At 49.8% G+C, this 104,329-nt stretch overlaps 4 protein-coding genes across 8 annotated transcripts; 2 read left to right on the plus strand and 2 right to left on the minus strand.

Annotated features, from left to right (window-relative positions):
• The first annotated feature begins 1,522 nt into the window (after positions 1-1,522).
• Positions 1,523-4,772, plus strand: PCYOX1L (prenylcysteine oxidase 1 like). Of its 2 annotated transcripts, none has more exons than XM_062587346.1 (6): positions 1,523-1,625; positions 1,959-2,165; positions 2,757-2,931; positions 3,088-3,299; positions 3,413-3,553; positions 3,934-4,772. In XM_062587346.1, the coding sequence occupies exons 1-6, from the start codon at positions 1,523-1,525 to the stop codon at positions 4,590-4,592; spliced, it is 1,497 nt and encodes a 498-aa protein (XP_062443330.1). In that variant the 3' UTR covers positions 4,593-4,772. The 2 variants fall into 2 exon arrangements, with proteins under 2 accessions (XP_062443330.1, XP_062443331.1); XM_062587347.1 differs by having other exon boundaries at positions 1,611-1,625; positions 2,009-2,165.
• Positions 4,773-6,425: 1,653 nt separating this feature from the next.
• IL17B (interleukin 17B) lies at positions 6,426-8,283 on the minus strand. Its single transcript, XM_062587578.1, has 3 exons — positions 8,263-8,283; positions 6,938-7,224; positions 6,426-6,681 (listed from the first exon to the last, which is right to left on the minus strand). Exons 1-3 carry the CDS (start codon positions 8,281-8,283, stop codon positions 6,426-6,428), a joined length of 564 nt encoding a protein of 187 aa, XP_062443562.1.
• Positions 8,284-12,136: 3,853 nt separating this feature from the next.
• On the plus strand, positions 12,137-33,499 carry LOC134147022 (uncharacterized). The gene is made up of 3 exons (XM_062587723.1): positions 12,137-12,419; positions 18,156-18,347; positions 27,889-33,499. The coding sequence occupies exons 1-3, from the start codon at positions 12,137-12,139 to the stop codon at positions 28,938-28,940; spliced, it is 1,527 nt and encodes a 508-aa protein (XP_062443707.1). The 3' UTR covers positions 28,941-33,499.
• A 12,960-nt stretch (positions 33,500-46,459) lies between these two features.
• CSNK1A1 (casein kinase 1 alpha 1) lies at positions 46,460-82,798 on the minus strand. Of its 4 annotated transcripts, none has more exons than XM_062587781.1 (11): positions 82,218-82,798; positions 81,266-81,372; positions 68,461-68,587; positions 66,433-66,531; positions 63,896-63,979; positions 60,363-60,502; positions 57,707-57,785; positions 56,617-56,691; positions 55,284-55,390; positions 54,326-54,438; positions 46,460-47,974 (listed from the first exon to the last, which is right to left on the minus strand). In XM_062587781.1, exons 1-11 carry the CDS (start codon positions 82,338-82,340, stop codon positions 47,967-47,969), a joined length of 1,062 nt encoding a protein of 353 aa, XP_062443765.1. In that variant the 5' UTR covers positions 82,341-82,798; the 3' UTR covers positions 46,460-47,966. The 4 variants fall into 4 exon arrangements, with proteins under 4 accessions (XP_062443765.1, XP_062443763.1, XP_062443766.1 ...); XM_062587779.1 differs by having other exon boundaries at positions 54,290-54,438; XM_062587782.1 differs by lacking the exon at positions 63,896-63,979 and having other exon boundaries at positions 54,290-54,438; positions 82,218-82,796.
• Positions 82,799-104,329: the final 21,531 nt, after the last annotated feature.

A 104,329-nucleotide genomic window follows, 5' to 3' on the forward strand; every position in this document is an offset into this window, starting at 1 on the left:
CCCCAGGCGTTCATGCCTAAATTTCTGCATTACATATGCTCCTCTTGCAGGAGCTGGCTGTGAAGCTGCTCCCTGTGCATGTGCTGTGTTTCCTGCTGAGGCAATGCTCTGGTAATGGCTTGAACCCAAACTTAATTTCATCACTTGATAAGGAGCCACCACTGACTACAGCATGCTTTAGGTGCTGTAATTTATAATACGTACTAAGCATTTCAGTTTTTGCTCAGTCTTTGCTATCCTTTATATTCCTGGTAGCAGCAAACTCCCATATGGGATCCCCATGGCACAAGCTCCTTGCTGCTGGGCACCTTGTATTGCCTTGGGCAAAAAGTCTTGCAATGCCATTGCTGATGCATGAGCCGCCACAGAATCCAGCCTGCTCCCTTCCAGCCAGGTACTAAGCACTGTGCATTTGCAAATGCACACACTTAAGCCAAGTTGCTGTTGGGAAGATTTTTCTCATGTGCTCAAGTACTTCGCTGTGGTGCAACCACCAGCAAGCTTGCAGCAGCAAAGAGGTGAGTGAATGTGAAAGGGAGTAAAGAAAGGGAATCCCACGATGGCTGACTGACCCAGCTGTTGGTGGCAGGGAAGTGCAAGGAAAGCAGGTACTTCCTGAGTTTGAAAGTGCAGTGCTTGGGGGGAGATGTCCCATGTGTGGGGCTGTATCAAAGGTCATGGTGCTGGGGTGGTTTCTGTGCAGGCCTGAGCTACTGGTTTCAGGAGGCTGCTCAGCTTTAGGGCATCAGTTCGATGTGAAAGCAGCCACGAGTCAGTGGTTGCAAGGTCTTAGCTGATGGGCAGCTTGTGTGTCAGGAACACAGGGCATTGCGGAGCCTCTCTGTAGTTGTGCTTAGAGATGTTTATGTACCGCAGCAGCACTTTTGAATGCTGAGAGTCTCTGAGCCTTGGTGTCCTTCTCAGAGAGTGCTGGGAGACAAATTATCACAAGGCCTGCTTTTGTACAGCCTTTGTCGCTCCCGAATTGTTAGCCTGGTGCTTCCACCGTGGTGCTTTCATAAAACACAGGGCAACTTTGTGTGCATCCCTCTGGCTTTGCAGAAACAAAACTCAGTTCCCTCCCACATGCCTTGCCCTGATCCTTCTCGTGTTGCAATCCGCAGCAGGGAGAAGCGCTGGCTCAGTGCTTTCGCTTTCGGCCCTGCAGGCAGTTCGGCCTCTGCTCTCCATGACTCAGATCCCTTTATGCTGGCAAGCAGCAGCACCTGCACGAGCCCTGTTAACCCTTCGTCCTCCTCCCCGCCAAGGGGAGCCTGAAGGCAGCTCGTATCCCTGCTTCCATGCAGGGCTGCTTCAATGCTAGTTTCGTACCTGATCGCACGAAAGGGTTGATGCGCGGCCTTGCCTGTGGCCTGGCCGCGGCCGCCCGCCTCGGAGGCGGTCGCGAGCTCCGCCGAGCCGGGCTCCCCGCCCGCCGGGGGCCGAGTCCGCTCTACGGGGCGGGCCGGGGCGGCGCTGCCCGGCCCCGCTCGCCGCGCCGCGCCGTGCCGCCGCCCGCGCCATGGCCGCGCCGCCCGCCACCGTGCTGCTGCCGCCGCTGCTGCTGCTGCCGCTGCTGCTGCCGCCGGCCGGGGCCGCCGCCCGCGCCCCGCCGCGCAGCATCGGTAGGAGCGGGGGGGTCGGGAGCGCCCCGGCCGCGGGGCTGCGTGGGGGACGGTTCGGGGGGCGGCCGGGGCAGCGCGGGGCGGCCGGCGGCCGGGGCAGCGGGGGGCGGCGGCGGCGGCGGGGGGCGGCCGGGGCAGCGCGGGGCGGCCGGGGCAGCGCGGGGAGGCGGCGGCGGCGGGGGGCGGCCGGGGCAGCGCGGGGCGGCCGGGGCAGCGCGGGGCGGCGGCGGCGGCGGGGGGCGGCCGGGGCAGCGCGGGGCGGCCGGGGCAGCGCGCTGCGCCGCGGCGGGGCTCGCCGGCCTCACGCGCCGCTCTGCCCCTCTCTGCCGGCAGCCGTGGTGGGCGCCGGCATCGGAGGCTCGGCCGTCGCCTACTTCCTGCAGCAGCACTTCGGGCCGCAGGTGCAGCTGGACGTGTACGAGAAGGCCGACGTCGGGGGGCGGCTGGCCACCGTCACCGTCAACAAGCAGCAGTACGAGAGCGGCGGCGCCTCCATCCACTCCCTCAACCTGCACATGCAGGACTTCGTCAAGATCCTGGGTGAGCGCGCGGGCACGACCGGGCCGCCCGCTTGCCTGCCGGCGAGGGAGGCACAGGTCCTGCTCGCCCGGCACTGTCCCCCCTCCCCGATCCGAAAGGCTTCTGGGGCTGTCTTGTCTGCGTTGCCCCAGAGAAAGGGCTTGGGGTGGCCCAGCAGAGCATCGGGAGTGAGGGGCCCCGGCAGATCCCTGCTGTGAAGGTGGAGGGTCTCCGGGTCTCCATCCCCAGGAGGATGAATGCGTGTGTCGTGGAGAGGGGGGTCCTGACGTGCAGCAGATCAGCTCCACGTGATGCCCCAATCTATGGGGTCAGTCCAGGACCCCCATGCCTGGAGAGCCCTTGGGTTTCATGCTGAGCACATCTCTGCTGGTTGAGGTGTTTGTACCTCAGCTTGTCCTCAGCTTGTTCAAGAGCAAAGAGCCCCAGTGTGAGAGCAGGAGCTTTTCTTTTACCCTCTGACCCACCCCTGTCCCCAGGGCAGAGTTATTTGGCGCTGGCTTCTCCCAGCAGTCAGTCCCTCCCTAAGGTGCTGAGCAGAGCTCAGAAGTTCAGCTGCAGAAGGAGTGTGAAGCAGGGTCCTTCTCCCTGCAGGCCTCAAGCACCGGCGCGAGGTGGCAGGGAAGAGCGCCATTTTCAGTGGGGAGCACTTTGTCCTGGAGGAGACAGACTGGTACCTGCTGAACCTCTTCCGGCTCTGGTGGCACTATGGGATCAGCTTCCTGCGCCTGCAGATGTGGGTGGAAGAGGTGATGGAGAAGTTCATGAGGTAGGAGAGCTGCAGGGCGGCGGGGGGACAGGGCCTTTCCTAGCACCAGGACTTCGCGTTCCCCTCGCGGCACTATGCCTGTTCCACTCGGGGAGGCCTGGGACAGACTGGCAGCGCGGAGGGGACGGAGGTGTCCTGTGCTTCTGTCGCCTCCAGGATCTACAAGTACCAGGCATACGGCTATGCCTTCTCCAGCCTGGAGGAGCTGCTGCGCTCGCTTGGGGGTGAGGCCTTCGTCAACATGACACAGCGCTCGGTGGCCGAGTCCCTGCTGGAGGTGGGCGTCACGCAGCGCTTTGTGGACGACGTCATCGCGGCTGTCCTGCGGTCCAGCTATGGCCAGTCAGTGCTGGTGCCTGCCTTTGCAGGTGAAGTGGGACACCCACCCCTTCTCCCTGTGTGACTTTCCTTCGTGGGGTCCCTTCTCCGGGCAGGGTGTTGTGCTGGGGAGCCTGAGGCACCTTCTTCTTCCTCTCCCCAGGAGCCATGTCACTGGCGGGAGCCCAGGGTAGCACATGGGCAGTGGAAGGAGGCAACAAGCTGGTGTGTTCAGGTCTGCTGAAGCTGACCAAAGCCAACGTGATCCCTGCCAGAGTGACGGGCATCTCTCTGCACAGCTCGGGTGAGGCTGGGTGTGGAGGGTGGGGGGTCTGGCCAGCCCCAAGCACCCCTGGGTGTTGCCAGCCTGAGACATGAGTTTGGGCCTGAAGGGGCGAGTGGTGGTGGGTGGGCACTGTGGGAATGCTGGAGCAGAGAGAGAGCTTTCAGAGGCTAACTGATACCCTGATCCCGATAAAGATTTCAAACAAACTCACGCTCTCTCCACTGCCCTTAAAGCCTCAGCAACTCATCCATAACTATCACATGCTATGGTCCAACACTGGTATGTACTGGGAAACCAGGAAATGGAGGCTGTGCTAGTAAAGGTGGGGAGGTTGGACGGTCAGGGCAATGCAGCTAGAGGCTTAGGGTGGCTCCTCATTGGCCCATCTTCCCTTTCAGAAGGGAGAGCCCTGTACCAGGTGCACTACGAGGACAGCGAGGGCCAGGGCTCGGGTTTCTACGACATGGTGGTGCTGACGGCTCCCCTACACCCCAGCAGGAGCAACTTCACTTTTCAGAACTTCGAGCCACCCATCACTGACTTCCCTGGTGGCTTCCAGCCCTCCGTTACCTCCGTGGTGCATGGTTACCTCAACTCCTCTTACTTTGGCTTCCCCGACCCCAAACTCTTCCCTTTTGCCAGCATCCTCACTACAGACACCCCTGACCTCTTCTTCAATGCCATGGACAACATCTGTCCTGTCAACATCTCCTCTACTTTCCGTCGCAAACAGCCCCAGGAAGCTGCGGTGTGGCGAGTCCTCTCCCAGCAACCTCTGGACAAGCAGCAGCTGAAGACCCTCTTCCGGTCCTACTACTCGGTGCAGGTGACAGAGTGGCAGACATATCCTCACTACGACTCTGCCAAGTCCCTCCCACCCATCGTGCTCCATGACAACCTCTTCTACCTCAGCAGTGTGGAGTGGGTGGCCAGCTCCATGGAAATGGTAGCTGTGGCAGCCAAAAATGTGGCCCTCCTGGCTTATAACCGTTGGTATCAGGACCTGGAGAAAATTGACCAGAAGGACTTGATGCACAAGGTGAAGACTGAACTGTGATGCACAGGGGAGAAGGTGGGCCAGGAGCTTCTGTGTGTAGTAGCCTTGGGAGTATTTATTGCCTTGGGGACACCATGGGGTTTTGGGCTGGGGGAATGATCTGTGGGAGGGAGAAGGGCTGTTTCCCAGATGACTTGAACATGCTTTGCCTTCAGGAATACAGTCCCTGCCTTGTGTTGCTGTGAGTCTTATGCCATGTGCTTTGGTTTCCCGTGTGTCCCCCTCTCCACCCTGCACTGGAAGGGTTCTGTGCCTTTTTCTCTGATCTTTGATCATCCCTTTATGGTGGGGGAACTCAAAAGGCTTTTAAGGACAGAGTTGTCTGGCATCAACAGCAGATGGTGCTGGCCCTGGGGAGGCGCAGAGGCTCTCCTCTCCTGGTGGGGTATTCAGCCTTTCCAGGTCCTGGCACAGGGGGCGGGAGAACATTTCAGCTGCTGCACTGAGCCCAGCCCAGCAGCCAGGTGGGTTGGAGGTGGCAGGGGTGCTGTGTGGGCAATTCTCCCACCTCCTGCACACCATCACTTCCTCACTTTGCCCTGTCACAACTCTGTGGCAGGGCCTGGCCCAGGCTGGCAGCAGGAGGTATCACAGCATTTTCCTGTGCTGTGCATGTAGGCTAGCTTTGCTTGCCTGGTCCCACACCTTGAAGGGTGGGTGTGCAGGGTTTGCTGCAGTGGCTCCTGGCAAGCAGAAGGAGATGCCTGCTGCCCAAGGTACCTCTGTTTCCAAGAGCATCCAAGACTCCCTCAGCTTAGGAGGGAGTCAGACTTGGCTCTGTTTCTAGGGGACAGCAGATCCTTGCTGGGAGAAAGCCAGGTGCTCTGGGGCAGCACCCACCTCTTATCCTTCAGGCAGGCAGGAGTGCAGAAGGGTGGCATGCAATGGGCTGAGACACAGAGCGGCTCAGACAGGGGCCAGTGATGCTTTTTATTGAGGAATTTGAAAACTGCCCCAACTTTCCCAAGGGGTTCAGCCACCCCTGTTCTCTTCGTGCTGCGTTCCTCTGCCAGGCACTAGGACACAGTATTGCTTCTGCCCTTCCCAGTAACGCTCCCAAGCCGTGCACCCAGCCTGGCAGCAGGACAGACCCAACTCACCCCTTCTGCCGCCGCCTCAGCATAGCTACGTCAGGGCAGCATGGGCTCAGCTGCAAGGATTTGGGGTGCTGCCTTGGTGAAAGGGGATGTGTCTCCAGCACTCTCTGTGCTTCTACACAACCCTCATGTGCCAGAGGTAGCTTTTGGGGCCTAAGCCATGATCTGCTCTCCCTTTTGCCTGTGCTGCCTGGTCCAGCATAAAAGAGCTTGTACGTAGGCAAAGGAGGACTTGAGAGAGCTGAGAAGGACTGGACACCAGCTGCTATTGCACCAGTGGAGTGACTGAAGGCAAATGGGCACTTTGGAGAGGCAAGAGGCCAGGCAAGAGGCCTGCTCTTACCCAGCCAGAGGGACTTGGGGATAGCCACCTTCCTCTCTGCTCCTCACTGTCCAATACCACTCCCTGCTGCGTGCCCGTCCTGGAGGTTAGAGGACTTGGGGCTATGTCTTACTGCAAGGCCAGATGCGGGACTGTATAGCTGGGTTACTTGGAGGGGCTGCCTCAGAGCTGGGTGTCCCTAAAGAGGCTACTTGGAATGAGGCTGATGGAATCTGCAAGGGAATTTCAGGGAGCTCTTGGGTCAAAGCAGCTGCGGTCTCCTTGTTGAGAGCCTCTCCTTGTCCTAACAGTCTGACAACCCTCTCCCAGAGGACTGGGCAGACCTGGGAAGCAAGAGCAAGCTGGTTAGTTGCCAGCGCATGCCTGCAGGCTGTAGGGGTTAGCTCCGCAACCTCAGAAGATGCAGGTGCAGCCCACAGCTATGGTTTCCATGACTGTCTGGTACTTCTTCTGACACTTCTTCGTGGAGGGCTTGTGCCCCACCTCGCCCGACACCTGACAGAGCAGCCGGCGGACAGGCAGCCGGCTGTAGATGGGAATGCTGGCCATGGTGCGGTCCTCCTGCATTGTGAAGGGGTTGATGCAGCCAGTGCAGAGGCATCGGGCCTCAGGGATGTCTGCTGGGATCCGTGTTGCATCGTGATTTATGCTGGATGAGAGGAAAAGCAGCATGAGACTGGAGATACGGTGAGCCTGGCGGATGAGGTTTGGGGCAGTGGGCAGCTGAGACAAGCAGGACAATCCCACCATGAGGTGAAATTGGGCACTGCATCGCGTTGCATCTCTGCAATCATAGCAGCCCTGGGGTGGCTCTATGATGCTGGAGTCGTGGCCACTGCAGGGCCCTGCTTGCACAGAGCCAGTACTACTCAGCCCTGCCTGAGAGAGCTCTGCCTCAAGCTCACCTGTATGCCCAGGGGGATAAGCTTCTTCGGTTGGACCTCCAGAGCCTCAGGTTGACCTGGCACTTGGTGTCACCCAGCTCGGAGCTGTTCTTGAGCTGGCGCACCATGTCCTGGATGCTCCGTTCGTAGTCCTCCATGGGGGTGTAGGTGTCATCCGGGGCCCAAGCCAGGGCAGGGGGAGCTGTGGTGGACCGTGCTGGCCCTCTTCTCTTTCCCTTCACTCCCTTACTTTGGTCCTTCGCTTCTGGGACTAGGACCATGGCAAAGGTGAAGATGCAGAAGAGAAGCTAAAGAGGAAGGAGGATGATGTGTGAGTGCCCAGGCCCAGAGAGCTAACTGCTCCTTAGTGGAAGGAGAACTGTCCACAGCTCAAATGGGTCAATGGGTGACAGCAGGATTGCACTGACCTTGGGGTAGCAAATACAGATTCCCAGAGGGGCAGTGCTAGTTTGCAGGTGAGAAAGAGAAGCACACCAGGGGAAGGTTTGGGGGGCTGGTGGGCACACCTTCGGGGTGAGCCTGTAACCCAAGCCCCAGCTGATGCATGTGGCTGGCAAAGCCTCGGGCAGAGGTAGCTGCTTCCCATTTTAGTTGCCCAAAGTGCCCTCCCCAGCCTTCCCTTGCTCGCTCCTGAGTTTTGCTGCTGGTTGCTTTCCTGGCCCCACCCCAGAGATGGCTGCATGCTTGGAGGGATAGGTACACATTCAGCTCAGGGCATACCTGGGGAGCTGCTGGCTTGAAAGGGGCTTTAGAGATGAGACAGTCAAGAATGGGATCTTTATCCAAAGCCTCCTCTCCCTCCCTCTGTGCTCCAAGGACGGGGAGAGAGAGAAAGAAAGATGCTTTTTCCTTTCCTTCTCCCTCTGGCCTCGCAGGGCCGAGCTCCCGTGTGCTGACACCCGGCAGGCTGCCCAGCAGCGAACAAAGTTGCTTTCTGTAGCTCTGCTCCCTGCTATTCGTGTCACTGCAGCTGGCCGGAGGCAGCCCCGCACCCTGCCTGCGGCCGTGCCTCACCCCGAGGCAGCCGCACCGCGCTGCTGCGTGACGCCGCTTCTGCCTGGGCGACGGCGCACGGGGACCGGGGACCGCTCTTTAAAGCACAAGTCGATTTTTTCCCCCTCTCCTGTGCTGGACTCTCCCATCCAACTGTCTCTGGTTTGTTCTCCAAGGCTGTTTTGTCCCAACTGTGCCAGGCTTGGGAGCAATTGGTCTTGCAGACCAAAGCATGAATCTCCAAAGCAAACAAGCCTGGGCAGCCATCGATAAACAGGAGTGTAAATTATTATATAAAAGAAGAAAAATGAGTGAGAGGTGCAGTCACCTACCAGGTTTGGAGCCCGCTCCATCGCAGCGGAGGGGTTGCCGGACGCCTTCGCTGCAGTGTGGCTGGCACAGGGTGAGCCAGGAAACTAAAAAGGGAAAGCCCCAGCCCCCGGCTCCGCTTTGCCGGAGGTGTGTCCGGCAGCGTGGAGAGCGTCCCCGAGGTGCCAGTGAGCCTCCGAGCTGGCAGGACTGGGGGCCAGCGCGGTCTGGGACTCAGCCTCCCTCCTCCTCCTCCTCGGGTGCTGGCTCCACCTGTGGCTCCAGCGAGGGCTAGGCGACTGGTCCGTCGCACAGACCAGGCAGCCTGGAGAGGGGTCACTTAGCAAAAACCTGGCCAGAGGGAGGGGATCTGGGGGGCTCTGGAGCTGCTGAAGGTGCCAGAGTAGTCCCAGCTCTGCCCAGGGCTGGGAGGGATGCTGCTCGCAGGGCTGGAGGAGCTGGAGGCTCTGTGGGAGCACTGAGCGTTGTGGCCTGCCTCATCCACCAACGTGGTGGTGTGCATGTAACCTAGCACTTCTCCTGCTGGGTCCCGAGCGGTCCCCTTGTGCCTGCCACCAGCTCCACTGTCCCCAGGAACAACCATGGCTTGAACCCTTCTACCCAACAGCAAGGCAATGGCACTGATTGCTTCCAGCTCCTGTGGTGTCCGGGTCCCCAAACCTTTCCCTTCTCCTGGCCCTGTGCAGCCCCTTGCAGTGCCAAGGGCGGGTTCAGCTGCAGGCAGACGCACAGCTCTGCTTCCAGGAGGCCTCCAGGGCAGGGCCTAGAGCCGCAGGGACACAGAGGTTGTTGGCATGGGTGCTGGGGGTTGGCACATGCCTGCTCTCGGAAGAGTTGGGGACTGCTCTAGCTTCATGTTGCCAAGTGTTAGCAGCACAGTGAGCTGGATGCTACGGTAGGGGAAGCTGAGCAGTGGTGGGTGGCTGCAGTGACACCAGGTCCAGGGATGGGATTGTGCTGCTGGTTGGAGGTGGAAGGGTCTGTGCTAGGAGGGGGCTGGCAAGGGTTTCCAGCAACCAGGCCTTGCAGGCAGCCCACCCGCCAGCCTGCATCCTCGTCCTGCAGCCCGGGGCCTGTGCGGGCGCTGTGCCACACGATGGTGCTGTCCTCCACGCAACCGCATCGGCATCTCTCCATCCCTGCCCCCTGCCATCCCTCCGCTCCCTCCCCCCTGTGCCCGGGGAGCCATCTCACAGCCCCGACCTCTTCTTGCAGCCTCCTGGGGCCAGGCTGGGAGCTGGCCATCCCGGTGCACTGCCAGCCCCGCAGCGAGCACCCGAACGCAACCAGCTGTGCTGCAGTAGAAGCAAGGATGCCTCAAGCTCCTCACCGGGCTCCCGGAAAGCAGGTTATTCCCCGCTTCTGTGGAGCTCCCTTTCATGTCTCTTAGTTCATTCCCCACCAGGACTCGGATGGCTGCTGGAGGAACGAGCAGGCTCCCTCAGGAGGTTTCTGCTCTCCGATCCTGTTCCCCTGCGGCGGTGCTGTTCCCCCCACAACCCGTCCAAGCCATGTAGAGCTGGTGGGAGCTCCCAGCTCCCCTCCCCGCTGTGGACAGCAGTGGGGTGGCCCAAGGCCAGGCCAATTCCCCTCCGGCAGCACTCTGCCACCCCCTCAGGTCTTCGTGGCTGCACTTGACATTGCTCTGCCTCCCACCTTCCAACAGCAGGACACATCCCCCGTCTCCATGGGTTAGAAGACCCTCGTGCCTTGCAGGCTGGAGGGAGGTTTCCATGTCCTTTTCTCAGTCCAGGATCTGGGCTTGCAGGAAGCCCGCAGAGCAGGGTCAGCCTTGTCGCATCCCTCCTCCTTCCAGCCCCCTGCCACCGCAGGGAGTTCGCCAAGCTGCCCGCGCGCACAGGGGAGCCCCAGGCCCTGTTAGCGTCCTCGTTAGCCAGCACGTCAGCGCTTTGGGGGGTCTTTGCCATCCTCTTGGGTGCGGGCTGACCTCAGGCACTGAGCACGTGTCCCTTTTGTCACCTCGGGCACCTGGCAGAGGGGGCGCAGCCCCGGCGGCACGAGCCCCGCGGCCACCCGGGGCTTGCCGAGCCAGACGGGTGCGTTACCGCAACGCCCCTCCGGCAGGGCCGCGCGGGCGGGCGCCAGGCGCCTCCCGCCTCGACGGGGCTCGGGGCCACGTGGCGCCGGCGGCGGCGGTGCCGGCCGGGGCCGGGGCGCCCGGAGGGTGCCGGGGCCGCGCGCGCGCGCGTGCCGCAGCAGCCTGCGTTGTGTCAGCGCTCGGAAATGCTGTTTACACATGAGAGAGGCTCAGAGGCATCCGCACTGGGAGCCAATTACCCAGTTTTGATCTTTTTTGGTGAAAAGGAAACCAGGGCTTTTCAGACATGGCCAAATTTGATAAGCTGGGGGAGGCGGGGGGCGGGCAGAGGCGGCTTTTCCCCACCGGCTCGGCGCGAGGGAAGGGGCTGGGTGCCGGCACGGGGGGCGGCGCGGGGGGCGAAGCGGGCCCCGGCGGCAGCGGGCTGCGCGCGCGCTGGGGGGCTCGTCACCCCGCGCGGGGCTCTGCGCGGCGTCGGGCCCCTCCGCGATGCCGCCGGCTGAGCCCGTGCTGGCGGGGAAAACGCGGCCGATGCCTTTTCTCCAGCCCCGCGGGCTGCGGTGCAGCAGGGCCGCAGCTGGTGGTGCTGGTGGGGGGGGGGGGGTCGGGCTTGCACCACGGTTCCCATGCTGGTGCAAAACAGCTTTTCAGCACCGAAGCGTCCCCGCGAGGCCCGCGGGACCTCCTCTCTCCGCACGAACCACGCTTTCCCCTCCTCAGACGCAAGCACGGCTCGAGCTGAGCAGCCTCCGTGCTGCCCCGCGGTGGGGGGCGGCGCGCAGGCCCCCAGCGCCCCCGCAGCGGCCCGGCCCCCGGCCGTCCTTCGGCAGGTAGCGGCCGGCCCAGCCGCCGAGCCCGGGCCTCTCTGCTCACAACCATATTTGCACAAACGCCTGCTCAACGCGTGAGCCGCTCCAGAGCAGCCTGGGCCAAAAAGGCTTATTTTAAGCTTGCTGGAAAAGAACATTGTTTGGTGGGAATTATAACTCCCCGTTCTCAAAAAAGGGAAAAACAAAAAGTGCTTAATTCTGCCGACTCCTCGACTTGCATAAACACAGAGACATGTCCCGTCTGGAGAGGGAGGCCAGGAATTTGTTACTGGCACTGAGCGGAGGCCGGCGGCCTCCCTCCCCGCCGTGCCCTCCCCTGGGCACCGGTCAGTGGGACAGGGCCGGTCCCGTCCCACGTCCCGTGACTGCTGCGGCATCGCCGGGGGTCATCACGCTCACCGGGAAGGGTTTTCCCGCGGGAGGGCCGGGCGCTGCCCTCGGCCAGCCCGTCCACCACCCCCAGCCCGTTCTCGTGCCCTGGGGGAGCGGGGCGGGCGGGGGCCGCGGGACGCCCCGGTCCTCGCCTCCGGCGTGCAGCGAAGGAGGTGCCGGCAGATGCTCCCTGCGTCTGGGGCTCGGGTTCTGTAAGGACAATATTACTTTCACAAGCGTAACCCGGCCGTCTCTGCGGTACTTCTGCATTTTGAGGAGAGGAGAGGGGAGATCCATCACGCTCGGGCCTGTCCGAGGGCGGGAGCGTCCGGCACATCCTGTCGTGGCCCCGCCAGCACATCCATCACCCGCCAGCGTTTACAGCACGTCACCTGTTACACGTTCCAGACGCACAGGTTTCTCCTGCCCAGCTTTTCTCCTGCCTTTTGTTTTCTTTTTCTTTAGGCTCTTGGACACAGAGCACCTGATGGAAAAAGCCTGCTTGGACTCACAAACACCCTGGACTAGGAACACCCTGCTGCTTCCTTCTGCCTCCCCATCCTGCCAGGGAGAGCTCCTGATCCATCCGGCTCTCCTGGCACTGCTGCTGCCGCCATGGTCCCAGTCCACCTCTCAAGCCATGGGACCCTCTCCAAGCTGGCCTTGAGACATCACCTGCGCTGGTGCCAACTGGGGCTTGCCAGGGCGATGAGGGCAGAGGGGCCGCAGGACCTAGAACTTGCCCAGAGGAAGCTCCCGGCTGGTGCTGGCCCTGGTGGCTTACGGAAGGAGGCCACAATTTCTGGCCACCAAAGGGAGGTGATAATTGCTCCTGAGGTGACAATTGCTCTTGCTGCCCAGGATCTATATTGCCCGTGGAGGAAGATGATTGGGCTTGGTGAAAGGAACACAGCAGGGCCAACCCATTATCCCAGCAGAAACCCCCACTACTCTTTCCTGATTTCTTCTTGGTAGCCTTGCATGAGACAGCACCATAGGACTGGTCACAGCTGATCCAAGGGTCTTCTCCAGGCAAGGAGACTTCAGGAAGAATTGAAGCACCCACCCATCAGCCTGCCAACCCTAAAGAGCATCCAGCCCAAAGTCTTGCACTGTCCAGAAGCTGCCCTGACTATCTTGCTCTCTGGCTTGGGTGAATCAGGACTTTACAGTCTGTGGGTTAACCCCATGTGGGTGCAGGGAGGTGCAGGGTGTCATACTCTTTCTATCTCCTGTTGAGGATCAGGTTTGGTTTGCCAGGAGCCACAGTTCCGTCTTCCCTGCGAATAACCAGTTGCTGAAGCATGGGATGGCAACCAGGCCCAGGGCATCTGCCGTCCTTTGGTGATCAGCACAGACCCACTCCACTGGACCACCACTGCCTGGAAGGGACCAACACCTGCATGTGCCTTCCTGCAGCATGGCCTGCCTCTCAGCCCCGAGCCCTGCAGGTGAGCTCCCTCTGGGCCAGTGTTTCTTTGTGTCTCCAAACAGTGCCAGACCTACATGACAGTGGGGGGGGGCATGGAAAGCTTTTGAGCAAAAGTGACTCAGCAGGGGCTAGAAGGAGCCACCAAGCATGGGGCAAAGCCACAGCGGCTGCAAGGTGGAGGATCTGGTCCTCACCAAAGTGCACCAGGTCATTCCCAGTAGGAGGCAACATCCCCACCTGGGGCACTTGCCTGGGCTCCAGACTGCTGTGAGGAGGTGACCACACAAAGGCCAGCCTGGCCCTGTTCTGGCCAGTGGCACAAGGAGAGACAATCCAGCTCAGTCCTGCCCAGCCAGAGCGGTTGGGTTGGCCACCCAGCACGGTGGCCTGGCTCCAGCCACGCTCGCGGCCGCCTCCTCACACTGCCCGCGAGACGGCCGGGACGTCACCCTCAGTTCAGCCTCCCACCGGTTGTTCCCTAATTGGGCCTGTCTCCGGTGGTCAGCCCAGCCAGCGCTCCGCCTGCTTGCGATGTTATGGGCCACGAACACCCTGACATTTACATCTGCGCCTGTACCTGGCTCCTGCTGCAAAGCATTGCGCTGCCACACAAGCAGCTTCCGGAGGGGTCGCTGGACTCCTCTCCGATTGCCCTCCCCTCCCCGGCCCTTCGCGCTCCTCACCTCAGGCCATACAGGCTGCGCCCACGCTGCCCATCAACCCAGAGCAGGAGCTGGGCCTTACCAGGGCAATGAGGGCAGAGGGGCTGCAGGACCTAGAGCCTGCCCGGAGGCTCTGGGTTTGCCAGATGGCTGGTTTGGGGGGTTCCCTCGTGACCTAAGCCAGTAAATTTAGTGGGCAGCCACTAGCTGCTGAACCCTTTGGAGGAATGGCTGGATTTCATACCAGATGTTCAAAGGTGGGACACAGGCCTGCCCGTGGTGCCCTCTGAATCCCGGCTCCTTGCCGTGAGAGAGATTTGCCCCCCAGCCCTAACGCTATACGCTGCGGACCAGCTTGCAGTGATCCCTACAGCCCTCTGTGAGGAGACAGGGCTGGAAGGATTTCTCCAAGTTGTTTCCAGGACAGTGATACCCTCAGGGTCTGTGAGGAGAAAGCATCTTATTTTGGTAACTTTTGCTAGTGGGCAGGCATCCAAGTCATAGTTTCCCAGGGCAAGACATAAGGCTGAGGTAAATGGAAAGTTCTGCAGTGCTAGTGATGGCTGCAGATCGTTCTCAAGTCAGCCCTCTCCTCCCGCAGCGCTGCGTGCCTGCCACTCGCCTGCCCAGATGCAGCTTGCTGGGCAGCTGTCTGGCAGGGGGGGAGGGAGAAAAACTGGAGACGTCTGGGCCCGGTCCCTGCACAGAACCTGTGCAGCGCAGGTGCTCCTCCAGGGAGAACTTTTGCTGTTTCAGGATGTGGTGGGGCATGCTAGGGAACTGTGGCCACTGCTGGCAGAAAGACCTGGGCTGGGGAGCGAACACCTTCCTCCCCGGAGATCTCAAGACAGCCCTGGGCAGTGGACTGCTGCGGCATGGACAGGGTCCCCCAGAAGCTCCCAAGAAGTTGTCACTGTGTGAAAACTTCTAGTTGTGTGTGTCAGCCTGGGCTGGATTTGAAGGACAGAAGGTTTCCTGCCCTGTTCCCCATCCCCTGCTCACGTATGCTGCTGTTTCAGCGGTCCGTGATCAGAGCAGCGGAGGGAAGCGATTTATAAGGCAGCGCAGGCCAGTCCTGAAGGTCACCTTGAGAGCTGCTCCGGCCCGGACTAGCCCATTCATCACGCCGTCCTTCCCAGTGTAACTGAGACACCGCACGCAACGGGGGCGAGGGAGGCAGGTTCTGCCTGCGGTTGGACTGAACAACACGCGGGCTGAGAAACTCCAGCCTCTCTCCAAACAGCCTGTATCTAATGCTGTGCAGCAGATTAAAAGGCTGTAAATTTGATGTGTTTGGATATTAGCTCAGCTCGCTGGAGAGGGATTTCTGTTATCACTGCCTGGGCTCCGGCGTCTCTCAGCAAAGGCCAGAGCGCACACGCACCCCTCCATGTGCCATCAGGCAATTAGCTGAGGTGTTAATTGGGAGGCACGCTTTTGTGAGGCAGGTCTCAGATGGAGAAGCACCAGCCCAAGATCCCCCCCATGCCAGGAGGCAGCAGGGGCTACTGCAGACCCCTGACGTCGGAGGGTGAGTGCAGCCCGTCCTCGGTGCCCGGGGCTGCTGGGACCATCCGGGCCTCAGCGCCTGGCCAAGAAGGAGCCGGAGGCCAAGGACTGGGGAGAAGAGGAGGCCGGGGAGCGCTTCTGTGGCGATCCTGAAAGCGAAGCTGCCGCGTGCAAGACTCGCTGGGCAGCATCTTAGCGAGGCAGTAACGAAAACAAACTCGCTCCGAGGAATCCTGCTTTGCCCCAAATGTTTTTCTTATGGAGTTGTAATAAGACAAGAGTTGTAAAGATAGTAACCTCCTAAACATTACCTTATTAAGGCTTCTTAGAAACCACAGGGCTCGACCCCTCCGGGTCATGGAAGAGGAGTGCAGCATCCAGCGAACAAACAGAGGCTAACGTTACATTTTTCACTTCATTTAGGAAACCTGGTTTCTAATTATAGGTTTTGTTTAATGGCAGCATTTAGTTGGGCTTCATCAGCTGCCAGCCCACCAGGAGAAAGGGCTGTGTGTCTGCGCACAGGGGCCACGGGAGGCGGAGGGCTGGCCAAGGGGAAGGGGAGCCTGGCCGGCTGCAAGCCGTGGGGCTTGGGACTCAGCTGCAGATGGCTCATGCCCAGAAAAGAGCCCCCATGGTCTTGGGGACCACGGCTCTGTCCCACTAGCCAAGCAATTGCTGAGTGCATCCTCGTGCAGCACCGGAGGTGACATGAGGTGGCCTCGCTCTTCCGGCGCAGGGCATGGGGAAGGAGCCCACTCCGTCTCTGCAGAGCCCGTGCCAAGCTGATGGCAGGGCTGGCAGGAGGCCCTGTGCCAGGCATGTCCCCCCCCCCCACCCCGGGTGGAGGGTGAGGAGCAGCAGCTCAAGGCAGGGCTGTGTGTGGTCAAATCACCCAGCTTAGGGAGGGCTCAGCCCTGCTCTTTGGTGACAAGAGACACATCTGGTGGGAGCCAGCTGTTTCTGGGACGTGGTGACTCCCAAGGTTTCTCCTGCCATGGGGACACAGATGTGTGTGCATACAGACAGTGGTTTAAGCAAGCATTTTTTTCCCCAGTCTACTGCCAAGAGCTCCAGGGGATGTCCTCCTCCATGTCCTGCCACCGAGGTCCCTGCTCTGCTGGGAGAAGCTGAGCAACCCCAGGGGCTGTCTGGGCAGTGGTGGGTGCTGGCCACTGCCCACCCTCAGTCACCGACACCTGCTCGGGTCCTCGTGGCCGCCTGCACAGGGCAGGAAATCCTGCCGAGCACAAGATGGGTCCCACATGTGCCTGTTTGGTGCACACTTTGTTCACTGCTGGGAGGTGCCTGGGGGTCGAGGGAGTGTGCGCGCGCGTGTGTTGCGATACAAAGAGCCCACTCCAGTTTCCTTCTTTGCTTCCACTGCGGCTGGCACTGCAGCCACAGCCCAGATATTTTGCCTCCTCCCTTGGGTCGAACCCTCTCGCTGGTGTGACCTGTTCACACTCGTTTTGCTTTTTTCTCGCCAGCTCTAGCTGCAACTCGGCCAGGTGGGGAGCAGAGCAGGGCTGCCCCACGTGTCGCAGCGGCCGCGAGAGCGGCTGCCTCCCTCCTCTGCCCGTTTTAAGTGCTGCCATGGCTTGACCCAGCTCTGTCTTTCTTCTGCTCCATTTTTCTGTGCCTCCTTTCGCTCTAGTGGGGAGTGTGTGTCTCCACTAACTGAGCAAAACCAGACCAGCTGGTTCAGCGTGAGCTTTGCCTCATTCCTCGTGTCTTTTACCTCTTCTGCGCAAGCTGCATCAGGCACTGAGCAGCGCGCGGCTGCCCGAGAGCTGCAGAGACCGGGGCGGCGGGGTTCCCTTTCTACCCTGACACCCCGAAATAGAGACCCGTGCGGCTGCCCCAAACTGTGCCACCCTGGCAGCTGCTGGGTTTGCAAGGGCTGCGTACTCGGGGGAGGACGCCGCGGCACCGCAGGCACGTGGGGAGCTGCAGCGGGGGCCTCGCTGCCGAGGCGGCGTGATGCTGGGGCGGCGACCGCCGGCACGGGGATGCGGTGCACACCGGCACCGCTCTCGCCTCCGGGGTCGTCCGCAGCTCGCAGGCTCCGGGGAGGACCCAGCGCTGGTGCCGGCGACATCCCAGCCTGCCTGGGAGTCTGCTCCTCGGGCTGCGCCGCACCGCGGGACCTCCGCTCCGCGGCTGTCCCCTCCGCGGCCGGGGCAGCGAGGACGCAGCCGCCGAGGCTGTGCCTTCCCGCGGCGCCGGCCGGCCGGCTCTGTCCCACCAGCCCGGCGGGTCTCACGAGGCACGAGGCCTCGGGGACGGGCCCCTCGCTCCCTCCTGGAAAACGCCGGGAAGAAGCGGTCGGTGCCTCCGAGAGGCGCCGGCACGCCGAGGGGGTCTCGCAGCCCGGCCGGACGCGGCGTTGTGGGCGTCCCCGGCCCCGCTGCAGCTCACGCGCCTTCGTGCTTTTTTTTTCTTGCTTTTTTCCTTTTTCTCTCTCTCTTTTTTTTTTTTTTTTTTTTTTTTTTAGGCCAGATGGAGCTTTTCAAAGTAATGGGAATCACAAGCTACCTTCAGCCGGGCCAGAGAACATCTCCGTTTCCTTCCCCCGGCCGGCGGGCCGGGCGCCAGCGCGAGCTCCCCGCGCGGCCGGCCCCGGCGTCTCGCGCGCGGCTCCGCCGCTCTCCGCCCGGGGCCGGACACCGCCGAGGAGGAAGTCGGCTCTTGCAAACAACTTTCCCCGAGCGGAGCGCGTCGCTGGCGTTCCCAGGCTGCGGCTGGCGGCAGCCCCCGGCCCCGCTGCCTCTCCTCCTCCCCCCCGCCGGCCACCCCTCCTTCCCGCGCTCCCTCTCGCGCGCTTAATGACTTCCACATGGGCCTCTGGCATCCTGAGCCAAGCCTCCCGGCATTGTCTGAAATCTCCAAATTTAGAAGAAATATGAAAATTGTCAAGCAGCCCTTCCTTAGGGGGTAAAACCAGCGCGGGGCCGCGCGCCGGCGGGTCAAGGCGGCGGCGCCACGTGACGGCCCCCCAGCCAATGCCTCCCCTCGGCGCCCCTGACAGATGCGGCCGTCGGCGGCCTGGCCTCCTTCTTCAGCTCATATAAGGTAAAAAGAAAAAGGTTTTTCCAGATCCTCGGCGGCGTGGAAGGACTTTTCGCCGAGGACTCCCATGCCAGCTGCTTAAAAACCCCCGGCTGGCGGCGCCGGGGTCCCAGCGGCGGGTTATATTGGGAGGAGACGAGGCGCCCGGCGGGTAGGTGCTGGCGGGACGGACAGACGGACGGGACGGACGCGCGGCTGGGAGCGGGGAGGCAGAGGAGAGGGCGGGCGGGCGGCAGGGGCCGGCGCAGCCGCCCGCGATGCTCGGCCGGGGTGCCCCGAAGCCGCTCCCCGCGGTCCCCGCCGCGGCGCGGGGAGGGAGGAGGAGGAGCTGCCCCGTCGCTCCGCGCGCATCCATCGCCGGGCGGAAAAAGCTGGAAGGCGGCCGCGGCTCGGCGGGGAGCGCGGGCTCCCGCCCGCCGCGCGCCCGCTCCCGGAGGCCCGGCAGGTTTGGCCCTCCCGTGCCAGCCCCGTCCCCCTCGCCCCGGGGCCTCCCACGGGCGCCGGCTGTTCCCGGGGAATCCCGGCCTCTCCCAGGTGAGACGTTCCGCCCGGGATCGGGCTCCCGCTCCGGCTCGGTCGCTTCGGCGCGCTCGGTTGGCCTGTCCTGCTCTCTTCGAGCGCGGCGGCGCATCGGTCTGTTTTCACGAGAGGCTACTCTGATACGCACCGCCGCGCAGAGCAAAAGGCTCCGAAACGCTCCTCAAAGCAAGCTCAGGACAGCTCACGCCGGCATTTTGCTTTCGGACATTCCTGCTTCAGGGAATTTTGGTGGTTTTTTTTTTTTTTTTCCCCTCATGGAAAACTGACCTGCCACCCTTCCTCCATCCTGCCTCTCCCGGCTCCTTCCCTCCCTGCCAGCATCACCCCTGCTGCTTTTCCAGTGGGGAAACTGAGGCACAGAGCTGCCCTGTTGCCCCAAAGCGGGTCCTCTTCTCTGGTGGTGCAGGGAATCCAGCGCTTTGCTGCTGGCCAGACGTGGTGTCCCCATCCCAACGGCAGCACCCCCAGGCCTCCCCCCGGCCCCCGGCGCTGGGGCTACCCCTGCCCTCGCCCTCCCCGGCCCCTCGCTCAGAGCAGCCAGCCCGCAGCGGCGTGCCGCCGGGCAACGCCGGTGCCTCCCCACCCCGGGCCGACAGCAGAGGAGCTGATTTCCAACAAACACACAGACGCCTCCGCCAAAGATTCCCCAAGCAGTTATCAGCAGGAATTTGGGGAAGGCTGTGTCTAGACAGGCTGCAGCGCGGGGTGGCTCCTGGATGGAGTGGCATTTCCCTCCACGCTTGTCCAGAGACAGTCTGGAGATGATTAAGGGCTCTTTAGTCTTGGTCTCTCTTTCTTTTTTAGCTGAGAATCAGTCTTGTTCCTGGTCAGGGCTTTCGGAGGCTTGTTCCTCCTCACTCCTGGCAAAACCTGCCGTTGCTCGTCCCCAGCTTTGCTAGGGAATCCAGCACCTTGGTGCTCTCCTCCTCTTAGGGCTGAGCCAAGGAGAGCCAGGCCTGTCTGGGGAAACACTGAGTCCCACGGTGGCTTGTGAGAAGGGGCCTGAACTATAAATAACGCCGACAAGCGATGTGTTTTGCTCCTTGCGTGAGAGCGGTCACGTTAGCAGTGTGCATGCACACGTGTGCTGGACGCTGCTCGTTGTAGCCGTGCGTTTGCTGGCGAGATTTTGCTGTGGCAGCGTGAGACCTACGTTAGCCCCTCGGGGCCGGTGCCCGTGGGAGCTGGCGGGGTGGGAGGGCAGCAGCTCCATGCACACGTGTGTGCGTGTGCACGTTTTGGGCAACGGCGTGGCGGAGCGCGTGGCGTGCCGGCGCGGAGGGCCGAGCGCTAGGCTGGGTGTAGCCGGTACGTCGGGGCGGCGCGGCCGTGAGCGCGGGACGGGCGAGCGCGTGCGTCGTCGTGGGGCGCACGGCGTGCCGGGGTGGTGCGTGCCGGCGGCAGAGCGTGCAGCTAACGGACTGCCGGGACTGCCCAGCGCTTTGACCCGCATCGGGGAGAAGGAACAAAAACTCGCCTTTGTGAGCAAGCTGGAGTCGAATAGCAACCGATGAGGCAAGAGGCTGGAAATCTGAGCTCTGGAGCCATTTCACCATCCTTTGACCTTGGCCGGGAGCACGCACGCACACACAAAGAGAAAGAAAGCGGAGCAGATACCGCGAGGGGGGGAGGCTCCCTGCCAGGGGAGTGAAGTCAAACGCACTTCCCCGTGGCTGCAGGCCAGCGGGGACTCGGCAAACGTTCAGTCCGCCGATGCTCGGAGCCCTTTTGCCTACCCTGGGGCCGGTGCGCGCTCACGGCCTTGGTCTGGGCACTGCCTCCGCGGCATGCAGCTCAGCAGGGCCTTGCCTTTTCCAAAGTGGGGGACATGTCCAACAGCCTAGTGATTCCCAGCAGGACAGGGGTGCCCAGCCAGGTGCCGGGAGGGTGCACAGCAAAGCAGCGGGCGCCTGTTCCCGGTTTCCGCGGAGGCTGGGGCAGCCAGTGCTGCAGAGCCGAGCGGGGCAAGACTCCAGGCAGCTCTGCTCGGCCTGCTGAGAGCGAGCGTCGTCAGGGCTGAGGATTGAGCGGTGAGCCCACAGGGGCTGTGCAGGGCTACCCCTCCGTGCCGGCGAGAAGGTGGTCTCTGCAAAGCCCTGCTGGAGAGGAAGCTTGCCCCGTGCCAGGAGTCAGTCTAGGGATGGGCACACTGCCCCTGGGAATGGGCAAGCACTTCTGGAGGGCCAGAAAGCCCCTGGCACCAGGGCTGCCCCTGTGTTCGGGTGCGTGCGCGAGATCCGCGGGGGTACGAACACGCACACATGCTGCATGCGGTCTGGGCGAGCAAGGTGGGGCGAGCCTTCACTAGGCTTCTTCTGAGCTAAGACGCTGAAGCAGCAGGTGCTGAGCATCGACGCCCTTTTGTTCTGGGTCTGTGCTGTGCGGTGACCGGCGGCCCGAGCTGCAGGAGCCAGGCCATCTGCAGCGAGTTGGTGTGCTGGCATGGCTCTCCAGGGTATTGCCAGCTCTTCACAGCATCCGTTCCTCTGCAGTGCCGGCCAGTGATGCCATCTCCCATAGTAATTTGCCTCCTGTGGATCTCAGGAGAGTTTAAACCCTGGCCGAGTGGCCAAGCTAGCCCTGAGATGTAGCGCGTTAGCTCTGTGCAAGCCGTTTTCCCAGGGGCAGCATGCCATCAGGATGAGCCGGGACGGCCTGGAAAGCTCGCGGCTCCCACCCTGAGGTGGCCAGGTCCACAGGTGCCAGCCCTCAGTGTGCAGCCCAGCAAGACCTTCACCCTGTGATTGCTGGGAGGGAGCTCATCTCCCCCGGCTCCGTGGGAACATCTCCCTGTCGTGGTGGGTGACATAGAGCTGCCAGGTAATGGATGGGCGCTGCCTCTTTCCCCCCCAGCTGAGCTCAGTCTGAAGGTGAGCGAGCAGCTCCCCCTAAACAAGACCACTGTGGTGCCCGGGACCCGGGGACTGGTGCTCCAGGGCACTGCCCCTTGTGCATTTTAGATGCTTTTTTTTGGCCAACAGGTCACCCTGGTGCTCAGTAGCGGACCCACTTACTGATTCTCAGCCTCCACTGGGTGGACAGGGACGTATCTTTTTCTCTTCCAACTTGGACTTCTCAGCTGAGCTCCCTCACCACAGATTTCTCCTTCCTTTATTTTTCCCCTTTCATCTTCTTTTAAAAAGTTTTTATTATTCCCCTTTTCAAGTCTCCATGTCTTGAGGGAGCACCGCCGCACCTGGGTACGGGGCTGCATCCCGGCTGCCCCTGCACATGCCGGGGGCTCACACGCATCTCCACTGGGGTGAGGAGCTGCTCTTCCTCCCTGGAGATGGCTTCCTCCCCGGCTGGCACAGCCCTCCAATCTTTGTCCATCGATGGGCTGGCCCCGCTTGGTGCTCTCATACCCCGCTGCAAAGGGAGGGGGGGGTCCCTGACCGCTCACTGGCTGTGCATGAGTGTGCATGGTGCCTGGGGCTTCTTCTCCTCCATCCGTGGCTGGTGAGCTGTAGGTCCAGCTCTGGTCTCAGCAAACATGGTATGGCGGGAGGGAGGGGGGGGGATTTGCCTTTTCTGCGGTGGCCCAGGCCTCTCTCGCACCGGAGCATGCGGGACCGGGAGCCGTGCAGAGGCTGTGCTCCCTCTGCCAGCCCGGTCTGCTCTGCGGGAGAGCTGAGCTCCTCTGGCTCGGCAGGGAAACTGCACTGCAGAGGCCACCACCTCAAAGGCAGAGACTCCCAAATACCAGTCGCAATTTCAATTTTCTGCTAGATCTTTTCCTACCTCCGATCTCCTGCTTGCTGGGAGCCTGAACCATCTGGGACATTTTCTTTGTTTGCTTTACACTGGCAATGGGCTGGAGGCTGCCTGGCTCGGCTCAGCAGGCACCCGGCAAGGCTGGGAAAGCAACCCGCTCTGGGAAAGCCAAGCCTGGGGCCTGCAGGGGAAGTGATTTACTAACTGGATGCCTCTCATGTCCAGGATATGCTACACACACATACACACAGGCGCACACACACATTCCCCCTCTCCCTTGCTTGAGCAGAGATAAGATGATGAAGCCTTGATAAGCAGCCAAGAGCACTGGCAGTTTAATGAGCTCCAGCCACACCAAGGCTTTGCCTCTTTGCAAGGGAATTTGGACTGCAGTTCGCAATGTCCCTTCCTTGCTGCTACCTGCCCAGGGCTTGCTCCGGGCGTTTTGCTTGCCTTGAGCGAGGCCTTGCAGTACCAGAGATGCAGGGGAGCATCTTCTTTGCCCCCCGGCCTGCTCCTTCTGCCTGGCTTAGCAAGGAGCTGTGGAAGGAGAAGGATGAGGAGCAGAGCCCAGCAACCCGGGAGACAAGGTGCTCGACTCAGCAGCTCCGCTCCCACCCAGCCCCATCTGAGAACGGTCTCCAAAGGGACTTTTTCCTGCTCTGTCCACTTCAGTGTTGCTCTGAAGCCTCGCATTCCCGCCAGCCCTTCCCATCAGCAGGATGGAGGCAGGCGGTGGAGCCAGTGACGTGGCTACTTCTCCCGCTGGGAGCTCACCCCTGCACCATTTCCTCCAGATCGGGAACGTGACGTGGAAACAGAGCCGGAGGGCTGCTCCCAGGGCCTGCTCCCACGCTCCGGGCGCCCCGGAGGCCGGAGCCTGGGGACGCCAGGCGTCAGCCCGCGCCTGGGAGCTCGCCTTTCCCCGGCGCTCCGCTCCCCAAAACCGCTCCGCTCCCCCTCCGGTCTCTGCACCAGCACAGGGGAGGCTGGACTTGAGCACATGGGGCCAGGGATGAGGAGGGAGGCCAGGAGGAGAGGAGAAGGCCCTTGGGGCTGTGCTCTGCCGGTTATAGGGAGAGAAGGGAACAAGATGATAAGGATTGGGGGAAGATGGTGGCCGGGCTGAGCAGCACGGGGAAGAGCCGAGGCTGTGGGAAAGGCGATGCACTCGCGGAGAGATCTGGTTGCTGAGGTTCTCGGCTCCTTCTTAGCTGTGCTTCTACCAGCAGTTTCTACCTAGATGAATGCAGCCATGAATCGTTTCTCTCCCTTCCCATCCCTCCAGAGGCTCTTTCCTCTCCACCGAGGTGTGTATCGGCATTGCTGGGGTTTGCAGGCCCTCTCCACCAGTGGCCAGCGCTAGCAGGTTGGCAGAAGCCTTGCATGGCAGCCTGGCACTCGGCACAGGACAGTACTGCTGGAAAGGGGGTAGTAGGGGATTTTTCCCACTGGCAAGGGTTAACATGGGGATACAACATGGACCTGTCCCCTCCTGCTCTAGTGTCAAAAAAGGAGGAGATGCCAGTTTGCATTTGCAGCCTGGAGACAGTAGAGGCCTTGGCAGATGCTGCTTACAGCTCGCACCTCCGTGGGCTCTTTCCTGCTGTCCTCATCATGCCACCATCTGAGCCTTGACTGGGACTGGGGAGAAGGCCTGGTTCTCAGGCAGAGACACCAAATTTGGCTATTTCTTCCTCAGTCTGGCAATGGGAGACAGCCTGTGTGCCTGCGGGAAGGAGCACAAAGCAGATGCGTGCTCTCCCCTCTGCACCCATCCCCTACTCTAAGACTCAGAAAAGCCCCCCCAAACCTGCTCCTTTGTTCTTGGCATTATAATTTATCCCAGCAAAACCCACAGAGAAAGAGCAGCATCCCCCTGGGCCCCCTTGGCTCGCCCCCAGCATGGGAGATCTGGGCCGCACAGTCTCCAAATCTGCCTTTTTGACCATAAAAGGGCAGGCATGTTGCAGCCATGGCGGGAGGATGGGAAAGGAAAGGCAGAGCTATTTATAGCTGAGCATCAGGACCTCAGCCTGAACTCAGGGTTAATCAGCCTGTGACCAGATTAGGATCTCCCTTGGCCCCTCCATTTTCTCATAAACCTATGATTTAAAACCAGTGCTTGCAAGGGAAGGAGGGAGGAGGCACCTCTCATCCGCAAGGCCACCAGGGCCCATGGGGGGATGGGATGGTGATCCCAAAGAGAGATGGCAGGAAGAGCAATGGAGAGCTTCTACTGCAGCCGTGGCAGGTCCTGCTGAGGTTGGGTCTCCTCGCGGATGGTCAAGGAGCTGGTGTTGCAGAGCGATGAAGTGCAGCACGTCTGTGTGCTTGGTGTGGCACGTGACCCCGTCTGGCTCTGTCCCTCTGCAGATCAGAGAGCAGAGTCAAGCAAAGGCCAGCTTCGGGCACTGTGTCCCCCTTCGGTTGGGATTAGGGTTAGGCCCCGTTTCCTAGCTGCCCTCTGAGCTCTGGCTGCGTCCAGAGCATTCCCTTGATGATGAGGATGATCTCAATGGGAAAGTCTCCAAGCTGCTGCTCAGGGCTCCCCAAGAGAACAGTTGTGTGCAGGAAAAAAACAGCAGGCAGTAGAAGCTGTCCGGAGTCAGTCTGGCAGGACCATGGCTCAAATTCCTATAGTGCAAGGTGAGATCCGGGCCCCATCAGTGAGAGCGTATCCCTTCAGCTTCTCCAGCTTGGTGAGGGATACCTGAGTGCCAGCAAGGCCCGCAGGTGGTATTGCCTTGTCTGATGTTCATCAACCAGTTGCAGATTGCACTGGGACTCCTGGTATAGGTGACGGCCAAGGCTAGACCCCAGGGAGCAGGTGGCCCACGTGGGGCATCCCAGGGTGGAACGGCTTGACTAGAGGTAGGGACTGAGGCCTGATGGCCAGTGGAGATCAGACACTTGGCATTTTGTGGCTACGAAGAGGAGAAATGGGGTGCTTACACAGCGGTTCTGGGCACCAGGGTCTCCCAGAGCCTCCTGTCCTCCCGCAGAGACCGGGACAGGCACGAACCACTTATGGCAAAACTGTTTTGTCAAGAGATTTTCAGCTTCCCTCAAAAGAAAGCAAATCTTGAAGCAATATTTTTATTTTGGCCCTTACTGCTCATGAAACCGGACTGAGGAATTTCAAGGAGGAAACAAATCCCAACTGTTATTGAAAAAAGACATTTCCTGAAGAAGCGCCCTTTCTGGCGAGGGGAAAGGGCGCTGTGTTGTAACCGCGGGGAAGGTTCGAGCGTGGCGCTGGGGGTATGCTCTGACTCACCCCCCTCCCCTCCGCCGCGGAGGGAGGCAGCTCGCGTCCAGGCGGCGGTTAACTCTCCTCGGCTCCGCTCCGCGCAACCCCTCAGAGCGCCCAAGCCCTGCGGCGGGGCGGCCCAGCGCTTCCCGGCGCGGAGGCGGGCGAGCGCGCCGCTCCGCACGGCGGCCGCGCTCCAGCCGCGGGCAGCCGCTGAGCAAAGCCCCGCGGCCGAAAGCCGGGGGGGAGCCGGGCCGTGGAGGGGAGCCAGCTGCTCAAGGGCTTTGAAGCGAAGGTCGGAGACGAGCACCAGGTAGGGCGGCGAGGGCAGGGGCGGGCAGCCGCGGCGCGAGGAGCGGGGGACCTCGCCCTGGGGTGAGTGCCCCGCGCTGGGCACCGCAGCCGTACCCGCCGGAGAGCACTTAGCAGCCGGGGATGCGGCGACTGCTGGCGGGGACATGAGTGCAGCCATTTTTTTATGATGATTTCTTTTTCTGAAGCCATATGGGCACTCTCCCGCCCACATGAGCCAGGGAACAGGCAGGGGCCAGTAGAAGTAATATGCACATGGCCATCGCAAGCATGACCTAAGCAAGGCAAGGTTGTAAATCTCATCCTGGGAGGTAGCACTGTGTGGACTACAGGAAAACTGGGAAAGGTCCCTTGAGTTTTCTCAGATGTCCACAGCCCCTCAGAGCCATCTGGTGTGTAAGGACCTGCTGGGTCCTGCAACCCCAGCAGCCAAGGGATGGGGCTCATTGCAGGGATGATGCTGAGGGGTCCCAGGAGTGGGTGTCCCCTGGGGAGGCTATGGATACACATTCCTGGTGGAGCCAAGCATCTCGCTTTGCAGTTCATTGGGGAGAAGGCTGAGCCCTGGGAGAGCACCACATCCTGGGGACACAGCTGTCCCATGGACTCCAAAACATATGATGATGGGGAGAAGGGGGTGGCAGCCACAGATGCACAGTGTGGGGGTGCAAGCCTCATATCTTTGGGAAACCGGGCCAAAAAGGAGTAGAGACAAGGGGGAAAGAGCAGGTCTTGCAGCGCTGGGAGTGGGATGCTGCGCAGGAGGATGGAGGCAAGGAGCACCCGTGGTGCCTCCCTTCCTTTGATGTTTCGCCCTCAGGCGCCGGCAGCCAGGTGAGAGGGAGCATTCCCAGGAGAAGGTCGCGCTCTGTCGGATGTGTGGCCCAACACATTCCTCAAGTGTTTCATGGCATTTCTCCCTTTGCAGAAGGTGAAGGGAGATGTCTGTTCTGGGTGTTTATTATAGGGTTTCTTGTGAGCACAGAGTTGCTGGCATTGCTCAGGGGACTTGTGCCCCCAGGGGTGCCCGTTTGGGTGTCCCCACCATGCTGTGCAGCTACCGCACCCAGTCATTGACACATCGGCCATTCCCGGGGCGGAGAAGTGTCTGCAGCATGGTGCTGCTCTGTGCACAGCTGCCCAGGACCCATCAGGCAGGGCTGTCCTGGCTCCATCCTCAGCCTCAGCTCCCGAGGGCTTCGGGAGTGCGCCTGCTCCAAGCTGTGCCAATGCTCTGCACGCCCTCCACAGGCCTCCCCACATTCACTGGGCTTTTAGGGGAGACCCTGAGGTGCTCAGAGCCAGAGCAAAGGTGCTGCTCCAGCTATGCCGAGGGCCTGGAAGGACCCAGGGTGCTGGGCTCAGTGGTGGGTGTGCTTTGTCCCGTTAAGGATGGCCAGTGTTGCAGACTGAAGCAGCAAAGGGGCCCTGGAGAGCCCCTGGGTGATGCAGGGACAGTGACAGGGTGTCCTCACCCCGGGATGTTGGGCCGTGCTGTCCCGGTGGGGCAGCACGGCGCTGTGCACCCCTGTGTCCTGCCACCAGCTCTGCTCGGGGGAGGCTCGTACCCTCCCTGCCGCAGGACGTGATGTGTACCAGGTGCAGAGCTCAGGGCTCCTGACCCTGTTTTTTTCTCTTAATGCCAGACCTAGGTCCCTTTGCAGCTTCCACTGCCAGGGTCCTGCACTCGAGCCCCACAGCATGGCTGGGGCTGCCCTCAGTCCTCCTTTGGGGTCCTTGCGGGTTCACAGGGGAGCTGCCTAGGAAGAGACCTGCGAGCTCGCTGCCCGGGCAGCCCCTCCGCTCACACAGCCCGCGGGCACTTGCAACCAACCCGAACTGCTGTGCTGACAGCCATCCTCTGTCCTTGCAGGCTGGGTCGTGGGAGCAACGGGAACATCGTCGCTGGAGGCAGCCGGGAGCACACCAGGGCTGTACAGCTCCAGAAACATGGCCAGCAGCAAGACATGGGCAGAGCCCATGTGCCAGCACTGCATCGGTGCGGGCACCCCCATGTGCCTTTTCTCTGGGCACCGGCAGCCACACACACACTCGCGGCGCCTGCTGTGCTGGGCAGCCTGGGCAGGGCTGAGGCACCCACGACCCAGCCGCTGGAAAGAGGCTGGGCACTTCCCAGGAGATGCCCCAGCCGAGCCATCCCGCGTGGAGGAGGCTGCTGCCAGCTCTGCTCGCCGGGTGTGCGCGGACACTCCTCTGGGCGCTGCTGCGGGGCCGGCTGCGAGGGACGGAGCTTGGCTCTGCAAAGGTTTGGGGCGGCTGCAGGGCAGAGTGGCCCTGCGGGCTGCCGTGTCCCACCAGCATCCCTTTGCTCCGGTTTCCTGTAGCTCCTTTCCACACTTGGCTGGGGCTGGCGGCTGGCTGGCCCGGCCGGGGCTGGCCCGGGCTGGGCTGGGAGATAAGCCCGCGCCGCCGAAGGCTTTTCCCAGACCGCACTCCGGGGTGACTCACGTCGCGGCCAGGCACAGCCGTCTGCGCCCTGCCGAGCCAGCCCAGCCCTCCGGAGACGCTGGCCGAGGGTTTCTCCGGTGCGGGGGCTCTGGCCCAGCCGGGGCCGAGGCGTGGTGCACACGTAGGAGAGCACCCAGCAGGCTGTCGGCTGCTCTCGCAAGTGCTCTGGGTGAGGGCTGCCCAGAGCCGTTTCCTTACGAGCTGCCCTGGAGCTTGGGGCACCAGCAGGCTCCTTTTCCCTCCTTCTCTTCCTTCCCAAGTGATGGGGACCAGGGGAGCAGAGGGCCAGGCGGCGCGGCGGAGAGCCCCGGCACGGATGCGTGTTGGGGTTGTTTCTGTTGGGGTTGGCGTCCCAGCTGGGCTCACGCTGCTCCCAGGCGGCCCGGGGGGGGCAGCGTGCCGGATGGAGGGACTGCAGCCCGGAGACATGCCATCTGCTTCTCGTCAGGTTGTTAGGAGCGCCGAGGCTGCCGGGGCCCGGCAGCAGGACGTTGTTATGATAGATGGTCTGTTTATCACGTTTCGGCTCTGCTCAGGATGTTAGTGCTTGCCTGCAAAAGACATTTCTGGGCTCAGTCTCTCCCTCCCTCCTCCACCTTCCTCCGGCTCCCCCTAGGAGCCCGCTCCTGCTCCCGCGGTTCTGCCGGGGCTGCAGCCTCTGGGGCTGCCAGTGCAGGAGGAGGAGGACGTCCTCCCTGCGGCACCCGGCCATGCCACTGGAAGGGCTCGGCTCAGCTCTGCCGCCCCGGGGAGCAGATCCAGCCAGTGTCCGAGCTGCAGGAGCTCAGGCTGGCTCCAAGCTGGGCCTGAAGCCTTCCTGCAGGTGTTGTCCAGCTGCGGGCTCTCCCCTGCACCAACCCAGGCTCAGCAGGGACCACAGGGACTTTCCATCAGCTCTTAACCCCCTGGAGCCTGAGCTGGGGGGATGCCAGTGCTGGGAGCAGCCGCCCGGCCATGGGAAGAGGTGGAGGGCAGGGAGTGATGCACTGCTTGAGATCCACATCTCCCACCCCATGGAGGTGTCCTGGCCCTGCTGAGCATGAGTCCTGGGTCCCAGGGCCATCACAGCACCGCGGGGGCAGTGTTTCCACGCTTCGGCATCCCACTGGCGCTCAAGCTGAGGCCCGAGTCCCTTGGCCATGAGAAACACCAGCTGCCAATGTGCCTGGGGCCAGGCTTTCTCCTACCGTGGGGGTGGCGGTGGTTCTCTCAGCCAACGCTCTGCCCTATGCTCCCATACCACTGGCAGGGTCCCCGCTTCTGCAGCCCCTGGACAGCCCTGCTTTCCATGAAACCAGACCCTGTGCTATCATACAAAGGAAGGGTGAAGCAAGGGAGGGCACCCAGGTTTTCCTCTCTGCCCATCCGGCTCCCCATCTCACTTTGTCACCCATCTCTCGTGCAGGCCCTCTCTTTCTCGCCCAGCTCTGTCCATATCCCAGACTCTCTACCAGGCTATTCGGGACAGAAACCCATGGGCCAGTCCCTGCTGAGCTGGTGGCCGTGCTGAGCAGTGAAGCCCAGGTCTGCCCTATGCCAGGACAGTGCCACACAGACTTCCTGGCCCAGTCCATGCCTGCCTGCACTGCAGAGGACACGAACATGCTGCTCCTAAAAGGGACCTCTTGTCTACACCCCAGCAGGGCAGCCAGACCCGCAGCCATGCCGTGGCACAACCCCATAGCCCTAGCTGTGCACTGGCGCACGCACACCACGTAAAACCATCCCTAAGCACAGCCTAGGACATACACACCACAGCCCTGCTCATCAGTGCCCACACACAAGCGTGCGAGGGGCGAGATGCCACCAGTCAGAGGTCTGCTGAGTCCGGATGTCTGTCTCTGCCAAGGTGAAGCTGGCATCTGCAAGCCTCTCCATGAGCCCTCGCCCGGTGCCCCGGGCCACCCACGTGCTGCTGGCCTCAGCAAGAAGGCAAGAGCAGCCATGCACTCCTCCATGTCTCCCAGCCCAAGGTGCAGTGCTGCATCTCTGGTCAATTGGGAGTCTGAGATGAAGCACTGTAGCTCGGGAAGGGAGGAACTCTGCACCATGGGGCAGCCCTGTCAGGAGTCCCGGGAGCTGTTGGGGGGGGCACAACACATCATGCCCCATGAGGGAGACAGATGCAAACAAAGCACATGAGGCCGGGCAGCAAGACTGGAAGCCAATGCAGCAGCACATGCTAGTGGAGGCCAGGGCTCAGGGGGCATTTCTAAGGGCATCGATTAGCCAGGAGACCCTTTGGTTAGGGGTCTACCTCCTTCTTCCTGCCAATCTCTAGTTGGGCTCTTCCAGCCACACTCATGTTTTGGACTTCCCCCTGCAATCTACAGGTGGACAAACAACAGAGCACTGAGAAGGAAGCCTGAAGATTACCAGCAGGTCCCGAGGGCATCCTACTGCAGGAGGTAACTCTCGTGAGCCAGAGTTACCAAGTCCCAGCTATGGGGCAGGGATCGCCCCATAGCTTTGTGTTGCACAGAGGGGAAAAGGAGGGATTAGCTGGGAGGTGCAGGGTGGAAAGAGGTTCCTCCGTGCAACAAAGTCCTCTTTGTCAGCTCAAGTCCCACCACCAGAGGTGGGGGGGAGGATCACCACCAAGTATGTACAAGGTGCATGGAAATATGGGAGCTTTATGTGGCAAGGTTCTCCGAGGGGACAACAGGGACAAGGCAGCAGCATCTCTCCACCAGTCATCCAGAGACTTGGGTGGAGGAAAGGATGCTTTGGACTGGAGCTGGTGGAGAGCCAAGGTCGCCGTGTCCTCAGGGTCCAGTTTTCCCAGGAATCCCTTAGGCACTATGTTGGGGATTCCTGGAAATACTGTTCTTGGGGCCACGGCTCGGCAGCCGGAGATAGTCTGTCCCTCAAGGGGAACCAGAACCTTCAGAAGCATCACAGACCAAGGTATGGCACCATTTCTGTGCATTTCTAGGGGCTGAGAGAGATAGTGGGAGCCCTCTGACCCTTGGTTACCTCAAATGTGGGGAGCTGCACAGTCTGACCCAGAGCGCTCCAGCTCCCCAGACCCAGGGATGACAGATATCCCCCCCCCCCCCAGGACCATAGATCATTACAGGAGGACATGGCTGGCAGATGGCCTTTTGCTTTGCCTCTGCCCTTTGCTGCCCTCCAGGAGGAGCAGCTCTCCCCTGGGGTCCTGTGCACATCACTTAGCCACCGTTGTGTCAATAAAGGTCTAGATTCAGGAGTAAATCTGTCCTGGCCATTTCTTTGGGGCTGGGAGCAGGGCAGGAGTGACAGCACTGCTGCACCATGAGCACGGGGCTGTGCTGAGACATTTGGTACATCATCCCTGTTGCTGCTCAGCAACACAACCTGTTCTGGGCAGCCCCCACCTTGGCCAGGAGCTGAGATCTCTCCTGAGACCATAGGGCTCTGCAGCCTGTCCTGGGCACTTGGCATCTGCCCAGCATTAAACAAATCCTTCAGTAACACCAGCATCTTGGCTCACGCCTGGCCAAGGCTGAGCACTGAGCACCAGGAGAGCCCCAGCCTGCAAAGCCCCCTCTGACTCTGGGCTCTCTCCATTGGGCAACTGTGGCATCCCCCCAGCACCGAGGCTGCAGCCCCTAAGTTGGCTGAGCCCCCTGGCTTGGCTGAGCCCCCCAGGCTTGGAGCACAAAAAAGAAGGGAAGCTCCTGGGACTGCAGGAGTAGGGAGCAGACCTGGGGGGACATCCCGCATGTTGGTTCATCGGCAAGGTGTACGTGGAGGATGTGTCCTCTCTAGACACCTGCCACCTTTCCACCACCTCTTCCCTCCACACTGGCATCAGGAGGCCCTGAGCAGGTGCTGCTCTGCTCCTCCAGGCTGCAAGGCTGCACCTCGGTCCCCAGCCCCAACTGTCCCGTTCGGCCGAGCAGATGTACCCCTGGCAGGGGCTGCCCTCTGCCCTGGGCTGTGCTCAGGAGGAGCAAGGAGAGGGCGGTTAAACTACCACAGTGCCTGCTCTGCCCCACGGCCTGCACACGGCCCACAGCTGTATAGGATTTGGGAGGGGATGGAGGTGCAGGACAGAGGTGCAGGATGGAGACAGGCCCAGTTTGGGGGTGCTGTTTGGGGGTTCAGGATGGAGGCAGGCACAGGTTGGAGGCGCAGGTTGGAGACGCAGGATGAGGCAGGCACAGGTTGGAGGCGCAGGTTGGGGGTTCAGGATGGAGGTAGGTGCAGGTTGGAGGCCCAGTTTGGAGGTGCAGTTTGGGGGTTCAGGATAGAGGTAGGTGCAGGTTGGAGGCGCAGTTTGGGGGTGCGGGCTGAAGCAGGCGCAGTTCGGAGGCGCAGGCCGGCGGCGCGGTGGCCGGCCGGGCAGACGGCAGGTGGCAGTGCTGCCTAGCCCGCAGCAGGCAGGGCCGCACTGCCCACCCCTGCCAGCCCCCGGGGGGGGGGGGGAGGAGGAGACCAGGGCCACCGGGGACCCCCGAGCAGCACCACGTGCATCTCCACAGCCACACCGCCGCCGAGCTCGGGGAGGCCGGGCTGGGCACCTTCACCGGCTGCCCCGGGACGGACGAGCCCACCCCCGTGGTCACGAGCATCCCACGGTGCCGGGCTCCCGGGACCGCCGAGGCAGGCTGGAAACGCCCGGGCCGGGATGGCAACCTCCAAATCGCGAATGCGGCTGGCAGAGGAAACCTGGGCGGGCGAGGAAACCCCGCTCGGAGCAGCCGCTCCGAAACCCCAGCGCGCGCTGCCGCGGGCGGGCGGGAAACGGCGGCTCTCGCCAGGGCTGTCGAAAGTTCTTCCTGCCCAGAACAGCGAGGAAAAGTGGAAATCGCAAAACCTTTTTGGAAATGACAGGCCAAAAATCCCCTGCAAGAGCAGTTCTGGTCTGGGGTGAGTCCAGCTGCTCCGTTTCAACCATTTCCAGGTGGTTTGTTTTGATTTTGATTGTTGGGGGGGGGTATTACATGACATCCAGTTGCGGAACGGAAAGCTGTTTCTCACACACACACAAATTAAAAAAATACGGCACTTAGTTCAGGAAATGCCAACCCAGAGTGTTTTGATTGTTTTCTTCTTTATTTTTCCCCCTTTTTTTCAGCCAGAAAACTCATCAAAGCTGACCCTGTCCATAAGAGACACTTGGGTTGGACAAAATTGGCAACATTTTGCCAAAAAGACCTATTTAATTGAAGAATCCCTGACCTGCCCCCAGCCTGCCAGTAAAACAGCTGCCCCAGCAACCGCGGAGCAACAACTGCCTCCTCCTGGTTAATAAAACAGGGTTGGGTTTTGTCTCCCCACGTTTCACTAACAGCTTTCATCCCGGGCTGTTGCAAAGTCTGCCTGGGTTACAGCACCATTAAATTGCAGCTGCCTCCGGGGCGGAGAGCAGAAACCGGGCGATCAGCAGAAGGCGGCAGGGGGTGACGGGCGGGCCCCCCGGCGCGCGCAGCCTGCCTGCCTCTCCCAGCAGCTCTGGGCACGCAGCCTGCAGCTCTGACCCGCTTTCCTGCTAGGGAAACTGAGGCAGAGCTCACCAATCTGTCCCTTGCCGCAAGAACTGGGCCGTGCCCACAACACCCGCCCTGTCCCGGCCTCGGAAAAGCTCTGCTTCCCATGGGAAAATGCTCTGGAGCTTGGCTCTCCGATGAGCTGCCGGGGGAGCACCCTACCCTGCCCCGTGGCCAAGGCCGTTCTCGGGGGCTCTGCAGCGCCCGGGCCGGGCTGGCCCGCCGGCGCGGCGCGGGAGAGGCGGGACGCGGCCGAGCCAGCTCGGCCCGCCGGGGAAGGCCGCTTTGCCCAGGCTTGCGGGCGGCTGCGTTTATTTCTCCCTCAGCCCTCGCAGGACACGAACGCAAAGTTTCCAGCTCGCTAGAAAGCAGGAGGGTTTCCAGGGATGCCCCTGGCAGCGCGCAGCAGGCGAGGCCGAGGGACGTTCGCCTGCCACGCTCCCTTTTTTGGGCAGCTTGCTTTTCCCTCTGCCCCCTCCAAGATTCCTGCAACGTTACTGTCTTCGCAGAAACTCGGCAGCTGTGAAATCTTCCCCGGCCCGCGGGGACGGCTCGTCTGCACTCATCCTGCATCCCCAGAGCCGCGTGCGGGGTGCGCAACCCCCCAAAACGTGGGGCTGATCCTGCAGAGGGAAGGGGAAGGCAAAGCCCTGGGGGGCTCCGCGTGCCCAGGCGGGCGGCAGGGGGGTCCCGCCAGGGCACCGAGCCCGGAGCCGGCGGAAGCACGCGGGCCCACGCCGCCGGCGCGGCAGCTCTCCGGCGCCTGCCCGAGGACGGCGCCGGGCCTGAAACGAAGCCGGGCAGGAGGCGGGGGAAGAGCAGAGCGAGAGGAGCCGTAACGCAAGCACGGGAAAGGAAAAGCTGGGCCCACGCTGCCCGGGGCACAGCACCGGGGCGCCCTGGGCGGGCACGGCCGACTGGTCAGGCTGGTTCACGCCAACAAAATTCCACCTTGGCAGCAAGAAAACCGGCCCCGGCGGAGCCGCGGGCGTTATCCCGGGGCTGGGGCGGTGGGAAAAGCATCCTGCAAGGACGACGCCAGGCCCCGGCGCTCAGTCTGGGAGGGAGCGGGGCAGAGCCGGACCCGCCACGCTGGGGCACCGCCGTGCCCGCAGCGCCCGCCGGAAGGGCTGGTCCCACAGCCGCCCGGCCGGGCCCCAGCCCCACTGAGTCAGCACGCGGGGCGGGGGGAAGCAGTGCCAAGGCCCTGCCGAGCCCTGCCCCGGGGCGCGGGGCACACGGCGGCGGCGCGCACCCAAAGCCCCTCTGTCAGCAAGTCCCGGGCCGTCCCGCCCCGGCGAACCGGCTGAGCGGCTCCGGGCCTGCGGCATGGGCAGGGCCGGCGCCGCTGCCCTGCTCCCCACCTTGCACCCGCGCCAGCGCCGCCGCAAACCTGGCGGAGCAAAAGGCGCCCAGGAGGGGAAGAGGGTGGCCGAGAGGCAGGAGAGGCTCCCGGTGCCTTCCACCTCCCCCCTCGGCATGGGAGCCAGCTTCGATGGCCCTGGGGGCAGCCCTGTCCCAAGAGCAGAGACTGGGCCCAGCTCACCGCACCAGCCCCGAGCTCTGCGCCCTGCTCCCCTTGCCAAGATCGCCTTGGGGCTGCTGCAAATCAATATTGATCCAAGGCGCACCCCGGCCTCGGCACTGCGGGCTCCGGCCTTATCTCGCCGCCTCCTCCTGGGACATGATCCAAGCGCGCCCGGCTGGGGAGCAGCATTAACCCCTTCCCTGCGGCAGCCGGGGCCGCTTCCCGCACGAAACGGCTCGGCGTGGCCGCAGGCTGCACCAATCTCGCCCGGCCCCCACGCAAGGTGGTCCGGCAGTCGCAGGGAGGGGCCGCGCGTCCACGCACACAGCCCAGGCGAGCTCCTTGGCCAAGGCTTGGCTGCCGCCGGGCTCCTGCCATCCCCCATCCACCCTCGTTTGCATGGTGACAGGAGGGAGAAGCTGAACACTTCTGCAATTAGGCAGGGAGCCACAGCCCGCGCGCGGAGCGGGCAGCTGCCAGGAGGCAGCGGCAGACGGCAGCCAGCAGCACCCCGGCCCTCGCCTGCGGTGGGGGGACGCCGGGGCCCGGCTCCCGTTTGCAGCGAGGAGCAGGGACAGGGCTCTGGTGCGGTGGGACAGTTTGAGAGGGCCAGTACCTGGGTGCTCTGCCATCCTCTTGCCGCCGGCACCTGCTTGGGGTCTTTGCACTGCAGGCAACAAGGGGAGGTAAATGCCAGAGCTCGTGTCTTCCCCGCTCCCCCACTCACCCTGCTGCTGCCCCCACCAGCACCAAAACGGGACTCGTGCCCCTGCTCGCTGGCAGCATGGCGGTGCTGAGGAGCAGAGGGCTGGTGCACTCCTCTTGGGCTTGCAGACTGGCTGGATGGCAGGGATGGAAGAGGAGGGAATTAAACACAGTTTTAAGAGCAGGAACATGCACAGTACTTGCTTCCCCCTCCACAATTAAGCACGTAACTCCATCCACCAAAAGACGGATATGCCTTCCCCTCCTCTCCTGTGATAGCCACAAACAAGACTCCTGCCTTTACTGTCTTCCTGCAGATGAGCAATGGTCACTCTTGTGCATCACTGCTGAGAAAGAGTTCGCACAGACCTGCCCCTCCTGGCTGAACCAAAACCCGGGAGCCAGACACAAGCCTCGGGAGCTGCAGCCGCCAAACAAATGTTTCATCACTCAGCCTTGCAAAAGACCTCACAGCTCCTGAAGTGGGTCTGTCCAGGCTAAAGGGACTAGGAGAAGTTAGAGCAACTTTGTGCTTGCCCTCAATTAATGAGTGACCTACTTAGTAGCAATCTGGGCTAAGTGAAGAAGGGAGTCAGGAATCATCAGTTAGGGGTGACATGGTGGAAAACACTCAAAGTCTCAGCAGAGGAGCTTCAGTTTCATATGGGGGAGAGAAGCCAGTTCTGAGTGTTTTTAGAAAATCTCTAGAAGTGTTTACAGCTGGGCAGGAAAAATCCAGTCTGGAGACAACCTCATGCTACTGGATATTTCCCTTCTTGCAAAAACACAGCACTGAAAAAACTTTGGCTCGTCCCCTACACATTAAGGCAAGGACAAGCACTGGCCTGAAGGGCAGCTAATGGCCACAGTCTTTCTGCAGTACGTTAGCTCTGCTGCCACGTTAAAAATCATCATCCGTTCTACAGAGATGGCCCCCAAACATCTCAAAGTTCAAACAGCTCTTTGGAGTGGGACCTTTGCAACAAGGGTCAAAGCCTCGCTGCTGTGGCCACTCCTTCCTGAATGCTCACACACGCATCCCTCCTGCGGGTTTGGTTTCTACCCTCTCAGCATCTTCCAAACCAGGACCACAGGTCTCAGGCAGGATACATGAATTACATGCTCAGAAAGCACAACAGGCTTTTCAGGTGAACCTGCCTTCCCCCATCATGGCTTCAAAGCAGGCTAAATGCACCAACAAAGCCTAAGGAGCATTTCCCTCCCAAGACCCTTGTACAAACGTCCATCGAGGACATTTCCCTGCCTTCCCAGGCAGAGCCTCCCCAAGGCTCCAACACCGCTTGAGGCAAAGCTGAGACACACTGAGGAAGCCAAAGGGAGTTCAAAACAGTTTTTCTGGGATTATTTTTGATGAGAATGGGTTACCTGGCCTGGTTCACTGGCTTATAGCAGTGACCATCCCAGCACTATGGAAGAGATGGGTCACGGGCAGGAGGAGCTGCCAAGACCCTTCCCAGGAGCACGCACTGACCCCAGCTCAGCAAGGCTTCCACTGGCCCCTGCGCCTCCCTCCCTGGCATGTCAGCAAGGGCACCTCCACCATTGCCAGCCCAAAGCTTCCCTCTGCCACCTCCTGTGACAGCCCGCACAGACTAAACCTCTCGGCCTGACCGCAACAAAGGGCAACCCCACTGGGAGCAGGTCTGGCTGGGAGCACTGCACTGCGACATGGGCCACTGACCTCCTCCAAGGGCCTACCAGCCCGGGAACGGCCCTCTCCAACAGCTGGAGCTTGAAACCCCTCTTTAGGGCTCAGCCAACCCCGGTCCCACAGGGCAGGTACAATAGACAGGCGAGGAGGCAGCCTGGTCAGCTGCAACACGGAGGTGCTCAACTCTGCTCTCGCAAGAGGACACAGAGAACAGCCACAGGAAGGAGGAGCTGGGCTGGGGACCATTCTCCCTCCTTGAGAGACAAGTCACCCTGTGCTGCCCGGGAAATGAGTCCCCCGGCCAGACAGCTCTGAGTCAAGGACTTCTAACTCTCTTTGCTCTCTATGCACAACAGGATGGTGAAGTGAAGCGGTGGGGAGGGAAACAGGCCTAAAGCCACCTTGCACTCCCGAAGGAGCACCGGGCACCTTTGGAGGCCAGGAGCAGGCATTCTGTTGGACAGAAGAGCTGCAGTACGTGCTCACTTGATGAAACGCTGCCAAGAGCAGGAGTGGTGTTTTGACTCAACAGCAGCTTTAAAAGGTAGGCATTGGTCCTACTCAGCAAGTGCGTTAGAAGTGCTTATCTAACAGGACACCTGAGTCAGATGCATCTCCCTCCTCCTGGAGGAGGCACTGCCTCTAAGTTGGCAGATTCCCTTCTGCACTGGAGCTTGGGAAAGCCAGTTACCCCGGACCAACCTCAGCACGAGCACAGAGACTGCACCTGGGGGCCTCTTTGCAGGAAGGAGAAAGGGTGGCAGTTCACAAGTTTTAAGCCAAAGCACTTCCCATGCTGCTCTCAGCTTCCCAATCAGCAACACCTCCACACTGCAGCTATTCGGCAAAGCCAGACTAAACGCTAGGGATTTGCCATGACAATTCTGATGCAAGCTAAAGCAACGAGCAGCTTATTCTCTCTTCAGAGCCATCTGAAAGAAGAGTTGTGTTATTTCCTGAGCTGGACTGCAGGGCCCAGGAACTGAGCGGGGTGGGGGGTGAGAAGGCAGCCAGGCCGAGTTATGCTACCCAGCAAAGACAGAACAGTCCCTTTTTACACTTTGCTTTTAAACTCTGTGTAAAGCACCACAGACATCTGACTATGCCCCAGATCAGAGCAGCGGGCTAGCAAAGCAGGCAGAGACACAGCTGATCTGGCAGACCGAGAGGAGGCAACCCTGTAACCCAGATCTGCCATGCACCGCCTGTGCCTCCAGACCATCTGCATCTCATTTAAAACCTTTTGCAGTAGAGCTGTTAAAACACTTCAGCCAGCCTTCAGCACATTGCTACCCTGGCACAGCAGCACTTCCAAAATCCCCTCCAAACTTGGACAGAAAACACTTTAGAAAGTCTTTTTCTTATGAAAAAAAGGTCACTGTTCACTAGCATCCATCCCACTTGGGACACGCATTTATGCAGGCTGCTACAGCCTTGGCAGCATGACACAAAGATGAGCTTAGCTGAACGCAAGCAGCTGAAGCCTTAATTTCATCCACGTGGGTTTTAGGAGAATCGGGGCTTTTTCCACAGAGGCTGCTGAGGCACTGCAGAGAAGAGGCCCGGGGACGGCCAGGCACACGGCGGGAGCCGAGGCCGCCGCGCGCGCGGGCCCTGCCGAGGCAGCCCTCGGCTCCGCCATCCTCCAGGCGTGCTCCCCGGGGCAGCCTGGGAGCAGACAGAGCCACCGCAGCAAATCCGGTACTTTCTTAGCAGCAACCACCCCACGCAGCCTGGGTGCTAGCAGCTGTTGATCGCCAACACGGTTAAGGACCCCCGCCAGGGCAGAGGAGCACAGGGTGTGGACGCTCTGGGTTACGCTAACACTTTCAGAGCAGACGTGCAGGTTCCCAGACCAGTGCAACACCCTAAGACGCTGACAGTCAGCTCTAGGGCAGCTGGAGAGCTGTCAGGAGAGCTGACGTGGAGACGGTTCAGCCTTTAGCTCCAAGGATGTTGGCAGAGAAACTGAGAGCAGAACTTCAACACTAGCTCTCGGTTACTGTGGCAAGGATAAAAGCAGCCACGATCCACAAGGAGGCTGCCCTGCCCTTCCAGAAACGGGATTTGGGCAGACACTTCTTTCCTGGAAAGCGCTCCCTGTGGTTTAGGATTTCTTCCTATCCCACAAAACACCCCTTGCAACACAGATTGCAAGTACCCCGCATCCCCCCCCAGGACCACGGCCCATCCACACTAACAAGCATCAGCAGCTGGCAAGCTATTTAGAGGAGCAGGGCTGCTCCCTGCCAGCCCTCAAATAGGTACGCCCTGGTTTCCTCACTGCCTTCCCCTGCCAAAGGCTCAGCCGGCCAGCGTCTGAGACAACAGCTCCGCTGCAACACCGCGTACTCCAGAACCTCGCAGGCCTCGCCAGCACGCTCCAAAGGAACCATCGTGTCATGCCTAGGAAGAACTAAGTACGCAATAGCCTTGCCTGTGCCCATTTATTCCAGTAACTCTCTAAACTTCTTTTTAGAGGCTGGAGAGGTCAAAGCTTGAAGTTTGAAATGCAGCATCGTCCAAAGGATGCCATGGCTCTGGGACCCCCTTGCCCAAGGCTGGCAAACCAGCGAGGGCTCAGCACCGCAAAGCAGCCAAGCCTGCTCCCAGGGAGGAGCTGGCAGGGGACAAACAGCCCCAGTTCCTGCAGCCAAAGGCTAATGCTGTTGTGAGAAACAAAACCACCTACCACCACAAGCACCCCGACGCTGCTGGGTCCCAGCCTGCACACGGCGAGGCAGGCTGCTCCCATGCGCGAATCGGGGCTACTTGATTTCCCAAGCACTAGGACAAGCCTTGTGCCTTTCAAAGCAGATCCCTAACTCCCCCCCGCTCCACGAGGCTCCTGCCATGGGAGCTGATGGATCAGTCTGGCAACAGCTGTGTCCCAGTTCCAGGAAGATGCAGTGAAGGCAGGCCCGGGCGCCCCTCCGTCCCCTCTGCTGTGTTTACCAGTTGCCCAGCAACTCGGGCTGAGGAGAGCATTGCCAGGCTCCGCTTTCACAGCCTGCCCTGCTGCTGAACCCTTCAGGAAATGCAGGAGAAGGGAGCAGGCCAGGAAGCAGGTGGTGCTGGGCTTCCCCCTGCCAGCGCCCTGGAGCTGAACAGCACCTGAGCAGCAGAAAGGAGGAAACCAGGGAGAAAGCAGCCTCTAATCCCCCTGTGACTTCCTGGTGGGGGAAGCCAGAGTCCTCTAGGAAACAGCAGCTGCCCGGGTGATCTTGGCAACGAGATCTGGCTAGTATTAGAGCAATCACTTTCTGTTCCTTCTCCCCCACCCAGCAAAATACAACAAATACATTTAAACACACCCTGCAACAGAAGTCCAGCAGACACCAAGGTGTTTCACATCACCAATATTCAACTTTTCCTTGGAAAAGATAACCCCAAAAGAGTTGCAGGGCCACAACTGAGCCAGTGCTTGCCTAGATGCCGTCTCTTCTGCAGCCGTTGAGGGTATCCCCCTACACGGCTACTCTTAACCAACATTGAAGACGACTTGCAGAGACACAGGATTAGGGAGGAGGCAACAGCTGATGTGTTCTTACAGCCTTTCGCTACGAAAAGGGTGAGCACAGCACAGCCTGGATTGCACAAGCAGTCTGCATGTCAGCAAGCAAAAACAAGCCACTTCCAATCAGTATCAAGTGTCCATGTCTGTGTTTCACCTTCTGGGAACACACTGCAAGACTGCACAAAGCATGCTGTCTGCTGGCACGAAAGCAGCCCCCAGCCCCAGCCCGCAGATGGCACAGGACGGCTCTGGCGCCCAGCTAGCGCCCAACCTGCGCTACGCCACAGCGGGGAGGCTCCCCGCAGAGAGGTACAGGGAAGGTCAAGAGATGCAAGAGAGAAAGCTGTCAGTAAGAGGGGAAAAGGTCGTTTACTGGAGTGATAGGACTTGTTAACAGTTTCAGGCTGGCTTGCCAGGAACTTACTGCAACCAAGTCAGCTCAGCTTTAGCACAGCAGCACCCTCCTACCCCTGGGCTGTAACACAAATAGGGCTTTTTGATGATATTCCACTATTACCTAGAAACAAGCAAAACAGCAGGGCTGTTGTAGCAGGAGTCCAGCTATTAAAAGCTGAATTAACATTTCCTGCGCACTTAACATGAAGAATGGTCACAGCTGGTTTACCCTCCGCTTTCCTCCTCAGAAGGGGTCTCAAGAAGGGATGAAGCACACTTCCAGGATGTGACTCAGTGTGAATTTCTGGCAATACCTACTGTTCAAAAAGTGCCATGCAACAGGATTTTCCTGAGTCTGACTTTCATAATGCAAGAATCAGCTCTGACTCCTGAAAACATATATATATATATATATATATATATATATATATATTCTATTGTGCAAGGTTTTCTGATGCTGCTAGCAGGGCTTGCCCTACCAGGTAATCCCAATTCACAGACACGCCTGTTACACACAATTCTTCCTGAACACCTGCTGCTGCTACCTGGGGAACCATCAAGGAGAAAGAATGAGCTCAGCACAAGTCAGAGCAGTGCTGATATGCTTTTGGCACAAAAGAGCTAATCTGTTTGCTGGCAAGGTGATTTTTCAGTTAGTTTGAAGGACTCAGTGCATGCAGTTTTTAGTTTTTTGCTCTAAGCTCCCCTCCCCCTCTACCTCTTTGCTTGGCCTTGACAACGCCCTATCTACAGCTGCCACCAGCTCAAGTTCATACATGTCCTCTGGACCCATCACTACAGAAACCAGCTAGCTTAGCCCAACTGCAGGCTGGCAATGCCAAACTACAGTTGAATCCTGGCCTCAGTTGCAAACCACAAACTAGCCCTTGGGTCAGCCCTCTGCACTTATCCATGAAACATCAACCCTTGTAGCTGTATAGAAAGAGGGTCCTCAAGATCTTTAAGGTTATTGATCCATGCTGCAGAGAAGCAGAGCTACCAGTAAGTGCACAAAAAAAAACCATGCAAGTTTGTACGGCAGTGGGAAAGGGAGCCAGTTAGACATCAAAGTAAACTAAGCAGAGAAGACTGACCTCCACAAATCCTTCTGGGGGTTCTCAGTTAAACAAGTTTGATCCAAGTCTCATTTTGAAAAGTCCTAACGCACCTCTTTGCATGTGCCAAAGCTACATGCAAGTGACTCATAGGAACAAGGAAGAGAAAGTCAAAGAAGGAAAAAATTGTTTTGTTCCTTGAGCGACCACGAATTCCCACAAAGCTGAGTCATGCAAGATCATTGCTCCCCTTGAGCTGCTTACATAAATTCTGTTACATCAAGCACACGGCTGCACTTACAGGACTGTAAAGGCTAAGGCTCATATTTATTATTGCACACAGGGACTTTCACAGCAACAAGGAAAGTGCAAAAGTCAGCCTACATCATAAAACAGGATGTACACTCCTTCAAGACTTACTGATGATCTCCTTAAAGTTTTCATTTAAGAAGTTCAAAGTCTGTAGTTCACAGAGTAGTTAAAGCTCACTATCTTTTCAAGGGGAGAGGGGAGGAGGGGAGAAAAGGGAGTAGCAAATTCAAGCCAAGAGCACTGCTCTTTGAAACATAACCCAATACATCCAGCAGTTCTGAAAAGCCTTTCCTGTTATTTATGCATATTGATGCTATTCCTCTAATTCTGAAAAGAGCCAAAAGAAATGAAGTGTAACCAGCTGTGTTTACCACAAAACAATCAGCATTATCAAAAAGAACAAAAGGGATCCATACATTATGGGGAGGGGAGATAAAATACAGGAAAAGTTCAAAGCTCAAGCTGAGTTTGGTCAGGTAATTCCAGAATAAGCCTGATGGCTAAATGCCAAACTGTTCTCTGGGGAAAAAAAATGCTGTCACTTTCATAGTTGTTTATTTTATAAATAAAACATTTGAAAATCTATTCATTCTAACTTGGTACAGCTGGCATATTCCTTAGCTTCTCCAGATTTCTAGCCACCTGAACTCAGAACTAGCCACAGATGACTGTCACATTTAAGAACATTTCACATGATGCAAAAAGTCACAAGTTATTAACACCTTAATTTGAAACTAGTCACGCTTTTAATATCAAGCTTTGAAAAGCATTTCGGCTCACTCAGGCTCCCTTAAGAACATGGGCCCTGGATACAGCCTTCCTTTAACACACCAACTTTCCTTTATGGTTAGAGACAAAACAGCGCTGGGTCTATTTTGGAATGTTTCACTAACGCAGCGCAGAACGAGGAACATTCTCCAGGCCTAGCACAACAGTCAATTTCAATCCTGTGTGCGCAGAGCTCATACAACCCTCCTCCGCTTCCTGTTTAGCCCTAGATAATAAGGATTACATTAAAGAGCAATTTCCACATTAGAACACGCCATGAATGCAATTGTTCCACTAAGGCTCAATTAGGAGGGTGGGCATTTCCTCTGCTTCTTCCCTTGCCTCAGCTTCCAGAAGCATTAGAGCTCCAAGCAGACCGTGCTCTCTCTCCCAGCCCACTTTTTCTTTTTGTCTGGAGCCTGCAGCACCCGTAAGCTTGTTTTACACCACCAGGCTGATACGAAATCATAATGATTTCACTGTGATTAAGTAAGGAGCAGATGGGGCTGGTAGAGCTGGCTAAGCAACAAATCTAAATTGGAGAACGTTGTCAAGAGAAATTAAAGCCTCACGCAAAAACTAACTTAGGATCATAGGAACATTCAGGCTGGAAGGGACCACAGGAGGTCATCTAAGCCCAGCCTCCTGCTCAAAGCAGTCAGCTATGAATTAAGACATTTCACCTCTGCTGCAACCCCCAATCTAGGAAAAGGGCCACACACAAAGCCACATACAAATTCCTGGAAGTTCCAAACAAAGCACCTGAAGCAGCCAAGTGAAAGACCAGTCAGAACAATGCAAGGGCAGACCGATCAGTAGGTAGGCTTTAAAGAAAAAAACACTGTACAGGTGAAATTTAACAGAAACCAGCCTCTCTCCTAGGAAAGGTCTTAAGATACCATACACTGAACAAGCTTGAGATTAAACAGACAGTGTCTAGCTCTTTCAGAGACTGAAAAACATTTTCAGCGCAGGTGCTTCCATAGAAGGGTATAAATTAATCATTTCTCATTACCAATATCCAGCACTAAACAGAACAGTAGGCAAGCCAGGACAATGCTCCTCAATGAAAGAGATGCTACTAATAAATGAGACCCAGAGAGTATTCTTCCCTCCTTTCAGAGCCTTTTACAGAAGAACAAAAAAAGGGCTCTCAATTGCTTGTAATAAGGCATGGCTTAAATAGGCTGAAAATAATGAACCGGTATACTGCACACATGAGCCTACCGCAGTGCAAATTATGCGGGCTTTTTGTGGCCATTATTATAACAATAATTATTTGCAAAGGGTCTGGGATTGCTTGCAGAGTTTTTTGGTTTTGCATCATAACAGCAGATAAGAGGAAATCTCTCACTGTGAAACCTTTGCAGAGATGCAACTGGAAGTCAAGATCAACATAGTTTTTAATGCTTTCAGTTTTAAATCTCTTTTGTTACAAACCAAATGGGTTATACAGCGAGTGTCCGTTATAACAGCATCTCTTTAAGAAAGGTAGGTATCTTGTTCATTGTTCAGAATGCCTGGTGTAGGCTGCTGCAACATTTTGTGCAACAAAGCACTACAGCTGACCGTTCCGGCTCACGCTTTTACGTTGTGTGAACTCTATGCACATACCATGCTTGAACGATGAAGTGGCATCCATGCTCTTTTGTATTAAAAGGCTTGCAGTTTTAAGAACTGCAAACCAATGTATTTTGAGATTCACTTTTCTTGTTTGCACTGCTCATCAAGAACATTTGTTTGACTTTGACAGTCTACTTAGATGGGTAAATTTAATGAACAGAGGAAACAATCTCTTCTCCCCAAAATCAGTAATTTTCTCCAACTTCAGAGTATCACATATCAAGTCAAAAGGAATAATACTAGGAAGAGCCCAAGAAGCCACTCTGAAAACAGCTGCTGAAAAATGATGCAGTTAGGCTTCCATTTGTGCGAATGCACGTTGCCAGATGCTCTGTCTAGACAGGAGGACATAACATAGCATTCTAGATACCAGCCCTCAGAAACATACCATCTTTTGTGAGCTACTGCTTATAAAGCATCCTTATTTGGATGGGGCAGACCTCTGAGCCTTAAAAATACCTAGTCAGAAGAGTGAGCGATGTTTCTTCTTCTGCCTTCTAAGTAACAGAAGGAGAATGTTCTGTACACAGCAAACGTCTTTTCCAAATCCACTGATATCTTTGAGGTCTGGCAGACTTTTTGCCTCACCACACTCCCAGATTATCATCACAGTGTTAATTAGCACACAACAAAGGGTTCTCCAGCTAGATTTTTTTTTTTTAAATCTTCTCATGGCAGATCCTTCTCATTCAGGGAGTGTGCACAGTGACTGCAGAAGAGGACAGCCTTGATCCAGACTGCCACTCTAGAATGACATAAGCACAAAGTGTAAGTTTTGTGACCTTGAAATAACAGTTTTCAAAATGAAAGACCTCTCCCAACAGTAAAAACATGAACTGTGCCCAGGAACTCTGCTACATGCATGGAAACTGTCTAGAAGAGCTAACATATAAAACATTTACACAATAGGCATCTGGCAGCATTTTCAGACAATTTTTTTAATTTATTCTGACATGCTATAAAGGAATAAATTACACTGTTAAAGAATTACCAGCAATAAAAGTATTCTTTCTTTCAGCTGGGCTAGAATAGGAGTGAGAAGGAAGACAGCCTGGGGCAGTAACCAATGTGAACTCTGCATGGTATGAGGCTGTCCCCAAGAACAAGTATAAATCTGGTCATACCCACTTCACAAGAACTTGAAAGAAAATGCCTTGGTTTAAAACTGTCCAAATACTTCCATTCATATTTTTCTCAAATTAGCAATCACAAGTCAGTCCAGCCAATGCATGGCATGGTAACACTTCTAAGGCTACCAATACTGGGTCTGCAAAATACGCCGTTTTGTTTAAAAAAAAATCCAATCTTAGTATAGAGGTTGGGTCTCAAACAGGTTATAAAAATGCAAGACTGCCCCTTGCCCCTCAAGGGAAAAAATACAAAATTTATTTAAAAACAAAAGTGAGGAAGAGTTACAACACTAAATCTAAAATGATTTAGAAAGAAATATGACTTTGCTTAGCGAACGGCCCTGAAACCTGGTTTTAAAAAACAGGGGTGATGCAGATTTTTTAAATTGAATTAACAAAGCAAATTAAAAAAAAAAATCTCATTTCCTTACAGAAACAGTTTTTAGTTTTTAATGAACTTGTAAACAAAAAAAGCTCCCGCTTCAAAATAAAAACAAAATCCCAGATCGTATAGATGTTTACAGTGATTACATTTATCTAAGCAACTTACATACAGGTTCAGTTGTAAGATGTTAACTAAGTTTCTGTGACAAATATGCTGTTTTTCCTTTTATACCAAGAACATTATAGAGTTAATGCAGAGTCCTAAAGATTATCTAGTAGTCGCTAAGTTTCTCCTTAAGTCTTCACTTTAGACGCTGTTATTTCTAGCACAGGTAAGCAGGCAGAGTCTTTCATATGCTTAAAAACTGGAATCTTTGGTTACTACCATGTCAGCTGGCTTGGTATGTTGCACATAGAAGCCAACAACTTTAAGAATGTTTTAAGTGTACAACTTTCAAAACCCAGGGAGGAATAACCAGAAAAGAGTGCACAATTGTGAGCATTTACAATTATCACAACTGTTGCCGAAGACTGTTCATGCCATTCTTCCAAAACAATGAGATCTCATAAGCAGTGTAGTTCAAAGTAAAAAGGTAACAAAAATTGGCATATGCACAATTTTCTCCACTTGTGTGTCAACCATTAGTTAACTTTTCCACTTGAAAAAAATGCAATAGAAAACTGGACACCATGTTTCACTATCTCAGTAATATTCACAATTACAGCTGCTACAACTCAAAGTGCAGCATCATCGACGCTGCCCAGAGCCAGTTTATACTGATATTAAGTTCTTTACACCAAGTAAATGGTTGCCCACAGCCACTGGCAAGTGTACTTATGAACTAAAATTTCTAGGATTTGGGGAGTGACAAGTCCTGCTCCGATCTGCTCTGCTTTGTCCCATCCTCTCCATGCTCAGAAACCTGCAAGATAAACACAAGGGCAACTTACTGACACTGGCAGAAAATGAGAAATAGCCTCCACGGCAGGAGAATTAAACATCAACAATTATGGTCATTCACAGGGGAAAATGTTGTTCCATCTTAAAACTGCAGAGTTCCCGGTATCTTCATCCAAAGCCAAGAGCATTTGCCATCATCCTTCAGCTCAAACACACACCTCAATCTCGCACCTACTGCTGCAGCGGAACACACGATTATGCACCAGCTGCATGCCACATTCCTCAAACAGGAATTCAGACCAACAGTTTGAAAACAAGATGTGTTATTGCCACTAGGAAGCAGGATGTAATTTCATAGGATTGTTTTCTACTCGTCTGCAATGCCTCGTGTTTATATCCTTGAATGTCAAGCTGTCATCTGACTGCAGTGGTGCTCTTCAGAGACACAGTATGGCACTGTCACACACACAGAAAAGGAAAGAAACAAAAATAACTTACCTTACAGTAACTGGTGTTCACTACATGCTCAGATGTATGACTATTTGGGTGACCAGAACAGAAATGAGACCCTTTGGCAGTGACTAGGGACCCAGCCTACCTTCCATCCTTGGAAGGACAAGTGAAACAACTTGTGAGACAGGGAAGGTGGGGTGTCAAGAACAATTGCTTCAATGGTCGGAACTCCAAATGACAAGTTCAGTACAACGAGGAAAAGGGAGAGTAAAGGAATACATACACAGAACTCAAAGAACCAGTTACTGCAAGCTAAGTTAGTCTTCTCTTCATGCGAGTTCTTATATTCCCATTTCTGGTGACTCAGGTAGTGCTATATACAGTGCTATTATGGGGAGTCTCAAACAGAGACTACTTTGCCAAGCAAGTTTCTGTTCTGAATGCCTTCCAAATAGCATGGTATTTTGTGAATGTATGAATTAACTCTAACAACAGCTCTGAGTTTCACAACAGAAATACCTTCAAAGTAACTGTAGACAATGTGACTTCAGCTATAGCTTGTACTGTCATCTGGACAGGAATGCAAGTAAGTCTTAAATGTAGTCTGACATTCAGAAACGTATCTGGATAGCACCTAGAAAATAGCTTAAGCTCTTTCAGAATAGGTTACAAGGAATTTGGGAGAGAGTCAATGGCTTTCTTTGAACTAAACATACTGAAGGCTACCTTCCTGAACCTAATGGTAAAAACGCTGAAAAAAATCTGCAAAGGTGAGACAGACATTGCAACTTCAGCGCAAATTCTCATAGAAGCCCTATTAATTCCTTAATTCCACTGGCATCAAGTTTCCCATAAATTTGACTTGATCAATTTAATAGAAAGTTGCACTCTTTTTCCATTTAATGTGTTCAGCAAGAAACACTGACTCGTTATTTGAACCATTTGCTCCAAAATAGCCAAAAACCAAGTTGAGTGAGTGTGCTCCCGAAGTAGAAACAGATTAACTCTGCTTTAGAAGCCTTGACATTTCAAATGAAAATAGGATCTTGAACTTCAGTAAAAATAAAATGCTAGTAAGTTTGTTTTGGGCTACCAATCTCTACTATGCAAAACTCAGGAAAGTTACATTACTTTTGAAGGGTACAGAATGACATCCACACTGTCTGACATCCAACAGATGAAAAATAACCAGATGACTTTTTAAATGTAACATGGGTATCTTTGGCAGGCCTTCTTTATAGTTAAAAAAGTATCTAACCTGTAAATACATAGACATCAGTCATCTGGAAGATGGTTTTGTTCAATTCGGATCCAATTTAAGTAGCTAAGAAACTAGATTTGCACAGGCCAAAGCAATGTTACTAGTGAAACTGGAGCACACTGCTGGCCTTCTTCAAAGTAAACGTCTGTGAAAAATTAGCGGGAGACACAAGAAGATGCGACAGAATTAGAGACATCTAAAACACAGATCTTCAGCAGTCGTCCCTTCAAGCAGCAGGGATCACTCTTCCTTCAATCACAAGCAAGGCAGCAATAACTTGTTGTCCCCATGTATCAGAACACCTGAATAACTTTGTTCTTTGTGGTCAGTTCCTGAAAAGAAACTATTTCAACATCCAGCCTGAATTACTGAGCAGCCCTGTCGTATGTGTACTGCTGTCAAGAGTGTGCACCACTTTTCTGAGGTTGAGGACCCCCCCTCCTCTTCCCACACTGTTCTACACAGAACACTGCAGACAGTGATAAAAATCACACAAAGCAAGTTACTTTAGATTAGAATTACTCATATCCAAGGTAGTATGGGCAAAAGAATTACCAACTCCATAAGAGCAATCAGAAATGAGATTCAAACTCCTTTGCAAGTCCTTTTAAGACTATGTAGGTCAGTTCTCAAACTCAGCCATTGCTGTTGAATGAGCTGACAAAATGGTCATGCAGCGCACAGCTTTCGCTGATCTAAAGAATATGCTAAAAAGTTTCTGCAGCCACATCTCTGCAACAAGTCTTCACTATGTACAAGATTAGTTCAAGTCTGCACATTCATCATGTTCCTCATCCATCCAAGGCATTACCCAGAATTCTGACAATCTCAGGGCCATATGAGGGATGCTAAAATTGCTTTATCATTTCTGTAAGCATCAAAAGCACCAGAATAACTGTACTGTCAGGCTCCAAGGAGCTGTCCTCCAGTACCTGAGAAGTGTTCAAATTTTTCTCCTGTTAGGTAGATGAAAAACAAGCAGTGAAATCTTGAATTGTCAATTGGTTAAACCTCAAAAAGGAAACAAACTAAGTCTGTTCTGAGAAGTCCTGTCACAATCAAAGCCTTTCAGTGAACGCTAATAGGACTGCTGACAGGCTACAGAATTCTGTACTAAGGTGAACTAAGAACATCTCTTGCACATAGAATTGATCAAATGTATCCTGGGGATTGACAATTATGAGTCAGTTTATCTGAGGGAAGCTGACTGCACGCATAGTCACAAATTGCACCTAAACAGTCATACTGCACTGTCAAGAGATCCAGAACTAACCTTTCCTGAATCAGAAGGACATCAGACACTACCCCTTCAAATTGTTCCTCTCCCAAGTTCAAAAAAAAGGCTGATCTTGTCATTACAAAAGACACTGTACAGGGTTCCAGAAGAGGGACAGATAAGAGAAAAAAATGGGTCTGAGTTAAGACAGCCAAGAATATCTATGAAGGAGCATACTTACAGTGTAAGTACTGTAAACCTCTGGATGAATTAAAATTCTTTCAAGATGCATGCTTTCAACAGTACTTGCACTTGTACATTATACTCTAAGATTTTTACCAATAAATGCATCTCTATTTTGCTATTTCTAGTACTCTTACTAAACTGGATATAGTTACAAAGAGGGTATAATTTGATATAGTTACACCTTTCAAGCCTCTTAAGGATAGGCTTTGCTACAGCAGTTGCATAAGAATTATACAGAACTCAAAAAAAAATTATTCAGTATTTCATTAATCTTTAATGTGACAACAGTATATAAACCAGAACCTCTTGCTTGAGCTTAACTCATTTCAGAAGGTCTTCAACTGGTAATACTCCTCACAAAAAGTCATGCAGAATTTTAGAAACTTGAGACCTTTATTTTAATGGAGAGATTAAGCTAGCTCTTTAGAAACCTGGAGAAGCCTTCCAAAGTTTGGCAAGTATTACTTTAATGCTTCGCTGAAATTACAGCTTGATCAAGCCAAAGATCACAAACCTTTTCTTTTTTTTCCCTTGGGGGTGGGAGTGGAAATCATTCACCCATAAGGCTGTTACTCCATGTAAGAACCAATGAAGTTCTACCATGAAAAAAAAGTAACCTTCCTCATGGCTCTATGGGCCTTACTACTGCCTCAGAACAAAGTAATGAAAAAGGTCCATTAAGAAACAGAAATGTTCTACAAAGTTCATTTGCTAGAGACCCTTACTGTATCCACGCTTGTCATTCAGATGCGGTTTTGCATTCTGTCACTGAACCATTACTAGAAAGTGGAGGTTGATAATCTTCATAACCATCTTTTCTTCACTTACACTATGGCACTTGGTCAGAGATATTCTGAGTCAGACAAGTAGCCCTTCAAACCTCAGACTATTTTACCAGCAAAACAAAATTTCACATGCATGCAACCTAAATTTAAGTTGGTTTCTATTTTCAGACCTTCACCTCCATTAAGACCTTCACTGTAAACAAGAGCTATTACTGTGAGCAATCTGCATTCTTGCTCAGACTGTTTCCTCCTGCTCTAACAGTCAATTTTTCCACATACCCCCAAAATAAGGCTGGATTCAGTAGTGGGTTGTGAACACCAGTTAGAACTTCTGTACTTCAGAAAAAAAAGATCTAAACCCTGGTATTTAATCAGTCTTTTACATACCAGTGTTTCAGTTGAAGTTAATTAGTTTACAGCCTTCAGTATTGGAGCCTGTCACCTCCAGCAAAGTAAGTTGGACTTTCTGCCACAAAAAAAATCTGACATTTAAATGTAGCTTATCAAACATGTCTTCAAGAAACTGTTTCAGACTGAGCCTTGGGAAGACCAGCAGATACTTCACTTCTTTGAGAAAAATTAAAAAAAAAAAAACAGTTGTGCTTTTATTAAGTTGCTTTGATAACTGGTAAAGTTTGAGTGCTGCCATAACATAAAAAATGCTCTGATAAACTTACAGTAAACATTTCAAGCATAATACAAAGTCCCCTCTGCACTTCTTTGATTCCTATTCTGCCTTGTTAGCTGAATGTCTTGTAATTCTGACCTGCAGTATCAGCAACACTTCATTGCTTGCACCTGCACATTAGATCTTCCATAGAAGAGACAAGACAACCCAGGCTTACTGTCCACACTCATCAGCATGTGGCATTTACTTGTTTCATCTTCCTCAAAATATCCAGCCTGGATTCATATCTGCTACCAGTAGGAGCAAGTAACTATGCAACCCTGGACTATACAAGTTACACAGAACAAGCTTTTCTGTCAGGGATATGAAGGCCCACTTCAAAGCACTAATTATTAGTGAGAACTCATGAAAGAGATACTACAAACTGAAGGCAAAACTTTAACTGTTCAATTTGACTGCGTTTGCAGCAACGAATACTAGCGTTCCACTTTCATAAACTTGCCACTTCAAAGCACAGTGCCACTCAGCTGATCCAGCAGCATTGCAGGTCAACTTCTCCCAGGTTAAAAATAAAGCAGCTGCCTCTATGTTTAGTAAAATAAGAAAGTTTATACTTAAAAACCAAAACAAAGGTCAAGACATAACAGTACTGAAGAGTAGCAAGAAGCAGCAAAACCTCAGTACGTAATTTAAACCTAGCTTTTCTGTTACTCACTTGGGTAACCACACTGGCTTCAATTTCATGCACAGCTCATCCTGCAGAATCAGTTTCACATCAGGACTGGCTGCAACAGCTACTTGCTTTAGCATTGTTTCACTCTAGTGACTTGGCAGATTTACTCGAAAAAATAAATTTTAAAAGGTCTCCAGAGTGTAAAACAACCTTGCATGTCTTTTCAGAACCACTCAGTTTCAGATTTTAAAACAATCAGATCTTTACTATTTCGTAACATTTCCCCTTGAAATCATAACCTAGAAACATTAAAAACAGTCAAAAAATCTGATGACCCACTCCAGAGCATCCAGACACTTCAGAAAATTGTGACCTGGCAGTCCACAACAGTTCAGGTTTATTTCTCAATTTAGACAAGACACTTCGAGCTCACTGGTCCTTTCCTTTACTTCTGGACCAAATGTCTCAACATAAACCCTCTGGAGGAGGCCAGATAATTCACAATTTTCTGTTTCTAATACTTCAGGCATACAGAACAGAAGCAAACCCACAGCGTTACCATTACTACAGCTGGAATAGAGTAGAACCCAAAGTCTTTAAATCCTTGCCTAGTTAATGAGAATCATGCCTTAAGAAGTGTTAGGTCTAGGATTTTGGATTGTATTATATATTTTTACGTAAAAGAATAAAAATATATATATATATTCGTATGTGTATATATATATATATATATATAAATAAATAAATAAAAACAACACATTCCCAACACCAAGTCAGTTCCTTGTTTTTGGGGGTTTTTTTGTTTTTTGTTTTTGGAAAGGGGTTAATGCGGGAGCAAAAGATGCAGTGGTTAAAATGACCCAACATCCCCAGAAGAAATGATATGAAGAACAAGGACATTTTGGTATAAAGTTAGTAGTCAAATTCTCCAAGGACGTCTTTTGTTTTTGTTTTTTCAAATGAACAGCCAAATATATTTTTTAAACCACCTCCTTGATCTAACACTTAAATCGCTGACGTTGTCCAAATTAGTGTAATTTTTTCCTGTAACGTCACTTGGTTCTTGGCTACTAACCTTTCATGTTACTCTTGGATTTGTCAGTTTGCTTGCCTGTGGGGGTTTGGGCCTGCTGCCCCTGCCCACTGGAAGAGGCTGCCTGCTGTGCTGCTTTCTGCTTTAACATTGTCCAGTCGAACGTGTAGTCGTATTGGTGGTTCAGGGTCCTAGAAAAGAGCGAAATACTTACTGCAACACATCACAGCTATCTTATTACTAACATCAAGACTGCTGAAAACCCAGAACCAGAAGTTAATTTCATTTGTAACTTGCTTTGAAGAGTATATAAACACTAAATATTAATAAACTCAACAGAATTCTTGAAGAAAGCTCAAATACAAACGCAGACTTTTGCATAAACAGTGAAGAAAACACTGCTTGATTGTAGAAGTATTTCCTCACAACTCAGCTTATCCCTTTGTATGCACTGGGGTTCTGAGCTTTTCTTTAGAGCTTTAAAGAGAGACTGTGGTACTATAAAACCCAAATTCTTCAACAAAAATTTCTGGAGATTCCAGAAACCTAGATATTCTTGATAGCTTTCACAGACACTACTCACTCTACAAAGTTGGAGTTCTGTTCTCATTTCTCTAACAAGCACAAAGAAACAGCACAATTACTCTCCACTGAAATCAATCTCCTGAGTTACTTCTAGTCCCATCACCAATCTCCAAACATAAAAAGCTTCCAACACTTCTATGAAGGGATCAATTTCTTAATCCACTTGCAACAGAATTTGAAGTGTGGGCTCAAACATCTGGCATTAATGGTCAGATCACGCAACTCAAACAGGAGAATCTTTTCCTCCATACTTAACATTGCATAGTATTTTTCTGGTCTTCTGACTAGTAATTTGGCGTCATTTTTTAAACTCAAATGCAAAGAAAATCGCAGAAGAACTCCTTACACCACACACATATAGATCAGCTTTTTACAGTGTAAGTTCTACAAAACAGTCACTAACTAGTACAGCACTGAAAAATTTCGATATTTCTCTACTTAAGAGACTGACCTGAAGAGAATACGGAATAATTGCCTCAGATACATGTAATCTGGTGCTTCTTCAAAGCGCAGGCCACGACAGTAGTTCAGATACATGGCAAATTCTGCAGGGAATCCCTGTAAATTAACAGCATTAATCAAGCCGTGACTCGCAACAAAAACTTTTACAATCCTACAGAAAAGGCAGGCAAAAAAAGCTGTATCCCATACATAATTGCAAACAAAATTGTATGAAGATTCAAATCTAAAAATTCCACTTTGCCTGTAGTTATTCACTTCTCTTCAGAAAGTGAATTTCATCACCAGGTTCCCAGGTACACATTCCTTTCCTTTCCTTGATTGACAGAACTGTTAGCTGGTATGTTTTGCTTTACTCATTCTACTTAAACTTAAATATTATTAACTAGGTTACTGAAACGAGTCACAGAAGTCTTTTAAAGATTCGACTTCATGCATTTTCTTGATTATCTATTTAAATATACTAGAAGTAAAGATAGTTGCCACTATTAACTGTGAGGACTGAAAACATGAAAAACTCTTTCAAAGATTCCCTGGTTAATGTACTTGCACATTTACTGCTATATTAAGCCCCACCCTTTAGTAGCTAATAGTTTGTGCATAAGCTAATGCTATACAACAAGAAAGAAACCAAAAGGTGGAACAATTTTGTGATTTGGAAGAAGTCATCTCACCGTAAGGGTGTATAAACACTGATGACTGGAAAGTATGATCCTTAGTGCTTGCTATGCGATGTGGTTCCACTACCACCTGTTCCCAAGGACCTTTGGCAACTAGCATATAGTAGCTACAGCTTTCAAGAGACAGAAGAAATCCTTTGAAGACCTAAAGGATAGCACTGAGAAACTGCTATTCTGCAACATGGCTTTAAAGATTATGGAGATCCAATTCTACTACACCTTCTGCTCCAGATATAGAAGACAACCTGAAGAATCTTAAAGAGGCAGCAACAAGCATGTATAAACAAGCTATATAGCTCTGCCTTGGTTTTATTTATCCAGAGCGCACAGAAGTAAAACATTCACAACAATTCTAAGAAACAAATAAGCCCCCATTTAAAAAACTTGTAAGCATGCAGAGCAGACAGCAGGAACTGGTATGATGGCAGCATGAAATGTTCTAAAAAATGGCAGAGGATGCATGCCCTGTAACACATATTCACAATCTTGTTGGGTGGCCGAAACTCAGGAAGTCCATGACTATCATAAAAACATCATTCAGCAGCAAATGCAGTACAAGACTATCTAATACACTGGCTCTAGTTTTAAAAACACCAAAGGAAAGAACTTCCATTTTGCTGCATGACATCACTCGGAAACTCTTACCTTACACAAAACCTCAACAGGAGTGGACATTTTCTTTTCACTAATCTTTTCATACTTCTGCTTCTTTGTTGCAGCCTGTGGAACATGTAGGTCACAATATAAGAGATATTGTGCAACACCAGATTAACAGTAGCAAAAACAGCAACAACAAAAAACCCAAAACATAAAAAAAATAAAAACCAGAAGCATTTTACATGAAATCTCCAAGTCCCACACACTTACTGCAAAGAGAATGAAGGTCAATCTGGTATTAAGATTTGGACACAGTTTAATACCATTTGTTGCACTCTAATGCTTCCATCACATGGCACAGCTCGTGTAGTTCTAGCTGCTGCTTTTGTCCATTAAATAGACCAGACTTGCATATCTATTTGCCAAAGTTCTACTAATTCCCACTCAGTACGCTATTCAAGTGCTGCCTGTGTGTTTCAGTAAGCAGCCATTACATTCATTTGCAGCTGAAGAGTTCTAGTGTTTCACAAGCTGCTTGCCTATTTAAAAGTCTTAGATCTGCAGCTGCAACACCATCTGAGTTACACAACTCCCACATGGAGGAAGAAAAGCAATTACAAGATGGAAATAAACCACTGAAGTCCATATAATAGAAATAAGAAGCCTGCCATATTTGTACTTGGTTACCACACATGATAATACTTGAAACAACTGTCTCAGCTAGTCATCATTCAGTCTAGTTTGTGGCATGGCTGAAGATACCACTACAGCTTAACTTGTTACACATGAGACTCTACGCTTTCTGCAGCACTAAAAACGTTATTTTCCACTTCCTAAAGACGGCCTCAGCCTAGGGCAGGAGAACAATAACTTTGCAAGAATGACGTAAGCTATTGTTTAGCATAAAATTTAAGAGACTTAAACAATACACATTTTGCCTCCTGCACAATAAACAGAGGGAACTTTTCTTTTACATTCTATAAATACTGTGCCTTAGAAAAAGCTGCTTTGTGTAAGTGCTGTAGATCTGCATACAACAACCTATGCAGATCAGCAGTGAAGTATGATTCTCAAATCTTAAAAAAAAATAAATAAATAAAAAAGGAGGATTTTAAAGAAAAAAGGCAACATAACCTACCTTTAATCCTTGCCAAGGCAGACTGGTTCTGTTAAAGTACATCAATACATAGCCTAGAGACTCCATGTCATCTCGACGACTGTAAAAAGGTAAGTACAACCCTTGAATTACAAATTTCAGCATTTCATACTTTTTCCCAAGCAGTGTGAACATTGCAAAGTGAAAAACGAGAATTATGGAACAAAAATTAAAAACAAATTTGGGGCTAAGAAAGTCTTTTTAATACAACTAGCACATCTGGAAGTTTAGGATACCACTGGCATACATGTAACAAGTCACCAAAACCAGGAGTCTCTTCTCATCCTGCAAGCAAGTCAGTAGGTGTTATGCGTGGTCAAGTTTCTTCTATCTGCAGTTACATTTTAATACTTGAGGAAGCATACAACTTTGGAAAAATACAGGAAAAAATGAAGTATTAAGTATCTTTTTAATTTATCTAAGTAGCTTGGATACATAATCTAATGAATTCCTTGGTACACACATTTAAGAGATGTGCAATGTTACTTCCTTAACTTCTTTAAGGAAAATGAAAATCTTTGGACTTCTTTACAGATCTTTCCCTAAACCTTGCTTCAGTCAGAGACCAATATTGAACATATAGCCTCAAAACAGCAGTGTATTTTACAAAAGGCACAATTTCATTCTTCCCTCAATTTATTTTGTTAAACAATAATCTCAAATATCTCTATGCTTTTTTAGAAGACAACTGGTATTTAGAAGGGAATATACATCAATCAGACATGCTGCTTTGCCTTCCTTCTGGAAGGACTCGGTTTCAAAGGAGTTTGGGAACTTCAGATGTTAGGGATTCATAGGCTTCATGGAGAATCTGCATGCAGACTCTCGTCTGAAGGGCTTCAAACATTTTCTGTACTGCGTATGCTCTAGATTCATCTCTAGATTCATGCTTCAGTCATATCATCACTGTAATACTTTGCTACACGGTTTTCGCTATTCCTAAGTCTAGTACAGTTTACTGGAGCAGGGAGGAACGTTCCATGATTGTTTCCTTCCAGCAAAGTTGCCTCTCCCCAGCTATAATAGAGTCAGATTTTCCCTCTGACTGCCCCTCTACTGTTGATACCTATTTTACGTGAGACAAAAATAATGTAATCTGTTTTTCTCCTCCCGTTTCCCTTACCCAGAAAACCTGTCAGGTTTTATTACTGCTTTGCCACCCAAGGAGAATCTGCAGGAAAAGTACTTAGATGATGGCAGAAAATACTATACCTCCCCACCCCAACAAGAAACAAAAGGCTGAGAGGGTGGAGTACGAACAGGATTATACATAAGGCTGAGAGCAAAATGAAACTTTTGCATGCAATCTAAAGGAACCTGAATAGGTCTGCTACCTCCAGAGCTTCATATTAGAAGATACTTCGCATTACACCAAGCCAATATAACCAACCACTAGTTACTGCCAAAAAGTGCCTGTCTACTCCCCTGACCTAAATCTTGTACAAGCTTCCTGACCTTTCAGGGGGCCAGTTCAGGAAGCTAACCCCAATAGGAAAATCAACTCAGTTCCCTAAGCCAGTTCGCCATGAGAACAAACAAGTACTAGCTGTGCACTGGAGACAAGAAAGAGAAGAGGGGTTCATTCCTCTTGAGAGCAGCAAGCTATTAGGTCATCTTAGCTGTAACATGAAACCACAGCCAAGGTCAAAGGGGTGAAAAAAAGATAGTAAATAAGACCACAAGCTCCAGCCTGCAGAACTTGCTAGTTCCATTACACTTGCAGATTTTAATCATCAACAGAATCCAGTGAACCAGTTCAGAGCCATGGCCTACAATTACATTTTCAGCAAAGGTAGTAGTGGATTCAGCAGGCATAAAGGCATTAATAGATTCCATCCACCACTCAGTTCATTCTTTTACTGTTTAAACACATAATTTTGTGGTAGGAAGTACAAAATTCAATTTTGAAACCTTTTTTAGAAATGCTACATTTGAGTATATACTGGTAAAAGTGAATTTCAGGAGCTGGAAGACAGGATGATAGTCTCCATTACTAAGACAAGAAACAGAGAATTTCACAAACAGTGACTCAGGAATAGCTGCCATTACATATGAGAAGTTTAAGTAAACAATTTAAGAAAAGCACTAACAGCTGAAACATCCTGCCATAGAACTTCAGGCCCAGCTTCTCTTGATTAAAAGAACATTACTTGTTTGCTTCACTGCTTGCTTCTAGACAGTTTCGTGACTTTTAACATGGACCACGCTCTATTTCTAATTACATCAGAACTCCCAGTGTCACCAGATAAGACACTGGATTCCTAACTGAATCTAAAAACAAGAGTGCTTTGCAGTTCCCTCCCTTCATTGTAAGGGTCCAGTACAGCTATTTCATTACAAAAAAAGCTTAAGGTCTATAATATGCACGTGCTTACTCCAAAAATTACACCTACCATTTGTTTTACCTGACCCACATATCAAGTAAGCTTAATGACATTGATAATAATGAACAATAAATCAAGTTAAGGAACCTTAAGAAAATTGAAGCAAAGAGGAAATATGCTATATTTTAAAGTCCAAAATATTTTTAAGTTGTATGTTCTGTTAAAGTCAGGCACTAGAAATTAGTTTAGAAACTTCAGAATCTTACAAGATCTTACAACCTCCAAGAACACAGCAGCAATCTCCTTAAACTCACCTCTGTTCAATGCCAAGATGTGCATTGATACTGGCATATCGAGCTGTGCCAGTGAGATTTTTGTCTTCTCTGTATGGTATGTGTTGCCTTGTCCTGTTGTCCCGGTACTTTTTGGCCAAACCAAAGTCAATAAGGAATAACTTCAAGAGAAATGAAAATAGATTAATTTCCACATAATAAAAAATTCCAACCTCCTTTACTAGGTATTAGCTATAATTTCAGACAACCACACAATGTAAGAGCCTACAGTTTAGACGAAGCAAAGTAACACTGCAGAGTGTCAACTAGCAACTTCAGAATCTTAATACTGAATTAGTTCAAGCCTTTCTCAATCCAGTGGAATAGATTAGATTGTGCTACTCAATACCTGTAGCTTAGTTCTAAACTATTTTGTGTTACTACTGTAGTCTGTATCACTATCTCAGTAACTACAATGCACAATTTAGGAAGGGAATTAATGTGCAAAAGTACACTTCACAAAAACCCACTCACACTGAAGCAGTTTACACATACAGGTAGTTAATGGCAGCTCAGCAACTAAATGCAAATGATGTGCAATTCTTCTCTACTTAACTGTAAAGAACATAGGCCATTCTGCAGAGTATAAGGCCAAAAACTTCAATAGCAAACAAGACACTTTGCTTTCAATCATATGCCCATTTTAAGACTACCAGTACTCTATCACAACAGCACAAAACTCTTGTCAATTTTATTAATAATAGAGCCAGGAAGCTGGAGCCTGGTATATGGAATCCGATTTAGTTTTCCAATAACCAAGCTTGCATAAAGATTTGGTATTTAGCAACTACAGAGCATGTGCTAATTAGTGTGCTAACTGTCAGCCTATCTACAAAGGTTAATACAGATTTTACCTTCTTGTGACAAGATTTCAGGACTAGACAACAAAAGCTAAGGCAGAAGTACATAAAGAAGCATTTCAAGTTCTAGTGATCCATCTTCAAGCTACATATCATCAAGCAGAATGTCTGATTCCATTGCTGGGATTAATGCTACAGGATCAGGACTACAATCCGTATAAATTAATGAATACTGGTAAGGCAGCTATTGGGGAATAGGGGAGGGCAGGTGATGAGAATACAAGGTTAAGAACTTCTCTAAAAAACTACTCAGTATCACCTTAAACATGATTCCAGAACAGAAAATAAGACTTTAAATGCAAACAAGTAACAGAGACTGACTTGCAGGCGAATCTGGAGACAGAAGAAAGGCTCATTTGGGCACACTAGAACTGCTGTGAACCACAAAGTGCTGCCTGACAAGGAAGTATTATAAAGATACTGAAGAACTGAAGATTCCTGAAGTGCACAGTAGCTATTTTTTAGAATAGCAGGTTGAAGCTTTTTTTTAATAAAAACTTCAGTAGTCTAGAAATAAATAAATAAAAAAAAAGATTTCTCAACCCACAGATGTCAGAGCAGAAAACCCTGAGTTGACATTTTGCCACAATTTCTATGCAAACACAAAGCATGGTTCTTCCATATCTGCTTTGCACAAGTTGTTCTACTGAAAGTCACCCCACTTCTCGTTCAATGCTTTGAACAGGCGAATGTCAAAAAAGTTTGTCTCCTATGCTGGTCAGACAGCAGTCTGGGAAGGCAGAGGGTTGGGGGGAGGTAATGGGGGGTTGTTTTCTTTGTACCACCCAATACAGCTACCACTAGAGGCAAGTATTCACTTAGCGAGCAAGAATGTGTTTTCAAAGCTACCAGGAAATTAGTTATTTTGATAATGAACGCCTAAAGCAGATAAAGCTTGTATGAGTTTACTATACAGCAAATACAACTGTCCTAGAAGCAAAACTTGAGATGAAGTTCTCAATTCCCTATTTTCCTCATTAAATCTTTGTAATCTGCTGACAGCCTCCAACGTGCAGTTTGCAATAAGTACTCTTGTAGGACCTGTGCCAATTCGTTTAAGCAAAACGTTATGCCTTGAGCTTTGAGGGGAGTGGGAGAGGGCAGAGAGGGTGGAAATCAAACACTACGCACATAGTCAGAATATTTTCACTGCGCAAGAAGTTACAAACACTTTAAAGAACTTGAAGTCTTTACTTGCTTTCTGTAACCCTGGGGATCTTTCCATTATTAATGACATCAAGGGTCAAAGTCACAGATCTAGAATCTATAGTTAACATTGAAAGCATCCCTCTAACACATAAACACTTAGCATCCAACCCTTAAATTTACTTGGTACATGGCACTCTGAAGAGTTAAAGGCAAACGATGCTCTGCCTCTTCCACAGCTATTACAAGTGCAACATTTTAGACCTACACAAGGAATTTTTGTACATTCAAGATGTCTGAGAAGGGCCTTTAAAAAAAAAGAATCAACTGAGCAATGCAGTCTTGTTTTTCACTAGTCAAGTAACTGGATATTACTTTATGGCACTGAACCCTCCAATGAATTTTACTTTGTTCCTTAGCTTAGGCTTATTCTTTATTTCCTGCTCTAGATGGGCAGGAGTTAAAGGAATATGATCACTTTGAAAGAAGTTAAATTGGAAGATATAAATCTGATTAGAATGAGCACAGAATCGACCGATACCAGCCAGAACTGACACGTAAGTATTTCCACAGGTAACCTCATACCACCATACCACTGTCTGTTGCATGATCAGCAGGAAACTGGAGAAGTGGAGCAAGATTTCTGCCAAGAGCAACTAGGAAAGTAGATCAAAGTTTCTGTCTCAACTGGTAAGTAAGTTTGAGAGGCAGACAACACAAGTCTGTCAGTTTGCACACAGCACAGCTAACTGTCCGGGATTTAATAAGATTATTGTTGTGGAAAGCCACTAACTGATTCCATGGACAAACTCCCGAGCTATGATTTGTACTCAGTGATCTCCAGCTCTCCTAGGGGAAACTGGCATATGTCTTCATTTCTTTACAATCCATGTTCTCTTAAAGGAGTCAGCTCTACACTTAACTTTACAAGATAAGCTTGTGCTTATCCAAGACACAACATTTTGGAGTTCTCATTTTGATCCACTGCGCTTATAAAATAAGAGAATTCTCAAACAGTTAGAAACCTCATGAACAAAACCTGCTTGGGGAAAGAGCTCAACTGAAGTGATAGCAGAATTTCTCCATGCGCATTCAAAGACAGTGCAGGAACCCTACAGGAAGCCAAGTAGACAGCCCTACTCAAAGCCCTGCTACTTTTCTGGAATGGCATGTCTACTCCTTTAATACATGGAACAGATTGCCTTTGAATTTTGCCTTTACGTTTTTAAAGACAAAAATAAAACCTGCTTCTGCATTTGAAATCAAGCACATACATTTTTTCCTTTTAAAATCAAGTTTAGAAATAACTTCAAACTTCAAAATTTAAATGAGTGCCACAGGGAAACATCTTAGTAATGTCACATGTTTGCCAAGTATGTCTGAATAATGCCAACATAAGAGGTGCTTTTGCAAAGTCTACATTCTCCAGAAAGAAAAGAAAAAAAAAACAAAACAAAAAATAAAGCACATGAACTTGGGGTTGAGGTTGGAATAGGAGACAGTTCAGACCTGGTTTAATCCTGAGAAAGATGGGTCCTGAGAAGTACTAACAGTCATGCTTCTTTTCCTCTTCCCCACTGGAGATTCTAAACACTGAACAAACAATAGAGGGTGGCAGTGCATCAAACAGTATTGCTTACATTGCAACAATGGCCGGCGCAGACAGGCAACACCGAGGCGTTCGAGAAAGAACAGGGTAGCCAAATGCCATCCTTCTTCCACCAAGCACTGTAGTTTTCCAAAAGCTACGTTTTTTGTTTGTTTGTTTGTTTGTTTTAAGGAGGAAATTTGAAAGATGTGGCAAGATAAATTTCAACTGCGAGCCACTTCAAAATGACACTGCCTTGAATAGGGATAGCAATGGTGACATTTGGCTCTATTGAAAAAGGAAATTGGAGTTGTGCTTACAAAAGCATCCTTTGGTTCCACAAACTGCCCTTCCCCCAAAAGACATTAGAAAAAGTAAATCTTCAGTAAGGAAGAGGTAGAAGGCATTTAGTCACCTTAAAGTTTACTTTCATAAGCATGCAGGGCTTATTTCTATCAGAGTTGAAAATTTAACTTTTATAGTGGGAGCAAAATCTCCCCCATTCATCAAATTAAAAATTTGAAAAAAATCAATTAATTTTGTCTTTGTTTTAAAAATGTAACTGATAGGAAGCTACTGGAACAAGATTACCATGCTATTCTAGTCTTTGTGGCTGATCTATCCTTAAGCAGTGTGTGGACAGCTTTAAAAAACAAAAAAAACAAAAACCCAGCAACAACCACTCCAAACTACACTTAACTACAAAAAGAAATAAAATAAATACTGCATGGTGCCAAGTGTTACCTACATAAAGCATCTATTAGTTCCAAACTAAAGCAACCTATTTCTCATTTTGCATAACCAAATGTGTAAACCAATCAATTTGCACTTTTGTCAAGAATCTCCCTCATCTCTTAAACCTTGCATCAGTTAGCGAAGCCCGTGCTCAAAGAAAGTGTTTCAGTGCATCACTGTGTGACTCCCTAACTAATTTACGAATGGAAGAAACTGGAAAAATCATTGTTTACAGGTAATTTTGGTTTTCCATTTCAGCTGATGCAAATCTAACATGTTCCTCTACTAAAATAAGTAGAGCAGCATTTTCTAGGCCATTATTCCACATCAAGACAAAAAGTGCAGCAATGCTAACACAAGTAGAGAAAAATGACCCAAAAAAGAATGCTTGGAAATTACATGCTAAAACTAGGAAAAAATTCGAATTTTCTAATTGCACTGGTAAGTCATGCCAGAAAATTAAGGAGCCTAAATGCTCAACACAGCAGAGAAAAATAGAGCTCTACAGAGTGAAAGTATGAAACTTTGGAACAAGTAAAGTCTAATAGCAACAGCATTACATGAAAACTACCTCTTCTTTGTACTGTTACAAACTTTTCCAACATAGTTAAAACTAAACATTGAGTGCATTGCACCTCTTCAGGTAAGAGCATAATCTCATGTTAATCAAGCTTTCCCCTTCTAATGTTCATGGCCCTGAAGTTGGCATTCATACAGGCAAACAAAGGTAAACATTTTAAATACTTGTAGTGCCTAAAGACCATAGACATTCTCTGATGGCATACAGAGAACATAAGTGGGAATCTTGCTTCCAATAAACAGCTTGATCATGTGCATTTGTCCTTAAGTTAATTTCTGTTAAGTAGCATGCTTAATGCATTGCCAATGCTGCCTGTCTGCCCGAGCTCAACACACAAATTGCAAGATTAAGCATTTCACTCAAGAGAACTAAAAATAAAAAAAAAATTAAAAAAAGAAAAACAGTATTTTTCTATGTAAGGTTTTCAACTGGAAACATGCACTTCTGCCTAAGTTTACCCGTTCAAACAAATTTAATGACCTCAGCACCTCCCCCTCCCACTATTCTTCACATCAAAGTTCACTGAGAGCAGTTTTTGTTGTACAACATATTTAGCTACTCTACACTTTACAGTTTTCCATCAATATATTTGCACAAATTCATTTATTTATACAGGCAATGATTTATCTACGTATTGACTGTTAGTCATATCCACAGTTCTCATGGCTGAAGACCATTCAGTCACTGCAAGCTTTAATGCCCTGATGACTGATAGCTCAGGAGCTCCCATGCTGGCACAAATTCTTTTCATCCCAGGAAGTCAGGCCCAAAGTCAAAGTTAAATTTAACTTTAACATGAAAGGAAAAAAAAGAAATGCTATTACAGTGGTTATCCCAATAATGAAATACCACCATGGAGAAAAGTAGCCAGGTATTCTCAAGGCTTAGTTTTATAACCTTGTTGCAAGCCTAGAAACCATCTTGCAGTCAAGTCCATCCCACAGGGTGAGACACACACCCACATGTATACCACTGCATTTAGCAGAGGACACAGGGAAATCCAAGTTCTTGCACAAAAGAATTATGGCTTTAGCATCCAAAACATCAATTCAGCAATGAGTTTTCTTAAAAGCTATGCAGCTAGAATAAAGTCTATCACAGTCACTCTCTTCAAATCATTCAAGCAAAAAGCATTAGACTAACCTTATTACAGTGACGCCCAATACCCATTAGGAAGTTATCTGGTTTAATGTCTCTGTGTATAAAATTCTTTGTGTGAACATACTCAATTCTACTGATCATCTGTAAAAAAAAGAACGAACAGTTAGGATTTCAACAACAGCAATACAATTCACTTAAGCTTGAAATAAAGCATTACTTTCTAGTGCCGTTTTTCTCTTCGACTTAAGCCTAGAAGTTTATTAACCAAGTGATGACAAGATGCCTGCTAAAGGAAAACCAGGTCTTTTCTTAGACTGTTCAAAGAAATGTATTTCTTAAGTATTAAGCTATTTAAAAAAAAATTATATAGTCTTGGTCAGGAACTGGCAGAGCAAGTGCCTGAAACTACTCCCCAGATATTCTAGTTTGTCTGACTGTGATATCCCATTATTGAACAATTTCTTTTAAAAATGTAGTTCAAAAAAAGGTTTCAAATACCTACCACAAAATTTTATAACTCTTTTCTCAGTTGTTACTCATTCATCCTGTTACAAGTATCACTTTTCCAGTTAACACAGTTTTCACAGAGCAGGTAACAACTTTTTTGTGGCCCACATTGTTATCGCCGGACAACGGTGATGGAAAAACAGCCAGCAATGAAGATGCAAAGAAATTCTGGCACATCTGCATCTATATGCAGATGTTGTTTCCTATGTACTAGATCACAGCATGTGTGTCTGTGGTACAGCTTTTTAACTAGGACATACTTCACGAAGTAAGTCTTTAGTGAGTTTAGATCTATTACAGCATCATACCCTTAGCAGTAGTTTATTGAACTGTGCCCTAAACGTCCGTTTCTTGCAGTGATATCATACAGCCTATCTGTATGCTCTCAGATGATAACTGATTAGTGTTTATCATATAAAGGAATACTACAGGAAAGCCATATAGATATCCTGAAAATGCTGTACTATCCTTATTCGAGCTAAAGCAAGCAATTCTTTCTAAAGCAAGTAGATCAATCACATAGAGCAGCTAAGAAAAAGGACAGCTGACCTTGTCTCCATACAATTTCTGTGAACTTCCTTGGCTAAGAGCCTGGGATTCTATGACCACCTGGCTAGTGTCAAATTGTTACTACCATCAATTGAGTAATATTAGGTGAAATTTAAACTACCATTGAAAATTCAGCTCAAGAATCCCATATTGTCTTCTAAAGTAACTGAAGACTGTACTAAATAGTAACAGAATAAATATAGTTGAGCATTTCAAACACTGTACTCCCACAACCAAGTTTAAAAAAAAGTAGAAAAGGCTAAATCTAGGCGGGGGTTAGGTTTAGTTCAGATGGTTAGAGCGTGGTGCTAATAATGTCAAGGTCACGGGTTCGATCCCTGTACAGGCCACTCGTTTGAGGGTTGGACTAGATGATCTCCAGAGGTCCCTTCCAACGTTACCAATTCTATGATTCTGTGATTCCCGATAAATAACTTAAGTATCACAGCCCAGTTTTAGAGGCCTAGGTTAAGTTTGAAGTAAAGAGTAGCAACTTCACTAACAATTTAAGGAGCTGTCTTAAGTACCATAACAACCAAACCAGTTATTAGCTCATGCTCTGGTACAAGAAACAGAGCAGGAGGTTTTGAGTGGATGATGACATTCAATGAGAACAGATGTGTAAACCTACACATTACCCATTTATCAACATGGCTAGTCAACACTTCACAGGTTTCCACCGAACCAGATCAAACTAGAATCCAAGATTAACTCCTAAGATCAGTAGTGGTAGAAGGTAAGGCAATCTACTCTAAATATTCTCAACACATCACCAAAACCATGCCCGTTCATTTTGCAGCAGCAAAGATTTGTATCTGTGCTGCACTCTTGCTACAGACCTACGTATGCCACAGCACATAAAAGCTTACCATTACTTTGTTCCTTTATAGGTCAAGCGTTTACTTCACTATACAGAATGCAGCACCACACATCATTTAACCCACCTGAAAGGAACCATGTTGCAGAAAATACTTAAAGAGTTTTTAAATTGCATACAGTAGGATTTGTACATACCTGGTCTGCTAACATAAGTACTGTTTTCATCGTAAACCTGCGAGAACAGAAGTTGAAAAGGTCTTCAAGGCTGGGACCAAGAAGATCCATAACTAGAACATTGTAATCCTTTTCTTGACCATACCACCTGCAACAAAGAAAATCACTTGGTATTAGCAGGAATCTTACAAATTTGAACCTTAGCCATTAGGAGACATTAGTGAGCCAAGCAGCTCAATTATTATCAAGTGGCAGAGACAGTTACCATACTTCCGAACATACAAATAGTCACCTTCAAAACACACAGTTCTAGAGCATCAAACATTTCAAAATCCTTGTGCTAAAGAATGAGTTTCTAGGACAGTAACAATTATAAAAGATGCACCCTATTACTTCTAAGCAAGCTGTGCTGAATTCTCAAGCTTGATGAGATCCATGAAGCTTCTTGACAACAATTCTCAGAAAAAAGCTGTCAGTGTCAGTGTAAGCTCAATTAACTTCTGCTCACCAAGGAGACCAACTAAAAATCAGCACCAAGGCACTTTCCAGTTACTCTGACAGGAGATGCTCACCCCCTTCTTTTTTTTATAGGGAATATTCTACAGGAATAAGCTTCAACTTAGAAAGCTGACTAAAATACTAAAAACTGGAGCTAGTAATATCATTTATTTTTCCTACAAGCAAAATCTAAGGACAAAACAGAATACACTAATTGAAAAGAGTCTGCATTTAATTTTAAATTAAGAGAATATGCTTTTAAGTTTTAGTAGCAATTGAAATATCACATATTAAAATTAAAAAGTAACCAAAGCAGAAGCCATCAGGTATCAATATACTGAGCTGTCAGTGCAGGAAGTCTGACTTTAAACTCATCTGCAGGACACCTTACATTCCTGTCATTGTTTCCTGTATTATTCAATTTCACAGGAACTTTGCTCAAATTCTTTAGTTTTATTTTCAGGTATGACTTCTCTGCAACAGACCAAAGCAGCTCAAGCTGATAACTCAAATATTCTCATCCATCCAAATTCAACACCTAATTGAGAGTAACATCTATGATTGCAATAAAGTTCTCCTGTCCTATTAAGCAGACGATAAAGATTCTTTACTAGTTTGCCACACCATACAAGAAAGAAATTTAAATGTCAAAAAATATTGTAACAATATACATATACACACACTTTCCATCACACCCAAGTGGACTGTGACATCCACCTGTGCCTGCTCTGTCAATTCTGGGCAAAGAAAGAAACATTTAAAAAATATATATGTTGTCGGGATGAGCAGAGGCCTCCCATCCATATTCTTCCTTCTAATAAATGTATAGCATTTGCATCATTGTGTTGTCTTGCTTTATCTGCAGCGGAGAGGAGAGAATTTCACCATCTAAAAGCCCAAGGAGGACTGGAGTCATCCCTCCTACTCTTTCAAGTCTCAGCCATGAATTCCAACACTTCGAACCAGACACTGAAGGACAGAACCTGAATACTCTCCCTTGAAGTCCTTCTGCACATTCCAGATAGGCATTTGTGAGCGTGAGTGTAAAATACTGTTTATGAAGCTGTGCGGAGCAGCATATCACTGCAAAGGTTTCTCACACTGTTGGCTAGGAGGCTGTCTTTTTATCTCCTAGGCAGCTAGTCCTTGTGACAAGGACCTAGTACTAGCAGTCAATGGATTAGACAATAAGCAACTGCCTCCTGAAAGAGATTTGAGGTTTCCAGCAACAGTGGTGAAGGTAAGACACCCCAAGAATATATTTCATAAGAGCATGCAGATGAAGGGGGGGGAGGGAAGTGCTTCAGCTTAAGCACAGCTGATAGGCATTAAGACTAATGTGTGGTTGCCTGGAAAATAAAGTTACTATTGATAAAGTAGACAAAATTTCTTAGTATTCTTGCAAAGGATTCCAAGCATATTGTCAGGTTAGTAAAGTAAAATGTTTTCAAAAAGCAAAGGAAAGATTCTGTAATCAGATTCAATTTGGGAATTACTAGCCTGTACCTTCCCACTGTCAGGATTCTAGTAGAAACTATGCACTTTTATCAAGTTTTCAAACAATGTATTATAACATCATTATGGTCCACAGCCTACATGTAGCCTTACAGGTCAGTCTAGGAGTCTTTTTCATCCCTTATGTCAAGAGGCTGAAGCTATGTATTTTGAAAGCAACCATTCAAATTAACTGTCTCCAATGTGTTAGTATTTATTGTATTGGTGAGTTCACTTTGTACGTTTTTTGACTTATAAAACTCATTAAGAGTACTATGATTTACAAAGAAGTTGCAAGTGACTCAACTGGGAAAGCATGATGTATGGTATTATTTGAGAAAGTCTGTAATTTATTAAAAGGTTGACAGTCACACTGGAATCTGACACAGAGCTATCAAACTTGCACATTTTTAGGATGAAGAGCTCTGCCTAGATAGGCCCTTTTAAGGACTGATCAGAAATTATTTTTAATTGCAAAAGCAATTAACAGGAATATTTTACAAATACAGTATTATGTGGAGATTGAGAAAGGTTCAAAATTAGATACTGTTAAGAAAAGCTCATGTTCAGTTACAGACCAGCTTCATTTCAGGAATTACTGAACATGCCTGTAAGTCTATTTCTTAATTCCTACAAAGTCACCTATGCAAACTGCCAAGTCATTTTGACAAGGTTAGATGAACACCTCAGTACATCACATTTCAAAGTGAAACATTAAGGCAAGCCACAGTAAGAAAACTGGACTAAAAGAATGAGCTGTTTATGTTTTTGCCATACAAAATTTAGGTTTGTTGTGAACAAGTCTGAAAGAATAAGCTGAGCTGAATCCAAGCATTCTAAAGTCTGCATTCTAAAGAGGAAATCAAGACCTAGATAAAACAGGGTTTTCTTTGAGAAATGAAAGCTCAATTCAGGTACTCATTATTTTGTACAGTAACAGTTCAATGCCCAAGAGACTGCAGCATAAGGAAAAAAAGATCAAGCAATTGCCTTCAACTAAGAAAAGTTAGTTACAACTTCACAAAAAAAGTAAAACTGATGAAAGTGAAGCCTACCTAGGGAGCTACATTTGAAAAGTATTTGGTTCCTCTACAGCAATCTCTCTGGATAGTAAGTGCAATTATTCAGGCTGATTGTACAACCTCCATTTGGCCTACTTCTGCATACGCACAACAAAATTTTAATCACCTGGCCATTTTGCACTGTTGGAAAGCAAACTCTGCAGGACAAAGCAGTAAATTGGACCTGTCAACATTTCATCGTTATGTTTACCTGCTAGCAATTCCTTACACAGAGAAGTTCTTCTATCTACTTCATTTCACTACTGGCCACTGAAACTTTTACTAGTATATTAAGTAACTTGTGCTTTGTTTACTTTGCCAACATTGCATGTAAGCTTTCGTTTCCTTAAAATCTCTCCACAGTAAATGGAATTAAAAAGGCTAAATCATGTCCATTCAAAGTCTGTCTAGTGGCTGCTACTCCTGGCAGCCAAGAGTAAAAGTCTTTGCTCTTCTTAGGAAACTTTGGAAATTAAGATGTATAAAACCTTGGCAAGTACTCTTTACTTCCAGTACTCTGATTCCTATAATCAATGCAAGATGGCATACACACACACATTACAGATAAGCACGAATTCAGTGCAGTTCAGCAAATAAGTTCTAGCACTAGTAGTGCACACAGTCAAGGTGTAAACCACTAGGGCAACAGGATGAAAGTATCTCTGAAATACTAATCTGAAATAGAAATCGCCGGAAGTCCTAACACAGCACCAGCTAGTAAGATTTATAGTAAATTACTAATATGCACCTGGAAGTATAGAAAGTGATCCTTTAACTCTCACAATAAAGTTGAAAAAGCAACAGCAGTAGTATATTTTAAGCAGGGGCAGTTTGGGGGGAATGAAAAATAGGACTATGACTTAATTTTGACAGTACAATTTGAGTGGGTAATGACTCTTCACAGTAATTTCCCAAACTCATACCATGTGTCACTTTAGGGGGTGGGGGTGAATTTCTCCAATTCACTCTCACTGTGAGTATGTCCCTGTAGGATATATTTCCTAAAAAGGGAATTTTGATTCTGTATCACTGGTCCACTTATACCCACTTATGTCAAAAAAATGCAAACTGCGTGTTATTGACTTTCCTGAATATTAGCAGTAGAAAACATTACCAAAGGCTTCAGAAAACATTAGACAGACAGTGTTTTTATAAAGAGCCAAGAGTTAGCCTCTAACAAGCAGTGACACAGTAACAACTGACACTTCTATTAAGAACTCTGGTACACACGTAAGCTGTAAGGTGTGCCCAGGTTCATTCACAGATAAAAATGCTTCGTCACCATTTCCAGTCTTATCTCTTTAAGACTATAGATCAGTTTAATATTTCAGTTAGGATGCAGTAAGTATCATTTATGAAGCTTTCAGTCAAATCACGGCTGAAAGTCCAGCACAGCGACGTCAATTTGACTTCAGTTGCTTTCTAGTTTGAAAGACTAAGACTCACCACGTCAGCAAGTTCCCAAATTATGTGGTTCAGCAGCCTGATATACACTCCAATATATGCTGAAACATTTGTAACATCCTGAATTTCAGTATCTGTATCTCCATGCTGCACAAGGTACATGATACAGTGGTTCAGAACTATTTGGTTTCCAAATCTCATACAGTCAAGTGGGCATTATGCCAGATCATATGACACGTGTCAATGTTTACTCAAACTCATGCTACTTGACTTGACTAACCTTGAGGCAAGCAAGTGAAGCACTGATGCACATCTAGCACTTAGTAGCAAACAGTGCATTCAGGTCTACCCAAAACTTAAAATCTTCCTCTGTCTTCAGAGATCTTTTAAAAATTGTATGATGCCTACTTCAGCAACTATGTATTTCCTGAACAATGCCAAAGACAAAAGAAATTATGTTTGAGAAAAGGTGAATAGGTTTTTACTGAGAAAACATTTCATTTGGTTACCATAGTGTCTGGTATTTCTTCCTTTGAAAAGGAGAAGTTGGTAACAGGCTAACCTCCTTCACTGACCTCTGTTTACTAACTAACAGAATCCAGAAAGAACAGGATATGAAATTATAGGCCCAATTTCAGGCTACTGTACCACTTTTATAGCTCTGCAAGATATCCAGTCACTTAATCCTGCACCATAGTTACATATTATGTTAACAGCAATAATAGTTGTAATAGCTACAACAGCAAGGTAACAAAAAAAATGCATAACTGTATAAACTGTTCAAATCTTAAGGGGCAGCAAAGGGTTCAGGAAACTCGCTTGAAATGTTTCAAGTTCAGATCAAGACTAACTCAAGCCCTGAATACCATTATAACCACTAGTTAAAAAACACCAACCACACAACACAAAACTCACATATTCTTAAATTATTAGGGCAGTAAAGGTCACCATTATGGAACATGTCATTTTGTCCACAGCTGTATTAGAGACTTAACCAGAACATCAGCTCACTGTCACAGCAAACTAGTCCTACCACAAAGGCAACTATAACAAGACTGTATTTTGTTCCTGCTTAATAAAAGTTATCTTCTGACAGCAGATGTTTTTCCAATAACCTGATCTCTGCTAAATGCTTCTGTCAGTTCAACCATGATCTCTAACTGTGCAAGTGGTGGTTGAGAAAAGGCAGACTGGAATTACAAAGACAACTGAAGAAGATGACCGTGTTAATACTTGGAGACAGGAAATATCTCTTGATGCCTAACTGCAAGAAGGTACAGTGCTATTTTGACAAGACTTGGATAGTTAACAAATCAAACATCTAGAGTTCTGGAATCAAAAACTTCTCACAGTACTGATATAATAAAGCATCCAGAAATCATCATATTCACATTCAAAAAAAGGACTACTTGGATTTCTTTAATATTTTATTAACTTTATCCACTATTATCATTTGTTACTATTCTACCCTATAATTATTCTAACTAGCCCTATGCAGTTAATTTCTCGGCGTTTTGGCCTTCAAACACCAAATGGAACAGCTCATATGCCAACAATGGAGATCATCAGAAGAATTACGAGTAGATACTAAAACTAAATGAAAACAATTTATTATGAACAAGCAAGCTGAAAAGAATTGCTGGAACCACCCGAGATCACCTTACTACTAAGCTTGACAAGTCAGCAGGCACATGAGGCTGAACATGCAAGCCTGAAAAGCCTCATGAACACATAGGATTCAGCTGTCCTACCAGAAACCAAATGAACACTCTCAAACTGCATTCCACTTCTGCAAGCACTATTTCTAGAAAAGTCACTAAACTAGTAGTCAGATGATGTGACTGAAGACAGTATCACAGATCTCCCTATGATCATACAGCCCTAATATCAGGCATCTCTAAAAAGAGTAAGTAATCCTCAAAAAAACAGAAACACAGGTATTACGCACATGAACTGGGAAGTATCAGTACCAATGCTCAAGGCACATGCAATCTGTGACCCACAAAGAAGGAAATTCAGAACAGAGACAGAAATCAATTTTAAGTATGGATGGGCAGGTGGTGATCCCTGTAAGCATGTGTTCAAAGAGCTCAGCACGGCAGTCACTAAATTATGCAATTACACTTTATAGATATGTTCAGGGAAAGTAAAGGTGGAAAGATTTTAAGAGGGAGATGGCTACTAAAAGTAGTAATAATAATTAAAAAAAAAAAAGAAAAGTGGGAAATGACTGTGGATAGGAAAACTTATCTTTAGGCATAGAAGTTCTCTCCAACCACAGAATCATAAGCACTGGGGTGCTTGGCTAGAAAGTTTTAATATTGTGTCTGATTCACAAGAATAGTATATCTAAAACAGGAATAGTAATCTAAAACAGGAGCAGAATTTGGATGACTAAACTGGTCCATTCTGGTCTTATGTTCTAGACTCCTCAAGGCAGGTATCTCCTGACTATTAAAGATGCTTTAGGCAAACTAGTAAATACATTCTGACATTCTGCCTGCATCAAAACACTATTTTCAGTTGTAACAGGTACTCAGGTAACACACATAAGGAATGCAGTCTGTTAAAAGGTTCAGGTCTAAATTGCCATGTATTTTATATTTCTAGTTTATCTTCCCTGAAGCTAGAAAAGCACTTGTTAACTGTTAACCAACTAGGAGTCAGTAATAAGTAAACTTAACATGATATAGCTTGACTAAAGTACTGAAGTAGAATATTTAGCAGATGTCTTCTAATGTTAGTTGCCATAGAGAGTATGAATTAGGCCACCCAAGTACTAAATAAAGAAACAGCATGAACACACTATGTTACAAAGTTGGATATAAATAAAAATATCATTTTTATACAGTTTGAGAGAAATCTGAATACACGAAGTATGCCAATGCAAATTATCTCCTAAGCAGTATGCTCATTTCAGCTGCCTAGTGATATGCTGCATACATACTTCCACCTAGTTGACCTCCTACTTTGGTAGTTGTTTAATGAGGTAAATTAACAGCTGGCAGGAAGTGAGAACATAAGTGAAATTTCTTCCATAAAATCCAGAAAGTTGAGTTCATTTGAGAAGGTAAACCATTAATCTGAATTACGTATGGCGAATGCTCCTGAGGAAAATACACTGTCTCAGTAGTGCATCTGCAGCTGATCATCTCTTCTAAATAGATTAACACTGAACTGAAACTGCATGCTTCCACATCTGTTTCTGCAAAGATTCAGCTGTGATGAGAAAAATCAGAGAAAGAACAGCTTCGTTTGTTTTAAAATTGTGGTCTACCTTGGCTGTTTCTAAGGAGTCTATGACTCTAGGACTTTAGACTTACAAAACATTAGGATTTTGTTTAGAAATGTCCATCATCCAGCTAGAAAATTGTTAGAATAATTTTGAAAACCAACATTCAGCTCTGCTTTGCATCACAAGAACAAGAGTTTTCCTGTTATCTAGTACAATAGTTCTGTCCTTCAGCATACAGCCTTAATTAATAATAGAAGGTTAAGTAATAGGAGGCTCCACTGCTAGAACCTTCCTCCTTATTACTTTACATGCCTGGATGAAAGTATCCATACTACAAATGAAACGAAGACAGAAAAGTGTTCATATTTTTCTATTATGTTTTAACATGGTTCATCAAGACCTTGAGACAGCAGTTTAAAACTTATGTCTGAAAATGGTGTATTTGCAGATTTTTAAGCACTGCTTAAGAAAATCAGAATTTTAAGTACTCAAAGAAAAATCCACTGTGAGAACCACCTTAAAATCACCAAATTTGACCATGTTTTTCCATTGTGCACACTGCTCAGTGGAGACAATTAAATGTAATTTGTTATTAATGGTTCATCCAGTAATAACACATTAAGTTATCAGTAAGGTCAAAAAAATTATTTTCAGTGTTTCTTGACTTTTCATCAGCAATTTTATAATACACAACACTACTGAGAAGATAGTGATACAAGGTGGTATTTCCCAACTTTAAAGCATTTTGCAGTAAGTTACTACATTGAAAAGTTTCAAAGCATAAAAATGCATTGATTAAAGGTTGCAAAAGAATGCTGCAGAGATCAATAAGTCAGTAGCTTTAGTTTTTAAACTTACAGATGAGAAAACTCTAATATCATCTCAATTAGCTTCACATGCAATTCAGTACTGTATATAATTCTTCACCCTTGCCAACACAAGAGTACAAGCAATATCTGCCTTATGTTCACTAGACTTTCCTCCTGCCCTTAAATGCAACATTTTTAATACACTGCATAAATAGCCACAGCTGAATCTAGTTTATCACCCATTTCACCTGGAAAATAGGTTACAAAACAAGTTATCTCATGAGACTGTCAGGAGAAAAATCTCTGAATCCAACTTTTCTTTTAGAACAAAGGTACACCCAAAAGCATACCTAAAAATTCTTTTTATAAAGGATACAAACAGCTGTTAAATACTACAAACAGCAAAACATCAAGAATGACTGCCACAGATAACTTAAGAAACAATTCCTTGTCAAGAGTGCTTTAACACTGTTGCACTAAAATCAATACACAAAATCATCTCACAAACACACATTGCAGCATTCCTCCAAGTCAGAACCAAGAATTTGGGTACAAAGGCAGATATTTCAAACTAATGGGATCAGTGCCCAGTTAACAAGACTACTACAGCCAAAAATGCTTTGCCTTTGCGGAAAAAAAGGAGACAGCTGATGGCTCAGAACAAAGAAAATAAGCCTACCAGAACAGTGTGGACTTTGCATTGTGTCCTAAAGGCAGATCAGACAGTTGGATGTTAAGCTCGGTTCAAGAGCCTTTTGTCAAAAATGAAGGTAATATAAACCAAATTTACACGTCAAGAACATGCAACTAAGTCTCTAGAGCATTTGTGTAAGTTTTTGTGAAACTTCTGAAACAAGTTCAGTATCTTCACTGCTATTCCAGCCAGCAGGAAGGCCAAAGATTGAGTTCTAAAGTGTTTACAATATTCAGAGAATTAAGACAACTTCAACTCAATTTTTGTTAAATTATATATCTAATGTGTTCTGTTACAGTAGGATTCCAAATCCCCTTGGTCTTCTTCAACAGAAAAGAACTCACAGTTAATCTCTCAGAATCCATATGAAGTACCTTTTCACTCAAAATTTGTATTTTGCTCATTTCTTTCTTACAATCTGCTAAAATTAACCTTAAAGGCTACCATAAAAACAAGAACAAAAACCAAACACTACACACACTTCCCGTGTTTCTAGATAATTCAAGTGACACTCCAGATATGCTATCTTACCATTACTGATTTTGGAATCACATCTAAAGGGCAGAAGAACTCAGTTTTAAGAACAGGTGCCTGAACTGCAGGAACAACCCATATCTCGTATCTTCTTTTGGCTTCATGAGCCAAAGAACCACAGCAGATAGACCACTTTACTAATGTAAAGTCATGTAATGCAACTTCTAGTAAGTCAGTGTTGGCCACTGCATTACTAATGTAGATAGAAACTGAAGACCAAGTCCCTAATCCTTAAATGAGAAATGCAACATTATATTCCCGTTTCCCAGATCTGCAAAACTGAGATAAAGGTGCTGCTGTCCTCAGCTTATATGCATGGCAATGCTAAAAGCTAAGACGATTTCTTAATTAGCTATCAAACGTCCTACTTAATTGGATGATGCTGTTATTTCTAAAGGGTGTCGCATTAGGGAGGTTTAAACAAATTTGTTGAAAGTGAACAAATTCTTTCATCCTGATTTGTCCTTCTAAACACACTGAGCCAAGAACAACTCACTCTGACTGGATAGCGTGCGATCACCAAACAATGGCAGAACGCGTATCTTCAATTACGTATGCAAAGTGACCTAAGGACAAAGTCATACATTCGCCAAGCCAAGTTTCTGCTAACAACGCATGTCAGAAAAGCTTGAGCTGTCTGGAACAACATGCACAGTAATTTGACTTTGGAGTAATAATCTATTCAAAGACATATCCTTGTTAAGCACCCAGTGACACATCTCTTTCTGTAAGTCAAGCTGTCCCCTTTAAATTCAGAGTACCATAGATTCAGAATCTACTGAATACATCATGCTTTAATCTTTGCCCTAAGAGCTGCACGGGGTACCTTGCTCAGCTTCTTCTTCAAGAAGAAAAAAAAACATAATAATACTATTCTAAATTTCTTCAAGCCTCAACAGATGTCATACAGTAAGAAGGCAACTACTAACAGAAGCACAGTCAGAGAACCTGTCAAGCAGTGTCTTGTATACATGAATAGATTTAAATCAAAGCAGTTTCTTAAGACTAAACAGGTATTTCCAATGATATTCTGAAAGATAATTTTCTAAGCAAATACCAAAAAGGAGACTAACACTGTGAGAATCTGAAAGTGAAAAAGCTTTAACACTCATTCATATTATCAAATAAATTCTTAGAAATGCTGTGCTCAAGATGTTTAATCTATCTGAATAGTTTCCAGTATTGTTTCACTTGCCATTCTTATCCAGATTTTGGTAACATTACATTATTTCTCTGGGAGTGGGCATGAAATGCATGTTTAAAAGAAGTTTATAATTTATCTGTGGTAGTGAGACTTTTAAACCAGAATTAAAGGTCACACATAAAGTAAAGTCAGAATACTGTCAAACATTGGTTGGGGGGAGGGGGAATGACCCTTAAAAATGATTGATATAACTGAAGGTTAAAACTAAATTTTTTTTGCAACATGTAAGATGACTTCCAGTAGCTCAGCTTGAAATAAAACTGTGCTAAGATCATTTTAATAGAATTGAACAGTGTACCTTTAACACTGCTTCACTTCTGCTACATACATTGAAAAATTTATGCCTCAGGCCTCATTACAGCACCAAAGGTTTGTTTAGTTTTCAAAAACAGTTTAAGAACGTTTGCTTTTCCATTTTTGTGATGAAACAGTACATACCACTTGCTCAGGCTGCTTTCCCAGTTGTCCATGTTACAGCACGCAACTATACCATGATGACTTTCCAATATGCAATTTCTATTCTTATAGTTGCGGAAAAAAGGTACTAATTTGAAGAAAAGTGTGGAATTGTAGTCCAGAATAAAAAATGAATTTTGGTTTTCACACAAGTGCTATTTAAGCTGGAAGTATTCTGCTTCATATAGGTATATTTAGTCTATCATTGCACAAGGCTGTACTGAATAGAGAGGACAGATGGCCAAGACAACACTGTCTCCTTGGTTGTATAGTTCTAGTATACATTCAGGACTACAGCTAGTCATGCTTTCAAAAGAGAAAAAAAGCTATTATTCTGAAAAACGCAGATTTAAGTTACAGGCTTTGTTAAAATATAAAGAAAATCAATATGTCCCCACAATACATACCACGATCCATAAATGTACCCACACTACAAAGTGAGAAGGGCTAACAGACTAAATGGAACCCCCAGTTTGACTCAATTTCTAAATTAAAATTGTTTCTGTAGCTCAAAGAATTTCTTTTATGACATAGAGCAAACATTAGAATATCAACTTTAAAAATAGTTATTAATGAAGTTTTTAAAAGTACCCTTTTGAATAAAGTCTCTCGAAGAAGACTTATCTTTCATTTAATCTATTCTTATACATAGAATCAGTGGCTTAAACTACTTAGTGTAACACCTGAATAATACAGAGAAGTGATTCTTCTTAGTGCTGTATCAAAACAGCAGCAATTTTTTTTCTACATCAGAAAATTAACAAACACTGTGTGAAAGTTTCAGAGATAATATGAAACAAGGAAGTCACATAATGAGCAGTTGGGAGGGATTAATCTTGGCACTTTAACTGTACGGAAATCCAAGTGACGCATCTGTTATGGGTAACAGAAAGGGGCTGCCATTTCAATCTTGGTTGAGGTTCTATGCAGTCTCAAGCCTTGCAGCACATAACTATGAAAGGAAAAGACACATGCCTGAGCACGTCCCTTGTCCCAACAGGAGAAGGGGGAGGGTTAATCACGTCCATCCGCCATTTTCTGAGCAGAGGAGGAAGACATGTTGGAACAAAAAAAAAAAAAAGAAAGGAAGAAAAAAAACAAAAGAAAGCAGCCATTTCCAGTGCCAGCTCCCAACTCTCAACCTTACCAAGGATATCAGCTCTCACCAGAACAGCCTCACACTCTGTTCTAATCACTATAAAAATTTCACATATCTCAGGAAACTGCTGAAGATGCCAGTCGCAAAGCACAATATAAATAAGCAAAGATAGTTTTGGGGAGAGGGGTACCCAAGTAGTTGTAAAGCTTGGCATAGAGTATTTTGTCGACCAGCCCAATTCCTCCCAAACTAAATCTTGTCTCCTTAATGGCAAGAGTCCCACCTCACACTAACATTAAAGGAAAGTAACTGTATTGGCATATATGGACAATTCCTACCGTATATGTGGGATGCCAACTCCTCCTTGCAGAATCTTGTACAGTTTGCTTTCATACAGCAGCTGGGGATGTCTAGCCTTCTGAGACTCCAACTTTACAGCAACTTCCTGCAGTAAGAGGGAACAAGGAATCAGAGCAGTGTGTCCACCAAGCACAGACTTGCCACTGAGGTTTAAGGGGGTCAGAACTTCAACATCCCTCACACAACCCTGCCATGACTGCTTTCAGGGATACATTTTTTAAGCTCTCAGCTGGTGCTCAACATCCTAAGTTTTGTTGGGTCTTCAAATAAAATCCACATGGTAATGATTTGTACATAAATATCCATCTTGGGTAATGAAATTGATCTAGAGATGTTAAGTCTTCAGATCCATACGAGTGAGAAGAACATACGTGGGTGTTTCTTCTTTACAGCTCAGAGCAGTGGGGGGGAGGAAGAAAAAACAAGAGAAAAGAGCTGAAGAAATAGGGAATCTTCTTTATTTTTCATTACTGTTGACGAACACGAGATAAAGTGTTCTCCAGCAGAGAGAGAGAGAGAGAGATGACTGGTGGAAGAGAAATTTCTCTGGCCGCTGATGAAAGACAAAGTATGTTTTCCCCACAATGGTGGTCTTCTAACTGCTCGCAAGTGAGCTATGTAAGTGCTGGGTGGGGGAGACCACGGTCGCATGGCTCTGCTGTCGGAAGGAGCAGTGCCATCCCATCGGTGGTGAAGGCCGTTGGGCGAAGGAAGCCCCCTCTCCCCCACCCCGGAGAGGGTGGCTTGGCCACCCTGGCGAGACGGGCTCGCCCGCTGCCTCGGAGAAGGGGATCCCGGGGGAAGAACAACGAAACCCGGCTTCAAGTCCGCCCTCGGGGAGGCAGTCGTTGGTCTCCAGTTCCCCCCCGCGGAGCGGAGGGGACCGCGCCGACTGACCCAAGGAGATGGGGGAGAGTGTGCCGCCCTTACCTCCCCGTTCGTGATGTTGATCGCCAAATAGATGTCCCCGAAGGAGCCCGACCCGATCTTCCGCACCAGCTTGTACTTGCCCCCGACAATGAACTCGGCCTTGGAGCCGCTGCTACTCGCCATGGCGAGGGGCAGCTGAGGGGCCCTCCTGGCGCTGAGGGGCTCAGGAGTGGGGCAGGAAAGAGGGCTCTACCGCCGTCCGGGAGCAGGGGAGGGAAAGGGGCGAGGGACAGACAAAAAAGCGCTGGTCCCCGCCGCTCAGCTCCGGCCGGGCCCCTCCGGCGGGCGCCCCCCTCCGCGGCTCTGTCCCGCTCCCCGGCCGGGAGGCGCTCGGCTCTCGGTGCCCTCCAGAAAGGCGAGAGGCGGCCACTGAGTTGCTGTAGGGGAGGAGAAGGGAAGAGGGGAAGGGAAAGGGAGGGAAAATGCGAAGCCCGCTGGCTCCGCCGGGTCCCGGCCGCCGCCGGTCCCTCACTCGGCCGCCGCCGCCATCTTGTCTCTCGACCGCTGCTATCGCGGACACAAAATGCCCCCAGCCTGCAGCCGCCGCTTCTTCACCGCGCAAGGCACGCTGGGAACGGGGCGGGGGCAGCCGCTGCGCATGCTCGAGAGCAAGCCGCCTCCGTTCCTCAGCACGCCTGCGCGCGGGGCTGGGCCGGCGGCGAGAGGGCAGGGGAGAAGGGGCGAAACTCCCGTCTGCGCATGCGCGCCGAGCTCCCCTCCTCACCGCCAATGGCTAGCGTCACTCTTCGCTCGGCCCCGCTGCTCGCTGCGTTCCGGTGACGCACCTGCGCACGGCGCCATTCCGAGCCCGGGCGGAAGAGGACGGGGACACGAATACGTGCCCTCACCTGGTTCTTAAAGGGGCCGGCGAGAAGCCCCTGGTGAGGCCTACCCAGGCCAGGCCGTCTCAGGTGGCCCGCAGCCCCGCTCAGTTGCCGCCTGAGGCCGGGGGGACGGGCGTCGCACCCCGCTCCTTGGAGAGTGTCCTGGCAACCAGGGTGCTATCTTGGTTCCTGCCTCACCACTCGAGTGCCTCGCACCTCTGCAATGCCACCGGGGGCCATGGGACACCGGAGGGCGCTTCACAACCCCGAGGCCTCCTCTGGTGCTTTTCTTTCATCCCACATCTCTGTTCTCATCCAAACATCTCCACTTTTGCTGCATGGCAACTGGATCGCGTTATACGTTGGCTAAATCTGCTTCATTGTTCCCCATAGATTCCGATTACGTCACGCCTCAACTTCTCCTTGCTAACCGAAACGGAGTTTTCTTGAGTCGTTCCCAAAAGGCTATCCTATCCTTTAGTTACTCTCACAGATTTTTCTCTGGATTTTTCTCCTTTGTCATGATCAGTCTTGAGCTGTGCAACCCCAAACCGGGAATTACAATACAAATTTGAGGGCCCATGTTTCGGAGTTGGCATAAATGGTCCCATTCCTGTTGAAAGCAGTGAGCTATGATTCCTTACGCAACTGAAGCTGCTCTTTTTGTAAGTGGGTAAATCTCCTTTAGAGCCTCTTTCGAGCAGGACTGCAAATGCTGTGGTGTCTCTAACGTGTCCATCTGGGATTTAGAAACATTAAGTAAGGCTTTGGAGTCAAAGTCACCACATCGACATACATTTCACTCCACTTCTTATATGGCCCTAATGGGATATGTCCATGCGTGGCTGACAGTGTTTCCAGGCTCTTGTCAAATCCAGAAAACCACTTCCTACACAAATGTTAATTGTCTGGGTTTTTTTTCCCCTATAAACAATGAATTCACGATAACATACGTCTCTCATGTCCTCCTGCTGCTCCGAGGCCCTGCGGTATCTAAGGCACATCAGCACGATGGGATGGGCTGAGGGCTAAGTGGAGTTTTCCCTTGTTTATGTGCATTCACAACATACGCTTCATTATCCTTCCCTGCTAGGTCTGACGTGATCTGATTTATCCTTCTAACCTTCAGCCTTGGTCTGTTTGGTTTGTACTGTGCAGCACTAGAAATCCTGCACAGGCCTCACACAATTCTCCTGTGAGTTTTCCAAGCCAGATGTGAATTTACAAGGAGTCTAAGGGGGCTCTAGCCACATTAGGACCACACAGCACAAAAGGCAGAGTCACCTGAGATGGCCACAGCTCCTGAGCTCTGCAGCCCCCGCGTTCATGTGGCTGTTACACCTAGCTCCTCTTCAAAAGGTTGCTTTGATTCAGCAGCTTGTGTCCCAGAACCTGTGTTTCTTGCTGCCTCTTAAAAATGATCTTTCCTTCTTTGTCCTCTTGCTGTGAGTTTTTTCTTCGCAGGAACACAAAACTGTGAATTCCCAGTGACTCATCATCACTCACTGTCAGCACGGCTTCTTCTGCTGTGCAAGCCTACACTTGGGAAATGATTCAATCCTCAAAAGAAGGCAAGCACCTACAATAATGAAGCTAATGCATGTAGAAGGGAAGCCCACAACAGATGCCAGCTCAGGATGTCTACTTTTAATGGGGGCAGTCAGAGAAGCTGCATTCCAGCTTACCTGGTGCACTTGAAAACATGGGAATGAGGAAAAGTTTGTTTTTAATATCTGATCTATGCACTGATTTGTTTAGGTAGTTAACTGTTTTGGAGAAAAGTGAGGTCTGGGTAAGGACACTGCTATGTCAGTAGAAAGTACAGGAATCTTCTTAACATAACAGTATCTACATGATGATAAAGGCTTTTATTGCTCTCACCATGTTGCTTTCCAACTTGGTGAAGTTACAGTGGTACTAACACTTTCTGTCTGCTCAAGTGTAAAAAATTCCCAGCTTGTGTCCATATGGCTGTTACACAGAGAGGGAAGTCTGTGATTTGTCCGGTGGACCCTGTTAGCTACAAGACGACTCCATAGTAAAAGATCAGGAGCAATGAAGAGGGGGGAAACGACAGTCAGCAGTGCCTTGAATTGTGAATTTCAACTCCGAATTCCCTGTTTGTTTCAGGGAATTCAGATCCAAGGTTTTACTATAGGTCTGTGCACATCTCTTATGAATTTGAAATGGAGAAAATTCAAAAGCAGTCACATCCTAGACTGTGCTAGGTGCCCCAGAATGAAAAGGATACTCAAAGAGCAAGTTAACCTCCATCTCATTCCTGCCTCAATACAGTAAAGGAGCATTCGTGTAAACAAGCATATCTGCAGTCATGTCACTCAAAGTGAATGTAGATCTTGCATGGAGGAGCTCAGATACATATAAAGGCTCTAAACACATAAAGCCCTTTTGTCCACAGTTACCCTCCCATTACTTTTATTCGTGATCTACAAACAGCTTAGGACTGTGGTGCACTTACAGCTCTTCGCAAGGGAGGGATTAATTGTTGTTAATGGCTGCTCTGGACAGGATCTGAGCAGCTAGGAAGCTTTCGGCTTGAGTCACATATTCTTGGAGGAGCTGGAAAAGCAGGTCTGCATCTCTTGGCCAATAAACACACCATGCATGGGCATGCAGGAGAGCAGGATCTCCAGGGCTATGCAATGCTGCCATCTCCTGCCTGGTGCGGGACATCTCTGTGTCCAGGGGACACTGCCAGTGCCTTGGGCCTGGGAATATCATTCAGGATGGTGACCTGCTGAGCCAAGCCCAAGAGTACAAAACACACCAAGGCACACATCTTCGCCCCAGATGTCTGCAATCTGGTCAGGTATTGTGCAAAAGAAATAGTCAGCAATGTGTGCACAGGTGTTTGATATTTTTTGTCTTGGTCATTTTAAATACACACCCACTATTAGGTTCTGCAACAGGGATAGGAACTGAGAGATGCAAAGGAGGATCAGTCAAGGGACTGTGGGAAGGGGTGCAGGACAGGCTGGAGAATAACAGAGAGATGGGAGAAACGAGCCAGCATAAACCAGGATAAAACCAGAACATAGAACAGAAGAAAGACCTACCAGCACAGCCATAGTTCATCCATCACCCCTGGCTAGGAGCAGTGATGATTCTTGTGAATACCCTTCTGCACTGTGATCAGGAGCATGGGGAAAACCTCCACCCCGTCTCCAGCTCTGGCTGCTCCAGGTGACCTGCCTATCCTAGTGATTACGTTATAGGTGAAGGAGTCACATATCCTTGGAGGCTGAAGAACCCTGGGTACCAGCATCCTGCCACACATGGCACAGAGATGACCTCAACCCATTTCCTGTTTCCTCACTCCTCTGTGGTTGCAGTTACATCTGTTCATGGGCTGGGCCGTCCTTTTTGGAGACCACCTTTCAGATTTAGGTCTTGGCTACTCCGGAGCTCCGTTGATGTCTCTACAGTAACAAGGAAGGGTTTATTTATTTTGACAAAGAGGAAAGGCAACTGCATATTTCTGGGTGGTCAGAATTTCAACCTAGTGAACGAACAGCACTATTCAGAGCATGAAGCTGGAGGAAACTCATGGACTGAAGGATCCTAGACGTCCATCGGACGTATGGGCCTGTCCAGCCCAGGATCCATCTCTCCTAAAGTCAGATGATGAGATGGGTCTAATCTGGTGTGTTGTCTTCTGTTTTATCAGGATATACCCAAAATCTACCTGTGTAAGATCTCTTCCTCTCTTTTCATTTTGGCCTACAGATCTGTGCTGTCTTCTTCATTATCCCAGAAGAAACCTGCAATGCTATAGTGTAGTAAAATTCCCCTCCCAAACCCTCTCAAAAAACCAAATCCTATGCCACCAAGTTTGTGTTTTGACTTGCTGCAAAATGAAGATATTGGCAGTCCAAAAGCACTCCTGGCCCTGTAAAAATCCTACCACAGCCTCTATGTTGAGGTCTGTATCTTGAACGTTTAGGAAAACAGAGAAGTTGATGAAGACAAACAGAAATAAATCCAAGATCTACATGAGTGCAACAGCCTCAGAAGTACTGAGTACTATGGTGCAGAGACACTGGAAATATACATTAGGAAGAGAATTTTAGGCTGTGGTTTCACAACAGCCGACCTGATCTAATGATTCACTGGTGAAACAGGGTGGTCTCACTTCTGTGTCCTTTTCCTCTCTTACACATCCTGCTCCTCATACCTAGTTCTGTTTGCTCAGAGACCTTCTGTGGGGCAGTTTCACTCACCAAACTTTTAAAAAGTTGTCCAAATGTTTTCTGTGAGTGTTTTCTTTGGATTAGCATTCTGCCAGACTAGTGAGTTGAACTGGCTCAAGGAGCTCAGAGAGCTTCAGGGACAGTGGAAGGGTTGTCCCCTTTCGGCAACAGCATGTTGTCAGCCAGAACATCAGACAGGAGTGTTCACACTGGAAAACTGTAAAAATACCCAATGCTGTCCACAAAGGTGCTCTGCAAACACCCATGAGAGAACACAGGAATTGTGAAAAGGCAGAGTGAACCTGGCTGCTAGAGCATCCTGCAAGCAATTCTTTAGCTCCAGTTCTTTAATATTTTTCATGTCATTGAAGCAATGAAAACAAGTTTATGCATCACTTGAGAAAGTGAAAGGAATAAACCCCCTTTCTTCTCTTTCCCAAAGCTAGACCAGAAGCCTCCAATGTGATTAGCTTTCCTTGATCGCAGCATTGCTCATCTTTTATTTCTTCCTGCTTTGCAACTGAGCATCCACAAACCCCTTAATTTGATCCCAGCAAGGGAGGGGAGTGTTTGCAGCTTAATAAAACAGCTGTTTGATGCAGCGCTGATGGAGCAATATCCTCTTTGCAAGCCTGTAACAGTGCCAGCAAATGTGTGTGGCTGTGAAGTTGGAGCATGAGGGAACTGCTTATCCTCCTGGAGAGCAGAGATTTCCCAGGCTCCTGTCAAAAGGCTTCTGGGGAGGGAGGAAACTTGAAATGACAAGCTAAGCAAAGCCATGTTTGGAAAAGTCAAAGGGCATCCAGTGTCTCTTCTCTGGAGCAGTCAGCTCATATTCAGTTCAAGCTATCTCTCTCCAGAGTGAGACTGCCATCTCCCAGGGCTTTCCTTGCACTGGTGTGAGTAGGACCTAGAAATACAGGGAAATACCCCTCCTGAGTGCTTCTGGAGTACCAGTCTCAAAGGACAAAGTTACATGTTGCATCTAAGCTGAGCTGACAGGTCCATTCCCCTACCCAGCTGTGAAGTCCTTTTCATTCCTTTTCAACAATTCTGGCAGATTAGGCTTCCCACTGAGCTGATTCAACTTCCTAACCTGGCAGAAGGCAATTCACTTGTTTCACTGGACTAGTTTTCTAATGATGTAAGAAATCAAATTATCTAGTGGCAGGATTCAACAAAAACTGGGGCTGATGAAAAGGAAAAAGAGGAGTGGGATCACTTCATCTTGGCAGCCAAAAATCTGCAGAAATAAAACCAGCGTCTTCTATCTTCTCACTCCTCCTTCCAGCCATCTAGCTATCCAGGGAGACACATTCACCCTGTATGCCCTGTGTAGCCAACATAGAGTGAGACCCTCTTCTTTCCTACCCAAGGTCCAATCTGCTCTCTGGAGTGTGTAATGTTTCAGAGATATAGGGAGCCGAAGGCAATTTGTTCCCAAATTTCCAGGTAAGTGAGAAAAATCTGGGTGCAGATGAACAAATGGAGACAGCATTTCACGGAGGTTTCACTAAGCCCTGGGCAACCAAAGTGATCTTAGTATTTCTTAGCTCTTTTGAAGTAAGGACAAGTAGGCTTCTGGCATGGCTGAGGGATTTATGTATAAAAACAGATCTGGATTACAGGTTTGTAGGCACAGCAGGTCGCTTGTCTCAGGACACCCATTCTGCTCTAGCATCTCCTCATGCTGCCCCTGCCCATGCTGTCGTCAGCAGCATGCCCTTCACACAAGGATATATGCCCTCCCTTCTGAGCGCTGGGCTACAGCTTTGCTCTGACCTTAGCTGGCTCTCGACTGGGCTATTTTTAGCAGGGCTTACAGCATTTGGGAAAATGACTAGAGAAGAGCAGCTTGTGCCAGCAGGAGCCAAATCGGGCTTGTGTTGGCAAGGCTCTGGGACCCTGCCAGAGGTATCTCTATTCCTCTGCGCAACCGATCACCTCCAAATGCTGGATTGTTGAAGTTACCGGCCATTGGAGCAGTGCTCAGCACCAGCTCCTGCAGAGCCGATTTCTCACTTGTCAGTGGTTATGCTCTCAGCCAGTCTGCACAGTGCAAGTTTCTGTTGCCTTTGGGAAACATTACCATGTCTCAGACAGCTCGAGAGGAAGAGAGTGAAGAGGACAAGGACTTGGGGGAATCTTTCCCTCTTCATCACCTTCCTAGTGAACCAGCACTTCCCCCTCTCCTTCACCCCTAAATCAACCTCAGTCTCCATGTCTCCCTTCAGACAATCCTGTCTGGACCTGCTGAGGACACCTCACTAGGTGACTTTGGCACCGTGCTGCCAGTACAGGTGCCTCTCACAGATGGGTGCTGCCAGCAGGCATGTGATGGTGCGGCTGGACTGCAGCTGGTGCACAGGCATGGGGTTTCCAGTGCCTTTGCTGAGAGTGTAGATCCAGGACACATACATCTGACTACCAACCCCAAGCTTGTCTCCAATGCAGAGTTGTAGCGGGATTGGTAGGTGTCTGGTCCCTCCGCATTCCCTGGGCAATGGCCTGCTACATACGCAAAGAGCATCCACAGGAATCACAGAAGTGGTCCTGTCCTCCCCTGCCAGGGACCACTTGTTCCTGCTCTCATGCTGCTCCCTCCCTTGTACTGGCACCACTGGTCATGGGGATATGGAGCCAGAGCAGGGAACTGGTCCAAGTTGAAAATAACTCTGTTTTTTCCAGAGCAGTCTGACACAGTCTGTGTTTGCCAGGCTGGCTCTCAGCACAATGCATCAATGCCAGTGTTGGCACGGCGGAAGAAGAGCCATTATTTTTGGCAACAGTGCTTCAAGTGCTAGTAACCTTCAGAAAATTCACATCCCTTTTAGTCCAAAGTTACTTCTCAGCATAGATAAACACTTTATTGCATTGTAAAAAGATATGAAAAGCCACATGCCTGTTATTTCATCTTTGGCAGTGTCCGGTGGCAGAGGTCTAGGGAAAGGACAGGAGACAAAGGGCAAGGCTAGGGAGGGCCTTTCCCATCTTCTGGCAAACCCTTGCATTTGGTCACATCTCGAGTCCCAGTGCAGACTTACCTTCCTCCTACACTCATCTTCCAACAGGGAAAGCCTGTCACCCATCCTGATCATGTACACCAGAGGAGACCAGAGCATCACAGTACTGTTGTGGACACTGCCCCTTTCAATTGTGTTTTGGGTCGGGGACAAAGTGAGCAGCAGGTGGCTGATGCAGCTCCCCTGCCATCCCAGCAACACAAGGAATGGGCAGCCATGAGCAAGATAATGGCTGCTGCATTTGTGACAAACAAGATGAAGATATTGGGTGCTTTGCAGGAGCAGAAGCCAAAGCCTCACAGTTTCTTTTGCTTCTTGCCAGGTGGGAAAACACAAGCATAGTGATAAAACCCAGCCCTGGAGTTTTTATGTTACTGTGGCATCAACTGCTTTTGGTTATTGCAAGAACAGGAGAGCCAATGTTGTCTCAGATACAAAACAGTGAGGCCTGGTAAAGCCCATATGTGTCCAGGATCAATAATGCTTAGTTGAGTTTTAATTTTCCTGAGGAAAATGAGGTTGCCAAAATTGGCATAAGGCACAAAACTGACACAGAGCAATTAGAATCCCGTAGCACTGTGGCATGGTTCTGTCAGGTTGGGTAAAGTCCAGAACAGGACTGAATCAACATGACAGAGAGCATTAGTGCTCAAATCCCATTTTTGCAGTGCTTGAATATAACCAAAGGTATCTGGGTCCAGGGAGAACATGTCCGGTACTATTTCCAATCTTTGCAAGAAGCTGGATGGGAAATTCATCAGTCTGGAATGTTCTTGGCTGTTTGAAGTGAGGTGATGCAGAATATCTGCTGCAACATCAGTGCAAAAGCCTGGATGGCAGGATGTGGCTGGCCGCTTAGCACAGGCTTTGGCTGTGACAAAGTGGCTGAGACACTGCTGCTCTCCCATGGCAGGAGCCAGCCCGAGCGCACTTCATCCTAGCAGGTCCCCATTACCCTCTTCTTTGGGCAGTCTGGATTTCTTTGCACATTTTGGGAGAAATGATGATGAGCTGCAAGCACAGATTAAATGTCACCCTGCTCTCGAGGCCCCTTTGGAGCAGCGATGTTCCCCTCTGCCTCCCATCCCTTGAATTTTAAAACACTTTCCAGACTATCTCTGTATGAAGAATTAGCACTCCAGCAGATTGCAGAGGGACCAAATCAAGGACTGCTGAGTCTGGTGATTTTATCATTAGCAGCACATCATGTGGTGTTTTTTATCAACTCCTCCTGATAGGTCAGAGCATGGAGTCAGTCCTATGGAGTCCAAGACATTATAGTTATTTCTATTTTTTTTTTAAGCAAGCTGCTTCCTTCCAAGATTGAAAAGAAAAACTTGATTGAGAGAGCCCTAGAGAGCATGGAAAGCAAAGTGCAGCAGAAGGGAGTCTCCAGCCTTCAAGTGAGCTGTTTGTAAAAATCTCTGTGACTTTTAAACATGATGTTTCCTGGGCCAACCTCCTGATTTCTAAATCCTAGGGGAGATCAAGAGACCACAGAAGCTTGCTCAGCGCTTCATACACCTTCAACAGCACTAGGATTATTGTAAGGATTATTGTAAGGATTATTGTAAGATCTTCCTCTAATTCTGGGCTGCAACCGTTAGTCTAGCCCAGGGAGGAGTTTATGTGGTCATTGCAACATGAGATCTTGTGCTTGTGCAGTAAATGCACTCCTGGACATCAGAAAGACATCAAGAGCAGAAGTGGATTTCAGAAGCCAAGTGAACATCAGTTCCCTGATCCTCCATGCCTGGAGTCCCAGGGCAGTGGCTAGTTCAGCTTCATCACTGTTACCATGTTCCTGATGCAGAGCATCCCAGCACGATCAGTGACAACTCCAGGTAACAACACCAGCTTCTATCTCCTGCTCCCCAGCACAGGCAATTCCAGAGACTGTAGATGCATCAGGATTGCAGGCACAAACACACCACTATCTGGGGATGAGTCCTTCGTTACTGTATTACAACACTTAGTTGGATGAGATTCTGCTTCTCCAGCAAGTCCAGTTTCCAGGCAGGAAAAGTTTTTTGAGTAGTGAGGGCTTAAGTCTCTCTCTCTCCTGCATACATGGGAGTTTATAGGAGTAAAAGAAATACTTTTGCCTGCTTTTCATTAGAAAAAAAACATGCCTCTGTATGAGAACAGAAAGGTATCAGTAATGGAAAGGATTCCAACTCTGCAGAAAGAGCTCTGATATTTGGAAACCTCCATTGCTTGGGTGGCCATCCAGAGAACAGTGGCCAAGTCCTGAATTACACTGATGACAGAAGCAAAAATTGCTCCCTCCAACCCATGGCAGTGAGGACATCTGGCACATTTGAGAGGGGAACTGGTGCATCTGAAGTGCCCTCTCAGGACCAGGAATCAGGCACACAGGCTGGAGACAGCACTGATTCTTAATCTAATCATCTTGCAGGGTTTCCTTTGTCATGAGCAGATCAGCTCCTGAGGGATACTGGCACATCTCCTGGATGCCACATACAAGGGCATGGCACAGCACTGGGGCACTACTGGGAGAAGAGTAGCAGGATTTAGACTCAGGCTGGAACACTCGTTTCCAGACACAGTGGCTAGAACCTGCGGCTCCAGCCCCTTTGTGAGCTCCTCCCAGGGAGAGGATCCAGCTGTGTCTTGTCCCGTCCAACAGTCAGGCCTACTGCCTGTTCGCTACTCAGTGGAGTAGCTTTTCGTGCCATTCAAAAGCTGATTCTTACTGAGATCAGAAGAACATAGATGGAGAGATGCTGTTTGATTATGCTTGACTTTTTTCTCTCCCTCCTCCAAAGATCATCGTGAGCTCCAGTTCATTAGTGTTTGTAAAAACCTCAGGGTGGAAAGTGCCAGATAAGGCGAAAGACTCATCATATGTTATTGTTGCCATCATAGAGGAAATATCACTAGAAAATCGATTTGCCCCTTGATGTGCAAAGCCCTATTCCACATCTCTGGAGCAGCAGTCACACCATGTGGGTACCACTTCATAGTCTGAGGAGCTGAGCAAGCAGATGAAAAGGATGCAGGCTGTCCCACATTGATACTTTCAGAGCAAACTCTTTCAAGAGCTCCTTTATTGATGAGCCTTCAGCTAATTTTAGCTGAACAGCAGCTTAACACAACTCAGGGGAGCGGGGACCATGTTTTCAAAAGCAGGTGTCCATATTAGACACTCAAGTTAACATTTAGACAGCCACAGAAGTGGCTATGTGGGATCTTGTACGCAGCCCTAAGCTTGCTGTGCCCATATTCCAGGCCAGTTGGACAGCTCTAATCCCAGAGTTCATTGGCCCTGAGACCCTGTGGGGACATCTTAACTCTGACTCTGTGACACAGTAATGCAACTTTTGGCTGCAGTGTCTTCTGGCAATACTCTGAATTACTATCTGCTGCTCAGAGGCACAGAGACAGTCATTTGACTGTCCTAGAAAGTAGCTGAATGCCTTGAAGATCAGGACACTTTGTGGAGGACCTCACTGCAGACTAGGGAGCAGAACTAGCTAGGGGTAATCCTCTCCCCTGCCCTGCAGGAATGCAGCTCTGGTATGAACAGCAAAACTCCCTCCCTTCTGTCGGAAGAAAGTGGATGCTGGCTGGGACAGGTCTGTGCTGCAGAGCACAAGGGCACATCCATCAGTGTTGGACCCTCCTCAGGGCTGGCTAGCCAGTCAGCTGCAAGACAGTTTTGTGATGTGAACAGAGCTCTGCTAGTTGCTGCTCTGTGCTTCGTCTTGTTTTTATTGAGACTGAGTGAAATGACAGGCATTTTTATCTATCACCGCATGAGGCTTCAGGTACTGGGTGCAGACCTCTCATATTCATGCTCTTTTCTGTAGCTACTTCTTTCGATTCTCCACACCATGTTTCTGTGGTGGTGATTGACACCTGATATAGGAAGGAATATCACATAGCAAGGATCAATATGCCCTGATTGCAGAGACTTCTACTCTGATCCAAAACACACTAGTAGCTAGGAACAGATTAAAATCTAAGTATGACTCAGACACAAGACTTGTCACCTCTCTCCCAAGTGATGCAGCTCCTATGCTATCACAAGTTCTCTTCAGATCTGACCTCTACCTGGATGCAGGAATCCTCCAAAGTTTCTGAATGAAAAGGAAGGAGTGCAGTTGCTGATCGGTGGCTCCCCACAGCAAACTGGCTGCTGCGCAGACTGAAGCAGCAAAACTGCTTAGGACTGACACTGCATCTTCCTTCTGAGAAAAGCAATTTGGGTCAATTTGAAGCACCTCCAGAAAAATCAGAAATTCCCCTCTGGAGGGAGGGAGAAGAGAAAAGCTCAAAAGCTATAGGGGAAGAAATGAGTGTTAGACATTCACTTGAGGGTGGACCAGCCACGACCAGGGACAGATCCTTCTATTAAAACTGGCAGAGTCACATCTCTATACCCAATAGCTTGTACCCAACTGCTGAGAATTGGTGCATTGCGGGAATCTCCAGGCAAATGAAACCATCTCTCTGCATGCTCTTACTGTGAGGTTTGTTTTATGACCCTTGGGGAACTGGAGATTAGGTTCAGAGATCTTGAAATTTAGATTTACCTTACTGAGTTCAGCAGAGCAGGATTGCAGAGACAGACCATATCCTCAGACCCTTGTGACAGCAGGCGAGCACAAGACACTGGAGTTAGCAGCCATTCCAGAATAGCCAGCTCTTGTCACATATCAACTGATTAAAACTATTGCAAGCCTCAAGCAGTGCAGCAGACACATGAACCCAGAGGTGCAGGCTGGTGGCAGAGTCTGTGTTAAATCCTAGGGAAATAATTAAAAAAAAAAATGTGACAAGAATGTGGATTGTGGTCTCTGCACATTTCCAGACTCTTTCCCCCTCCTCTATCGCAAGGACATCACAAGATGGCAGTTAAAACAGTAAAAGTATTTGCTTTTGTTACGCTGTATGTTGCCTGAAAATCCACAGGGAATAGTGCAGAAGGACATTCCCTTTCATGAGGCATTCCAAAAAACACTTCAAGAAAAATAATGAGCTCCAGTTGATTATTATCAACTATTCTGTTAAAACCAAAGAGAATAAAAACATCATGTCATCTTGGAGTACAAGTGTCACACTGGTGGTTTAGGGTGCAGCCCAAGTAGGGTTGAGCTCCCACGATGTGGAACAGCTTGACTGCAGCAGCTGTGACTAGAAAGAGCTAGGTGTTTCCCTAACACCAGGAAGCTGCTGTGCAATATTCCCAGGAAGTTGCCTAGTGTGTGACTTCATCTCTTTGCAGCAGTTTGATGAAACATAAAAGCCACTGTGACAGCTCATCTAGGCCAATACCCTGGCTCCAGCTGTGGCCAACCCCGCACACTTACAGAGGAGCAGACTGAGCGTATAGCAGTGCTTGCCAAACGTAGGCTGCCAGCTTCCAACAATCCTCCAGCCGTAAGGAAGAGATGGTGGTTGTTTGTGTTTAATAGCCCAATGGATTTTTCTTCCATGAATTCATCCAGTCCCCGTTTAAATACTTTGCCTCTGTTACATCCTGTGGCGAGTCGTTCCACAGCTTAACTGCACATGGCACAGAGAGCTGCTTCCTCTTCCTTGTTTTGAATTTGCCTCCAGCTAGTTTTATTTGATGTCCATACTCCTGTACTGGAAGACGCGATGAGTAGTCACTCCCTCCGCACCCTTACGTGCCGCCCAAGAGCAGGCAGGTCTGTACCACACCTCAATCATCCCTTTCCCCAGCCTTTGTCCATTGAGTCATTCCTCACACAGAGGATTTTCCATAGCTGTGATCATTCTTGCTAGTTTTCTTTGAACCTCTTCCATATCCATTTTGAGATGGAGGAAATGGGTGGAGCCAGAACTGCACCCAGCATCCTAAATGTAGGAGCACTGCTAATGTATGCAGTGGCTTGTTCTTTCCTCATTCTTTACACCCAATCTTTTCTCCAGACATTTCTGAAGCAGCACCTAACCCAACACCTCATTCCGGAGAGGAGCAGACAGAGCAGAGACCATTGTTTTATCCAAGTTAGGACAGTTTCACCATGTCTGGTTGTTCTGCATTTGCCCGCCTGGACTTTTGTTTGCTGCTGTACTGTCCCCTGCCCAGTGTGAGTCCTCCTGCAGTCTTTGCAGCCTGGCCTCATTTCTTCTACTCTGAATAGTTCAGTGCTTTGGCAAATGTGGTCACTTCACTGTTCTCCTCCTTTTCTGGATCCAGAAATACTGAATGGTACATGCCGTAGGTCTCCACGGGTAACATCCCTTTACTGTGAAAACAGACCAGTTAGTTTATTGCCTAAAAATGTGATCTCAGCACCATCTGCCGATGTGACATTCACCAGCCTCTGCAGGAGAACGGAGGGTCCCCATTATCATCATATTTCCTCCCTGTGTAGGCACTGGTCTCTCATGCCACACTCACTGCCATCATGCATGTGGTGTGGTCAGTAAGACCATCCCAACACCGTGCTCATCCTATTTGGGCCTGAAATTTCTATCCACAGCGTTTCTATATGACTTGTTGACACAGGTAAAATATTTACATGATTTGACTCCAACGTCTCTTTAGCACATAGATCAATCTTCCAGCAATGGAAGCAGCAGTACAAAAGAAAGGAGTGGCTGCTTACACCCCTTACAGAGAAGACTTCAGCTGTATTCAGGAGCATGAGCCTAAGCATGAGGTGCTTTTCCAGGCTGGGAGCCAATAAAATCTATCAGCTTGCAGGCCAGCCTGTTCTAGACACACCTCTCATCCCCGTTTGTGCTGAAAATTGTGCTGTTTAAAGCCTAGAGCTTTTCTCAAACTGTCACTTCCAAGCAAACTCTTCACTAGGTTCTCTGGCACTTCCTTGATGTCTCAGCATGGCTGGGGACAGCATGCAAGTGGGAGGCACTGAGAATGCAGCATGACGGTATGAATGCACCTCTGCGCCCAGAGACCACATGGCACAGAAGCCATGAGCCACGAGAAAAAAAGAGAAATAGAGAAAGCTTTCTTGTGTTGGTTGTTCAAAGCATGTCAGCTCTCAGGTTACAGGCTTATGAATGCTGCGTGAGCAGTTTCTTTGAACTGATTAAGGAAACTGCATATTTTCCTCCAAACACGCAGGAAACTGCACATTCGTCCTGTAGCAAATAGGATAATGAACAAAAAGAATATATCCCTCTTTTTACACCAGGATTCCCAGACAAAGGAAAAACAAGCAGCAAGTGATATCTGTCTGCTGAGGACTGCAGAAGATGAACCTGCTTCTGGTAAGTATGATTAAATGTATATGCACTTCAAATCAGTTCTGATAGTAATAAAATACCTCTGGGCCAAACTGCTGGTGTATTCTCCCATAGGTAACCAGCAGGTTACCTCCTACAATGCTTAATGGCAGAGCGATACATCCTTTGCCAAATATTCCCTTTCCTCAAAATGTGACATGCTGGGCCTCCTATTAGCTTTGAGGCAGCAGGAGAGAGCTCCTACAAGGTTGTTCTCTGAGCAATACCGGGGCAGTGGCATCAGTCTGCCTCAGACACAGTCCCATGCTGGCAGAAGATGCATACAGCATGGGCTTTCTTCTGTTCTTGGGCCAAGCAGAAGCCTTGATGATACTGGAGACTCCTGGATGGCTATCCACCATCATGGCCTCGCTGTCATGATGATAAAACCTGCAGCCAGTACTGTCACGTAGGCTGGTGAGCCAAAGGAGGTAGAAAAGTCAGAGCTGGGATCTCATCTATGCAGATTAATAATAGAGACGTCCCCTCTGATGCTGCCGTCATCTTGTGGCTAGAGGGAAGGAGATGAAATAATTGCTAGTGACACACAGTAGAGTTCTTCTCCACTTGACTGACAGAGCACGCCCAGGTTGGGGCCTAGCCGCTTTGACAGGAAACTCCACATTGCTGGAGCAGGGATAACCTGACATGTATAAAGGGAGGCTGAGCTTTACGGGAACCCCCAGGGCCGAGACTCTTGCAGCTCTGGGGAAGCAACAGGCTGGGCAGTGGCAGGGCAGACTAGGAGATTCCCCTCTCTCAGCAGCCAGACTGCAATGCTGCCAGCGTGTGAGACTCTCGGCCATCATTTTATGTCCTGAGGTATTAGCTGCTATTTGTTTTTCACAGCAAATTCCACCCCAGTAAAACATCTGTTCCTCCCTTCTTCCTTGCTAAGATGTGAAGAGGTGGGTAGAGGAAGTCACACTGCGCCACAAGTTGATCCTCTGTCTCCCTCAACCTTTTCTACCCTCTCTGGGTTTGCTCTCCCTCATCTGTCTCCACAGCCTTGGCATGCAGCAGCTCCACTAGCACTGTCCTATCATGGATCTGCCACGAGATCTGCCACCCAAGGATCTCCCTTAACACCAGGCAGCTGTCTACCTCCAAGCTCCCACTTCTCAGCAGTCTCTAGCAGAAATACCCAGTTCTCCCTGGCTGTTTGTTTATCTTCCTCATGAAATGAAGGGGAAACCCAAGAATCAGATGGTTTCCCTGAAAAACTCTTGGCCATGGGCTTCCCCACCTCAATTGCAATTCCTTCAATGTCTTCTGCCCAGGGAGCAGCCATTTTAGTGACTCCAGAAAAAACACTCTTGCAGGAATTTGCTTGGCGGAGCGGATCCTGGTGGGATTCCAGAGGTAACTAATACCAAAGCAGAAGGTGAGTCTCTAGGGAAAGTGTCTCTACTTATCTTCTCACGCCCTCACCTTGTGCAGGAGAGCAACTGCACCCTGGGATGGAGGATGCCTGCAGCAGGGCACATGGGTGCATGGGCGTGTGGGTGGCCTAGGGTGCATGCATGGTGCTGTTGAGAGGAGGTGATGATCATGTGGAGCTCCAGCTCTCGGGGGTGGATGCTTATGATTCAGGCAGGGGGAAGGCATTGGTTTAATAGGTGTAAATGACTAAGCAGTATAAATGACCAGAGTTTTCTAAACTCTTCTTACCTTTCTCATGTCTCTGTGGGATCAGAGGCAAATGCAAGCTGTGTTTTGTTGTTCAAGAAGTTACTGCAGAGGCCAAGAAAATTAGCAGATATCTTCCATAGTTCTCACATTTACAGGAGTTTTATCTCTGGGATTTTAGGCCGTGCATGTGTCCAGTCCATGGCTATTTCAGTAGCTGGTGTCACTGTCCTGCGTAGCAAGGGGCATCCCTCAGCACTTCGTGAATCTTACGGGTCTGACCTGCTGACACCTGTCCGCTGAGAGCAAAATGGCAGTGTTCCTCACTGCAGTGGAGGAGACACATCTTATGAGACACACCTTGCTAGGCGCGTGGTTGCTACCAGTGCCTCCTGCCGGGGTGATTGGTGACCCAGACGAAAGGCCTGTTGGAACTGGGCTGGGACCTCAGATATTTGTCCTCCTAAAGCTGCAAGGTGCAGCAGAGGCCCCTCAGTCCGTGGAGGACCTCTCCTCTGCCTGGAGCGATGCGGACTGTGCACACTTCAGTGCGTTTCTCAGCCCCCAGGTTTCCAGCCCCGCTCATGAGACAAGGCCAGAGGAAGATGCTATGTGCTATCCTGCAAACACGTCTGCACACAGGTATGGCGACACCAGAAACCGGGAAGGGCCTGGTGCGTGGGTCCTTGACGAGCGGGGGCGGGAGTTCTTGCAAACCATGGCCCTTACGTAACAACCAGTTTGCCAACTGGCTAATTGTGCTCTCCAGCAGGCTGTTATCCTTTACCAGCTGTGATAGCAGAGAAAGCAGTCACCATCATCTCCACACTAATGAGAGGAAGGAAAGAAAATAAATATCAATATTGTTTAGTTCATTGAACAAGAGATTAAACAGGGATCTCAGCAGAACATTGATCTGTGCTGATCCCAAGAGAGCGAACAACACTATCTGAACAGAAAAGCAAACACCTGGGTGTTCACTGGACTCTAACCTGCATCTGGCTTTTTCCTCAAGCCATCATTCACCACCAGCTGGCCCAGCTGATAACAGGGCTTGGGCCAGATTAGTGAAGGGCCCTGAGTTACCAGCCCTAGGAGAGTGTAGAGATCTTGGAGTAGAAAATTCAGCACAAAGCCAGCAAGGTCTTAGTGGGGAGAGGAGAAGACCACAGAGACTGGGGGACATGAAGTTATAGCCCTAAAACACAGATACAGGAAATGTGAGCTGCTGTAGCCTTGGGGAGGCAGAGAGGGTCTGAAGGCTTGCTCCCCCACAAAAGAGGTTTGTTTTTCCTTCACCTTTCTAAGAAGGATCACTCTTTCCATCAGCATTTTCTGCTGTGGGGAGGGAAAAGCCCACCAAAAGGAAGGTGAGGAAGAACAGGAATGAGAACAGCTGCTGTATGGTGGGAGCAGCATTGCCTCCCGCATGGGGTCACACAACCAGCTGCCAGCACCTACCCCAGCAACTCCACTCATGCATCCCATGGGCAGGACACCCAGGAAGAGGCAGGAGGGGCAGCGGCAGTAGTCTCCACAAAGGGAATGGCTACCTGAGGTTTTAATTCAACTTCATATTTCTTTTCATGGCAGGGAGAGATGGGGGAAGTGGCACCATGGAGGTAACAGCACAGTTAGAGAGGGAACATACACACGGCTAAGCCAAATGCAAGCTTGGAGCCCATAAATAAACCCCTTAGAAATAAAGAGCTGACAATTTATTCTGCTTGGATCAAATTCTATCTGCTTATTTTTAGCATCTCCTCTGCCTTGTGGTGGAAGCAGTGCCCCCATAGCAATGAGACTGGAGCCTGCATCTCCTTGCAGACCAGTGGAGCTGTAGCAATTTCTGCCTGTTTAGGACCAGGACCTCAGTATAGCCCTGATAAAGCAGGTGTGAGTAATTATCACAGGTGGATATGTACAACCTCCTTTCTCTCCCACAGTGGACTAAAGTATGGGTTACAATAGCTGGCAGAAGAAGGTGGAGAAATTGGAATGACATCTATGTGGATTTTCAGGAGTTGCATATACTGATGACCATCTCTGATATGAAAAACTTACATTTCACTGGCTTTTTCCTCCTTTTTGAGCACCTTTTGCTCATTTGAGCACCTTAGCTCAAATTCTCACGCTTTACACAGCAGTATAGCCACTACAACATACAAAAGCAATGGTGTTTGAGGCAAAGTCCATTTCCTAAAGCTGCAGTGTGGGAGGAAGTTTTGCAATTAGGATGCACCTGCAAGTACATTCTTGAGCTGCTGTTTTTTTACACGTTTTCTTTTCCAACATGAATGGCTGATAGCAGTATATGGTCATCAAGGCATTTTAAGAAGGGAAAGAAATCCAAAGAACAATAATAATGGAAATGATTAAAGAAAGGAAACGTAACTTTCCTGTGCAAACATGTAGCTCTAAGAAGAATCCCCCCGTAACAATTCTGAGGCAAATCCAGAACTCTTGCACTTTGTATGGGTGGAAATTGTGTTTATTTTCTGAGCAAGCTCTGACTAACTCAAAGCGTATCTGATGTGTTCCCAGAGAGCCCCCTGATGGCTTTAGCTGTCATCCATATGGTTTGATCCTTAAGGTTTTGAGTATTTGGGAGAATCCCTGTGGTCCAGACAGTTCACAGAAAACAGCTTTTCAGGGAGAAAGCAGAAGTTTGAGGTGAGAGAGAGGAAGGTGGTAAGCAGGTCCTTGTCAGGGGTGGCACGGTTTCCTCAGCCAGCTCCTGGGCACACTCCAGGCAGGCTGCACATTCCTGGGTGAGCTCAGCTCTCGCTGCAGAGACATGTCAGCCTGCCGCGTGGAAAATCTGGCTCTCTTGTGCTGATGCTTTCAGTGTGATACCTATTTTGAGCCAGAGCCCAATGCCATCTGTGAGAAGTTTCTCCAGTCTTTGGACTGGGCCATCACATAAAAGCAACTCAGGTAAGTCTAGGGGACGTTTCCTGTGAGGACAGTTTTGCAATGAAGCTACACAAATAGAAGTCTTTTGTGAGAAACAGTCCTGCCTTCCTGTCACCCTTCTCAACAGCCGCATGCTCCCATGCACCTCCCTTGCTGAACCATTACTTGCCAGTTTTCGTTTTTGCAGGGCCCAAGGTCTGGTTGACCACAGGGCTACACTGTTGCCAATGCTAAGGGTAAGAGCAGACAGGACCACTGCATTTGGTCAATTTAGATTGGCTTAACCTGAGTATAAAATCTCAGCCTGCAACGCAAACAACTGCGCTTGACCAGCCTACACCCATTTGCTTTCCCCGTGTAACTCGAGCTCAGCAGTGGCAGCCAGCCTGCTCTCACACTTTGCTGCGTTCGGTGTCCCTGGAGAGCCCTGGAGTGACGACAGTGCTGTGGCACTGCCCAGGCCTGGTCTGCTGAACCGCTCCGGGATCGCGGAACGGAGCCCCAGCAGCCCGAGCACCGGGGCCAGGCGGGAGGGTGAGCAGGGGCAGGAAGGAAACAGCTCAGAGCGGTGCAAAAGGAGGCTTTAGCTGCTCCTCCGCGGGACCTGACAGCGAGGCTGCCTTGCGAGAAAATCACCAGAGCATTTTAAAATCTAGATTTGAATGGAAAATGTGCCCGAGGCAACGCCCCTGCCGGGGCGGAGCGGGCGACCTGGAGCTCCTTCCCACCCGGCGCTGCCGGCTCCACTAGCCCCAGCAGGGCCAGGCGGGCGCTCCGAGAAGGAGCACTGCCCGGCCAGGACTCCCTTCGGCAGCCGCAGCAGAACGGCTCCTGCCGTGACGTGAGGCCTGACGTGATGCTGATGGACGCAAAGAAGCTGTGGCCCAGGTGCTCCGAGAGGAGACGGCTGCACTGGCGCTCCGGGGATGCTGAGGCCGGTGAGAACATCTGCCCACGGACAGGGCCAGGACACTTCTGACGTCTCCACAGTGCCGGCCCAAAGGCAACACACTCAGGCTTTTTGCTGCTTGGGAGAGCACCCGGGCAAGGCTTGACTCGCTGCTGCCGGAAAGGGAAATATCGGTGTTCCCAAAGGCCACAGCCAGGTAAACCCCTCGCTGCTGGCCGCGTGTGGATTGCCTGCGCCGCCCGGGCTGCCGCGGGGCTCGCTGGGCGTGGGGCCTCCGGCCAGCGCACCCTGCTCGCGAGATGCAGAGCGGCTGTGTCAGCGGAACGGGCTCCGGCTCGCTGCGGCGCTCCTCCCTCCCGTGCCAGCCCGGCCCACCGGCGCGGCCCGGCACGGCCCAGCGCGGCATGGCTCTGCTCGTCCCGAAGGCGGGAGCTCTCCGCGATAGGCACGGAGCGGGCTCAAAGGTCACGCGACATGTAGTCGAGCGCGTACCACGCAGTGAAACAGTTCTGTCTTTCCATGCGTCCCTCCAGAAGTCTTCATGGCACAGGCCAGCCCGGGGAAGTGATCCCCACCGTTTTCCTATGGGGACCTCGCTGCTTCCCCACGCACCTGCCTGGCTTTCCATGCATCATGTCCCTTCACACCCCTTGCAGCAGGCTGCTGTACTCCTATTTCTACATTTCTGCCCTGCTTAGCCATCCTTAAAAGTGCCTGCCTCCCATAGCATCTCCCTCATCATAGGTACGTGCGAGGGTGACGTGCTTTTGGCTGAGTCTGATGGCTCCAGCACCTCCTTGCCTCTCTGGAGATGTTACAGAGAAGCTGGCAGGAAAGGCAGCGGGCACATACCGGGGGAAGTCCTGGTCCTGGGGTGGGAGCCAGTGAGGACCCACATGTGTCTCCCTGAGGGAAACACCACGCTTGAAAGCTCTTCCTGACATTTGGAGAGGTTCAGGTCCAGGTACTGATACTGTTTGTGATCTGCATGAGTCACTCTTGGCTGTGCCACCCTCTGGGTGCTACAGGTCAGCCTGGAAAAATCCAGGGTGCTGCTGCCAGCTCCCCGCAGCTGGAGCAGGGCTGAGCCCCCGGGGAGCTGCCGGAGCTGGTTGTAAATCAGGCTCCGTATCCTGCACAGCTTGTTTAAAAGGATGCAAACACCTCACTAGCCAAAAAAAATCACACCAAAAAGCCTCCCACTCCCAGCGGAGTAACGTGTGCAACCGCTTCCACAGTTAAATTTGCTTTTTCTATTTCTGCTTGCTCTGGACCCCGCTCGGCGCCCGAGCACGCAGGGAGCGGCGGCAGAGCAGAGCAGCCGCCCTGGGCACGGGGGGCACGTCCGCCC

This window comes from Rhea pennata, chromosome 14, assembly GCF_028389875.1.
Source record: "Rhea pennata isolate bPtePen1 chromosome 14, bPtePen1.pri, whole genome shotgun sequence".
Lineage (NCBI taxonomy): Eukaryota > Metazoa > Chordata > Aves > Rheiformes > Rheidae > Rhea > Rhea pennata.

Bases quoted from the DNA above. Each gene is read 5' to 3' on its own strand.
- PCYOX1L (XM_062587346.1), top strand. From the start codon at position 1,523: ATGGCCGCGCCGCCCGCCACCGTGCTGCTGCCGCCGCTGCTGCTGCTG. The intron at 2,166-2,756 runs GTGAGCGCGCGG...TTCTCCCTGCAG, and splicing joins GGACTTCGTCAAGATCCTGG to GCCTCAAGCACCGGCGCGAG. The intron at 3,300-3,412 runs GTGAAGTGGGAC...TCCTCTCCCCAG, and splicing joins GCTGGTGCCTGCCTTTGCAG to GAGCCATGTCACTGGCGGGA.
- IL17B (XM_062587578.1), bottom strand. From the start codon at position 8,283: ATGGAGCGGGCTCCAAACCTG. The intron at 7,225-8,262 runs GTAGGTGACTGC...CTTCCTCTTTAG, and splicing joins TGGAGCGGGCTCCAAACCTG to CTTCTCTTCTGCATCTTCAC. The intron at 6,682-6,937 runs GTGAGCTTGAGG...CCTCTCATCCAG, and splicing joins TTATCCCCCTGGGCATACAG to CATAAATCACGATGCAACAC.
- LOC134147022 (XM_062587723.1), top strand. From the start codon at position 12,137: ATGGTCCCAGTCCACCTCTCAAGCCATGGGACCCTCTCCAAGCTGGCC. The intron at 12,420-18,155 runs GTGAAAGGAACA...CGCCCCTGACAG, and splicing joins GAGGAAGATGATTGGGCTTG to ATGCGGCCGTCGGCGGCCTG. The intron at 18,348-27,888 runs GTAGGTGCTGGC...CTGTCCTTGCAG, and splicing joins GGAGACGAGGCGCCCGGCGG to GCTGGGTCGTGGGAGCAACG.
- CSNK1A1 (XM_062587779.1), bottom strand. From the start codon at position 82,340: ATGGCGAGTAGCAGCGGCTCCAAGGCCGAGTTCATTGTCGGGGGCAAG. The intron at 81,373-82,217 runs GTAAGGGCGGCA...CTCTTACTGCAG, and splicing joins TCAACATCACGAACGGGGAG to GAAGTTGCTGTAAAGTTGGA. The intron at 54,439-55,283 runs GTCAGTCTCTTA...GCTCTTTTCTAG, and splicing joins TTATTCCGTATTCTCTTCAG to GACCCTGAACCACCAATACG.